Source organism: Myodes glareolus, chromosome 7 (genome assembly GCF_982192425.1).
Source record: "Myodes glareolus chromosome 7, mMyoGla1.1, whole genome shotgun sequence".
In the NCBI taxonomy this organism is placed as follows: Eukaryota; Metazoa; Chordata; class Mammalia; order Rodentia; family Cricetidae; genus Myodes; species Myodes glareolus.
The window spans coordinates 51,926,163-52,036,638 of record NC_142032.1 but is presented as its reverse complement, the minus strand read 5'-3'; the positions used below and the strand labels follow the sequence as shown (position 1 = coordinate 52,036,638).

Below are 110,476 nucleotides of genomic sequence, written 5' to 3'. Positions count from 1 at the left end.
TTTACTCTCAGATCTTCAGGCAAGTTTATTTATTAAAAAACGATTGAAATGCCACTACATGCAACAGCATGTAGATTAATAGAAATGTGTTCAATTATAAAAGCTAGTTAGAAACAAGCCTAAGATAAGGCTAAGTTTTCATAATTACTAATAAATCTCTGTGTCACTTTTTGTGAGCTGGCGGCCCCAAGAAAAATTTATTTGCATTTGGGATATAAATATTAAGCATTGAAATGTCCTCTTGGTGGACTTTTCTTTTGATGAGCGTGGAGTGTCCTTCTCTCTTCTGATTAGTTTTGATTTGAAGTCTGTTTTATCAGATATTAAAGTGACTATACCAGCTTTTTTCTTAGGTCCATTTGCTTGAAATCTACTTTTTCCAACCTTTTACCTTGAGGTGATGCCTATCCTTGATATTATGGTGTTTTACAGTTTAGATTTTCTACTTTATGAGTTAAGGTTGGGATACTCTTGCTTTTCTAAGAGCTTCCCATTCTTTAAAATAAAATGACAAATACCATGGCTGTGAGGTTTTCACACACCCATCTGCTCTTGATTATTCATAATAGCCACAGGGACTTGTTTCCCTTTTTCCTTCCTGATACCATTAGTATTTTGGAATTGTTTTGTTTTGCATTGAGGTGCTAGAAGGTGAACCCAGAACTCATGAGACTCCTCTGAATCTTGGCAGAGTAGCTTCATCTGCAGCAAGCTGCCATTTAGCTTTCCCAGGTTCCAGAGGCAGCTAAGCAGCCATCCTTCCCACTGTAGGACAGTGCTTGTAGAGCACAGCAGAATCCCTGATAGCAGGTTGGATGGATACACACAGAGCTCTCTCTCCCAGTCTCTGGTTTGACTGTGCCTCTGTCTGAGCCTGCAGTCACCGGCACTTTAACACTAGGTAGTGCTCTGAACCTAGATTTGCAGCCATTTGCTGTACTTTTTCTTTTTTTAAAAAAAAACATTTTGTGTGTGGGTGTGTGGGTGTGTTTGTGCGTGCATTGTGTGTGTGAGAGAGAGAAAGATATTCCCTTTCGGGAAAGAGAGAGACAGAGAGACAGAGACAGAGACAGAGAATGATGGGTTTGTGCCCATGCCACCACTAGAAATGTCGAGACTAGAGGGAAACTTTTAGGACTCATTTCCCTCCATCATGTGGTCCTGAAGATCCAAATTCAGTTCCTGAGCCGTCTCACCAGTCTTATTTAGAGCCGTGTAAAATCGGACTTTCTGAGCCCAGCAAGATGGCTCAGTGGGTAAAGGCATTTGTCACCAATCTCAATACCTGGGTTAAATCCTCAAGATCTAATGTTCATGTGAAAGGAGAGAATCAGGTCCTGAAATTATCCTCTTACATGTTTGAGATGGTGTGGTATGCTCACACACCTGAACCCATCATGTGCTCACACACAGAATCAGCTCCCGAAATTATCCTCTGACCCCACATGCTTGAGATGGCATGGTATGCGCACACACACATACCCATCATGTACTTACACACAGTATGCATGTACACACACAAAATAGGTAAATATAATTAAAAACAAACTGGAGCTTCCTAAGGGGAAAGGGGCTGGTGACTTTGGGGAAAATACAGCTGCCTGTAGGTTCCCATAAGTGACCCTTAATAAGTCATTTTATTCAATATGAACTTGAGGGCCAAAAGTGGTGGCACATGCCTTATTCTCAGCCCTCAAGAGGCAGAGGCAAGCACATCTCTGTGAGTTCAATGCCAGCCTGGTCTACATATTGGGTTCTGGGGTAGCCATAGCTACAGTAGAGAGACCGTGTTGAAAACAAAAAAGATGGACCTGAATGAATTGTTCTTGGAGTTGCTGGGGCGGATGTTATTCTACATATCCACAGAAAAGTCTCACAGTACAGAACCTCAACACTGACATGGGATACTGGGGTACTGTTTTCCTTTCTGAGGGCCCGACTTTCCTCAGTTCTCTTTTCCTGTCCGGCAAAATAAGGACCTCAGCACTTACAGTGCAGAGCCTCAAAAGCAAAATGCCTCTCTCTTTAGCTTTCTTCTCTCTCACCCGTCACAGTGACTCCAAGGCAGGCCGCTGGAACTAGACTTTTTCTCCCTAAGACAGATCACAGAAAGTGGGTTTCTTTTCACCCCCAAAGCCAGCCATAAGGCAGAAAAATACTCTTGTCAACACCCCTCAGCCTTTCCTTGTAACAGCTGCTCATGAAATGAAGACATCACTCAGAGAGCCCTTGCTCCATAGCCGGGAGGAAGGAATGCTGCAAGGAGGGGCTCGGCAGGAGCAAACAGGCCTTGCTGTGTTTATGCCCCAGGCTGTTTCTGTCACTCAGACCCTTCGGGTACGGCAGGAGCAAACAGGCCTTGCTGTGTTTATGCCCCAGGCTGTTTCTGTCACTCAGACCCTTCGGGTACAGCCACACTTCTAAGGGCCATCCATGCTCCATTGCAAAAGAGCAAAAATGATGGCTGATCAGAGACTTTGGGTCTCCAACCCAAAAGCTTTCATGTCCTATAAAACCATGGCCAGGTGAATTTGCTGTGTAGTACTCTGGTGAATCTGTCTTTTGTCACCAAAGTGCAAGCCAAGACCCTTTAGGATGGAACAGAAAGAGGTCCCCCTGTTTTCTCTCCCACTGAAGCTAATTCTATTTCCTTGTGTATGAAAATGTATTTCATCTTCATTCCCGAGGCCCGTTCCAGGTGAACAGGGAATTCTGAATGTTCCGTCTCTCTGGGCATGTTAGAGCTGCTGTGGGCTCACTTCTGGCCAGTGAGCTCCTGGGAACCAGCTAGCTGCAAGTCCTCTGTGTGTGCTGCCTGCCTTTTGCTCTCTGGGTTGGACTGTGGTGAGCAGCAGTAGAGCCTTAGCGTACGCAAGGTCCTAGGTTAGATCCTTGCACCAAAAACCAAGCTAATCAGTAGCACTTTTGTTCTCATCTTTAGTTGCAGTATGGTTGTGAGACACCTAGATACGGGCCATTTCCTTTTATCTCTAACGAGTATCCCTGACTGATCTAGAAATATGTATACCTGGCTGGTCTTGAACTCACAGAGATCCACTTACCTCTGCTCTCTGAGTGCTGAGATTAAAGATGTGTACTACTATGCTTGACTAGATATGTACTTTAAAAAATTGTCAGGTGGTGTATGCCTTTAATCCTAGCACTCAGGAGGCAGAGACAGGCGGATCTCTGAGTTCGAGGCTCAGCCTGGTCTACAGAGTGAGTTTCAGGACAGGCTCCAAAGTTACAGTGAAATCCTGTGTCAAAAAAAAAAAAAGTAAAAGAGAAAGAAAAAGAAAAAGAGGGCTGGAGAGATGGCTCAGAGGTTAAGAGCATTGCCTGCTCCTCCAAAGGTCCTGAGTTCAATTCCCAGCAACCACATGGTGGCTCACAACCATCTGTAATGAGGTCTGGTGCCCTCTTCTGGCCTACAGACATACACATGGACAGAATATTGTATACATAATAAATAAATAAATATTTAAAAAAAAAGAAAAAGAAAAAGAAAAGAAAAGAAGAAAGAAAGAAAGAAAAAGAGTAAAATTTTGGTATTCCAAATATGCACATATCTTTTACCAAATCTGGAGACTGCTTAACTGTCATTCCTGTCTCCTCCTTCTCTCTCTTTGCCTCCTATGCTCTAATTGTATTTATATCTGACAGTCTGATACTAGTTCCCAAAACTGAGCTGTCCTGTTTCTCTTCTATCTGCTCTCTGGTTTGGATAATTTCTGTTGTCTGTCTTCCGGGTCATTGATCATTATTCTGTGTCCTCTACCGTTAAGTCAGAGGTAGGATAGAAAGAAAGAGCTAAGGGAATATGAGCAGGGAAAGAATCCCCTTCCACATCCACACACACATACCCTCACCTGGTGAAGAACTGGGCTTGTCTGAAAACTCAGGATTGACAGTTCAGGCTCAGTCTAGGGGCAGCAAGATGACTCTGCTCTGCGGGTAAAGACAGATGACCTGAATTTGACCCCTGGGACCCGCATGATTAAAAAAGAAAACCAGCTCCTCCAGTTGTTCTCTGCCCTTCGTGTGACATGGATGTATCACACATGCACACACACACACACACACACACACACAATAAATAAATAAAGTGTTAAAAAAAGAATTAAAAAAGAAATTCAATGAACTGGAGGTATGGGGATTATCATAAAGAGTACCCACAAACACAATACCCCTTTATCCTAGTTACAGTTCCACCACTCAGGATGCTAAGGCAAGAGTATTTGAAGTTTGAGGCTAGCATGGACTGTACTAGACTCTCAAAACTACCAAAGGGCTTGGTGAGATTGCTCAACAGGTAAAAGTGTTTTGTCAAACATGATGAATTCAATCCCTGGGACCTATGTAAAGGGAACAGAGAACTGACGACCCCAAGTTGTCCTCAGACCTTCACTGTACTCCATGATATGTATGGAGCTCCCCCCAAACGTACAAATAAATGAATGTGAGCTAGGGAGCTGGCTTATTGATTAAGAGCACTTGTTGCTTTCTTAAAGGACGTGGGTTCAATTCCTAACACCCACATGGTGTAACTCCAGTCCCTGGGGATCTAATGCTCTCTTCTGATCTCCTTTGGCATCAGGCACAAATATGGTGCACATTCATGCATACAGGCAAAACACTCATACGCATAAACCTTGAAAAAAAAGTTCTGCTGGGCAGTGGTGACACATGCCTTTAATCCCAGCACTCAGGAGGCAGAAGCAGATGGATCTCTGTGAGTTTGAGGCCAGCCTGATCTACAGAGTGAGTTCCAGGACAGGCTCCAAGGCTACAGAGAAACACTGTCTCCAAAAACAAAACAAGAGAGAGAGAGAGAGAGAGAGAGAGAGAGAGAGAGAGAGATCAATGTCATCCTCACCTACACAGTGAGTTTGAGCCTGAACTGGGCTACCTGAGACCTTATCTCAAAATAATAGAAACTAAATACGATTGTGAAAGCCCCAGGAGACAGAGACAAAAGGAGTCAGCATGCTGAGCCATCTCCCCAGTCTTCCAAAATTTTACTAGATGCATAAAAACTTAGTGTCTCCAGATATTTTTCACTCCCACTCCTTCCTCTACTAGACAAGATGAGAACTAGTCACCTTAACCCAACCAAGATGGAAGCTATACTGCAACATCTTCTCCTAAGCTATGGTTCTGAAGGTTGACCCAATGGCCTCATGCATCTTGGGCTGGGCAAGCATTCTCACACGGAGTTATCCCCTGATGCATCACTGCAATCTGGCCACACCGCACTCCTTGTTCCCTCCTGTTCCCAGTGAGACCTGACCCTTCACCCTCCCCCTGATGGGGGTTGGAGTCCACTTATCAGCACCATTGGCCTGAAACCTTGCTCTGCTTCTCAGAGTCATCTCAGGGCAAAAATTGTTATGTTCCAGAGCTCCTCAAGTCCCCAGTTTTGTCCCTCCATGTTCTGAGGCCACTCAGTTCAACTGCCTTGTTTGGTGACCAGGTGCATTCCTGAATTCCTAGCCTCTTGCTCAAACTCAGAACAGCAAATATACACCCCAGGAAAAAAAGCTCCTGCAATCGTTGGCTTATTTTTCTGTGACTAGCCCTACCCTGCAGTGATAGGCTCTGGTCCCTCTGCTTCAGCAGTAGTTGGGAACATGAATACACACAGTATAATGTGCATGTTACTGTAGGTGTTAGGGTCATACTCTGAGCTCTGGCAATCCCAACAAACTACACTGGGGCATCCATCCTCAGCACACCAGTTAAAGAGATCATAGTGAAAACAAAGAAGATTTATTCAATGTGGCTACATAGGCAAAAAGAGCAAATAAGCAGGTCCGGTGATTCCCCTGCCCAAGGGCCATCTTCTAGGTCCTACATGAAGTTTAGGTTTGAAGAGAGGGCAAGAGTGTGTAAAACGAAGCAGTTCTGGTCAAGACGTGGTCCTGCCCATCCCTGACTGTTCATTGCTTCTGCTACAGTCTGTCCTTCAAAGTGGAGTGTGCAAAGTCCTTTTGGGGGAAGCATTTTTTTCTCTGGCTGGCACCAGAGATAAGGACCTCCCCTCCCCCAGCACAGGAATCCGAGGAAAATTTCATATTTTGGGGCCTATTGTTTGAATAATCTGATTGCCAAAGGAAAGGGCACAGAGTCTGTTCAGACTATCTTATCCCTCTTTCCAGGATGTGTGTCTGTGTCTGTCCATCTGTATGTGTCTGTGTGTTGTTGGGGGTGGAGTGCTCTGCCACTGAGATACTAAGTAAGATACTGTCGTCTCCCTTTGAGACTGATGATATGTGTGTGTGTGTGTGTGTTTTATCTAGTGAAAGCAGCTCCATTCTACTTAAAGTAGGACTAGATAAAAACTTTTTTTTTTTTTTTGAGAAAGGATTTCTTTTCTTGTATTCCAGACTGGCTTCCAACTATACAGCAGGAACCTTCGGTTCCTTCTGCCTATACCTCCAAAGTGCCTGGGTTACAAAGAGCCCACTATATCCAATTTATGCAGTGCTGGGGATCAGACTCGGGGCTTTGCGGATGTTAGACAAGGACTGTCTTCAGGAACATGCCCAGATCCGGATACCAGAGTCTCTTTTCAGATGGCAGTAACAGCTGTTTGCTTCTTTTTCTTTTCCTTCTGTAGACTAGGCAGGCCTCAACCTCACAGAAATCAGCCTGTCTCTGCCTCCCCTGCCCAGCAGTTTGTTTCTATAATACATTAAACACACATTTGTTTGTTTGTTTGTTTGTTTGGTGTGTGTGTGTGTGTGTGTGTGTGTGTGTGTGTGTGTGTGTGTGTATGGAGATGGGGGAGTGGGGAGGGCAGTTTGAAGGAGTTAGTTCTCTCCTTCCACAGCTAGGTCCTGGAGATCTGATCTAACTTGGGTCCTCAGGTTTGGCTGTAGGCATCTTTACCTGGTGAGCCCACTTGCTGCCCTGGTTGTTTGTTACTTAAAGGCTCCACTGGCTCCGTTTATCTCTTATCTGTCGCAGTGCTTGTTGTCTTATCGTTCTGAGTTGTCCAGCTGGTGCTTGCTTGGAGAGTTGATGTAACAACTTTTTTTTTTTTATTGTTGTTGCTCTTCTTGTCTTTGGGGGCATCCTGCACCCCCAGCACTGGGAACTGAACACGGGATCTTTTTGCACATAAGTCACATGCTGGGCGACTGAGATAGACCCCAGGCCCTATTGTTGTAGATCCTTCAGAAATGCCTAACTTCATAGAAGTCAGGCAAATAGTTGACTCCATGTGTTTAGTAGAAAGGGAACAACTCAGCAGAAGCTGTGTGTGTCGACTCACAAGTAAGAGCTCAACACTCAGGAAGTTGAGACTGGGAAATGACCATGAGCTGGAAGTCAGCCTGAGCTATGCAGTGAGTTTCTGAGCTAGCTTGGGCTACAGAGACCCTTTCACAAAACACAGCACAACACAACTCAGAAACTAAGTATTGGAGTGTGGCTCTTCCACGCCCCTGGGGAGGGGGGGCGCGGGATACAACCCTCATAGCACCTGGATGCGCTATTTCAATAGAGGCACCCTAAACTGTCCTTTAGGGCTCCTGAGGGGGTTCCACCACATGAGTGTGACTGAATAATTATTGGTAGTTGGTGACTGGCTTAATCTTCAGCACCCCTTCCTCCCCAGGGACCTGGGTGAGGCTCAAAGTCCCAACCCTCTAATCACAGGGGCTCCCCAACAGCCAACCCCACTGAGTGAAGAAATTCAGGAGTTTCCGGTCACCTTCAGCTCAGCAGCATCCAAAATGATTCCACTTTGGTTATTTTAAGGGTTTTAAGAATTGTCCAGAATAGATTTTATAGACCTACATCACAAGTATCTATAAAATATGCATAGTCTCAAGGATTTGAAAGAAATGACTGAGGTAACATTATAGCATTTTTTTTTTCCTTTCTAAAATGTTCCTGAGGGGGCTGGAGAGATGGCTCAGCGGTTAGGAGCATTGACTGTTCTTCCAGAGGTCCTGAGTTCAATTTCCAGCAACCACATGGTGGCTGACAACCATCTGTAGTGAGATCTGGCGCCCTCCTCTGGAGTATGGGCATACATGGAGGGAGAATGTTGTATACATAATAAATAAATAAATCTTTAAAAAAAATAAATAAAATGTTCCTGATTAGGACTGGAGAGATGGCTCAGCAGTTAAAAGTACTGGCTGTTTTTCCAGAGGACCTGAGTTTAATTCCCAGCTCCCACGTGGCAGCTCACAACATGCCAGGCAACCTGACACCCTCACACAGACAAATGTGCACATAAAAGAAAACAAATGTTTCTGAACATTATTATATTGTCTGTTTGAAGACTATAAATAAAGCCTACGGTGTGGTAGCACACACCTGTCATCACAATATAGCAGGCTTTTCTGTACCGCCAGCTCCCAAATAATGATATGGAGACTTATTGATTATGAAAGCTCAGCTTATAGCTTAGACTTGTTCCACTAGCTCTTATAACTTAAATTAACCCACTTATATTTATCTCCATTTTGCTTTGTGACTTTTTCCCTCTCTTTCATCTTGCACGTCAGGTTTCCCCTCCATGTCCTCTGGCGTATTTCTCGTGCCTAGGGCAGTCCTGCCTAACCACTTCTTGCCCAGCTATTGGTCATTCAGCTCTTTATTAAACCAATCAGAAGGTGCCTTGACAGAGACACATCTTTACAGTGTATAAAAAGACTGTTCCACTGTAGGTACCCAGGTCTTTTTCCCTTTTCTTTCTGGCAATTCGCAGGGCCGGGCTGTTTGACCTCTGGCTCCCTGGAGATTTTGCACTAGCAGTGGCTTGAGGGTATAGTTTAGAAAGAACTTGGCTCTCTTTTGTTATGATAATTCCACCTGTAAACAAGGTTCCAGCTGCGGGCCCTATATGCCTGCCACGCCTGGCTCCCCCAGCTGATTCTGCCTGAGGCGCCAGGCACCTGTCATCCTATTCCACTGCTCCTGATGGGAGGGGGCCTTTTGAACCCTCTTGCCCACTGGTATAAATACCCGACTTGAGTTTAATAAAGTGGCCATTTACTCTTTGGTGAATGAGCAGGTCTCTTGTGTCTGTGTCTATTTAAACCCTTAGGACAATCATCCATTCTCGTGGACTCGGTTTGGGAAAGCGCACGCCTGGATCAGGTGTGGGTATTCACAGAAAAGTGCGGAGGCTAACATTCCACAACATCAAAACACATAGGAGGCTGAAGCGGGAGGATTTGAGTTCAAGACCAGTCTGTGCTACATAGAGAAATCTGTCTTTAACCAAAGGGGAAGGGGTTGCACAACTAGATAAAGATTGTCAAGGGGAGTAGGAACAAGATTCTCAAGAGGATTGGGAATGGTAAAGGAGATTGTGGCGTATTCCTTTTTATGCATTTTTGCAGGCTCAGGACGGAATCCAGTGTTTTACATGTTAGGTACATTTTATGGGTTGTATTTCCAGCCTTATAAAATATGTATGTATTCATGCATGCATGTATTTATTAAGACAGGATCTTACTATATTGACTAGACTACCTCCACTTTGCAAATGGCTGGGATTACAGATGTGTGTCAGTGGCTTACATGTTTTCATGACTCGAACTCTGTACCATGTGAATGCCTAAATATTATGTTTTAGGCTAGAGGCTAATCAGGTCATACCCACTGCAGCAGCCTCTTTCTCACAGGTGCTGTGAACGAAATTGAGAGCCTGTCACTGGTTCTGAAACTGGCTAACAGGTACCCCAGGTGCCCAGATCCCAGGAGAAGAGGTGTTCAATTCTCACTTCCCCAAGGAAGTCTGTAGGCTCAGGTGGCCAGGCGTGGAGTCATCAGAGGCTACCAGCATAATAGGCGTGCTTCAACTAGATGTGCTTCTCCTCCCCACTGTCTCAAGGTGAGGTCACACATTTCCTCCCCGTGCCCCCCACTCCCACTCTCACCTGACCCTTGCGCAGGAGTCAGGGCAGCCTGGCTGCAGGCCTGTGCTGGGAAGTGAACTACTCACCAGCTCTGAGCCATAAACGGCTCCTTCCTCTGAAATCTGTAAGAAGGGACTCAGTCATGTGGGCCAGAGCTCTCCTCAGAGCCTTCTCCATGCTGCTGTTTGTCTGTCTGCCCATGCTGTTGATAACTCTATACCCCCCAATCTCCTGAGACATAGAGCTCAGTCCCCACGTAGTAGCCAGAGTGGATAAAGACCCTGCCTCAGAGCCTGTCTCTGTGGAACCAGACCTCTCTCCCTCCCTCAGGCACCATTTCTTGTTTCACCACTGTGGAAGCGGATGCACACACTAACACACACCAGCGAGTCACAGGCCATCAGCTGTGCAAATATTTCGAGAAGCAGGTAATTGGTTATACTGTGAAGACAACAGGAAACCATGGAACTGACTCATTTCAGAGACAAAGAAAACATCTATCTTTAAGAGGTTGTGGTGATGTAGCCTTACCAGACAGGCCCTCATAACCTAACGAAAGGTCAGGATGTTGTTGCTCCTTCTTTGTAATTTGGAGGATGCCTGATAGAAATGCTAATTCAACAGCCTGGTGGTGCTGGCCCATGCCTTTAATTCCAGCACTTGGGAGGCAGAGGCAGGCAGACCTCTGTAAGTTCGAGACCAGCCTGGTCTACAGAGGTTTCAGGATAGGCAGGACAGTTTCACAGAGAAATTCTGCCTTGAAAAACCAAAAAAAAGAAAAAGAAAAAAGAGTTAAAGTCTGGGCTCTGGTAGTCCCAGCAAAGTAGACTATGTGTCCTGTTCCCCGTATGCAAAATAAAGCTCCAATAATAGGGCTAGAAAGGCTGGAGGATGGCTCAGTAGTTAAGAGCACCGACTGCTCTTCCAGAGGATCTGGTTCAATCTCAGCACCCATGTGGTGGTTCACAACTGTCCATAAATTCATTTCCAGTAGATCTGACACCCTTTTCTGGATTCTGTGAGCATTGTACTTCCATTGTGTACAGACATATGTGCAGGCAAAATACTCATATACATAAAATAAAATCTCAAAAAACAAAACCAAAACCAATAATAATGAAAAGCAGAAATATATTTGTCTTAGTGTTTATTGCTGTGGAGTGACACTATGAACAAAGCAACTCTTACAAAATAAAATATTTTATACTTTCTTACGGGGGCTTACTCATAGTTTCAGACTCACAGTTAAGTCCATTGTCATGATGGGGAGCATGACAGCACACTGGCAGACATGCTGGAGAAGTAGTGGAGGATTCTACAGCTGGATCCACAGGCAGCAGGAGAAAAGAGGGCCTGGCTTGGGCTTCTGAAACCTCAAGCCCACCCACAGTAACACACTCCTTCCAGCAAGGCCACACCTCCTAATCCTTTCAAATAGTGCCACTCCCTAGCATTCAAAAACATGAGTCTATGGGGGCCTTCTTATTCAAGCCACCACAATATTTAATATGGGCCACACTAAGAAGAGGAATAAAGAGAGGATCCCAGTGACTTCCCAAGTCTGAGTCAAAGTTTTAGCTTAAACAGAGAGCAAGAGGTATACCTAAGTAAGATAACCTGGTTGAAGTGTGGTCTGTCACAAGGTGGGCTGACCAGTTGTTTAAGTGTGTGCCATCTCTTCCTGGAAGGCCAGTGCCGTCTCTTGATTCAGCCCTTCTCTTCCCTTTCCATGAGATTTCTGAAGAAATTTTCATTCTTCATGAGTGAGGAACTATCTCTCTTTAGAGCATCTCCTGCCAAGAGAGCTACAAGCCTTTATGAAAAGATTCTAAATCAGGCTATTCGTTCATCTCTTTCTCTTTTTCTTCAACAGGCAAAGGTGTGATGAACGCAGATGTAGCTTTGTTAGCATTTAAGACCATTCCTTTCAAATGCAGGATTCAAGGCCAGCACCTTATGCTTTGTATCTGAATGTTCCTGTCAGGCTGAGAAACAGTAATTACCAGACCGAGACCCTCTTGAGTCTCACTGCATTGTTCAGGATGGCCTAAAATTCACTATATATACTGAGTTGGCCTTGAACTCAAGGTAATCTGTTGTAGAATATTATTTTAAGGTGTGTTACTTTTGTTTATGCTGCATTTGTTTAACTTCGTGAAGCTGTGATTTTTTTGCCTGTCTAAAACACCTGATGGTCTAAAGAGCTGAATGGCCAATAGCGAGGCAGGAGAAAGGATAGGTTGTGCTGGCAGGCAGAGAGGATAAACAGAAGGAGAAATCTGGGAGGGGAGGAAGGAACAAGAAAAGAAGGGGCCGGTCACCCCGTTACACAACCAGCAGTGGAGAAAGAAAGAAAGAAAGAAAGAAAGGGAAGAAGGAAGGAAGGAAAAGGTATATAGAAGTAGAGAAAGGTAAAAGCCTAGAGGCAAAAGGTAGATGGGATAATTTAAGAAAAGCTGCCGAGAAACAAGCCAAGAAAAGGCTGAACATTTATAAGAAATAATAAGTCACCGTGTGTGTATTTATTTGGTAGCTGGGTGGCCGGTCCCTCAAAAGAGTAAGGAGTAGGAAGGAAAAAACCAACACCCAACAACAGTAATCCTCCTGTCTCAGTTTTTCTCAACCCCCAGTGTACAAGTGGTTTGGGACCACAAGTGTGCGCGTTGACATGGAAAAGAGTAGAGGAAGAGAAGTGGGTGAATTCTCAGACTTTCCCACCAGAGGGAGCAAGAGTGCGGGTTCTTTTAAACAGTTAAGGGGAGTTGCTTGGTCTTATCTCTTGTGCCATTTGTGTGGGATCCTTGTCTACAGAGGTAAGTAGACGGCTCATGATCTTGTTAAGTAGTAAGTTTTACATTCAGTTATCTTTCTTGAGACTGAACATTTGGGGCAAGGCTTGGGTCACTGGGCAAGCTCTAGATGTTTCTATGCTATGAAGGCATTACAAGACACAGGTCAGGCTCCAAGGAGTCAGGTAGGGTTTATTGTTATGGCAATTCTGTTTTTATTTCTGGCATCTGTCTGTACATTCTGCCTATTTATTTATTAGATTTTAGTGTGTGTGTGTGTGTGTGTGTGTGTGTGTGTGTGTGTGAAAAGGGTGGGGAAAGTATGCCTATGCCTAGGTACTGTGAAGGTCACAGGACTGCTTTTGGGGAATCAGTTTTCTCTTGCCTTTTTTCTTTTTTTAAATTTATGTGTGTGTCTGTGTGAATTTGTGTGCTATGTGCACGCAGTGCCTGCAGGGGCCAGAAAGCATGGGCTCTCCCCTGAGCTGGAGTTACAGATGTATGAGCCCCTGACGTGCGTGTGGAAAACCATACCCAGGTCCTCTGGAAGAGCATTTTTTCTTAAGCATTAGGCCATCTCTCCACTTTGTTTTTAAGGCAGGGTCTCTCTTGTTGTTTCTGCCATTGAACTTTTGATAAAAGGTACAGTGTGACTCTCCTGTCTCTGTTTCCCATCCCCCAACCAGTTGAGGAATTATAGAACTCATTTAGCTTAAACAAAAACGTCCTGGGGCTGTCTAGATAGCTCAGCAGTCAAGATCACTGACTGTTCTTCCAGAGGGTGCAGGTTAGATTCCCTGCACCCACATGGCAGTTTACAGCTGTCTGCCACTCCAGTTCCAGGGAATCTGACACCCTCTCCTGGTTCCTGTGAGAGCCGCAAGCATTCACATGGTGCACAGACAGGCAAAATACACATAAAGTGAAATAATAATTTATTTTTAATTTAAAAATTTAAACATTTTATTTTTACGTGTATGGGTGTTTTGGTGCATGTATGTCTGTGCACCATTTGTGACGTGGCACCTGTGAAGACTAGAAGAGGGCACTGGATGCCCTGGAACTTGAGTTACAGACGTTGGTTGTGAGCCCCAAGTGCTCTAACTGCTGTGCCATCCTTCCAGTGCCCTTATCTGGCTTTCTATGTGGATTCCAGGGATTTAACTCAGGTCCCCAGGCTTGTATAGCAAGCACGTTTATCCACTGAGCCATCTTCCCAGGGCTTTTTTATTTTAGGCCTAGGTATTACTGATGCCCAAGCTGGGCTCAGATCTAAAGGAGAAGGTAACAAACTATGGCCTTATACCAAATCCAGCCTATGTTTGTTTAGTTCTTAAGAACAGTTTGGATATTTTTAAGTGGCTTTTGACATGTTTGTAGTCATCTCACAGGAGAGGAAATTTTTGATTTTTGTTTTTTGGTTTTTTTAAAATATTTATTTATTATGTATACAATATTCTGTCTGTGTGTCTGCCTGCAGGCCAGAAGAGGGCATCAGATCTCATTTCAGATGGTTGTGAGCCACCATGTGGTTGCTGGGAATTGAACTCAGGACCTCTGGAAGAGCAGGCAGTGCTCTTAACTGAGCCATCTCTCCAGCCCTGATTTTTGTTTTTTGAGACAGGGTTTCTCTGTGTAGGCCTGGCTGTCCAGGAACTAGGTCTGAAGACCAGACTGGACTCAAACCCAGAGATCTGCCTGCCTCTGCCTCTCGAGTGCTGGGAGAGTTATTTTAAAGAGGCATTTGTGCTTTTAGACTATGCAAACCATGAAACCCAAAGAATCAAACTCCCCCCAGGAATCTCATGCAGAGGGAAAATAGAGGCTGAAGCACTTGCCTCCCGGAGGAGACGTCACACAGCTCTGCCAACTTGTCAGACTTCCTTCCCTGCAGGACAACTAGAGCAAGGTAATGATGGGTCAGTGATGGGCGGGAGACACCTGCCCAGGGCTGCTTTGTTATATACGGTTTTGCTCTCTATTTAAACTTAAAAAATAATGAGTATGTGTGTGTGTGGGGGGGGGTGGCTGTGCCTTCTAAGATCAGAAGTGCTGGATCCCTCTGGGGCTGGGATCACAGGCAGTTGTGATTTGGAAACTATTCAGGTCCTCTGGAAAACCAGCGTGCCCTCTAACTGCTGAGCCATCTTGCATCTATTTCTATTTACACTGAACTCCATGTGCAATACTCTAAAGATGAACTTGGAGGGTTACTAGACCCCTTTATTGGTCCTCTTTCAATGTGACTCCACTGAGTAGTCTCAGCTTTGCTTTTCACTGTTACTTGTCTCTAAATTGGTGTGCTGAGGACAGGTGGCTGAGCCTAGGTTGCATCAGAGCTGCCAGGGCCCAGGCTTCTACCTTCAAAATTTCGCTAAAATTTTTATATGGAAAAAGTCAAGAGTATTTTGTGACATATGTAAATAATAACTAAAAGTTCAGTGTATGCACTAGTTTTTCTAGAACACTGCTGTTTCGTTCAGGTCCTGTAGCATCTGTGGCTTCGCTCCTGCGTCTGTGTCACCGTCCAGCAGCCCTCAGCATCAGTTTGCTACCTGACCCTTTCGGTGTGTTAGCCCTTGTTAAACATCCCATGCGTCCCTCACAGCTGAGGTGCAGTTCTTCGTCCTTGGCTGCGGTCAGGCTCTCTTCTGGTGCTGGGGAGCAAAACCAGGGCTGTGCACATGCTGTGCTCGTGCTCCGGCACGCGCTGTGCTCGTGCTCCGGCACATGCTATGTTTGTGCTCTAGCACTGAGCCACACTCCCAGTTCTTTCCAGACCTTCCCCTTGAAACTTTGTGCTACTTCCTACTTGGACCTTGTTTTAGGTCACATGACTTGCTTTGACCACTGAGAACTGAAACAGAGGACTGACCTGGGAATACAATGGGACATGTTTTTTCCTGCTCCTAGGCCACCGTCATGTGCACAGACCCAGGCAGTCTGCTGCTGTGAGTCATAAGACCCACAGTCCAGTAAACTGTTATTCCTCCTGAGGTCATCCTAGGTTAGCCCAGTTAAACGTCCGAGATTATCACAGCTGACCACAAGCAGACCTGAGTAGGCCCAGCTGCAGTCACCCTTGCCAGTCCAGATCAGCTGAACCCCACCATGTGCCGGCCAACTCAAAGGGATGCTTACTCCCGAGTTTGGTGATGGTTTGTTACGTTTCTCTAGCAATAGAAAGTAGCATACAACTGGGTGGTGACGGTGCATGCCTTTAAACCCAGCACTCGGGCAGCTTATAAATAAATAGATAAATAAATAATAATAAATAATAAATAAATAAATAAAATAGCATATAAATTCTATAACTTTCCTTTGCCAAACAGGCTCTGGAGCATTTTTTTTTCTCCTGAGGGCAATTTTAGCTTCTAGTAAATATAGAATCTGAAGGAGGCACAGAAATCTGGAATTTCAGGCCTGGAGACAGGTATGAGATCACACCTTGACTTTCCAGAGAAGTATTAGAACTCTTTCGTTTTGTTTTATTTGAGGCAGTCTTCTTACTGTAGCCCAGTGTGCATCTCTATCTAGTTTACAATTCAATCTACCCATGGGTCAAAGAGATGCTGAGGCTCTCTGACTCAGTACACCTCTTCACCATGAAGACACCTTGGACAGACAGACTTTATCATTTATGAAAAAAAGAATTCAATTTATTTCCTTTTAGAAGTGTAAAAAAGTACCTGGGTATAAAATCTAAAAGACTAAGGTGTGGTCAGTCAGGAGGACACGCCCGTCATTGTCTGCAGCCCCCACTCACTCAGGTATCAGGAGAGTAGGGCGAGAAGGACTGGATGGAGGAGGTAGGAGGCAAGATTGCCCTTTGTTCTAAGGTCTCCGGTAAACAACTTTAATTTGGAATAGGGAAGGTCTTCTTTTCTGAGATAGAGTCTCCTCCTGCAGGCTATCCTAGAAGTCACTAGGTAGGCGATGGTGGCCGAACTCACAACAGTTCTCCTGCCTCAGTTTTCAACCAGGCCTGGAGAGTTCTCTTTTTTGAATGCTGAGCACAGCTGGCCTGAGCATGTCCTAGGACGTCCATGTCCTTCCCTGGAGAGCAGCCCAGGCGGCTTCTACCAGGAAGGAAAGGCATTCATCCACAGGACATGAAGCGGTCACCTTCGGACTTGCATGAACTCCTTTCGCAGCCACAGCGAGTCCTGGTAAAAGCGGGGGTCGCCCAGCCTCACAGCTGTCCGCTTGTAGAAGTAGCAGTACAGCACTGCCGCTGAAGACAAAAGCAGAGGGCAGTCTCAGGGGCGGTCCCCAGAGTACCCACAGGGCAAGCCCAGGCCCAGGCAGCCCTAGCACCACCCCAGCGCTTTTCCCTGTCTCCCACCACGAGCAGGGCAGCCCTTCCTCTTTCCTTTGTGTGTGCCTGTCCCAAGCATCCCAGGCCATCCTGACCAAGGCTGTGCTCCAGAGACACAGCAGCACCCGAGGCTGCTCCACTTCTCACCTAGTCTCTGGAACACAAATAGTGTTTGAAGTCCATCTGTCCAAATGAAGCTGTTGGAACTTTTCCATCGCAAGTTCTAAAGGAGACATGAGCAGAAAGGGAAAGGTTAAAGGCCATGTGAACCTATTACATCTCCAATCTGCTTAGCTGCAGCAAAGACACTTGGTTGAAAATCGGGCTAACCTTACTTCCTTTTCATAAGCTCAAAGTATATTTCTCAAGGGAGCCTCAAACTCCTCCTTAAATTTTCTTTTTTATTCTGGGGCTGGAAAGATAGCTAAGTGGTTAAGAGCACCGACCTAGGTTCAGTTCCTAGCACCTATATGATGGCTCACAACCTCCTATAACTCTAGTTACAGGGGATCCAGTGCTCTCTTCTGGCCTCTGTGGACTCTAGGCCTGCACATGCTGCACATATGCAGGCAAACACTCATAGACATAAAATAAATAAATAGAATTTTTTTTTTGTTTTTGTTTTTGTTTTTCGAGACAGGGTTTCTCTGTAGCTTTGGTGCCTGTCCTGGGGCTAGCTCTTGTAGACCAGGCTGGCCTCGAACTCACAAAGATTCGCCCGCCTCTACCTCCCGAGTGCTGGGATTAAAGGCGTGCGCCACCACCGCCCGGCTAATAAATAGAATTTTTGGCTGGGCACAGTGGTACCTTTTAATTCCAGCACTTAGGAGGTAAAGGCAGGCAGATTACTATAAATATGAGGGTAGCCTGGCCTACAGTAGTGAGTCCAGGCCAATCAAAACTGTAGCAGTAAGATCCTGTCTCAAAAAAAACTGTGTGTGTGTGTGTGTGTGTGTGTGTGTGCGCGCGCGCACCAGTGTGCCATAGCATATATGCAGAGACAGAAGACAAAATATATGTCAGTTCTCTTCCTACCATCATGTAGGTCCCAGGGATCGAACTCAGGCTGTTAAGATTGGCAGCAAGTTCCTTTACCTGTTTAGCCATCTCACTAGTTCTCAGCTGGCCTCTGTCCCGTTTATTTTTGTTTCAAAGGTATCTCCTCTAAGCTTGAACTGAGGAATTTATCTCCTTCCACTCTATTGACTTTGTCAAGGAGAAATGATCTCAGGAGCCTTCCTGCTCACTGTCCAGCCTGCATTTAGGCTCAGGCTTAATCACATCAACAGCCTGAACACAGGCTCCAGCAAGCAGAGTGGAGACTCTGACAGAGGAAGCCCCTTGCCCCTTGCCCACCGCTCTGCTACTTTCCTGTGAGATCCCTGCTTCTCTGCGGCCTAGGGGTGCTCACACCATGGGTCTAATGAGAAGCAAAAAAGTGGCTGGGGACCAAGGTTCTGCTTTGTTTTGTTTGTGGTGCTGAGAAATAAAGCCAGGGTCTCCCAAATTCTAGGTTAGGGCTCTAACTCCCAAGTCACACCCCTTACTCAGAGTCAGGGATTTTAATAAGCTTCATCAAAATAAGCATATAAGAGATACATGAGCTATCTAAACAATGGAAGAAATTTGTAAAGGAGAAGAAACCTGAATGATAAGGGCCTGCAAGACCTCCCCAGAACCCATATAAATGCGAAAATGGAAGACGAGAGGGGCTAGAAAGATAGCCCAATGGTTAAAAGAGCATTTGCTGCTCTTTCAGAGGACCAGAGTTCAGTTCCTAGCACCCACGTCTCACAACTCCCTGTAACTCCAGCTACAGATCAAATACCTTCTTCTGGAGCACCTGTGCACACTCAGGTACACACACACATGCTGTGGAATAATCCATTTGTAATTTGTTGCTCCCATTGTTAATAAAAAACTGATTGGCTGATAGCCAGGCAGGATTTGGGGGGCAAAGAGAATGCTGGGAAGGAGGGCTGGAGTTGCTAGCCAGACAGAAAAAAGCAGGACATGCAGGAGAGGTAAAAGTCACAAGTGTAGGGCTCAGTCTACCCTTGCTCCTTGGAGTGCATATTGAGGACAGTTTCTGGCCAGCCAGCTAAGCATCCTGTTTGCTCCTGTGCTCCCTCTGCCCTAGCCTGGTGATTGGCTGAAGGGCATTGTTTCATCTTTGGTATGGTAATTTCCCACCTGCCCGGGAGGAAATCCTTAGGCAGCAGTCAGATCCCCCCTGCCTGGGAGGATATCCTTATGCAGCAGCCAGGGCCCACCTGCCTGAGAGGTAATCCTTATGCCTATAGCCAAGTATATAGGTTTTCCCCTAAATTGAATAAAGCGGCATTCGGCTGATCTTCTTTCAAATGACCCAGGTCTCTTGTGTGTTTCTTTCAATCTCCAGGCCTTTGCCCGGACTTGCGTAAGGTACAGTGGCTTGCGAACTGTACCAAGAGGGTAACACAGAATCGAGTGTTACACACAAGCCTCGGGGCAGCACAGAGATCAACAGAAATGGGTTAATTTAAGTTGCAAGAGCTAGTTAGTAATAAGCCTGAGCTACAGGTCAAACATTTATAATTAATAATAAGTCTCTGAATGATTATTTGGGAAGCAGCTGGTGATACAGAACTGATTGTGGTTCTGACGAAAAACTCTGCCTACACACACACACACACACACACACACACACACACACACATGCACACGCTGACATAAACTTTCAAATTATATTCTTAAAAAAGCAATCTGAAACCATGAGAACTGGATCTGGTCTGGAGCCTACAGGAAAACTAAAGAGAAGCATCTAGGGGATTGAGTTTGTGGGGACTCAGGGCATAAAGGGAAGCAACACTCTTGGGTGGCTGCTTCCCAGAAACAACCAATGCCTGTAATATTAACCACAGGACACTAACACCTAATATCCCCCATCAACACCCACCCACCTACATAGCGGAAGACAAACCAGACACGACTTCCTGTTTTCACCCTGGTAGGCCTCTCTGGAGCAAAGGTAAACTGACTACTACAAATTGAAAAGTCCCTGGATTCCTGAAGATAGAAAGCTGCCAAAGTGCCTTATGAACTGCCACATGCTATACTCCAGCCCAGGTCACCATCTGCCTGCCTTCTACCAGAGTTTCCAAATGATAGAGATTTTTACTTGTACATTCTTTTGGCAGAACAGAGTTTGATCAAAGCCTGGGCGCTGAGCCCTGCTACTGAGTTATCGTCCCTAGCCCTTACTATTTTCTTTCTGGTGTTTTGTTTTTGTTTTTGGTTGTTGTTTTAAATCAAACATTTGTCTGTGTAGGATTTAATCATATCAACAGCTTGAATATAAAGCATCTATCTCACAAAGATACCAGATCAGATCTGATTTTCATGACTTTTGATTTCTGCATTCCTAATTCTTCCATCTCTTTGTGTATCTCATGTGATTCATATACTTCTTAAAAAAGAGAGAGATTTGGGCTGGAGAGATGGCTCAGCGGTTAAGATCATTGCCTGCTCTTCCAAAGGTCTTGAGTTCAATTCCCAGCAACCACATGGTGGCTCACAACCATCTGTAATGAGGCCCGGTGCCCTCTTCAGGCCTGCACGTAAACAGAATATTGTATACGAAATAAATAAATAAATATTTAAAAAAAAAAAAGAGAGAGAGAGATTTGTTTGTTTGTTTGACATGAGATATAACACTACGTAGTTCTGGCTGGCTTGGAACAATCTTTATAGTCTAGGCATGCACCATCCAGGTCTGGCAATTGACTTACTTTTATGTATATGTGTGAGTGCTTTGTGTATAAATGTGTACCATGTATTTGCCAGTGCAATCAGAGGCCAGAATTGGATCCCTTAGAATTGAAGCCGGGTGGTGGTGGCGCACGCCTATAGTCCCAGCACTCGGGAGGCAGAGGCAGGTGGATCTCTGTGAGTTTGAGGCCAGCCTGGTCTACAAGAGCTAGTTCCAGGACAAGCTCTAAAACTACAGTGAAACCCTGTTTCAAAAAACAAAAAACAAAAAAAGAATTGAAGTCACAAAGGGTTGTGAACCATCTGATGTGGGTGCAAAGAGCCAAATCAAGATCCAAGTGCTCAGGGCTCAAAATAGCTGAGCCATCTCTCCAGCCAGTTGTGTGCTCATTTTGGCTTCAAGGTTCTGAGAGTTGGAAGAGTGACTCAGCCAAGCTTGCTAGTGGACTTCCATGTAACCCAACCTGACTTGCTATGGCCTTCAGAGAACTAAGATTACAGGTTTATACCACCACATTTTGCTTTTTTTCCCCCTCTTGAGACAGGGTTTTACACTATAGCCCAGGCTGGCCTAGAATTTAACTGTGAAGCTCAGATTGGCCTTGAATTTGTGCTAATCTTCCTGCTGTGGCCTACTGGGTGCTAGGATGACATGTTCTAACCACTATGCTTAGCTATTTCTAGCTCTTTAAAGATGTGAAAGGGCTGGTGAGAGATAGCTCAGTGGTTGGGGGTATCTGTTGCCAGGCCTGATGACCTTAGTTTAATCCCCAGAGCCTACATGATGGAAGAAGAGAACTGACTCCCATAAGTTATCCTTTGGCTCCCACACCTCTAACCATCTATACATGGATACAACACAATGGCTATATATAATTTTTAAAAATTAAATGTGTAAGAATTCAGAGCTTTCACTCTTACCATGACCCAGACATGAAGGGAGATGCTGAGAGCAAGGTACACAGAGGTCAGAATGATGGTCCCTTTGAACTTATGGAACAGGAGGTTGACCAGGCCAGCCTGGAAGACGAAGGTGTTGAAGAACATGAGGAAAATTATGATGATGTTGAAGAGGATTGCAATATCCTGGATGCTGTAGACACATAAAACAAAGTGTAGCCAAGTGGGGGTTATGTGAAGACTTAAGAGATGGCCCTAAGTTCTACGGGACGCCGTGAGATCCGTTCTTCTCTGTGACAGTCACCCCAAACCTCCTGATAGCACAGACTTCTGGACACACTAATGACTTTAAAAATGCTCAACTGTGACTGTCAGAGCTGTCACACTGGAATTGGCTCTTCAGCCTGTCTTCCATACTCACATGAAAAGCACCAGCTGGATGACAGGAGCCATTCGGAGGAGCTCCGAGAAGGAGTTGACAAACAGATCATAGGACAGCAGCAGGAACTGCAGCGAGAGCACCAGGCTGTAGTTGCTGGTTTGGAGCATCTTCTGTCTGTTTTTTGGGACTCCCAAGTGCACATTCCACAGTTCTATAGAAAATAACTTCTGGTTCTCTGCCGGGTATTTGGGGAGAGAAGTCTAGTTTTTTCAAATCAGAGCTGTTTCCCTGGCTCTAATGCAAGGACCTGTTTGGAGGGGAGAGAATCAAGGAAGGGAGGGAGGGAAGGAAGGAAGTAAAGAAGTAGGGACAGAGGGAGGGAGGATGGGTAAGGAAGGCAATATCAGAAGCCTAGGATTAAACATTTACTGAGCATCAGTATGCAAAACACTAAGAAAACAAAACAATAAAGAAAACAAAAACCCAGCTAAAGTCAGGCATAGTGGCACACACTTGTGATCACAATATTCAGGAGCCAGAAACAAGAGGCTTGAGAGTTTGAGCCAGCCTGGGTTATGCTAGCCAAGCCTCTTCTTCAGACAAAACAAAACAAAACCAAACTACACTCTGACCCACTGCCCCACTGCACCTCAACTTGTCATTCTTTCTAGAGACTAATAACATTAGACTTTTCTCCATGACTGGATCCTTTTAAATGTACAGCTCTTTTCTTTTTCCTTCCTTCCTTGCTTGCTTGCTTGCTTGCTTGCTTCCTTCCTTCTTTTCTTTTTTTTAATCAGATCTTGCTATGTAGACCCAGCTGGTCTAGAATTCTTGATCCTCCTGCTTCAGCTTCCCAAGTGCTTGTTTTCCAGGAGTGCCCAACCACACCTGACAAATGCACAAGTCTAACCAGGAATATTTACAGGTGCTTCAGAGAAGTGGCAGCCTAGTCATGTGGTAGTAGTAATAGTTATAGTAATAAATAAATAAATAGTAAATAAATAGTTATAGTAATAAATAAATAGTTATAGTGCAACACTCTGGGAACTGTTTCCATCACAGATATTACTTAAATCTTAAAATAATCTCATGAGGTAGAAGATACTTTTATTTTCCCCAATTCATAAATGAGAAGACTGAGGTCCAGAAAGGTAACTTATTTGACCAGGATTACACAGCCAGTAAGTGGCAAAGTGGTATCCTGATGGAGACACTGTACAGCCAGCCTATTTCATAACTAATAAGAGTGATATCTAAGAAGGTGGAGGGTATGTTCTCTTAGAAATTGGCAATGTCAGACAGAAAGGGCTGAGAGGACACAGTCCTTCCCTAGAAGAGTTTATTAAGGTTATGACAGAAACACAGCGGCAGGAGAAAGTGAGCATTTATTTATAGCCTTACTGCCTGGACTTGAGAAGCAGCCATGTTAGTGCATGTAGCCCCCGTTTTGCAGAGGTTTTGAGGGGTCCATGCCCTGTTCATCTCCCGCGGTGGAAAAGCCCCATGCAATCGGATATACGAATGTAGCTCCCTGGGTTTGAGTTTTCATACTCATAATCTCTCTCCTAGGTACCTGCGCCAGGATAATCTTGTTGACCAAGAGAATTTTCTTTAATCCTCCCAACAATCAGCATGGTAGGAAAGAATTATCCCCTGGCGACAGGCAGGGACACAGGAATTCAAGTCATTTTCTCCAGATCGCGAGTAGGGCCAAACACACCACTTAGTCAGGCTCCATCGAATGTCACTGTGAGCATCCCTTAGAAACACCCCTCGCTTTAGCTATGCAGACGATCACCCTCCAGTTTGACGCGGTTTTCCTTACCCTTCCCAATCCTCTCACAGACCGGAATGCCTCGGCAAGAAGCCCATAGCAAAAGCAACAGCAACAACAACAACAAAAAAATTTGACTTCTGGACACTCTATGCTCGACTCATCATCTACATTCACCTCAAAGAAAAAAAAAACGTCGGTTGTCATGGGAACCCAGCCTCGGCTTCCGGAAGCCCACTTTAAATTCCGGAAGTAGATGGCTAATTGCTCGTCGTGTTTGGGCCTTCGCTCCATGGGCCTACCCTCCACCGGGTCCTCCCGTTCACCCTTATCGAGGGCGGCCCCCAGGTGAGAGGCTGTGAACCCCAGCATTAACATCCTCAGGATGGGGTGGGACTAGAGACAAGGCAAACAGGACGCAGTACTCCTAGGAATCCTGCCAGAAACTGCCCGAGAACGCGCCCCTCAGCACGCAAACTTCATTTCCCAGAAGCCCTCGCGAACCATCGGACGTGCCCGAGCCTATAAAAGCCCAGGCAGCGCCCTCTGTAGCCAATCCCGCAGTCTGCAGGCTTGCCGGAAAGTGAGTTTTTCAACGTCCTGGAGGAGCCCGGGGAGTGGCGGCTCCCGCGCTTTGCAGTGACTGGCGACCGGCGGGTCGCAGAGACCTGGCCCCGAGGTGTCCCACTGTGTGGTTAGGGGTGAGAAAGAGCCCGGGCTGGCAGAGCCGGCACATGGGTCCCAGTGGTGGTTCCGCTGCTTCCTCGCTTCGCTCTGTCATAACCTGGCATTCAGCCTGCTTTCCCTTTTAAGAATTGAACACTTTTCTGTTCCGCTTCCATACTGCAGGTGGAAGGCTTCGACGCTTTTCAGAAAGAAGGCGTCTTATCTAGAACTTTCTAGGACCAAGCTGACCAAAGGTGTCAGCGTCATACCCCTTATGTCTCGAATAGGTCTAACTGTCTGAGATGAAGGAGCTGTGAGCATTTATGCTAGGGTGGATTTTAGTTACACTCCTGAGTGGAATATTAATAGGTCTGTCACTCCTGGGTCCTGCAGTTTGGAGGAGCTGCCTTTGGAGTTGAGTTCTGGGAACTGAGGACAGGAGCTGAGTGCCTGTACCAGGCCTGCCACTTGCCTTGACCAAGTCACTTTCCTTTGGATCCCAACTTTGCAGTGCTTTTGAATTGTAAGATACGGGTTAACAGGACTCGAACTCTGAATTTGGTCTCCAGGATTCTTAATATCCCTCCGTTTTTGAGGAGAGAGCAGCAAACCCTGCCCCTTGGTCTGAGAGTAACAGTGCATTTGGAATACAGCTCCTGAGAGGAAGGACTGAATGAAAGATTCATTTTTTTTACCCCTGGGACTGATTCTGGTTTAGCCCAGCCTAGGAGAATCTTTTAGCTAGAGAATTGAGAAAAACGTTAAATTGAGATAGATGTTAGGTACACTTCTTAACCCAGGATATATAAACTACACACACCCCATTGGCCGCATCTAACCCGGAGTGGATTTTACACAGTTAAACTATTGGGGGCAGGGGATGAAATGTGAGAATCATGAAGCTTGGACTTCAGTGTCCATCAAGTGTTAATGAGCACTGAACTCTTCTTGGTTGCTTTTGTATCACACCAGCCCAGAATGGATGGCACAGTTGTGACAGAAACCCCAAAGAGTTTGCTGGCTTCCTCCTGAACATGGGGCATGACAGAGTGAGGACAGGAGGCTCAGTTGTGGTGAGCATGTCTTGAAATCTTAGTCCAGACTGCTCAGTGCAAACACTCTTCATCTCAGCATTTGCACATGTTCTTTCCCTGGCTTTTGCTATTTTAGGAAAAGAGAGGGCTTATCTGTGAACTGCAGACAGCAATATAACTTTCCCGCCTTCTGTCACAAAAGTGTCCTAATCATCTGTTCTAAGTCTGCCACAAGGGGGTAACCCAGGGCTTGTAAGGGGGATCGATGCAGTCCCTTTTGATTTTTTTTTTTTGCCTTCCCTTTTCTTTTTTCTCAAATATATTTTGTGTGTGTGTGTGTGTGTGTGTGTGTGTGTGTGAGAGAGAGAGAGAGAGAGAGAGAGAGAGAGAGAGAGAGAGAAGTGAATAGGTGCCTGGGGAGTCTAGAAGTAGGTACTCCCTTGGAGCTGAGGTAGTAGGCAGCTGTGAGTTGTCTAATGTGGGTACTGGGAACTCAAGAGGAATAAGTGGGGCCATGGGTCAGTTTCTAGTGCTTGTATCTAGAAGTAGTTTTTATTGCCATGCCTTTCTTTCAGAGAACAAGTCATGTAATGTTAAGTGTTTTCCTTAGGGCACTCAGACTGTGAAAATCAGAGATCAGACCACTCTTCTGTGAGCTTTCAGCCGCTGGGTCTGCAGGTAAGAACTTGGGTATTGTCACTCCTTGGGCATTATTGGCTCTTGTTCCTGTTACATGGTCTAGAGAGATGGTCCTCAATATCAGTAGGCCACATAGTTACCTTCTTGGTGTAAGCCCAGGGGACAGATAGGACAGATTGCCTACTTGCTTGGCCTTGTGTGTGTGTGTGTGTGTGTGTGTGTGTGTGTGTGTGTGTGAGAGAGAGAGAGAGAGAGAGAGAGAGAGAGAGAGAGAGAGAGAGACTGGGAATCAAACTCATGACTTGCTTATGCTAAACAAGCCCCTGACACTGAGCTGCAAATATAGCCCCTTGTCTGGTTTTTAAGAATAACTGCTTGTGACATAATTATTCACTAGAGAAAGCCTGAAAACCGAGTTGGTTCCTGGCAGAAATCTAAAAATAATCACTTTCTAGACCATGAGTTCTTGCTTCCCTTTTTCTCCTCTGGACTTTCCCCAGAAAAGAAAAAGCAGAAGTAAGTCTCAGGTGTAGAACCAGCCCAGAGCGGGTGTGTGTGTGTGTGTGTGTGTGTGTGTGCGCGCGCCCTCAGTTCAAGGAGAGAAGTGGAGGGTTGGGGTCAAGGCCAGGCCCCATTGAGTTCATCTTCTGTAAGGGACACCTTTTCCTACAGAATTGAAAGCACATAGAGCTTTCTCCCAGGTGATATAATGCTAGGGATTGAGCACCCCTGGCTAAAAGTTCGGAAGATTCTGAAACTTAAAATTTGGGGTTTAGCTTTGGTGCTTTTTACGTTTTTTGTTTGTTTGTTTGTTTATTTATTTATTTTTGTTTGGTTGGTTGGCTTGGGGTTTTTGTTTGTTTATTTGGTTGGTTGGTTTTTGAGACAGGGTTTCTCTGTGTGGGCCTGGCTATTCTGGAACTCACCCTGTAGACTAGACTGGCTCTAACTCAGAGATCTACCTACCTCTGCCTCCCAAATACTGGGATTAAAGGCATGTGTCACCATGCCTGGCCAGACCTAAAACCTTGATCACTCAAAAACATGTAACATGGAAACATTCCCAAATCCAAAAGCCTTTGCCATCTACAATTCTTCATATATAATCATTGTTTTTTTTAAAAAAATTATATATATGGTCAGGAGGTGGTGGCTTATACCTAATCCCAGCACTTGGGTGGCAGAGGCAGGCAGATCTCTGAGTTCAAGGTCAGCCTAGTCTACAGAGATAGCCAGGGCTACAAAAGAAACTGTCTTGAGAAATATATATATCCTATATATGTGTTTTGCCTATATATTTGTTTATGTACCATATTCATATCTGTCCATGGAGACTAAAGCATTAGATCCCCTGGAACTGGAGTTACAGATTGTTGGGAGCCACCACGTAGGTGTTGGGAATTGAACCTAGGTCTTCTATAAAGAACAGCCAGTGATCTTCACTGAGTTGCTTCTCCAGCCCTCACACCCAGTCATTTTGTTGAAGGTGTTTGCAGCTTAGAATGTGTTTCCCTGCATTGGATTGTGGTTTTGCTGCCTTATTTTGGAACCCAGGACCTGGGAAGTTGTGATCTAGGAATTTAGGGTTGGGTGTGGCAGTCACCTTCTGGTTCTGTGTGGGGAGGCTAATCAATACCAAGGATGTGAGCCCAGGGCCTTGGCATCTCACCAGAGCTCCATACTTGGTCTATGCCCTGCCAGTGCAGAGGTGGGGCCTCATTCATTGTGAGTTTACCTCAACAATGAGGCCATCTGGGGACAGAGGAACTGAAGCAAAAGATTCCATACCACAGGCAGAAAGGGAGGTCAGTGTTACTTCCTTTAGCTGCCGTGTGGGTTCCCCATGGTTAGCTAGGGCATGTGGCTTCTGCTTCTTCTAGGAGTTCTTGATCAGAATGGCTTCAGGACGGTTTTACCTGACCTGCATGGTGCTGGGGTCCCTCGGATCAATGTGCATCCTCTTCATCACCTACTGGATGCAGTACTGGCGTGGTGGCTTTGCCTGGGATGGCAGTGTCCACATGTTCAACTGGCACCCAGTGCTCATGATCTCTGGCATGGTGGTGCTCTATGGAGCTGGTGAGTAATACGTTCTCAGTGTGAGGGGCAGGATATAGCCTAGGCCTGAGCAGGGCAGCACTTATTCTCTCCAAGATGGTATTTTAGGGTGTTGATTTTGGGACTATCGTGGCAGGGTGAATTGGGCTGTTCCAATGGGACCAGCTATCATTACTGGGAAGAAGTGGAAAGTGTAGAAACACCTTCACAGATAATCAGAGACAGGGTCAGTGAAACTTTCTGTAAAAAGGACCAGACCGTAATTTTTTCAGGCTTTGTAATGGTATGATTGTACTATGTATTGCAATTACTCAGCTCTGCCATTGTATCATGGGAACAGTCACGGAATGCACATAAAACACATGAGTGTAAGTGTGTACCAGTAAAATGTTATTCACAGAATTAGGCAGCAGGCTAGATTTGGCCTGGCACCGCAGTTTAGCTCTAGAGAACAGGAATTGAAGGCACTTGTATGACAGTTGAGTTGAAGATCCCCACACACTCAAATCTGTGTCTTGTAACATGGGAAGTGAGCCCTGGCTGTAGGATGGGAATGATGATAGCATTGGCAAAAGTCACTTACCATGCATATTTCATACATCATCCCCTCTGGTTCCTGACTTTCTTATGATGTGTTTGTTGTATGCATATGCATGTGCACATGCATGTATGTGTGGAGGCTACAGGACAAGCTTGGGTGTCATTCATTATTAATCACCTTGCACCTTGAAATTTTTCTTTTTCTGTTTTTAACATTTTTTTCAATTTTTTAAAGACAGGGTCTCACTATGTAGCCTTGACTATCCTTAAACTCACTGTGTAGACTGGGTTGCCCTTGAACTCACAGAGGTTCATCTGCTTCTGCCTCCCAAGGGCTGGGATTAAAGACATGTGCCACCACTGCCAGGCATCCATTTTGTTTTAGAGAAAGTCTGTGAGCCGGGCTCTGTAGTTGTGTCCATTTTACAGAAGAGGAAACAGACTTAAGAAACAGGTGCTGGGTTTGGATCTCTCTGCCTGAGCTCTTTAGATTTTCACTTTTTGCCTTCGGTGGTGTTGGGAGTAGAAATGGACCCAGGCTCTCTCCACATGACAGGTGCTGAGCTACAACCTCAGGTCTCATGCCTGGGTTCTTTTATTCCCCCCACTCCTGAGACAGAGAGATCCACCTGCCTTCTGAGTGCTGGGATTAGAGGTGTGGACCAGCACCACCGGACTATGCCTAGATTCTTAACCATCATTGGCTGTATGGATGCAGTGTGATCAGACCATGGAGAGAGTGCTTATCAGCCCACAGAGCTGCATTCAGGATTGAGGCAGGGCAGTTCAGAAAACTATTCCTCCCAGTTTAACCAGCCCTTCTTATCTTAATTCCTGGCCAACTGCCTTCCACAAATAACGGGAAGGTGGCATGTACTAGCATAGTCTTAGGGCTTTTATTCCTGTGATAAAACAGCAACTTGTGGAAGGAAAGCTTTGTTTCCCCTTACATCTTTAGTCTTGCATGACGAGAATCAGTGCAGGAACCGAAGCAGAGACTGTGGAGGAAAGCAGCTTACGGGATGGCACCTTATGGCTTGTTCACTCTGCTTTCTCTCTTTTTTCTCTTATTTTTTTAATCTTTATTTTTATGTGTATAATTGTTTTGCCTGCATGTATGTCTGTGTACTGTGTGTATCCAGTGCCTGTGGAGGCCAGAGAGGGTGTCCGATGCCCCTGGGACAGGAATTACAGATGGTTGGGAACTGTCATGTAGGTGCTAGGTGCTGGGATTAAACTCAGGTCCTCTGGAAGACCAGTGAGCCATCTCTCCTTCTCTGCTTTCTCTTCCGTCTAGGACCGCCAGCCCAGGGATAGTGATCTCCAGTGAGCTTGGCTCTCCCATATCAATCGTTAATAAAGAAAACTCCCTACAGGCTTGCTTACAGGCAGTCTGCTGAAGGGGGATTTCTCAACTGAGGCTCCCTCTTCTCGGATAACTAATTTATATCAAGTCAACAAGTAACCATCCAGGGCAGGAGTTGATGTCCTGACACTTCTTCCTGTCGAGAGGCTGTGTGGGGCCACATCAGGGAGTGTGAGGTGGTGTGGCTACGCTCTGAGACTGTTCTCTCCTGCAGCTTCGCTGGTGTACCGCCTGCCCGCATCGTGGGTCGGGCCCAAACTGCCCTGGAAGGTTCTCCATGCCACGCTGCACCTGCTGGCCTTCACCTTAACTGTTGTGGGATTGGTTGCTGTCTTTCAGTTCCACAACCATTCAAAAATCTCACACCTCTACTCCCTGCATAGCTGGCTGGGCATCACCACTGTCGTCTTCTTCGCCTGCCAGGTAATAGAAATGGGCAGATCACAGTGAGGCATTGGGGCTGTGCGTAGTGGGAATGGTTGAGTTAAAAAAGAAGGGCTAGGGGACAGTGGCCAACAGGAGTTAGAGATGGGACATGGAGGGTAGATGGGACAGTGGTTCAACCAAGGACTTCCTTCCTTGTATCCACAGTGGTCCCTGGGCTTTGCCATCTTTCTCCTGCCCTGGGCATCTCAGTGGCTGCGAAGCCTCCTGAAACCTGTGCACGTCTTCTTTGGAGCCTGCATCCTTTCCCTATCCATCACATCTGCTATTTCTGGCATCAATGAGAAGCTTTTCTTTGTTTTGTAAGTTTTAAGGGGCCTCTAAACTAGGGCACATGGGAGGGAGTAGAGGCTTCAGAAGATGCATCCTGTAATCATAGGACTTAGCCAGCACGGCAGCCTCTGGGCTTGAGTCCAGTCTGGAAAGGTGGCAGCCTTTAGGTTGAAACTGGAAACCTGGCAATACTTACTGAGCATTAAGTGATACAACACGTACTGTTTGGCAGGAACTGCTCTAAGCTCTCCACCTTTGTCACCTACAACATTTGGTACTATTGTCACAAGAGTGTAATGAGCTAGGCATGGTGGTGCCTGCCTTTAATCCTAGCACTACAGGCAGGCAGATCTCTGTGAGTTCAAGGTCAGCTTGGTCATCATAGTGAGTTCAAGCCAGGTCTCCATTGTGAAACCTTGTTAAAGAAGTGTATAGTGAGGCACGAAATAACTTACAGCCAGTAAATGGTAGAAGTAGGAACTGAGTTAGGCACTCTGCCTCCAGAGCCGGTATAACCAACCATTGTTGTCGGGTTTCAGGCAGTATAGTAAAGTGAACAGCAAATGAGATTGGAAATGGGCCCTGGGGTTTAGACCTTGGTTGTGCTATGCACTAGTTATGCAAATGTGGGCAAGTTCATTTCACTTGTTTTCTCACAGGTAAAGCATTGCGAAGTTCCTGCCTGTTGCTGTGGTAGGACTTAGGCAGTATGTTAATTCCAGATCATAGGGGAATAAAAGTTAGAAATTCTCTCAAAAGCCCACATTATTTTGTCATTTTCAGGAAAAATGCCACCAAGCCCTACTCCAGCCTGCCTAGTGAGGCAGTCTTTGCCAACAGTACTGGGATCTTGGTGGTGGCTTTTGGCCTACTGGTTCTCTATATTCTTCTGGCTTCACCATGGAAGCGTCCAGATCCAGGAACTCTGACTGACAGACAGGTATGGCTACTGGTTCTCATTGTAGGTGGGGTAAGGCCAGGTCTAGGAAAGGACCCAGGAAGGTCTTGCACCTTGCTGAGAAGATTGACCCTCTTTGCCAGGTGGAAAACCAAGCCGCTTGAAGTTGGAGATTGAGTGGCAGGTGGGGATTCTGGCACCAGAGCAGCCAAGCCTGCAGTGACTTCCCAAGTTCCCCTCCCCTGTAGGAGTCCCTGGGTTTGTGAGGTGACACACGAAGGGCTTGAGCCTGGTGACCTTCTGCCAGCTCTGTGGCTAGTCTAGTGGGACAAGTGCTTACTGACACAGGTGCTGAAAGCCGGTCTTGCCTGTTCTTGGCCACTGAGGCTCTGGCAGATGTGGGAAGATGTGCTATGAACCAGTCTCAGGGACTCTGGGCTTCCCTGAAAGATCTGGTGGCTCGGCTGGGTTCACCCTGCAGGGTGAGGGTCTATCTGAGCAGCTCAGGCCTGGTGTGCCTGGTGTGCCTCCTGAAGCTCGGGGACCCTTTCAAGGTCATGGCTTTAATCCCTGTGCTTCTTCCTTCTTTTCAGCCCCTGTTGCATGACAGGGAGTGAAGCGGGCACGGGCTCGCGGGAACAGTCGGAGGTGCAGTCTCTGCTCTCTCAGAAGCTCTTCTGTACTTTGGGCTCCTGGCTGGTTTCAGCAACAGACCTCTCTTGGGCCAGAGACCAAACTTACTACTCCAGTTCCCAGCCTGCTCTCGCCAGCCGCTTGGTGTCCATCTGCTTTTATTGATGGCTTTGACTTGTTGGCATTTTTTCAAGGGCCTTGGTCATTCATGTCTCTTCTGCTGGTCTTTAGAATTTGGGCTGCTTTCTCTTCATCATTCCTAGGGATGTGGTTGAAGCTAAGGCTCAAATGTAGTCCATACATGCTCTCTGTGGGAGCATTTTTTGTGGTTAGGCAGGCTTCTTCTGCTCTGCCCTGGATGTGCATTTGGGAGGGCTGAGACGTGGGAGGTAACTAATGGGACGGTAGCAGCAGGAGAGGCTTTGTAGGAGTCAGATGCTAGTCACTCTGAGCTGCTCTGTTCACTTTGATGTGCTGTGGTGTGTGTGTTGTGACCATGTGGCTCCCCCTCTTCTAGTTGCTGCTTCAGCTGCTGCCTGGATCCCGCCCTTTCCCTGTGACTTACATGCCTGCCCCCCTCAGGCAACCCTATGAGCCCTGGTAAACTGTTCTCCCAAGAGGACTGACCTTAGAGTCCTAAGTGATGAGTAACAGAGGTTTGTGGGCATGGGCTTTCCTGCCTCCTCTAGTCACGCTCTTCCCTGACAAGGCCCAGCCCACTATGAAATTGAAGCCAGCATTATGAAGCAATTTGCTGGGCAGAGTCCTGGTAGCCACTCCTGCCTTCAGAGGTGTTCCTGATTGAGTACTGGGTGCTTTTGCCTCCCCCCACCCAAGGCCACCAAGCCTCCCTTCGTGGTACACCAGAGTGTGAGCTTTGCTCTTCTTCTGAATAGAAACTGGGGAAGAGGGAGGAGTCCTGCCCTTCTAGTTTGAATTGGCCTATGACACTTCATACCTCCTCAGATAAGCCCTGCCAGATCCCAGCTGCAAACTGCTGTACTTAACAGACCAATAGGAGGAGTCGGGGGAGGGGGGGGTTCCTGCACTCCCTGCAGTTAGTGATCAGGCTGAACTTCAACCCTGCCGCCAGAAGTGGGCAGGAGGGCTGGCATGAACTTGCTGACCAGATGAAGCCTGCACACCATTGGTATTACTGCTGAGCACCTTGAACGAGACCAGCTCCCCTGGTTTACTCATGAGTGGGTATTCTATTTCTTCATGAATCTGATTTTTATTAAATGTGTTTTTAAACATTAAAGGTGTCTTCTTTTGTCCAGACTGGATAGCTAAAAACAAAAACAAACAGCAACAACAACAAAACCCCACATATTTCTCATACTTTGGGAGGCTAGAAGTCCAAGATAAAGGCAACACCACCTGTCTGGTAAGGACCACTCCCACCTCCTTCGTACTGTGGCTTCATATGGTGCAGAGCTCAGGTTGTTCCCAGACCCTTAAAAATGGTACCTCTCATTAAGAAGGCCCGCCCTTACCCCTGATCACTTACAAAGGCCTCTTTTTATTTTTAAGACTGGGTCTCACTATGGAGCCCTGGCTTGTAGCATGAATTCTAATTGGTTTTAATAATAAAAACCTGGAGTCAGCTATCAAGTGAAAGCTGGAAAATCAGAGAAGTAGAGCAGCCAGCCACTAATTCTTACCTCTATCTCAAACCAAAAGGGCAATCCTGCCTCTATGAATCCTTAGACTGAATGCTCTCTCTACGAAACCTCAGACTGAATCTGAGTTCCTGTCTCCTCCCGCTATATTCCTCTCTCCACCCAGCCAAATTCCTCCTGTTTCTACCTCCCTAGTGCTGAGATTAAAGGCATATGAAGTCAAATGCTGGGATCACCTTCGTGTGAGCTCTGTTTCTCTTTTAGACACAATTCAATCTCACGCAGCCCTGGGTGGCCTTGAACTCACAGAGATCCTCCTGCCTCTGTCTCCAAGTGCTGAGATTAAAGGTGTGTGCCACCACTGCCTGGCCTCTGTGATTAACTGTGGCTTAGCTCTGCTCTCTGATCCTCAGGCAAACTTTGTTAGATTACAAATGAAATACCACTACACTGACTGGCCTGGAACTTGTAGACCAAACTGGCCTCAGACTCACAGAGATTGGCCTTCCTCTGCCTCCAGAGTGCTTGGACTAAAGGGTGTGCTACCAGGCTGGGTTCAAAGCCCCACCTCTTAATTCCATCACGTTAGAAATAAAGTTTCAAGCATAGGAGTTCTGTTGAAACATAGAAGCCTTTGCTGGCATGACAATGTACTCAAATGAGAGTCTTGGCAATTTACAAAGGCCTCAGGATGGGCTTGGCCCTTATAGATAGATGTAAGAAGGGCCAACCAGAGATCCATGATTGTATTCCTGGAATGCATGTTACTTAAATTTGGGTGGGTGTCCTTCATAATGAATGGCTTTAGGGCACATACTCCTAATGAAAGGAGTGTTCCCTGCCTTAAAGTCTGGAAAGCGAGATTCAAAAAGGAGTGGAGGTGGACAGGCAAGTAGAATGATCTACTGTCACTCTGCTGGGTGATGGCAGAGTTGGGATCCACAAGTCCTCTGCCAGGTACGTATATCTGTGCATGCTGACAACCAGCTTTGTTGCCCGGGACTTCTGATGGAGCAGGCTGACAGAAGACCCTAGGCCCAGAGGCCCTAATCTGAGGACACAGATGATGGGGTCCCTTTCCTAGTGTGACTGTAGAGATGGTGACACAGTAGGAGGGGAGTGTGCCTGACGCCAATGCAGGCACTGGCACTGGTATGCCTTGTTCCTGTGACAGCACTAGCTCACCAGGCTGCCCAAGACCCTAATCATTACCCGAGTCTTCACCTCCTGTGGGATGGCTACCACTGCACGTGCAGCCATGCTCATGCCATAGCATGTGTGGAGACCAGAAGACAACTTTATCTCCTGCCGCCTAATGGGATCTGGTGACCAAATTCAAGTTTTAAGCCTTCAGGCGTCTACCCACTGAGTCATCTTGCTGGCCTGAGGTGGGTATCATTGAATTTTACAGATCTCAACTGGCCAGATATGGGCATGAGTTCCCATAATTGACATAAAACAGAACCCAACTACCCATGGATATGACCTGCCAGTGCCTGGAATCACCTGTCTACACCGAGGATGTCATGCCTGTGGTGAACTGCGCATGCTGTCTCAGGCGTCAGTCTTTCACCTGGTCAGGGTGTAGGCAATGACTGCTCTGGAGCAGTGGGCTGTGTCCCTTTTGGCAAACCACTAACTCCAAAAATACTTAATTATGATTCATAATAGCAATGAAAATAATTTTATGGTTGGGGTCACTACAACATGAGGAACTACATTAAGAAGGTTGAAAACCATTGCTCTAGAGAGATGTGGCTGGTATGACTGCAGCTTCTGAAGTATACCAGAGCCTTAAAACACAGTGAGTCCATTTTCTTCTGGGAAATCCAATGCCCATGTAATTTCTGAAGAATCAGTTGTAGATCTGGTACAGAGACAAGCCTTTGTGCCAATCTGATGTGCACTGGTATGGTATGTGCTAGGACAGGAAAGGGGAGTCCCTATGGAAACAGCCCAGCTGAGCAGAATTTGTCTGGAGCACAGCTGATGAACCGTTTGCCAAGAGATGGGTCATGGCCACGGTAACCAGGGCTAAGGCCCAAAGATGAAGGCAGCAGCTTGTGGCTTCAATGGGTTTTATTAGTTTTCTTTCACACGCTGGCTGGGTGAGTGTAAGATGCCTTCCAGAGGACGAGGCCTGGAGTCTTGAAACCAAAGAGGTACACCCAGTTAGAGGCTGCGTTGTACTCAGGAAAAGCCTTATCACTGACATTCAGAGCTGGCTGGGGTGGGGAGAACATGACCCCAGGGACTCCTTTTCCTGAAGAGGGAAGAGCAGTGAGGCAGGGCATGTGATCTGCCCAGCCAGACACTTACTGTTCACGGAACAGTTCTGGAGGGGTGGCAGAGGATGGGTGCTAGGGTGAGTGAGGGGTAAGGTGCCCATCTGAAGGCAAGAGGAAGTAAACAGGGAGAGGAGCTGAGGAGGAAAAAGGCAGTTATGCTCCCTGCGTCTGCAAGACTTCCAGGATGGCGCGGAAGATGGCGGCAACTGCCACTGCTCCAGGGTCTGGCTGATCTAGTCGTGCAGAGCTGATGTAACTGGCTCTTCCAGCGCCAGCTTCCATGTTCTTGGTGGCCTCGGCTGCAGCTTCAGCACTCTGAGGAAGGTGGGAGTAGGCTTAAGTACATGACAGTAGGCCTTTCCTTTCCCACTGGGCCCTGAAAATCTGATCCTGGACCCTTTGTCCTGTTCTGTCAGAAATCTCTGTACCATTGCTCAGTGGAAAGGTCACCTTCATCTACTTCTAGCAAGGAATCGGGCCACTATTTGCGGAGCCTCAGCCCAAGTACTAGGCTAAGTTCAATGTATCTCCCTAGCTATATAACACTTCTGAGATAGGTGTTCGCCCTTATTTTATACAGGTGGAAATCAAGGTGGAAAAGGCCCTTTACTCGCTTTAGATTGGAGCTTGGTGACTCCTTGATTGTCAGTCGAGCCTCACTCACCTTGACTGCTTTAGTCAGGACTGGGAGAAGACTGGCTCCTGGGCTCTTCCAGGCTTGCAGCTCCTGTCCTGCTGCCCACAGAGAATCCAGCTGGACAAGGTCAGAGAGAGGAAGATTGAGAAGAAGCCCTGCTACTGAGGATAGCTTTAGGGATTGTAGGCTTAAAAGGGACAGGGGGAGCCACACCCTGAGTACACACCATTGTCCTGTCCCCTGGTGCAGCCTTTCCATACCTGCAAGAATGAACAAGGTGGTTACTTTGGTGTAGGGACAGGGTCTGGCTGGGAGCAGTTAGCAGTTGTCAACTACCTCCCCAGCACACTCCTGGGGTTAAGACACAGGGCCCTGGCTCACTTCTGCATGGCCTCCAGGCCGGCATCCATGGCAGCAGACCACGCTGGGAGATCAGTCTTGGCTTTGAGAGCCTGGGCAGCCGCAGTCAGGAACAGACCATAGAGCTGAGGAGGACCAGAATGTTGAGTACATGGAGCTGGCCAGCACTCAGCCAAACCTGCACCCCTCTCTATCGGCCTGCCCTTCCAGAGTCTGCTTCTACTCACCGCCCCAGATGAGCCTCCCATCTTCTCCAGCAGCAGGACAGACAGTTTGGAGAGTACCTGGGCAGGGCTAGCTAGAGCTGGGCCCTCCTTTACCCAGCCCTGGATGGCTGCAGGCAGAAAGACAGGTGGCCCTTCAGAGGTGATGTCACTTCCTTTTCTCTGCTAGTCTCTGCTAGTGTTTTCCTGATTGGTCTTCTTTACTGAGAGATGTGCTTTCTGCCTTCCCTTTTTCTCTTCTCTTTCCCATTACCCTTAGTTGACCTGGAAATCCTCATGAGCCACCATTGCATGACTGTGCATTGTTGTAACCATGGAGACAGGAATAGTCTTGGCTCCCTTAAATGATGCTGAATGCACCTACCTACTGTCTGTCTGTCTCTCTGTCTGTCTCTATCTATCTATCTATCTATCTATCTATCTATCTATCTATCTATCTATCTAATTTATCTATTGGTTTTTCGAGATAGGGGTTTTTGTGTAGCCCTGGCTGTCCTGGAACTCACTCTGTAGACCAGACTGGCCTCGAACTCAGAGATCTGCCTGCCTCTGCCTCCAGAGGGCTGAGATTAAAGGCACACATCACCACTCCCAAGCTGAATGCATCTTTCTTAAATGGCTGAACAAGGGCTTTTGGTGATGTGGGCATCTGAGAGTGCTGAGGCAGCAGAACGGATCACTTTTCCATTTGTAGTGTGGGAAACTCCTTTGTTTTGGGAAAACAAGCTGAGGGGTGCCAAATGCCCTCACTTGGTAAAGGAAGGTAGCAACTCCATGAAAGCTCCTAAATGTTCTAGAAACTGATTAATGGAATGTCCAAGTCTAAGAGATAGTATGCCATATTAGCCCCTGAGCATCCCATAGAGGCCAACCTTTGGCAGCACGGCTATGGGTAATGCCACAATCCCCGTCACCAGCAGCCCTGTCCAAGGCATTCAGGTGCTCCTCCAGTCCAATCAGTGTGGTGCACACCCGCTCCAGCACAAGCGTCATCTGCTTTGCTCCTCCACCTAGAAAGGGAGGGCAGTATGCAGAGGCCTCGATGGACCTTCTCACAGCCAAGCTTGACCAGTGTGGGAGGTATGGGTGCCGAGGTCCCTGTATACCCCACCATATACCCTTTGATGCTCAAGCCAAAGTCCTGACCACAAGGACTCTTGGCTGTCCATCAGCAGGGCCCAGTACCTCCTGCTGCAGTGGCCTCAGGGGCCTCTGGAGGTTCTTTGGGAGCTTCTCGGATCCGCTTCCGCCCAGTCACAGACACCTTGGCCATGTGAGGCCAGGCTGTTGCAGTAGTTTCAGCATCTAGAGGCAGCCACATAACTTTTTCAGACAAGATCAAGTAGGGGCTGGACTCCCCACCTGGCCCTTGAGATTGGTTCCCTCAGCTGTCTGTAAGAAGGTGGCCTAAATCAGTGAGAATATACTGAGTGTCTGTTGCATACTGAGTGTAGGGGGGTGGGCATTCCCTGGGGAGAGGGTAAGGCAGATGTGAGGAAGACACTAATACCAAATTTACAGAGTCGAGTGAGAGCTGAAGGCAAAAAGGCAGACAGAGCATCTCTGCAGATCTAGAACCAGACGGTCTCTGTGCCGAGCCTGAGGATGGATGATGGTTCCTTCGAGCAATGTCTGCAGGTTCCAGGTCTCTCTTACCTATCAGCTTCAGCAGGGGTTCATCCACAAGCAGCAGGGTAAGGGAAACACCAGACATCTCTAGTGCTGACATGAAGGTGCCCACCAGGGCACGGGCGACCTTCACCCCACGGCCCTCTGCAATGCCAAGCACAGAAGCCTGTAAGTGGGAAAGGGAACTACCACAGAGCATCTTAAAAAGGAACCAAACAGCGAAACAAGGACCTTGCAGGTCGAGGCCTGTGATGAGCAGGGATATGACCTAATTCCTCAAAGCATTCCTCAGAGACAGCCCATTACCACATTCCTTGGAGATATCCCTTCTGAGGGACTGATAAATAACAGTTCTCATTTACTGAGTTCTTAGCAGGCACCAGACATCTTACATATACTTAGTCTCATTTAATCCTCATAACCATCCTATACGGCAGGTGTTGCTATTATTTCTCCCACACTCGGGACCTCAGCAGTTGGCAAAAGTAACAATTTAACTCAAGCTTGTGATTGCTCAGCTGATGTTCTGGGCCCTGATAGGACACTGCCTCAGCTGCTTATCTTACACTGAGGTTCAAACCAGGTTCAAAGAATTAAGGGAGCCAGGCTTGGAGACAGAAGCAGGAGGATATCTGTGAGTTCAAGGCCAATCTGGTCTACACAGTGAGTTCAGGCCAGCCAAGGCTATATAGTGAGACACTGTTTCAAAAAACAAAACAAAATTAAAAAAAAAAAACCAAAAAAAAAAAAAAAAAACCAAAGGGCTATGGGTCCTCTTGTAGTGTGGGCTCACCCAGCAAGCGTATGGCAGCATCAGCGATGATGCCCAGTTCCAGGAAAGACAGGCCACCCAGATTGTTGACTATCAGCACCACTGAAGAGCCTGTGGACAGATGATGACACCTCAGTAAGACTTTTGGTGGCCTCTGCAAAGGGGCAGGAAGGGCGCGGAGACTGGGGACTGAAGGCTACTCACCTGACTGTACAGGCACATGGGATACATTGGAGGTATTTGTCATGTGGTCAAGCATGAGAGTGACAATCTGGTCAGCAGGTGCCATCTGTCAGGAGAAGCAGGAGTGAGCTGTTTCTGGGAGACGTCAGGGCTGGGCTGGGCTGAACAAGGAGTCTATTTACCTTTACTCGTTGAACACCAGCTTCCCCATGGATCCCTGTGGAGAGGTGTGGCCATTACTGGCTCGCTCACAGCCTACTGATTCTCTTAGCATGCTTTTATCAATGACACACAAAATGTTCAGCACAAGGCTAGTTACAATGAGTGTGGCCAGTGGACAGAAAAGGAAAGAATAATGAAACACGGGACGACACATGGTGTGGCAGCAGGGCTAGCTGGGAAGTCAGAGGCCATAGGACACTAATGCCTATTGTGTTAGAAACCCACGGGCAGAAGTTGACATGTCAGTCACAGTCAAGGTGTCCTTTGGCTCAATAGGGCTATACACTGGGGCTTGAGGAGGCGTGCAGGATGATGTGGGGGAAGTGAGGTAGGAGGAACATGATGCCCTGTGTGTTCAGAGCCTGGGCACAGATGGCAAAGTGGAGAGAAGTCAGGCAGGTTATCTAGGCTGAGCCTTAAGTGCCCACCGATGAATCCAGAGACTGCCTGGGAGACATTAAGTAAGCAGGGAGGACCAGGTAGACAACTCCAGGAACTTAAAGGTGGGCAAAACTCAAGGCAAAGAGAAGGAATGGTTGGGGCACGGTCACCATAGACTTACCCAGGCCTAGTTCTACTTCATCAGCTGCGAGCTCAAAGGTGGGTTTGGAGCCAGGGACACTACAGGAGGACAAGCTCACCCCCAGGGTACCTAGGGAAAATGAAGCGTGAAAGAGATGGCGGTTCTGCTGCTGGCAGCAGGTGTCAGGATGGCAGCTGCAATGCCATCCTCTTCTCTGAGCAGGCTGTCCAACTCTTCATCTTAGTGATGAAGAGAGTCCAAACTCTGGTACCTATGGCTTCCAGGCTCCAGAGCCTCCTGCAGGGGACCTTCCCCCAGTCTCCAGGGAAACACAGGAAGGCTTCTGGTATAGTTGGTAGGAGCCTGCTCTGAATCCCCAGGTCTGCCACATCCTCCTATCCTTGGGGCTGGTACTCACCCATGGCCTTGGCAACCAGGCTCACCCGCTTTGCGATCTCCTCCAGCCCCACACCTTCCTCAGCCAGAGCACCTGCCACCTGTAGCCGCCCAGAGAGAGAGAGGGCGAGGATGGTGGGTGGAAAAGTCACTGGATCACTGGGAGCAGGAGAGAGTGTGGGGAGAACTTTCTTGTTGGGAGGGAGGGAGAATCTCAGGATTTCTACACTAAATGTGGTCCATCACATTTATGGTAGAAGAACGTCCTCTCCTTATTTACAGCATAGCTGCTGGGAGTCTTCAAGAGTTTCTGTTTGGGGAAGGGGGTGTGGATCCATGGTAGATTTGCCTGGCATGCATAAAGCACATTCCCAGCAAAACACACACATATTGTCATTCTCTCTCTCCCTCCCTCCTTCCCCCCACTCTAGTCTAGTGGAGCTGGAATGAGAAATGATCTTAGAGAAGGCGGGTGATTTGTTTGGGTGCGTGTCACACCGCCTGTTGCTGATCAGTTTCCTGATTCCTAGATCTTCGTCCAGAGCGCACTTTAGCTCCATTTATTTATCCCATTCATTCATCCAACCTCCTACTCAGTTCACCAACAATCTACTGAGCTGGAAAGAAGAGAGGAAGACTGAATCACAGGCTTGCTTTCAAGGAACTCGGAGTCTGAAGAAGAGAAGCCGGGACACACACTGAAAGTTAGCACAAGATGGCACATGGATCAGGAGGCTGAGAGAACTCTGAGAAAGGCTTCTCAGTAGTTCAGGGTGCTGAGGAGATCAGGAAGAGGATCACATGGAGCACGTCAGGAGTGAGCCAGGCCACAGAAGGCTGACCAAATAAAAGATATGACGTACATAAAGCCACAGAGGTGAGCTCCAGCCCAACAGATACAGGGAAGGACCTGTGTTTATGGAACATATGGGGAAAGAAGGGGTGCTGGGCAGTGAAGTCAGGACTGACGAGCTGGGACAGGAGAGTGGTGGTGAATGGCTAGGGAGGTAGCTCAGTGGTTAAAAGTACTTGCTGGTTTTGCAGAGAATCTAGGTTCAGTTCCCAGCACCCACATGGAAGCTCACAACTGTCTGTAACTCCAGTTCTAGGGGATTCAGTATCTTCTTCTGGCCTTCCCTGGAACTGGAGTTATAGTTGTGACCTACCATGTGAGTGATGGCAACCAATCCCAGGTCCTCTGCAAGAGCAGCCAATGCTCCTAACTGTTGAACCACCTCTCCAGCCTCAAATAGATAAAAAGAGTGCGGTGGGCACCCCCAACCAAGGGGTTTGAGTTGACTATGGGAATCCAAGATGCTCTCAGTGAGATGAAAAATTGGGCACAATACACAATTTGTTGTTTTGACACACGGTCTCACTATGTTGTCTAAACTAGCCTCAAGTTCAAAACCCTCCAGTCTTAGCCTTCTGAGTGCTGATCAATATGCATTTTAAAAAGACACCCTTGGGGATAGTGTGGGCAACAGACTGGCCAGCAGGGGTGCAGTGCGCAAATACGGGGCCCAGGGGAAAGGTAATGCGGCTGTCAGACAAAGAGCCATGATATAAAGTGAAGGACAGGATATGAGGAGGATTCGTGCTGCACCAGGAGACGTGCAAGGAGGGGGCACCTGATTACAAGTGGGGAGAGGAAGGAAAGGGAACTGGTCTATGAGAATGCCTCATTCTAGGCTTAACGGCTCAGACAATGGTGGGGACTTGGTAGGTCAGGGTAAAGAAATGACTGGTGCCTCAGTGTGCCAGGGTCGGGAGGCTAACCTTGTGGATAAGCACGGTGCCACACAGGCCACGCCGGCCTGCCTTCTTTAGAACAGTGAAGGCACTGTCATCCCCGATCACCACCATCTCCACAGAGATGCCCTCGGCCCTGGCCTGCTCCATGGCAAATCCAAAGTTGAGTCGATCCCCAGTGTAGTTCTTCACAATGAGGAGGGTGCCCGCTGCAGGAGCAGTAGCATGGTACCGTTAGCCTTGCCCTCAACCGCCTCCACAGTGCCCACCCACAGCATTTTCTCCAATATGCAAACCTGACCTGTGCCTGCCTGGGCCACAGCTCTAATGGCTGCCAGGATGCTGCCCACGGCTGGAGAAGCAAACACGGATCCTGCAATGACCCCTGTCAGCATTCCCTTCCCGATAAAACCTGGAGATGGAGAGAGGCAAGGCTGCTGGGTAGCATCTACACCTGTTGTCCCTGGGGCTTCCCTCATTCTGAGCTCCTACTGTGCGCTTGTGCTATGGTTAACCCTTCCATAGGAGTCATCTTGGAGGGACTTCCCCTGACTTCTAACCTTAAAGAACTCTGTCCCCTCCCACCATTTTCTGGTCTTCCTCCTGTTCGTTTTACATAAAGCTTTTGAAAAAAAATTTCCTGAGTATTTTGCAAGTGTGTTTGTATGTGTATGTTTGTGTAGGTACCACATGTGAGCCTAGTGCCCATGGAGGTCATAAGAGGGCAGAGGGTCCCCTGAAACTGGTTACAGATGGTTGTGAACTGCCATGTGGATGCTGGGAACTGAACCCGGGTCTTCTGCAAGAGTAACAAGTGCTTTTAAGAGCTGAGTCACCGCTCCTGCCCCTCATTGTACATTCTATTGTATGTTAAATCCCTTAAGGCTCTCAGAACTGCTCTTACTTCTGTCTTCCTGTAGTGGGGCATTAAAGTTTTACGGGACAGGGTCTTGCCTGATCCACAGGTGTGCTCTGTATAGGGCCAGCTGTGCAGCAGGTGCTAATATGTGCTGAATGACTGAATGGAATACTGAGACGGACAGGAAAGGTGCGAATGACACAAAGCTCCTAATGAGGTTCATATCCCTGGCACCAAACTGGAAGCCAACTAGGATGGTTCAAGGGTAGGAAAAGGCATGGTAGGGATGCAGATGGATCCTGCTTTGGGCTGGCAGAGTCAGGGAAGTTACATGGAGGTGCTGGGTCAGCGGGATTGGAAAAAAAGGCAAGGAAGACTTTTGCAATCACCAACTCTTGAGGCTGGGAGAGCCTCACAGATTATCTGACTCAACCCTGCATTTCTAGAGCTGTAAGAATTTAGATGCAAAGACAGGCTGTGACCGACCTTGGGGCAGCTAGCAGTGGGAGGATGGAAACTGGGCCCATTCCTGACTCTGGCCTCAGCATTGTCTCTCTCTCTGGCACCTCATACTAGCACTGAGGATCTCCCAGGATCCCTACTCTGCTTTGGCCTGACCCTCACAATCAACACAAGATACTCACCGGCATGGGCAGGCTCATGGCCGGAACCTCCACCTGAAAGAAGTGCCACCCGGCCTTTGAGGCTGTCCAGGTCAGAACGCAGGGCCACACGGTGCCCTTGCAGGAGCTGCAGGCTAGGATTACAGGCCACTAACCCGGCAAGGGCATCATCAGCACACAATTCCACCGAGTTCACCAGCTTTTTGGAAGTCTGTGGAGGAGAGCAAGAAGTAGTTCAGAGTGTGGTCAGCAGGGACCCTCATCCTGCCCAGCAACACTACTGCGCCACATTTCCCCGGGAATCTCATGTCAGGGGAAAGGAATTACAGAAGTCACTGAGTGATTCCGATGACACAGTATGCCTTGCATTGTTTCATTACCAGATGATCATTTTCAACTTTTTATCCAGTGCTTAATTTATAAGCTTTTTGTATCATGGTTTCTGTCTATCCTGAGAAACAGTGTCAATGAAAAGCAACTGGGGAAGTTTGTGTCTTCACCAGGAAAAAATAATGAAGTTGGGGCCCTGCCTGTTTCTGTCAGAGGAGAAGGTAAGCTTTAGGCTGAGGCTCCTGTGATGGGGGAAGGGCATGAGCAGGCCCACACCCGTCAGAAGCTACAATTAGGCTTCACATGTTCCATCTGGATCTCTCATGCAGAGTGGCAGTGCCCAGTGCTAGGCCCTGCATATTCACAGAGAGTAGAATGCTATTCCTGCCCTCCATGGGAACATGAGTATCATTTTTACATGCTATTTAAGAGTAATACATACGTGCATGGTAGCACAGAAGAAAAGGACCTCAATCTCCTGAAGGGACCCAGGAAGTCTTTATGAAGAATAAGTAGGAAATATATAAGCATTGGGATGAGGGGTGGGGGCTACTCTGGGCCAAAGGAAGCATAAGCCAAGACATGGAGGTGTCCAGTGGCTCCAAGAAGCATCAGCGTGACCCAAGCAACATGGGGCTGGCAGGAAGAGGTAGGCAGCGACCTCACAAAGCACAGGAGGAATCTTGTTGAAGGAGTGATTAGGGTCAGAGCCTCAGCTCCGCTAGCCCTAACAAACTAGACACAGCTACAAGTCCTCAATAGGTCAATTAAAGAAACAGCAGTAAAGAGCTGAGAACGGAGATTTAGTCAATGTACTTGTTGGAAAGAGGAGCAAATAAAAAAGTCTAGTGACCCCCCCTTCTCCAAGTCTGTCTTCAGGGTACTGACTGAGGTTTGGGTTTCAAGAGAGAGCAAGAAGTATGAATACTCTAGCAGTTGTAGCTGGGTGTGGTAGGGTAGCACGTGCCTGTGATCCTTGGGTCCTCCGGCTGGAGGGTTGGGAGTTCAAGGTTAGCATCAGCTACCGTACAAAGTTTGAGGCCAGCCTGAGTTACAGGAGACACATATGTATCCCAGACACATAACAACTAAAACAAAACTGGTGGTGTTGGTGCACACCTTTAATCCCAACACTCAGGAGGCAGAGGCAGGTGGATTTTGAGGTCAGCCTGGTCTACAGAGTGTGAGTCCCAGCACAGCCAGGTCTATAGAGAGTAACCCTGTCTCAGAAAACTAACAAAACAAACAAAATCCCACAAAGAACAACAACAAACAATCCTTAAACAAAAAGCCTAACCATTCCTGATCAAGGTGTGGTTCTGCCCACCACTGACCCATCACTCTCTGCTCTTGTTTTTCTGACAAGGTGATCTGAAACATTGTCAGAACTGTGTGAGATCTCTTCTTGGCAGTTTCTCCTGACTAGCACCAGGGCTTCAGTATCTTTCCCCAGCATGAGATTCTGAGATTCCTGGGAAAAATTCCAATTTCGGGGGGGCGGGTGTGTGCAAATGTCTCTCTTTAGAATGTCTTTCTTCTTCACAGGGCAGTTACACTGTGATAAGTTAGGGCATGCTCAGGAGGGAGGTTAAAGGATGGCCTAAGAACTCCAGAGACTGAGTCTTTACAGGGAGTGCAGCCAGAGGGAGCGATGTGGGACTAGGGTAGTTGAGAGCTGAGACTCCATAGTCACTGGGACTTGGTATCAAAGTCCACTCCTGCTTGTCATTAGCTATGAGAACTCAGGGAGAACACATCTGTTCTGGGTTCAAGTCTTCCGCTGTGAAACAGAGGTTTACTGGAGTAGAGCTTGTACCAGCAGCAAGGAAAAAACTGACTGAAAAGGACTTATAGTCTCTTTTGTGAAGAGGCTTTGAAAAGACACAAGGTCTGTGGGGTGGGATGCAGCGCCCTGCCATTGTCCTCGGGAGGCACAGGAAGAGTGGAACTCAAAGTGGAACCTGAGGAGGCTACTGGTGCCACCTACTGGTCGGCAGCTAGCCCAGGTCCCGAAGCCTCCTTCCTGAACCTGCCACTACCCAGTTGCAAAATGCAACACTGATGTCTCCCTGCCAAGCTTTCCTCCAATTAACAAGGGCCAAGGCCTTAGCACCTGCTTAAGGGTGAGGACAGTAGTCCGGGTCAATAGGCAGCAAGCAGAATAAGATCGGCTCCATTTCTTAGGCATTAAGAGCCAGACTATTTCTAAGTATTTAGTAACATGTCCAATTGAATTTCCCCAGTAACCACTTGGAGGAAAGATGAGCACAAAGAGGAAACTGAAGCACAACAAACGACCGTGCTGAAAGTTACACAGCCCGCATGGGCCTACAGCTGCGGCTTCATCTCAACCGCCTGCGGCTTTCCCAAGTTGCTGAAGCAGACACAGGGTGCCAGAGCTCTTGTCCTAAGGAACGTAGTGTGGGGAAGGAGGGATTGCTGCATACTGTAAAGTTGTGTATTGTATCAACTCCAAGCCTAGTCCCCAGCGCCACCGCCCTTCCAGAGATTCCCAATCATCCCTGCACTAGAGTCACTGTTTTTCAGTAACCCCAGGGAAGGAAAAGTAAGAAAGGGGAGGTACCGTGTGAGGCCACTAAGATTCTAGTCCCAGCCACACACGCAGCAACGTGGTAGCAGGTCTTAATCAGCCACATTGCAGATGGGGGTGGGGGAGAGGAGAGGAGAGGCTCGGAGGGCAAGCCTGCTGCATAGTAGTAACACAGGTGATGGGAGTTAGACTGAAATCTGAACCCAGATCTGCTCAAGATCACTTTTAAAACTGAGCCCAGGGGCATTGTGAGCCTCCCATACAGCGTTTCTCTGCTCTGGGAGCAGACCACACATGCCTGGGCTGAGGAGCAGACACCAGATTGTTCTTTCTGTTTCCCCCACCTGACTAGTAAGGCAACTTATGACACAGCAAGTAACTTGTTGTTCTGATCTAAATGCATGACTGAGATCCTAGCCATAGGGGTTTCAAAGTGCCTCAGGCCAGCTCAGACCTGGCTTGGCCCAATGGCCTGCAGGAAGGGGAACAGGGATCCAACCTGGAGATACAAAATGAAACTCTTGACTTCTGAACCCCAGGAGACAGCAGCATCTCAGTTGGGGAATAGGGAGATTCAGGGTGCTCAGAGAGAAGATCCCCATGGTCCTCCTTCTACTGTAAAACACCCCCCCACCCACCCAGGACTCACCATGGTAGAGAAGCTCTGAAACAAGGTGAGCTCACACTTCTGCTCTGAGCTGCGGCAGGGTGGCCAATTGAGTGCTACCTGGTCTCAGGTGGAGGCAGTGGCAGCACCTGCAGCGGCGGGAAGAACTTGAGCTGTGGAAGGCCCTGGCAGTCAACTGGCACAATCATGCTTCCAGTGCCATAGGAAGTAGGGAGCTGCCTCAGACTTTGATCCAAGTCCAAACTCTAATACATGGGCTAGGGATGGAGAGCAGCGTGGGCCTGGCCAAGGTTCACACCCACACTTGACCCAAAGGCAGATCAACTCATGTTGGGCACAGGGTTGCTTGCCACTCTGCCTGGGAGCAGCACCCACTCCCTCATCAAGGAGCAAAGTTACCCACAGATAGTGTCATATCTTACATGGATATCACTAACGGTGAAGATGTACAAAGACCTTGCTGGCTGGCCACACCAGGATCAAGCAAGCCCTGTGACCTTATTTTACTTCGGGAACACCCACTGAAAGCTCTAGTGAACTGTCCAAGATTGTACTAGTAAGAGGCAGATTTTGAGCCCACGTCTAGTCTTATTACAAAGCCTAATTAATGTTCCTAATGGTCATTCAGTTCTCCTCAGTCAGGCAGAGTCTGAGCTGAGGAAATCGGAGGTATAAATCGCTCCAGTTAGACCTAGCTCCACTCATCTCTGCCTCAACTACTAGGGAGACTTTTAGTTAAACTGATCCCCTTAGGCCTCAGCTTCATCTATAAAATAGGGAGTTAGATCCGCGCCGGCATTTTACAGATGCTTCCGGCCTCATCTGCTGCTCCTAGTGGGGGTGGGGACGTGGAAGTTGTCTGATAAAGCCTGGGGCCTAGATCTGCAGAGCTGACTGCTCTGGCCACCTGGGTCATTAAGGCTCTTGCTATGAAATGCCGGCGTTGTGTTTGCGTTGGGAATTTGTTTCGCAATAGGGACACTAATAGTGCCGGCAAGTGATCTAGGTAGAGGGCCCTTTCAGGATGGTTGTTCTAAAGTCAGTTGAGGGCATTCGAAGGATTTGGAGGAGCTGGAAGAGTTAAGCAAAAGGAAAGCACGGTTCTTGTCTGGGATGTGCACAGATCTTTGTCACCTCTCTTCCCTTTCTAGTCCTTCACAACCCCTCCGGTTCCAAACGGGGGAAAACAGCCCCGAGGACTCCTGGAGCTATGGAGGAGGAGAAGAGGCAGAATTGAGAAAGGAAAGGGGCGCAGATAGGAGAAAGGAGTCAGCAGGCGGGCTCTGAGTGCACGGCGGGTGTCGAAGGACCGACCCGGACTAGCGGAGCCCAGACCCGTCTGCGTACCCGAACGGCCGCTCTCATCCGGGTACTTGGGCTCCTGGCGGTAAGGAAAGGGCGGGGCCTCGGGGGCGGGGCCTCGCTTGGTTGGCCGCCTCGGGCTCCGTAAGTCCTCCAAGAGGCCAGGTGAGGCCGTCCCGTGATCCTCCGCGCCTGGCCTCTCTGGCCTGCAACGTGTCTAGGGGCGGAGGCAGCGGCCACGGAGTTGGCTGCGTGAGGGTGGGGGTTCTCTGTCTCTTTGCTCGTGCACATATCTCTAGCGTCGCTCTAGGCTCCCCACCGGCCAGCCCAAGGCCTCAACATGTCGTACAACTACGTCGTAACGGCGCAGAAGCCTACCGCAGTGAACGGCTGTGTGACCGGTGAGGCTGCCCCGGCCGGAGACCCCGGCGAGGGAGGGAACCCAGGCCTAGGGAGACTGGCGGCCCCAGGGGCGGCAGGAGCAAGGCTTGGGCCCCGGGAATGGAAGGCGCTGGCAGCCGCGGAACGTCCCTCTCAGCTCGCGACCTTAAAGGAGCTGTTTCACCACGAGCCTTTTGGGCAGTGCAAGCTGCTTTTGAGGGTCCCTTTTGCTCATAGGAGGTCACTTAGCTTCGAGAACCGGCCCAGGCCCGGTGGGACAGAGAGCGAAGTATTGAGTTGTGTGTGCATGCTGATTGAGCCTCGAAACTGGCCTCATGTGGTCAGGGGAAAGGGGGAGATGATAATGAGGACTTGGTATCAGAATTTTCCGGTGGTTGTGCGGGAGGAAGAGGAATTTGAGTTATTTCTGCACCCCCCTCAGAAGGGTGAGCAGCCCTCTCCAGACCCACCCTTTTGCCTGGGGGGGTGTTGTTTACTCGAGGGCGCTGCTGGAGAACGAGGTTTGGTTGGCCAGTCAGTGTGCAGGCTCTAGACAGGCAATCACACCCCCAACCAAAGAATATTCATCTTCAACTCATATTTCCCGTTGAACGTTCAGTCCTCAAACTCGTGTGTTTGTATAAATGCTAATTATGATTTCAGAACAAAAGTTCCTTGTTCAGAGAGCTAAGAGTGGTATTGGTAGGTTGCTTGTGAAGCAAAGGGGTGTGTAGACAACACAGAAAACTCTGAGAGTTTTTCTTCACTTTTTCTTTCTTGTGAAAGTTCTGGGAGGCTTCGGATGGGAACTTAAAGAGATGTACCTTTTAGCCATCAGCTTCAATTACTCTCTGCTGTTCTGATTTAGAAAAGAAAACCCAGCAGAACCATCAGAAGGGTTTTCGTGTTTATAACCTGTTGAGACAGGCTGTTGCCCATTATACGGTACTTTTTTTTTTAAGCCTAATTAAGGATGTAGCTTTGTTGAATGTGTGAAGTGAGACATTGAGGTGCAGTGTTTGGTGAGGAGGCAAGGTACTTAGGTAGCCTTATTTAGAGGTACGGGAAAGACCCATCCTCCAGCTTCCAAAGTTAGAGGCTCTCTTCTTTCAGGACACTTTACTTCTGCGGAAGATCTGAACCTGTTGATTGCTAAAAACACAAGATTAGAGATCTATGTGGTCACTGCAGAAGGCCTTCGGCCAGTCAAAGAGGTGGGCATGTATGGGAAGATTGCAGTCATGGAGCTTTTCAGGCCCAAGGTAAGTGTTCCTAGTTGGGACAGACAATGAAAGAACCCTTAGTTGTGTGTTTTATATGATTCTTTGGGGTGAAGGCTTAAGTAGAGAAGCATTCTTTTGCAAGTTTCCTATAAGGAGAGGTTTATTAGGAAGAAAGCTTCCAAGTTGGTTTCTTTTTCAGTTTTTTGAGACAGGGTTTCTCTGTAGTCCTGGCTGTCCTGGAACTTCATTTTTAGACCAGGCTGACCTCGAACTCACAGAGCTCTGACCGTACCTCTACATCCCACCACCCAGCCTTAACTTAACTGGTTATCTTAACAAATTCACCATTACAATTAGAACGATTGTGAAAACTGTTTTTGAGGACCAAGGTAGTAGGACTTTACAAATGGACTGTAGATTTCATTGTTAACTACAGATTTTTCTCTCCAAATACTTTGATGAGGGAGAAACATTGCATTCTTCTTTCAGAATTTGAACAGAGTAAGATGAATTTAAGGTTAGAATAGATGAGAACCTTCTGCTTACAGAGCCGAGAAATGGAGTACTGTGATAGCAAGGACTAGATGTTTACCAGCTTCAGTCTGGCCTTTTGTACATCCCCTTAGGGCATGTGTGAGCTTTCATACGTGTTACAGGCTCACTGAGTGTTTTCTCGGTAGGGACAGTAGGCTTTGGAAAGTCCTTTAAAGGCACAGCATGCTTAAGGAATGTTTAAAAGGCTAGGCAGGTTGTTCCTGTTTTTGAAAGACCTTCTTTTGATGCTAAAATGTTGAATTCCAGGGGGAGAACAAAGACCTGCTGTTCATCTTGACTGCTAAGTACAATGCCTGCATCCTGGAGTATAAGCAGAGTGGCGAAAGCATTGATATCATTACAAGAGCCCATGGCAATGTCCAGGTGAGGTGACTATTTCAAGCTAATCAATTTTTCTGGTAGGGCTGTCATGTTTCAATGAGGAACAGTGAAATGTCAGGGCATCGCACTATAATGAGAGAAACGAGTAAGCCCACATGGCTTGAATTGCCTAGCTAGTCCAAGGAAAATAATTCACCTAGCCAGCCACTCATGGGAAAAATAAGTGTATTGGTGTTTGGGCTCCCTGGCATGTCAGGTGCCCTCATCTGCCTGGGAAAGCATTGTACCCAGTATCTTTCACTTTGACTATTGAGCTTCTTCCCTAATTCCAGGGGTTTTTCCCCCCACAGGACCGTATTGGTCGCCCCTCAGAGACTGGCATCATTGGTATCATTGACCCTGAGTGCCGAATGATTGGCCTGCGACTCTACGATGGCCTTTTCAAGGTCATTCCCCTGGACAGAGACAACAAAGAGCTCAAGGCCTTTAACATCCGCCTAGAAGAATTGCACGTCATTGATGTCAAGTTCCTGTATGGTTGTCAAGCACCTACCATTTGCTTTGTCTACCAGGTACAGGACCCGAGAAAAGAGGAGGAAACTGATTTGGACTGATGGGAGTGGGATTTTTGCCAAAGGAATGTCTGTCTGAATTTGGTAGCAGGGTAGGGAGAGGTGTTGCTTATTTTCTAAAACATTTTGAACAAAACAGTTAATGTGGCTCAGATTTTTTTTTTTAATTCCTTTTTTCTTGCTTTTTTGGGTGCAGTAGTACTTGTTTGGGATCAGCAAATGCTGCTGGGTTTATAGCAGGTTTTAATCCAGAGATTATACTCCAGTTGTAGGCCTTGAGGATTTTATAGAGTGACCTAGTTTATCCTTTGTTTGAGTCCCTTACCAGCATGCTAGAGGATTATAAAAACTTGGCTGTAGAGAAATGATTCAGAACTTGCCTTTACAAGCCAAGAGAAAATACCTTGGTAGTGCCTTACTCTAGTCTTGAAAGAGGTTCATGTGTTGTCTAGCAACTCACTTTCTGGTGACTTGCTGGCTCTTGACTTCTATTTTAGTCAGTGCCTAAAATTTTAGCAGAGCTGATCCTGGGCAGCTGTTCTCTGGTTCAGATTTGTAAAGTGGGGGTGGGGCACAGACATCCAGACTAACATGTCGACATCTTGATAAAATCTCAGCCTTTAACAAAGGGCCAGGCTACATGAGGTCAGGTTACTTGCCTATGGTTCAATAAATGACGGAAGAAAATGATGGTCCACTTCCATACTGGATGGTAGAGTATATGTGCCTGAGAACACTTATATAGATAGCCCTGCAGAGTAATGGAAATATGGTATGTGGTATTTTCTTACGTTTTTGCTATCATCATAATGCTATAGTCCTGAGACTGATTAACGTAAGGTTGAGTAAAACTGAAACTAGTTGAGGCTAATTTTATTTATCTTACTTATTAACTATCAGAACTGAAATTAAAAAAACTTTGGATTTCTTTCCTTTTTTCAGTTTTTATAAATATCAGGTCATTAAAACAGTGGTGTTGACTACACGGAGCTGATTCTGGCTCTGGCTGTTCCCAGGCCAGGGATGCCAATTGTGAATGCTCTTCATTTCTCTCTTTGTATCTCAGAGGCCCAAATCCATCTTCACTTGAACTTTTTGTGAAGATGGGTCTTTCCCTACTTATTGATGGATAAAGTTTTTATCAGCTAAAAGTGACTGATTATGCCAACAGTGGAATATTAGGCACCTTCTGTGAAAGTTGCTCTGCTAAGTACTTCACAGTGGCTGAGATGTGCTCTTTGCGTTGGAACATGTGATTAAATTCCTTCCATGGTTTCTTAGACTTTGGTCTGAGCTTGATTGAAGCCATCTTCTGTTGGCTGAATGTCGTTTTCTCCCCTGCTCTTTAGCCTCTTAAAGGTGACTTTGGCAGCCCCAAGACTGATGTGAGTCATGATTCCAAAAAAGGAGGGGAAGAGTCACGATTCAGAAAAAGGAGAGGAAGATGGAGTTGACAGTGGCGGGACTGAAGCATTTTTGACTACCTTTAAGGGAGCAATAAGTTCTGTTGTCTCTGCGGTCACTTCTTCAGAGTACTCATGAGAGTTGTGTCAAAACAGGGTCTGGGTAGATGGCTCGGTGGTTAAAGAGCTTGCTGTGTGAGCACTTAGACCAGAGTTCTTATCCCCAGCACCCTTGAAAGGACTGGTGGGTGTGCAGCCTGCCTGTAATTCTAGCCTTAGAAGGCAGAGACAGGGCTCCCCAGGAGCAAGCTGGCTGGCAAGACTAGCTACATAGGCACTTTCTAGGTTTGATTGAGAGACCCCGTCTTAATCAATAAAGTGAAAGGGCAATTGAGGGTATTTCCCAACCTCAGCCTTGGACCTCCAGATTCGCATGCACATGTGTAGGTACATCCCCCCCCCCACACACACACTTAAAAAATGGGGAAAAGGAATTGTCAAAAACAATTCTTTTTAGTCTTAGATTTAGCTTCAGTGTCTTTCTCTCTTTAGTTATTTGGTAAATTCCTTGAGAGCAAGTGAAGAACTTACAGTGCAGTCCCAGGGTTTACCTCTCAGGTCTATGTTACAGTGTGGCAAATTCAGTTCCCATTTGAACTTTACTGGTTGCTTGAATTATTACGAACAGCATGTTTTAGACCATGTAGTCTGCTCAGAAACTAATCACAGGCTCAGCAGGTATTCTGACAGATAAGGACAGGAAGCTTGGTGTGACAGGATTATCAAATCCTGGGTGGTGGTGGCTTGTCCCTTACAGGACCCGTCTGGGTCGCCTTAACGACTAACAAGTCCACCCTTTCTTCCCAAGGATCCTCAGGGGCGGCATGTGAAAACCTATGAGGTGTCTCTGCGAGAGAAGGAGTTCAACAAGGGCCCTTGGAAACAGGAGAATGTAGAAGCTGAAGCTTCAATGGTGATCGCAGGTTGGTGGATTTGGGGGAAGTTGTATCGCTTGTCTGATCTGGTTTTCTTCCTCATCTCCATCCGCCATTGCAGTGCACAGTGGTGAGCTTATATGGTTTTACCTCCCCTAAGTCTCCTTCCTAAATTTTTTTTTCCATTTCTGACTTTTTTCCCCTTTTCTTTTTTGGATTTTGGTTTTTCAAGACAGGGTTTCTCTGTGTACCCTTGGCTGTCCTGGAACTCACTTTGTAGACCAGCCTGGGCCTGAACTCACAGAGATCTGCCTGCCTTTGCCTTCCAAGGGCTGGGATTAAAGGTGTGTGCCACCACGCCTGGCCCATTTCTGACTTTGAAGATTTTGTTTTTATTTCTCCCCCAAAATTATAACTTTGTGTTAGAGGTACAGGCATTGATTGTAAGACATTGAGATGAATTTGCAGAGTGTCATGTGGAGTTGTCTCCTCATTACTAAAGGGACCCAATGGAGCTTATCTAATCTGACTTCTTTCACAGGTGAGAAAATAGGCCAGCGGGGCTTGCCCAGGCCTGCACATAAGTGGTAAAGCATGGGCTAGGACCTAGGCCTGTCACTCTTCCTCTTATACTCTTCCCCCTTATGTTGTCCATTTTACTTTAAAATCCTGAAACAATGTTAACTCTTCTTAAAGGTGATATTGATGTAGGAACAAAAGTAAAGACAAGGAAGCAAGTGAAAGCCTTTTGATAGGAAAGGTCAGAAGTGTAGGAGAGGAACTGGGCAGGAGTGGAGGTGCATATGGAAGAGCATTGAGACTACTCCCTACCCTTCCGAACTACAAAGCACCAAGAAAAATCTTTAAAAATTTGCCAAGTGCCTGTAAATTCAGTAGACTGAGGCTTGGGAATCACATGAACTTAGATGTTTAACACCAGTGTGGACAGTGTAGTAAGATTCCCATCTTAAAACAAACAAAATAGAGTTCCAGGATGTAGTTGAGTGGTAGACTATCTGTCCACTTAGCATGAGGACACCCTGGTGCTTAGCACCACCAAAGTCAGGTAACAACAGACCCCACCAAAGTTAGAGAATGACAAGTCTAGGATTTCTAAGATGGGACTCTCACAAGCCTACATGTATCATAATATTTCTTGGGTTTTTGATGTCCTTTTTAAAATGATAATTGACTTAATAGCTGAACCAGTGCCTTTGCTGCCTCTCTTGGAAGATCCAAAGCACTGAGCCCTTTAATGATGCTGATTTTCTTCTGTAGTCCCAGAGCCTTTTGGAGGTGCCATCATCATTGGACAGGAATCAATCACCTACCATAATGGTGATAAATACCTGGCAATTGCTCCTCCTATCATCAAGGTGAGCAAATGTTTTAACCTTTTCTTTCTTGTACCTTTATTTCCTTTGTTCTTTACAGGGATCCTCCCTTTACCTCCATCTGTCAAGAAGAGATTCATACATGTCTGTCACATTGGTCACTATGTACATAATAAGTTGGTTATTGGGAAATGTAGAGTAGCCTGGCTTTGCTTAGCTTTGTTGATAACTAGGAGAATTACTGCTTACTGTTTTGAAACACTATAACATTAAGAAGGGAGGGTTTGAGGTTTAGAATTTACTCTGCTGTAGAGTGCATACCTAGCCTGTAAGAGGCTTTGGGCTTAATCCCCCACCACCAAGGAAAAGAAAAAAAGAATTTTAGCAGATTCTATTGAATGTATTTTTAGGGCTCAGTACATTGATAAACTATATAGACTTTTAGAAATGAGTCATAATGGGGGCTGGAGAAATGGCACAGTGCTTTAAGAACTCTGGCTCCTCTTTCAGAAGACCCAGGTTTTATTCCCAGCATGCATATGGCAGTTCACAACTGTCTGTAACTCCAGTTCCAGAAGATCTGATGGCTCTTCTGGCTTCCATATGACATGGACCATATGTAGTGTGCAGACATAATGCATCCTGGCAAAATACTCATATATGTAAAATTAAAAACTGAAATTACTCATAAAAATTTTAAGTCTCTGGGCTGGAGAGACTTAACTCAGCGGTTAAGAGCATTGCCTGCTCTTCCGAAGGTCTTGAGTTCAATTCCCAGCAACCACATGGTGGCTCACAACCATCTGAAATGAGATCTGATGACCTCTTCTGGCCTGCAGGCAGACACATAGACAGAATATTGCATACATAATAAATAAACAAGCAAACAAACAAATATTTAAAAAAATTTTAAGTCTCACTACTTTAAGCCGTGTAAGTTAGACCATAAAAGCTTAGTCTTATTTTCTTTTTGAGTACAGGTAATCTGTGGCAGCTTTTGTAGTGCAGTGAATATATGCATTTCCACATGCATTTGTGTGCGTTTTTGTTTTTATTTTTTGGGGAGTGGGGGTTGAACCCAGATCTTCACCTCACATATTCTAGTTGAAAGCTGTAACACTGAGCTATACCTTAAGTTCTTTTGTTCCAGGTCTCTATTTCTGTTTTCCATAGAATGTATGGGTAAAATTTATGGTATATTAATTGATCCCTCTAGAAAATTATCTTTATAGTGTAAGGGCTGCCTATTTACTGTCTTACATGTCTTCTAATATGACTGATTTCTTTGGGGATAAAGTGACTTGAATTTGGACAAAGCAGTGGCCTGGTAGGGTTTCAAAGGCATTACTAAAGGCTTCTGGTTTGGGCTGTAATGACTGCTCCTTCTTGGTTGGTAGCAAAGCACTATTGTGTGCCACAATCGGGTGGATCCTAATGGCTCACGATACCTTCTGGGAGATATGGAAGGACGGCTCTTCATGCTGCTTTTAGAAAAGGAGGAGCAGATGGACGGCACTGTCACCCTCAAGGATCTCCGAGTGGAACTCCTTGGAGAGGTAGGACTTGTCCCTGTTCTTGTCTCATTCTTCTAGATGCCTAATCAGTCCAGGTGCGTTGTCGTGCACAAGACCTCATAAGGTGCTATCAGTTCAGTTCTTCTGTGGAAAGTTGTTTTTTTTTTGTTTGTTTGTTTGTTTGTTTTTTGTCAGACAGGGTTTCTCTGTAGCCATGGCTGTCTTGGAACTCTCTGTAGACCAAACTGGCCTCAAACTCAGAGATCCGCCTGCTTTTGCCTTCTGAGTGCTTGGGTTAAAGGCATGTGCTACCATGCCTAGCTTTTGGGGAAGGGGGAGGGTGGTTTTTGAATGAGTTAAATAAATTAGTTATAGGAGAATTTCACATGCGACTGGGTGGTTTCTGAAATGTAAAAAGAAAGTGAAATGGCTGAATGTAGTATATTACACCTGATCTTGGCGCTTAGGCGAAGGCAGGATAGGAAGTTCAAGGCTAGGGGCTAGCCTGAGCTACATAGCCTATCCACCCCCATACACACTCCTGCCCCTGCAAAACAATAAAACAAAGCTTTAAAAAAAAAAAAAGCCCAAAGACCTAGGCCCTCGGCATATGTTACAGTTGTGTAAGTTGGTCTTCTTGTGAGATTCATAACAGTGAGAGCAGAAGCTGTCTCTGACTCTGTTGCCTGCTTTTGGGACCCATTCCTCCCACCGATTCCCTCATCCAACCTTATTAGAAGATGTGCCTAGTTTCACTGAAACTTGATGTACCACGGTTGGCTGATATCTGTGGGAGGCCCACCTGTATCTGAAAAGAAACAGAAGTGGATGGAAGGGAAGGAGGGAGGGGACACTTTGGGATGTTAAAACAAAAAAAAAAAAAAACAAAAATAAAAAATAACAAAAAACAAAAGTACCAAAAGCACAAGCACAAAAAGAGGAAAGGAAACGGAAGTATAAAAGGACTACAGATTAATGTTGATATGAAATCTAGGAGGAGGTCCTCAAAGACTTAATGCTTTTTAAAATTTTGTTTTTATGTTTATTATTACTATTTTGCATTTTGATCTTTTGAGACAGTTTCTCTGTGTAGTCTGGCTGTCCTAGAACTTGTTCTATAGACCAGGCTAGCCTCAAACTAATTCACAGATCTGCTTGCTTCTGCCTCCCAAGTATTGGTATTAAAGATGTATGCACTACTACCTGGCTTTATTATTTTTAATTACTGACATTTTTATACATATGTATCATTGTACCTTGTTCATATTCAGCCTCTCCCTAGTCCTCTTCTGGAAAAGCTTAATACTTAACGCAGTGAGTGACTTTTAGAGGTTTCTAATTATTTTATGTAGACTGGAAGTGTTGGCTTTTTTAAAGTTACTGCTTGGAACTAGCACCTACAAAACAAGCTGTCGGTTTTTCTGGGTGGAACAGGAGTGGACAGTCAGAAAGTTGAGGGATGTAGAGACACGTGATTATGTGTCCTAGCGATTTGAAGAATTGTTTACTAGATTACAGCTTGTGGGGGTGGTCTCTCAGCAGTCACTTGGTTGGGTAGGACAATACTGGTAACCTTAAAGGGTTAGTTCTAATTTCTGTGATCTGCTGACTTCCTTCTAGACCTCCATTGCAGAGTGCCTAACATACCTCGATAATGGTGTTGTATTTGTTGGTTCTCGCCTAGGTGACTCCCAGCTTGTAAAGGTGAGAAAACATCATTCTCCTAGTTTTCTTTACACTGTACTTACTATTTTCTTCATTAAATTCATTTGTTGTCTCTCAGCACTTTCTTGGTTATCCACATCTATCTACCTTTTTGCTTGATTAATTTAACTTCTTACCTGTGTCTTAGTGGTTCTTTAGTAAACATGTGTGGCGGGGTGAAGTTCCCTATACATTCAATGATGAACAAGACTCAGCTTTTACCTTGAAGTGGGTCATAGTCTAACGTAATAGATTATTCCCTTCTTTTATATATAAACTTTGGACATTTCCCCTAGGAAAATGTTTTTAAATATTTTAATTTAATTGATTTGTTTGTTTAGTATTTTTTTGAGACAGCATTTCTCTCTGTAGCCCTGGCTGCTCAGAAGTCACTATGTAGACCAAGTTGGCCTCTAGCTCAGATCTGCCTGTCTGCCTCCCAAGTGCTGGGGTTAAAGGTGTGCACCACCTGAACATTTTGATTGCTTATCTGATGCTGTGCATGACTCCAGGTTCAGATTTGTTGCCTGGTAGTGGGGAAGGCATTGTTTGGCAGCAATCCCCTTCTGTAAGTATCTTTTGGAGTACAAAAGACAGATCTAGGAGGATCGAGAGTTTCTTTTGGATAATTAGGGATGTTCTGGAACTAACATTGTTATTTACCTCTTAGCTCAATGTCGACAGCAATGAACAAGGCTCTTACGTAGTGGCCATGGAAACCTTTACCAATTTAGGACCCATCGTGGATATGTGTGTGGTGGACCTGGAGAGGCAGGGACAGGGTCAGGTAAGGGAGTCCTCTGAAATAGTTGCTTGGTTGCTTATTCAGCTGTCCTTCTTTACTTATCTAGAATGAGGAGTGTGCATTGAAAATAATATTAAGGGCCTGTTTACTAATCTTGATGATGTGAGGATACGTATCCTACCATTATTGTGTCTATCTTGGTGTGACAGACACTGTCTTTTTATTATCTGTAATTTCATGAACACCTTGTTAGATATATTCTTGGTTATTCCAGGAGTGGGGATACTTAAAGACGGAGAAAGGTGGAGTAATTTACCCAGGGTTATCTTGTAAGTAGTAAGTTATTGTGTCTGACTCTAGCTCTTGTAGTAAACCAGGTTCCAGGTTCTACGCAAGCTTGCTAGGAGCAGTGATAGGAAATTTTTGCTTTTTGAACTAGGATATCTTGTCTGCTTGGTAAATTTGAGGGGCTCTGGAGATCAACATCTGCTAATGCAGTCTCAGATCTGGTTCCACAGTAAGGGTAGTGGGATTTTGGGCTGGCATGTTCTCTTGAGGGGATCTTGAGAAACCTTTTCTCTACTTGCAGCTGGTCACTTGCTCTGGGGCTTTCAAGGAAGGTTCCTTGCGGATCATCCGGAATGGAATTGGAATCCATGAGCATGCCAGCATTGACTTACCAGGCATCAAAGGTAGCCTCTGGTGGACAAAGGATGCAGCTCTCTTGCTTGAGTGACTTTGGCCTTTGGCTTCATTACATGTTGTGAAGTCATTTTGGTGAGAGCTAAAAGAAAACATCAGTTGAGAAGAAAAATGATGACAGATCATGCATCGAAATGCATGTTTAAAGTACAAATGAAAACTTTAATGATTAAAATTGGGTAGCAGTGTAGTGGAATGTGGAAGCAGTCACTAACTGTAAGGGAACTGACAGAAAAAGGAAAGGCTGTCTAGTGAGACTTTTTAAGTATAAACAAGTTGGGCATAGTAATGCATACCTTTAGTCCCAGCAGAGGCAGGGGGATGTCTGAGTTCTAGGACAGCCAGGCATATGTAGAGAAACCTCTCAAAAGGGGTCGGGGTCAGGGAAACCTAAAATCATGACAGAGTGGTACCAAACAACTGCCTCATCAACAAGTGTCAGTGAGCTAACGTTACTGTTCTGAAGGAAATGCTCACACTAAGTCATACAGCAGAGCCAGCTCAGCGGTGTGTGCAGGAGGCACAGCTCCAGAAAGCAAGTCAGGCTCTAATCAGTGAACGTGTCACTACAAGACTGAAGAGTCCACTGAAACTCTATAGACAATTCAGGTGTGTTAAGGAAACAAACTATCAGAGGAAGAAACTGAAACAAACAGCTTTCGGTGAGCACAGTTAATTAGAAGTACAATTGAGGAAAAAAAGGCAGTTCACAAAAAAAAAGTAAAAATACCCCAAACTACAAAATTGCAAAAACACCCCAGACTCTAGGAATAATACTTTAAATAAGAATCGTATGAAGCGTATTACAAGGAGAACTTTACTACTGAAGGATTAAAAAGTGGATTGAGCAAAGGACTGGGGAGATGGCTCAGCAGATAAAGTGCTTTCCTGCATGTGTGGGAACTAGGGTTCAGATTCCTAGACCCGTGTGAAAGGTATGATAGGCAGAGTCCGGATCCCCAGGGCAAACTAATTAGTTAGAATAGCTGGAATTGGCTATTTCCATGTTCAACAAGAGACTACTTCAATAAATTAGTTGGAAAGCTATTGAGAAAGGTACCCAGTGCCAGCTTCAGTCCTCCAGAAGTACACATGTGTCCATGTACTCTTAATTGCTGCATACGCACATGCTTAAAAGAGTGATCTAGGCGAGGCGGTGATGGTGCATAAGCCAGATGGTGGTGGCACATGCCTTTAATCCCAGTACTTGAGAGGAAGAGGCAGGTGGATTTCTGTGAGTTTGAGGACAGCCTGATCTCTAGAGCGAGTTCCAGATCAGCTAGGACTGTTACATAGAGAAATCTTATCTCAGGAAGACCAAAAAAAGAGTGACCTAGCCTGGTGTACTAGCACATGACTTTAATTCCCAGCACTTTAGAGGCAGAAGCAGGAGGTTCTCTGGTTTCCAGGCCAGCTAGGGCTACACAGAGGAACCCCCCCCCAAAATTAAAAAATAAAAGGGGGGGGGGCGAATGAAAAAGATATGCCAAGTCTATAAATAAAAATCATAAAAATGTTCTTTGAGTTGTCTCTAATGCCTCTCAATAGAGATACTTATAGCTTATAGCCTTTTTTTCTTTGTTGGCCTAAATTAGTCCACTTAGAAAAAGAATAATGAGAAAAAACTTTGAAAAGACTAGTGAGAAGAGACTAATACTCCCCGCCACATACACACACACACACACACACACACACACACACACACAAAGCCTCGATTGAAAGTAGAGTTGGTAGTTGGGGGTGGATGCAGCACAGTAGTAGAGAGAGCACTTGCTAGCACGAACGAAGCCCCAGTTTTGACCTCTTATACTGTAAAAGGTGCTATACACCTATAGTGCACCTGCTGCTTGGAGGCTTTCATGGGATTGCTTGACCTTTGGTTATCAGAGCCAACCTGAGCAACATAGCAGAACCTTTAAAATTAAAATAATTGTGTTGGTGCGTGGATAGGCAGAGTCTGTTGGGATTCAGAAGTCTAGAAAGAGACATAGTTCCACATGAAAATATGTTGTCAGTGGTGGCATTCCAGTTCGATATGAGTTCTATGAGACATCAGATGGATAGGACTGGGGTGACGACAGGCATTTGGGAAAGATAAGTTTGAGCCTATTATATGAAGAACTAGGAAAAGACATTTACAGATTTCTCTATAATTTTAGAGTGGGGACGATCATTTATTTTTTGCAGTATTGGAGATTGAATCTCTGTTTTAGGCAAACATTCTACTCCTTGGTTGTATGCCTAGTTTTGAAAGATCCTGTTTCAGAAAAATAGGTTGGAGAGTGAGGAAGGCACTCAATATGAACCTCCAGCCTCCATGTACTTACATCCCTGCAAATGCACACACATTCAACAAATACAAAAGCAAAATACTGACATTCAGCTCTGTGGCGGACCCCTTGACCAGCAAGGAAGAAATGACCACGAGTCGAGGATTCTTCTCAAATCACACTTTATTGGAGCCTCTTCGTTGAAGGGAGAGCGGGAAGCGACAGAGAGCGAAGGCCAAGCGGCATCTGCTTATATAGGTTAAAGGGACTTGGGTACTGTCCTGATTGGTGAATACCAGTCTGCTGATGCCCGAAGCCTCGGGATTGGCCAGGGGCAAGGCTCAATTGCGCATGTACAGGCAAAGGGCGCTCAGCCCCATGCGGCAATACCAAATAAGGACTTGTTTACCTCCAAGCTGCAGGACCGCCGGTGCCATCTTGTAATGGCGATATCCGGACAGCTCCGGATAAATGTTACACAGCTCTGTTAAATGTTAAAACTTGTCCAGAAGCAAAATAAAAACATTTGCTAAGTCAGAAATGACAGTCTAGATAAAATAGTTGAAATAGTAAGACTTCATCTTAGAAGTCTTACCTCCCTAACTTAAATGATTTCTAGAAAAAAGAACATCAAATTTTTGTTCCCCAAATTGGCAAAAGATGGCTAATGGGTTTCAACTACAGTAAAAGTAAAATATAAACCAAAAGTAAATAAGCTAGGTATGACGTAAGTATGTAGAATGTGAGATCAGCCTGGGCTCCACAATAAGACATTGTCCATGGCTTGCCTAGGCTCTTCTATAAAGAAACAGCCGTAATCCTCTATATCAGAAGTCTGAAACACATTGTTAGCTGGGCTGTAGGAAGTAAACATGCTTATGCACTTCTTATAGAGAGACTGTCATCACCAAGCCAGGTTTTGTGATTCTCCCACAGCTTCTCCATGACCTTCATATGCATAAAGTGGGAGATGTGAACTTAACTCCTTTTTGATACATCTGACCATTTATGTATTCTGGTACAGGAAATGAAACAGGCTTGATAGAGCTATAGCATGTATTGTTAAACTGAAAGGCAAGGTGTAGGACACTGTGTGATAGATAATCAATTTCACATTTGAATTTGCTTGCAGTATAAACCTTCCCTAGTAAAAGCATAGGTAAAAAAAACCTAGTAAAAATAATAACTCCTACTGAGTACTAATTTGGGGGATAGGTCAGAAGAGGTGTAAGGTGAGACTTCACATATACTTTAAAAAAAACTGCTGGGATCTTAACTAGGGCTTCACATTCTAGGTAAGTGGTCTATCATTGAGCTGCATTCCACAGCAAAACACAAAATAGCTTTTAAAATATGACTTGTTCAGAGTCTAAATACCAGAAAGGAAAAAAGTGGATTTCAACTCACTGTTGTGACTCAAGAGTTTCTGTCCCTCTCATTGCATAAGATGCCCCCCTCTTGGGTATTGGTTCATGGTGTACTGTGTTTTATTCCTTGTTCCAGGTTTATGGCCACTGCGGTCTGACCCCAGTCGGGAGACTGATGACACTTTGGTACTCTCTTTTGTGGGCCAGACAAGGTAAGGACAGGTCTGGTGCTGCTGTACTTATGGGATAAAGGTGCACAGTTGGGAAGCTGGTCCCAGGCTAACCTGAGCTTCCCATTCTGCTCTGCAGAGTTCTCATGCTAAATGGAGAGGAAGTGGAAGAAACAGAACTGATGGGCTTTGTGGATGATCAGCAAACTTTCTTTTGTGGCAATGTGGCTCATCAGCAACTTATCCAGGTTAGAGGGGACAAATGACTGTGACTTTGATCTGACTTAGAATGCAGGAGTAGCTACTACTAGATTTTAGATTAATCTGTTTATATGGCATAAGAAATAATATAGAAGTTCTGGGGGAGAGGGGAAGCTGAAAATATCTGATTTCTTGTTAATGTAGAAGTAGCTCATAACTTTGAAGTAGATCCTTTTAGCTTTGTTTTCCTCTCACCAGCACATGGGTATCAGTGATACCCACGATAAATATAATTTTGTTTGTTTTTAGCACTGTGAGACACTGTTTTCTACCTTAATTTTAACACTGACAAAAAATATTTGTTGTTTGTTTGAACCAAGTTTTCTCTACATAGTCCTAGCTGTCCTGGAACTCACTCTGTAGATAAGACTGGCCTTGAATGCACAGAGATCCGCCTGCCTCTGCCTCCCAAGTGCTGGGGTTAAAGGCCTGTTCCACCATGCCCAGCCCTACCTAAGAACATTTTAAAAGGGGGGGGGAGCAAATACAATGAATGACAAAAATAATTTAGTTCTGTTAGCCCCATGTATTAATTGTGCAAAGCACTTGCTCTGTGCTGGTCCTTGCTTGGCATCATTCTTCACAATGGGACAAATGACTATCAGTCTCTGTTTTCCATCAGAATTTGGTTTTTAAACTCATCCGTCTTTTCAAGTTTGGGGTGACCTGATACCTTTCCAATTTTTCCTTCTCTTGGCCGTCCTCAGGGGTCTTCCCAGTGATAGGCAGGGTATTTGAATTCCTGAGTATTAAACAGCTGTTCCTCTTTACATACTGGTTTTCCTTTAGCCAGCTGGCAGAAGTAGATTGCTAAAATCCAGAAGGCAAGTTCTGTAGGTTTGTGGGCCAGATAATGAGTGCTTGCTTTGTCAGTATTTTCTGAATATTTGTGCGAAGACACATTGGCTCACCTTGCATTAAAAAGCTTTCATTTCTAGTTATGATGGGTAAGATGAGTTAAAAGTCATAGTGTCATCCTGCTTTTTGTTGGAGTTGTAAAGTAAATATATGCTTAATTTTAGGGAGTAGGGTTTAGCTCAGTGGTAGAGTGTGTGCTTAGTATCCATGAGACTCAGGCACCCAAACAAGTTATGGTATAGCTTTGCAGCTGTTGCTAAGGAACATTAAATAATTTTGATGACTGTGCCCAGAAGAGACCATGGATATATTAAGGATCTGATTTTAAGAAAAACTGTGAGCCTGGTGGTCCCTGGGTCTGAGTCTATTGATACCTTTCTGGCTATTGCAGTTGTCACTGCCCAACAAGCTTCAGTAATAAAATAGACTCACATACACTCCCACACACAGTGTATAAACATTAAGTAGCTTTAGGTCAGTTTCCTTCAGTAAAGTGATATCTATTGTAGTTCAACTATTGAGAGACTTTGAGGGAAAGTACATGGATTTGGCACTCCATGTTCATGAGTCATATCCATGAATATCAACCAACAGTGAATTTAACAGAAAACAATTGTGAATTATGTCTGTATGAAACACACAAACAAATTGCAGTGTAAAGGGGGATGATGGTTATTGTTATTCACTAAGCAATGTTTATCTAGCATTTGCATTGTTTTAGGTCTTATAAAGTAATCTGGAGGTCTCGGTACATAAGCATAGTTAGTGGTAGAACAGGTAATGCCCTGGCTTTAATCCTCAGCCCCAGAACAAAAGATGATTTATAGGATATGGAACGATAAGCTTGAGTTATGTGCAAATACTATACCCTTATATGAGAAATTTGGGCATCTGCAGATTTTGGTAACCTTGAGGGTTCTGGAACCAGTGGCTTGACTGTATGTCAGAAGAACTGTAGTTTATCAGTGCTCTAACTAAGGGACAGCACTGACCGCTTTTTACAAATGCTTAGAATATCTGCTAACTTTCTCTAGATCACTTCAGCATCTGTGAGGTTGGTCTCTCAAGAGCCCAAAGCTTTGGTCAGTGAGTGGAAAGAACCTCAGGGCAAGAACATCAGTGTGGCATCATGCAACAGCAGCCAGGTGGTTGTTGCTGTGGGAAGGGCACTGTACTACCTTCAGATCCACCCTCAGGAGCTCCGGCAAATCAGGTGCATGTGTGTCTTTATGTCTGCTTAGTATTCTCTCTCCTCTGTGGAGCTTCTTTGGTCCCTGGATTCCTTTCTCTGCCATATTCATTTCTCTTGGTTTAGCCACACAGAGATGGAACATGAAGTGGCTTGCTTGGATATCACCCCATTAGGGGACAGCAATGGGCTGTCCCCACTTTGTGCCATTGGCCTCTGGACAGACATTTCAGCCCGTATCTTAAAGCTCCCATCCTTTGAACTACTGCACAAGGAGATGCTAGGAGGAGGTATGTGCTATTGGTATCTTGGGTTAGGATCCCTGCCAAGATATGGAACAAGAATTCAAAGTCCCTCTTTCCTACAGAGATCATTCCTCGATCTATCCTGATGACCACCTTTGAGAGTAGCCACTACCTCCTCTGTGCCCTGGGAGATGGGGCTCTTTTCTACTTTGGGCTCAACATTGAGACAGGTGAGAGAAAACGCTTGAGTGATGCCTCTTTCAGAAATAGGGAATGGCACAGTGTTCTTAACCTTGCAGTGTGACTTTGAGCCTTAACCAGGCTTAGTGTCCTGTTTTCTTCCCTTCTCATTCTGTACTTTTCTGCAGGCCTGCTGAGTGACCGTAAAAAGGTGACTTTGGGCACCCAGCCCACAGTGTTAAGAACATTCCGTTCTCTTTCTACCACCAACGTGTTTGCCTGCTCTGATCGGCCCACTGTCATCTATAGCAGCAACCACAAGTTGGTCTTCTCCAATGTCAACCTCAAGGAGGTGAACTATATGTGTCCCCTCAACTCAGATGGCTATCCTGACAGGTGAGCCCGTTTTCTTAAGTAGGAATCACTGATGGCATTGTCTTCCTTCTCCCACCCTCCTTAACCTCCCCACTGCAGCGTATGTTTCCTTAGTGTCAAAGTCAGTAAATGACTGTGATGGGAAATATGAGATGGGAATTTTTATTAGGGACATCTGCAAGCTTTGGCAAAGTAACTATGTGAGTGAGGTAGTATAGCAGGTAGTATAATCCTGAAAAGAGCAGCATAGGGATTTTTTGAGACCTCAGCTTTTGACGTGATTAGTCTTTATAATCTCTGTAGTCCAAGAATTTTTCAGGTGATTTACATTATTAGTTAAGTTTCAGACAGGGTCTTTTTTAGGGGAGAACATGGGAAATGACAAGATTTCATTCTGTAACCCTGGCTGGCAGGGAACTCCAAGATCCACCTGCCTCTACCACCTAAATGCTAGGATTAAAGGTGTATGCCACCACACACCTGACATTTTAATTTAGAACCATTTTAATTTAAGATTAGATTTAGTGATTATTGTGTACTTCCCTAGTTCTACTCAGCAGCCATGGGGAAAGGTGCTTAATAGAAATGAACTGCTAAAAATACTGAGGGTTTGGCCAGCCAGTGAGTCCTTGGTATGTGAGATTCACTTTGTTACCTAGAACTCTGATTCAAAACCTTGGCTTAACCCTAGTCAAAGCTGTTAGGTCCACTCAGACCTACTTACCTCATTGGTGGACCAGGCATCGGAATTAGCTCTTCCCAGGTGAAGTGGTATGAGTTAGGATTAAACTGGTGTAGTTCTATCTTGGGAAAGTCTTTCCTTGTGAAGTCACTCTAAACTGCAAGCCTTCTTTCCAGTCTGGCACTGGCCAATAACAGCACCCTCACCATTGGCACCATTGATGAGATCCAGAAACTCCACATTCGCACAGTTCCCCTCTACGAATCTCCCAGGTGAGTGTAGACCAGGGGAGATGCAGAGGGAGCAGGTAGATAGTGTCTCAGACTTTTCTGAGTGGCATTGTTGCCCCACACTTGTTTTACAGGAAGATTTGCTATCAGGAAGTGTCTCAGTGCTTTGGGGTCCTTTCCAGCCGCATTGAAGTCCAAGACACTAGTGGAGGCACAACTGCTTTGAGGCCCAGTGCCAGCACTCAGGTGAGGACAGTGGGCAAAGAAGGATGGCAGTAGAAATGGGCAACCTTTCTGCAAAGGGTGAGATAGGAAATAATCTGGCTTTGCAGGATGTATGCAGTCTGTCCCAACTACCCACCTTTGCCATTATAGCCTCAAAGACAGTGTGCTTGCTGGGTTGCAATAAAACTACGTAGAGAGATGGTCCTCTAACTCAGTGGTAGAATATTTGACTACATGTACTGTTACTGGCTTTGATGCCCAACACTACATACACAGAAAGAACTCTCATCCCAAACTTGGCAGCTTTTACTTGGTAACCTTACAAACTGAGCAGTTCCTCCTTTTATCAGTTTGAGTGCTCTGTGCAATGTGTGTGGTTTAGGATAGAGTGGTATAACAGACAATAGTATGGTAATGTAAACCCAGTAGAATTGGTTTTGAGGTTTATTGCTAGTCGTTTGACCTTAGTTAGGCAAAACTAACCCTCAGGGTTTTTTTGTTGTTGTTGTTTTGTTTTGTTTTTGGTCTGTGAAACAAGGCTTATAATAAACTAACATTACCATAATTCCATGGGGATAGGGATGGACCACTTTCTCCCGTTTGTTCTCCCTGCTTACTCTCTATGCATCTGATAGGATTACCTCTCTTAATCCAGAGTACAAAGATCTTCTCTCCATTTATATGAGAGTTTGTGTGAACACAGGTGTGTATATCGTGTATATGCCTGGTGCCTGAGGAGGCTGGAAGGATATGTCATATCCCCTGGGACTTAAGTTGTAGAGCCACTATGTGAGTGCTGGGTTCTCGTAAGAGCAGCAAGTACTCCTAACTGCTGAGTTATCTCGTCAGCCTCTTCACCATTTTTACTTGAAGTGACTTTTCCTGTTGATGGTGGAGTTCATCGCTTTGTAGGTTGCTTGAGTTCATGTTTTTGTTTTGCATGATTGACTTGCAACATTGCTATTGAATTGTCTTCCATGATCCTTTGATTTTGGGCCAACAGGTCATTTGCATGTGTGATCTGGCTCTTTACCTTCAGGTTCCCCAGCTTACTCTCTGAAACACTGTTCATCAGGCTCTGCTGCTTTGCCAGCATCAGCCTTCTAGTTCACGCTCCGCCTTGTGCACCTCCAGCCCCTGTTCTGCTCTAAGAGGGATGGCATGCCTTTTCTCTGTCGGCAGGCCCTGTCCAGCAGCGTCAGCTCCAGCAAGCTATTCTCTAGCAGTACTGCTCCTCACGAGACCTCGTTCGGAGAAGAGGTGGAGGTGCACAACCTCCTCATCATTGACCAGCACACTTTTGAAGGTGCAGATGAGCTTTTCTGTCCTTTTCACCTACATCCTCTCTGTAAACTAGCCTATTCTGGAGAATGTTTCTGGATCCTGACAGGGTGGTCTCCTAAGAGGATAAGCAAGATTGGAGGTGGGGCAGAGAAAATATCACTGACACCTATCAGTTGCTCCAAATCTGAAGCATTGGGTATTCTGTCATTGGCATAGGCTAGTGGGAATGGACAGTCTGAAGAGGCAGGGGTAGCACGTGACACGTGTACTTATACTACCACAGCCTCACAGAAGCATGTGATTGTGAAGGGGAGTGGGGTAAGTGTCATTAAACAGGCACCTCTCTCCTCTCCTAGTGCTTCATGCCCATCAGTTTCTACAAAACGAGTATGCCCTCAGCCTGGTCTCCTGCAAGTTGGGCAAAGATCCCAACACATACTTCATTGTGGGCACAGCCATGGTATATCCTGAAGAGGCGGAGCCTAAGCAGGGTCGTATTGTGGTGTTCCAGTATTCAGATGGTAAGTGGTGGGCAGTGTCCTGATTATGAAATTCTGGGAAAGCAGGTAGCTTCTTAAGAATGACTTGGAGTGGGAAGGAGATCTTGCTACCCACTGGAGTCACTTCCATTGTCTAGGGACTTATGCTTCAAGCTGTGCTTCATGTCAGAATATGCGGACTCTGTTGGTTTTTCAATTGAGAGAGGTTGCAGACAAATTTAAGCCAGATAGGCAACTAGGGGATACTCTTGACTTCGTGAAATGTGAGCTTATAAAAGAGACTAAAGAGTATCTCTCCTGTCCACCAGGAAAACTACAGACTGTGGCTGAAAAGGAAGTGAAAGGGGCTGTGTACTCTATGGTGGAGTTTAATGGGAAGCTGCTTGCCAGCATCAACAGCACGGTGAGGTTCATAGCATGTGGTCTTGTACTTCATGTTGCACACTTTGTCTTTCTCTTAATACTGTTAGGAGTTACATGTGTGTTTTAGAGATAACAGAAGAGTGGGAATAGAGAATGGATTCTGAGCTAGAAATTGAGCCACTGAGTTGATCTGGGCTTTGGATGGTCTTGGTCATTAGAACCCCCATGATTTGGTTCGGTTTTGGATTTGATTTTTTGAAACAGGGTCTCTATGTAGCTTAGGCTATTCTGGAACTCACTATGTAGATCAGGCTGGCCTTGAGCTCACAGAGATCTGCCTACCTTCTCTGGAGTGCTTGGGTTAAAAGCATGTACCACTATAGGAATTGCCATGGTTTTTTTTTTATTAGATCCTGAGTGCTATAGAGATTAAGCAAAGGGTAAGGGCTGTGGCCTCTGTAGTGAGGTATACTATATCAAAAGAATGTTTCATTTAAACAGAATGAACCAACCCATATTGTTCTCAGTGTCTTTTAAATACTAGTATATAATTAGGAAAGATGCGTACCTGGGTGGTAATAGTGAATGGACCTTTTCTGTGAACAGTAAAGTCACCAAGGATTCTAGCCCTGTTGTAGGGATTGGGTAAGAGATGACTATTTCAAAGTATGTCAGGGGAGGTGAACTTCAGCATGGGGCGCACATCTGAAAGAGCTGCTGAGGGGGACAGCATGGAAGATGGCCTTTCTTCATTGCTAATGAATGAAGAAGGAGGGCCAAATTTCAGTTAGGGTGAGGTGAAGGAAATGTGGTTAGTGACCTTGCATATGAGGTTTGCTAGTCATTGCATTTCTTCCTAAAGATTCTTAAGAGTGCAAACCTGGGAGGCTAGGACTCTTTGGGAGAAAAAAACCAAAATACTTAAGTGATTATAGCTTAATACATTTTGTCAAGGAGTTTATAGATGTGTAGAAGCTGTGGTGAGATTATCTGGGCCCTGAAGGATCCACCAGGGAGGCCTGTCAGCTCAGATAAGCTAACTTTGTGGAGCCCTGGGCCATTCTGAGTACTGGTTATGAAGCACCTTCATTCTTTTGGGAAAGAGGTTGAAATTAAAGAAGGATTGCAGTGGAAAAGAGAAATAGGTTTTTTTGTTTGTTTTTTAAACCGCCTTGGGGCAGCTGGAAGTGGCCATAGAATCTAGTTCTTCAGAGTCCTCTATCACTAGTGTTTCTTTTGGCTTTTCCCATTGTTTGTTCTGCTCATTGAGTTCATACAAAAAATTTCAGGAATAAACAAGTTTCAAAAGGGTTCAGATAGGTAATATCCTTTCTCATTAGGAGATTGTGTAGGTGGATTTTTTAAAAAGGGATATTTCTACAGCTTAGTTACCAGTTTTAACCAGAAAAAGAATATTTACAGTGTTAAATTTACACAATTATCTCCTTTACTTAGACTCCTTTTATGTTAAAAAAATCCTATTCATAATTTTTTACACTCAGTTTTCCTATTTCAGCAGTATATGTACTGAAATAACTGTTCACTCATAAACCACATAGACTGTTTTCCAACCTACCCTGCTCTGTAGGGAGTGGATGATTGAGTCGGGGCTGGGCTCCCAGGCTTATACCTTGTGCCTTCCCAGGTGCGGCTCTATGAGTGGACCACAGAAAAGGAGCTCCGCACTGAGTGTAATCACTACAACAACATCATGGCCCTCTACCTGAAGACCAAGGGTGACTTCATCCTGGTGGGCGACCTCATGCGCTCAGTGCTGCTACTTGCCTACAAGCCCATGGAAGGAAACTTTGAAGAGGTAGTGCAGGACTTGAGCTCAGACTTCTTCATACAATGACTCCTTGCCAGTGTTGAGTGGCAAAGCATGGCCACTCCTCAACCACATTCAGTATCCCTTTCCCCACCTTGCTGTTCCTGAAATCAAATAGGCTCCATCTTTGGGAAATTATAACCAATGGCCTGTGTTGGTGGCCAGCTTTAGGGTGGGGTGAGGAGGGGGGGGGTAGGACTGAGAGGTAATCTCTAAGTTGGTCGTCATTAAACACAGGGCTGGACCTTCTACAGGTAGGCCTTGGTTTCTGACCAAAAGCTTGATGAATCTCAGAACTGGGTTCCATGCACACTAGAGACTATACTTACTGTTCCTGTTTATTTTCAGATTGCCCGAGATTTTAATCCCAACTGGATGAGTGCAGTGGAAATCTTGGATGATGACAATTTCCTGGGAGCTGAAAATGCCTTTAATTTGTTTGTGTGTCAGAAGGACAGGTGCGTGGCCTTTGCAGGAACATGGTTAGGACTGGGCCTCTGGGTCTGTTGGGCTGAACAAGTTGGGTGCTATATGGGATTTAAGTGTGACCCTTGATAGTTAGAATTTCTTTCCTAAGAACCAGAGGCTTTGTAGACTGCCCTCCAAATGGTTTTCCCAGGATATTCAGTACATAGTATCTTGTCAAACATGGTCCTGTGTTGAGGCCTCCTTAGGGAGATGGGTTCAGAAAGTGACATCTCATGTCTTTCAGTGCTGCCACCACTGATGAGGAGCGGCAGCACCTACAGGAGGTTGGTCTCTTCCACCTGGGCGAGTTTGTCAATGTGTTCTGCCATGGCTCCCTAGTTATGCAGAATCTGGGCGAGACTTCTACCCCTACACAGGGCTCGGTGCTCTTTGGCACAGTCAACGGCATGATAGGTAAGGTCATTCCTGTAGGGCACACTCAGCTGCAGCAAGCTTGTCCCTGGTTTGTCTAGGCTCTGAAGTGCTCTAAACCTCACTGCCCCCTTCTTTCTTCAGGGCTGGTGACCTCACTGTCAGAGAGCTGGTACAACCTCCTGTTGGACATGCAGAACCGACTCAATAAGGTCATCAAAAGTGTGGGCAAGATCGAACACTCCTTATATCCTTCCTGACCAGAGAATTGTCTGCTGGGAAGCACATTCCAGCATATGCAGAGAGCTGAGTTTATCATAGCTGTTTCCGGAAATGTTTTACTAGTTTTTTTGCACAGAACAGGGTTGTTTTTGATGTTATGTATGCATAGGGAGCTTTCTACCATTTTTCACCATGGTTTTTGGGACATTGTCTCTTACTGAACTCTGGAGCTCACTGTATAGGATACACTGGTTAGGCAGTGAGCCCCAGTGGCCCTCCTGTCCCAGTGGCTTCCCCAGTGCTGGGATTATAAGCATGTTCCCCATGTGCAGCTTTTTACTACTAGGTGTCAAATCGAGGTCCTCATGTTTGTGCAGCAAGCACCTTACTGACTAAGCTGTCTCCTCAGCCTGTCTTTGCAGTTTTTGTGTGTAAAAATTTTCAGGCACACACAATAGTAAAGGGGGTGGTGGTATAGTGGATCCCCACAGTGAATCACACTAAGCTGTGATGGTTCATCTTAGAATATACAGTTATGTTGAGTTCCTCTACAAGGTCTACTTTAAAGAGAGCTCAGATCACTGTAGGAGCACATCTTTTGAGGGATCAGAAGAACAGGGGAGAGTAAAGAAACTGAAACTCCAGAAACTAAAGGATCAGCCATCTAGGGACACCAGAATTCTTTTCTATGCAGGAGCAGTTTAGGTCCTCCAGGGAAGGCATAGAAAAGCTTCCCGCCTATGTGGCTGACTCAGGGAGGGTACTGTCTCAGTGTTTTGCTCACATTCAGATATCCTGTTCTCTCTCTAAGTATTAGTTTATACAAGGATCTTGAGGTTAGACTAGGTTGAATGATACGGACATCAAATTCACGTGCAACACTTTTTGAGACCATCCATGTTTGTCTGGGCTTTGCCATAATTTTTTTAAGGTAACCCTAAATGGATTTAGCAATAATTTTACATCTTTTTCCATTCCAAAACTGTCCAAAAACAGTATAGTTTTAGTAGAAACAGATTGTTTCCTATTCCACTTTTGACTCCCTCTTGCTCAGAGGTGGCAGTGAGTGAGAGCAGGAGTATTTTCAGATAAGCTACATTCTTTAACTCACCTGTCCACCTGGAGATCCTTTCACACTGAGCGGAAGACAGAACCAGCCACAGGCTTCATCGATGGTGACCTGATTGAAAGTTTCCTAGATATCAGCCGCCCCAAGATGCAGGAGGTTGTGGCAAACCTTCAGGTGAGCTTGCTATGTTCATGCTAGGCCTTGTAAACAGGTGTCATTCCTGGATACTTGGATCACTCCAATTCATGAATTCATGGGGCCAGTAGCCCTTTGTGACCCTCCGTAATGCTTACTTAAAGAGGAATCAAAGGGAAAGGTGGTATAGTTGAGGCTTATGAGCTGTGTGTTGGGAACTCTTTCTGAGCACCACCACTTTAGCAAGAGGCCTGGGCTCTCTGGCAAGACCAGAAGGTGGAGTTAGTTTCCTACAGGAACTAAGCTTTACCAGTTGTGGAGTTCAGGAGGGCTCACTGAGGAGGGTGCTCCTGGGAGGGAATATTCAGTAGTGGAGGACTCAGCCAGCTTGACTGACCAGATCCCTAAGGACTAGGGTCAGATTTTTGGTGGAACCTTTTCTCTTGCTGCAGCAATGATGGCCAGTGGGCGTCTCTCAGCCTACTGCGATGAGCATACTGTCTTGTCTACATGGCCTTTCTTCCTGTCTCGTTTCAGTATGATGATGGCAGTGGTATGAAGCGGGAAGCAACTGCAGATGACCTCATCAAAGTCGTGGAGGAGCTAACTCGGATCCATTAGCCAAGGATAGATGGGCTCTTTTCCTGACCCTCCCTAAAGGCACTGCCCTTCTTCCTTCCCTCCCTTTCCCACTCTTGTTTTCTTGGCATGGGAGACTTCCCTGAGCTGCCTGCCCCTAGAGCCACAGCTGACCTGTGTGGAAACAGGGCTTTTTATAACTAAAACCAGTTCACTAGAGACCTAGGAACGGGCTGAAAGTGGAATATTTTCTCCCTGGATTTTTATAAGCCATCACCTTGGACTACCAATCCTTGAATGGTGTTGCCAGTTGGCTCTTTCTAGGGAGGACTTTTGCCGCTCTTTGGCCAAGAAGCAGCTCTGTGCACGTATGTGTGTGATACCCACACTCATGCTTCGTCCTCTACTGTCTTAACGTAGGTTGTGGGTGTGGGGAGGTTGAGGTAGGGGGAAGAGGGTCAAGAGGGTTTCATTGTGTTGAAGTGAGAGCTTCCTTTTGCTTTCTTCTCTTGCCTCTGAAAACATCAGCCTGAAGGCCTATCAGGCCATGGGCTGCCTGAGTGGAAACCTGGGATGGTGGATAATTCCCAAGCCACAGCCCTTTTGTCTCGGGGAACTCCCTTCTTCACAAAGAAGGAGGTAGGGGGCTGTGAATTGGTTGTTAGTTTCTGAATTTTACCAAATAAAGTAGATTCTAAAAAGAAAGGTGCGTTTCTGTTTTTCTCCCTCTGCCCAGCTGTGCAGCATCCCAGGTGTACTCTGCATTGCTTGCAGACCCAAGTGGCATTTTCTGTGTGGTAGCTGCAGTCACAGATCTTGCTTCTCGGATAGTAATGTCTGTACCCCTTCTTTGTTCATGATTAAGGTTTGGGTGGGATTCCAAGGATGATAGAGTGAAATTCTGGAAGCATGAAAGATATTTTGTTTTTTTCTGATAGCAGTGAGGCAGCCCTCAGGCTGCTTGGGCTGCCCTTCCTGTCTTCATTGTACAGTCACTGTATAATTCCCAGCCAGCCTCAGGTGCTGCTGGCCTTGAACTCAAAGATTCTCCTGCCTCTCTCTTCCAAGTACTGGTATAAAGGTATGCTCTACCACACCCAGCTAGGATTTTATTCTAAACTGTATGTATGTGTATATATGTGTCTATGTGTAGATTTATACACAGTAGTGCAGGTACATGTGGAGGCCAGAAGAGGGCGTCAGGTCCTCTGGAGCTGGAGTTAGAGGTGGTTGTAAGCTGCCTGCTATAGCTGCTAAGAACCAAACGTCCTCTGCAAGAGTAGTTGAATATTCTTAACAGCTGAGCTATCTCTCCAGCTCCTCTCTTTGCATCTTATTCCTCTGATTGATTTGACAACCTGTGGTGTCTTTGGCTTGAAAGTATAGGAGTAGGACATTGGAGAATTACCATTTGGTCCTACATGGATTGAGCCTATATTCTGCCTTTGGGAATAAGGGATGCTCTGTCCTAATAGTAAGTACAGTCTTGATTTTGAACATACTTGCTGGCTCTTTTAAGACCAGCCTTTGAGCTGCGTGGTGATGGTTCAAATCCCAGCAGAGGAAAGCAGATCTCAGTTCAAGGCCAGACTGGTCTACACAGAGAAATCCTGATAAAGTGTCAGAATTGGGGTTTCAAATTAAGCTATGGTTTTGAGAGGTTTTAGCTTGAAAATAAAAGGCAAAGAAGCATCCCAGCATTGGGCCTGCTGACAGGTAAGTCTGCCTCATTGACTTCTTACTCTACCAGGACTTTTGAGAGTTAGGGGATGGGGTCTTTAGAAAAAGAATAATCAACATATCAAAAGTTGCAGTTTGAGTTTGAATCTTAATCAGATTCTTTAAAATCAAAGTTTAGGGGCTGGAGAGCTGGGTCAGCAGTTGAGGTCACTGCCTCTTCCAGAAGACCTGGGTTCAATTCCCAACACCCACATGACAGCTTACAATCCAGCTGTAACCCCAGCTCCAGGGGAATCTAATACTTTCACACCAGTTTACATATAAAATTTAAAAAGTTTAAATATGAAAAAGGCTGTCCCATTACCATAGACCAAATTTAACAAGTCAGGCAAGCAATAACCTCCAGATTGCAGAATTCAATGAGGTTCACAATGACAGGTTAATTGTGCTAGGTGATGGTTCTGTTCTAGCAGATTTGTTTTTTGGTATATTGACAGGGCCTTTCTTACTTTAGCCCTAGCTTGCCTGGAACTCAACAGAGATTGACCAATCTCTGCCTCTTGAAACTAGGATTAAAGGTGTGCACCACTGGGCCTAACCTGGCAGGCTTATTTTCAAAGGATTGGTTGAGATGGTCTCATACTCAGTCCAGGCTGGCTTCAGGCCTCCCAAGTACTGGACTACAGACCTAGGGCACCATCCACAGCTCTGGCGCTGTGTGTGTGTACTTTTTTGAGACAAGGTCTTGTTTTGTAGCCTAGGCTGGTGTTGATCTGCTTTTGCCTCCCAGGTACTTAGAGTGCCAAACTCACAGGCATGCGCTGTCTGTCCTGGGGCTCTGTAGTGGGTTGACAAACTGCCTTGATTGCCACCAGGGTCTGTCTTGAAATTGGGATCTAGAGTCTGCTCAGGTTCTGGGTCCTTAGTATGGATCGTTACCACTTTATCCTCATGCAGAGTCAAACTCATTCCGCCAAGGTTCCACATCCACTTCTGTTCCTTTCAGAGACAGAGGTGAGGATGAGAACTGGGGTTGAGCATGGCTGTAATAGGATACGTGAGAGCTTGACCATGGAGCTACATTTCCAGTCTGTCTCATTTATATTTATTGTATATAATTATTTGAGCTTGAATTCCAGAAACCTTTAGATGCTGACATTCAGCCTTCACATTCCCCTCTTTAACAGCATTGATCACTTCTCAGGATAAAAGGTCATCATATAGAGCTCTGTTCCAGCCTTTCCATGCAGGCACTGATGAGCTATCCTTACCCCAAGCCTCCCAAGGGCAGGGATCTTTGGGGAGAGTACTAGAAACACTGATTCACATCACGTGGCCATTTGGAAGGGTGTCAAGCCAGAGGCCTGCATTGTGCAGCCAACATCTTGGATCTGCCACTCACTGAAGGGTCTCACCTTGTTAAGCTACAAGCCACAGAAGTGGGGAGGAAGCACCAGGTAAGCATCAGTTAAGGGATCTGACAAGACTCATCCTTGAAGACGTGAAAGGTGCAACTGCAGCCCCGGGACCAAACAAGGTGAGGAAGAACAAATGACACCGAAGGAGCCAACAGCTGGTGTGAGTGGCAAGGCGAATGCCGCAAGACTGAGGCCACTAGGGGAAACAAGATGTTGGGCAAGCTCAGAAAGGTGCTTTGGGGTACTCCAGTTGGAATTTCCTGCTATGCTATATCCAGAATGCTGTACTGGGAAGATTAGTATTTTGATCTTCCACCTGCCATGAGGGGTGTGGAGCGAACCCTGCCAGGGAATGAGTTCTGCAGAGTAGGTTATGGGGCCACCTAAATTACAGCAAGGAACAGAGGTGGCAGAGGTATGCTGGATGGTGAGTGATGGATGGTATGAGCCACGAAGGCTGTGTTAAGGGAATTTATCCTATGCATAGTGGTTTGAAAGAAGCTTCCCAGGGATGGGAAAGAAGAGCACCTGGTGGCCATTGTGTGCTCTTCTAACAGTTGCAAGTGCAAACTCTGCTTGCTCCAGGCCAGAAAGATGCCCAAAAAAGTCTGAAGGACCTCTGAGTGCCAGCCTCAGGGTCACCTAAGGGTCCAGAAGACTTACAGACAGCAACATGTGAGCAACACTTAGATCTGAGGGCGAAGTGAACTCTCCACTACGTTTTTTTCCTGCATCAGTTTCTCTATTTTTCTCCTGCTGTTCTCCTCCCTGTAAAGTTGCCAGTTTATATACACACGCAAAACAAAGTCAGTTCTCTGAGCTTGGATGTCCCTTTATCTTTGAAGGTCCCAAATGTGATCTATATGAAAGACTCCTTTCCTGACTGCATGTCGTGTCAAATAGAAGATAGTTGCAGGGAGGTGGCTTCTGATGTATCTCAGGGAACGAAGCAGAGATTAGGCTGTGGGAATCAAGGTTATTGATTGCGTGACTAAATTTCCCACCGGAGTTCCCCTTGGATGGGGAGCAGATTAACCAACTTTGTTGGTCGCCTTGGGGAGAGTCAAAACTGCCTAGGCTCAGGAGACTCAGGGTCCTGGGTTTGAGTGTCCACAAGTCTCACCTGAGAATACAGATGTATTGGGTTCCACGGAAACCCCAAAACCTTGTTTCTGAAGTGTCTTTCCGACCTAGGTTTTGGTCTGAAGCCCTCAGTCATTCTGTGGAAGGTGACTCCCAAACCCAGGCTGGGGGTGTGGGCCGAGGGTGAAACCCCGCCCTCGGGGTCCCTGATCTTTGCTCCCGCCCCGGGCTCCACGCCTCCCGGAGAGGCACGGGCGGGCGGCGCTCCTTTTGTGTGTTTCTCTCCTAGGTGCAAGGACCCCCCAACCCCTGCTTGCCGAGGCAGTCCTCCCACAAACCCCAGCCCTCTTCTCGGCGTCCTCTTCCTCCTGCCAGCTGTTGGGGAGATTGGATCACTTCTAGGAGGAGGGACAAGGTCGGCAGCCCCTTCCCCGGTGCAGGGGGGCCTGAGACCACTTGGAGTCCAGGACCGCTGCTGCCAGTCATGTGGGCTGGACTGTTGCTCCGTGTTGCCTGTATCGTGATCCTGTTGCTGGGGTCCTCGGCCCGAGGCTACACCGGGAGGAAGGCGCCTGGGCACTACTCGGCCGAGAGGTAAGAGCCTGGAGCCCCTCAGCGGCCCAGCCACCAGGCGCCTCGGCATGCAGCTGGAAGGCACTGGCAGAGGGCAGCGGCGGGGCCGGTATTCTCTGAGCTGTGGGCGCACAAGGGGGTCTGGACAAAGAGCAGTTTGTACCAGTTGGGTGGCTCTGGCTGGGGACTGTTCTGGCTAGGGCAAATGGAAGATGGGGTCCCGGCTCCGGGTGGGTCTGAGTACTGAGGGCGCTGACCCAGTGTCTAGGGGACCCCAGCACGTGCCATCTGGTCTCCACTGCCTGGCTTTCTTCCTTGGTGTTGCGGGGCCTCCTCCGCTTCTGCACCCGTTGCCTTGGGGTTGGAGGTTTTGTCAGTGTCCCTTGCTCTGCGCACGCCGTGGACCTTGGAGCCACCAGAGGCTCAGGGTTATGCTTTGGTTTCTGCGCATGTGTGCACAGGCCGAAGAGGCGGGAGGCGTGTCTTTCTCAACCTTGCCGTCCTTCCTAAGTGTGACCCAGTCCTCCAACACAGCGGAGTGGTGATCATGTGTGCATGGTGCTCATAGCAAGGGAATATGGTGTCAGAGGGTAGCCTGACCCACAGCCACATCTTCCCAGGGGCACACAGCAGGGGCAGCCCTAAAAGAAGGGTTTACAGCTCAGCATGTGGGTTCCGCAGACCGCTTGCCAGTTCTGCGGACTGAACCAGCCTAGTGCAGGCTCAGTCACTGTCACCTGCCTCCCTGGCACTGCCACACGTGAGAAGCTCCTTAGGGCTTTCTGGTGGGCGCTCTGCCCCTGCCTACGTGAGGGTGGAACTCCACCAGTTCCCCAGGCACCAACCCCACCACTTGGCACTTTGATGGCATGTTCTCATGTCCCTTTTAGGGCCTCCTTTTGCCTTAGCTGTTTAGCTCTTTCGAGGGTCCAGCTGCTGGACCCTCCTCGCTGTTGCTGTCATCGCTCCTGTGTGTGTGTGTGAGACATTGTCAACCCCTGGTTTTGACTTCTGAGAGGGAAAAGGACTTGGCCCCAAGAGCAATCCCCAGCAAACTTTTCTGTACTGTTAAGGTTCCCACATTTGACACAGATTACTAACCCCAAGAGCCAGGAAAATCTGTCTTGCCCTGTATCTTTTGTGTCTGATACAGGGACAGGCACGGAGAGAGTGCTCTGGCTGGTGGGATGAAATTCCCATCAGCCCTGACTATGTCAAAAAAGTCATCTGACACCTATTGCCTTGATTGGATTCGTGATCCTTGCTCCAGCTGATGACTGGAGTTGTAGTCTCTGCTTGGAACACCCCCTCCTTCCTCCTTTCCATGCCGCTTCTCTGGTCTTTTGCTTGCAGTAGGGAAGGTATCCTGGGGACCTTCCCCTGGCCCTCTTCACAAGGCTCCACAGCCCTCCTAGGGGCTCTGGTATGCTCAGTTCCCATCACCTGGATCCTGTCTGCCCTTTGAAAGTGAGGACAGTAGCATATTTATGGCTTTACTGCATGTCATTTTTTAAAAAATATTTATTTATTATGTATACAATATTCTGTCCATGTGTATGTCTGCAGGCCAGAAGAGGGCACCAGGCCCCATTACAGATGGTTGTGAGCCACCATGTGGTTGCTGGGAATTGAACTCAGGACCTTTGGAAGAGCAGGCAATGGTCTTAACCACTGAGCCATCTCTCCAGCCCCCTGCATGTCATTTTTGGACACTGGCTCCAGGTCACCTGAAGCTCCAGAGGGTGTTCTTGTTTGGGCAGACCCTTCTGGGCCCAGCCTTGGGTACCTTGTTGGCAGCCCTAGGGGATGCCACCCAGACCTTCTGCTTTCTTCCTTTTCTGGCCTCCTATTTTTTGAGCAGTTATTAGGTACTTTAGATGTTAAAGTGAACCGATAAGAAGAGCTTACACTGTTGTCTGGTCCTGCCCCCAGGAGGCATTGTGGGTCATTTGGAAGTTTCCCATTGTTTTTCCCTGGGGTTCTGGAGAGCCCTGTTAGCTAACTTACAGACCAGTGGATGAGCTGGGAGCTTCTGCCACTCTCATCATACAGATTGTAGAATGCTCTTTTCTTGTAGGCGTCGTCTCGGCCCCCATGTCTGCCTCTCGGGCTTCGGGAGTGGCTGCTGCCCTGGCTGGGCCCCTTCCATGGGCGGTGGGCATTGTACTCTGCGTAAGTACTCATCCCTGTGACCCCAAGCCTTCTCAGCACATGCCGGTGCTGTGCGTTGCCAGTGCCCAGTCCCTCATGGGCATCTTTTCTTTCAGCCCTCTGCTCCTTTGGCTGTGGGAGTGGCATCTGCATCGCCCCCAATGTCTGTTCCTGCCAGGATGGAGAGCAAGGGGCCACTTGTCCAGGTAACCGGGATGGACAATGGTTGATGGGGGGGGGCACCAAAGTAACGTGAAGATTATGTGCTGACACTGAGCACTTGAGATAGGTTCTAGCTTGATATCTGCAAGACACCCTGGTCGGTGGGCACTTTCGTCCCTCTCTGGCTGGCGAGACTGAGACAAAAAAGGTTTGGCTTTTCCTGGGTTGCAGTAGTGATATTTGTTGTGGTTGTGACAAAATAGCCAGCAAAAGCAACTTAAAGAAGGAAAAGTTAATCGGGGCTTATAGTTCAAGGGTGCAGTCTACCAAAGCAGAATAGGCATGGTGCCTCAAGGGTGCAGCGTACCCGAGTAGAGAAGGCATGGCGCCGCAAGGGTGTAGCCTATCCGAGTAGAGAAGGCATGGCGCCGCAAGAGCGAGGCAACTGTTTACGTTGCACTCACAGTCAGGACTCAGGAAGAGTTGGGTGCTTTTGTTCGGCTCCATTTCATTTGTGTTCATTTCGGCTCCCAACCTACGGAATGCTGCCTTCCACAGTTAGAGTGGGTCTCCCCATCAACCCAGTCTAGAAACTCCTTCAGAGACGTGCCCCAGAGGGTTCCTCCTATTTGGCTCAAGATCCTGGGAACTTGACAATCGATATTAACCATCAACATGGCCAGTAAGTGGTAGACGAGGATGGGAAGTCTCTTTGCCTCCGGAGCACCTACCCTGCAGCAGAATTCAGGACATCTGAGAGGCCAGGCTGCCACCTGCTCTGCTGCTCTGGTGACACGGGCTCACTTCTGTGCTGTTTGTTTTAGAAGCCCATGGATCCTGCGGGGAGTATGGCTGTGATCTCACCTGTAACCATGGTGGCTGTCAGGAGGTAGCCCGAGTGTGCCCTGTGGGTTTCTTGATGACTGAGACAGCTGTTGGTATCAGGTGTGCAGGTGAGAGGCCGGGAATGGGACGGGAGGGTGGAGTGGTAGCTCCTCCCCGCACCAGCTGGAGCCCAGCACCTGGAAGAGAGGGTCCGGAAAACACGCAGCCCGAGGGTACTGCTCTCCTGTTATTTCACAGGAATTTATGGGCTGGGGTTGAGGTTACAGGTGATCAGACAGTGGCTGCTAGCAGGGAGCTTCCACATATGGGGCAGGAGGACAAGGATAAGGACAGCGCTAATGTAATAGGGGCAGTGACTAAGGAAGTCCAGGATGCTGGGCTCACAGAGGACCGTGGAGGCAGGACTGGAGTCAGCTGACACTGAAAACTGAGAAAACTAAAACTCAAAACTGAGAAAACTAAAACTCAGTAGTTATTCTGTCACGTATTACTGTTTTCCTTTTTTTAAAAATTTAGAATGACCTAAAATGTTTTTATTTTTATTTTATGGGTAAGGGTGTTTTGGCTGCATGTATATGTAGCATGTATAGTGTGTGGAGTCCTGAGGAGGCCAGAAGAGGGCACCAGATCCCTTGGAACTGGAGTCCCTGATGGTTGTGAGCTGCCCTGTGGGTGCTGGGAACTGAGCCTGGCTCCAAGTGCTCCCGACAGCTGAGGCATCTTTCCTGCTCCTGTTATTTGTTTTCTTGATTTCAAGTCACTGTAGGCAGAGTGTGTGCCCTTTATCAGAGATGGTTATTGGTTACTATGAGCAATTTTTTGTCCATCTCTTTAGAGGCAAAAGCCTGGTTGAAGGTGTTTTTGTTTCTTGTTTGGTTTTGTATGTGGTGTATGTGCATGTGCATGTATGTGTGTCCACAGGCATGTGGAGACCAGAATGAGCATTTGGTATCTTCCTCCATTACCCTCTACCAAATTTTTTGAGTCAGGGTCTCTCACTAAACCTAGAGCTCATTGATTTGGCTGGGCTGGCCAGTAAGTTCCAGGGACTTTCCTGTCTCCATGCCCAGCATCCCCCAAAGCTGGGATTACAGGCATCCATTGCTGTGCCCAGCTTTTATGTGGATTCCGGGGAGTCTGAGCTAAGGTCCTTCTGCTTACACAGCAGGTCCTTTACCAGTTGAGCCATCTCCCTTGTCCCTTTCTGTCCCTAAGAGTGTTGGCTTATCTTGAGAGAGCCTCAAACTATGAGGACCAGGCTGGCTTCAAACTCACAGAGATCCACCTGCCTCTGTCTCCCACGTGCTGGGATTAAAGGCGTGCACCACTACCACCTGGCTGGTTGTTTATTCTTATCTATGAATGCCCAAGCTTAGTTTAGCTTGTTTCCTGCCAGCTTTTCTTAACTTAAATTATCCAATCTATTTTTGGTCTTGGAGCTTTTATTTTTCTCTATTCCTGTACAGCTTTTCTTTCCTTCTTACTCCGTGTCTGGCTGTGTAGCTGAGTGACTGGTCCTTGAAGTCCTCTTTCCTCTCTCATTCCCAGATTCTTTTTCCTCCTAGATTTCTCTTTATATTTATCCTTTCCGCCTGCCAACCTGCTTATTCCTCTCTCCTGCCTCACTATTGGAGCTCTTTATTAGAACATCAGGTGTTTTAGACAGGCACAGTATCACAGTTTTGTAGAGTTAAACAAATTCAACATAATCAAACATAACACACATATTAAAATAATATTCTACAACCAGAGTTTTTTTTGTTTTTGTGTTTTTTTTTTTAACTGAAGCTTAGCTTAGTGTTCAAAGCAATGGGTTCATTATGGTATTTTCTCCCCCTCCCCCATTTATTTATTTATATTTTTTATTTATTTTTATTTTTCCATTTATTTATGTATGTGATGACATGCATGTGGAGGACAGTGATGGGGATGGGGTTAGGCAATTCCAGAGAGCCCAGCAGCTATCCCCAAACCTCTCAAATCCTTCCCTTCCCAGACAGGCCGCTTGATGCTCCTGATTCTCCTAACCCCACCCTCTGCTATGGCAGGTTATTCCTGAGCAGGGCATATGCTATCCCTCTGGGCCTTGGAATGTGCCCACAGTGTCTGAGGCAGTCAGTAGCCCCTCTCTGAGTCTCCTGCTCACACCTCAGGGTTCAGTGAACATCTAGGGAATGACACTGCTCACAGGGCCCTGCCATTTTGGGGACCTGAAGGTTGCCACATAAGGACCATCAAAATAGTTCTGCCTCAGGCATGCTTTCCTACCATCTTATCTGCCGCATGGGTTAGGAGCAGGGGCCGGTCCCTCTGTCTTTATCTCCTCTTTCTGGGACTCCCCTCATGGTCATGGCACTTTCCTGCTTGATGCTGTGTCTTCCACACATGACCTCTCAAACGTGGGGTCACTTTTTCTGGAGTCACAGCCGCAGCTGGAACAGGCTGTGCTTAAGGGTTTTCTTTCCTCAGACATTGACGAGTGTTTAAGCTCATCTTGTGAGGGCCACTGTGTGAACACGGAAGGCGGCTTCGTGTGTGAATGTGGACCAGGCATGCAGTTGTCTGCTGACCGTCATAGCTGCCAAGGTAAGTGGGCAGAGGTACTGGGAGTGATTTCTAGACCCCGCCAGGTCCTATAAGATACATTCTCCATGCCACAGTCCTCTGAGAAGGACGCTGCGTCATTCCCATTGAAGGACCAAGTTTGACCCACATCCATTCTGTCCGTAAGAGATGGACTTAGGGTTTGAGTGCAGTACAGTGGACTCTTTTGTTTTGTTTCTTTGAGACAGAATCTCCCTACATATCCCTGATCGTCCTGGAACTCACTTTGTAAGGTATCCTGGCCTTGAACTCACAGAGATCTGCCTGCCTCTGATTCCCAAGTCCTGTGATTATAGGCGTGCACACCCATGCCCAGCATTCATGGTGGACTTGCTATGAACCAAGAAGCAAAATCTTCTGCTTCTGTCATAGGGAAGGATGGGGATAAGGAGAAGTTTCAGGGAGAACAAGGGGCAGATGCACCCAGGGCAGGAGGGTACCAAGATGGAGAAGGGAGGGATGTAGGCTGTGAGTGGGAGGGGCCTATGGTGGTCTCAGTCACTTAGTGTGTTTATAGCTTCCTCCAGCCTTGGTGCTGGGCCAGGCTCTGAGGGGATCTGTGCTGTAGGATGCACACACTCTCCATCTGTGCGGTGGTTTGGGAAAGAAAAAGATTGGGACAAGGTACTAGGGCTGTGGAGGTCCAGCGAGAAGATGTCTTCCTTTTGTTTTCTTTTCTGCAGACAGGGTGTTATTGTGTGGCCCCAGCCTGACTTCCTGCTTACCACTCTCCTGCCTTCCTCTCCCTAGTATTGGGGTTATAGGCGTATTCCACCATACCCGGCAGGGTGAGATCTTTTACAATAGACATCCTTTCCAAGAGGCTTTGATTTGCACAAGTATGTGAGGATGATTCTCATAACAGTCTCACACAACAAGACAGAGGGGACAAAAATAAGTCCCCTGATTCTGTGCTGTTACTTTCTCTGCATGTGAAATTTCATGAAACCCAAGAATTTTGAGCACTATGGTACAAGCCTCAGGTCCTCTCTCCCAGTGCCCTCCTCTGCACTAGAACGCCCTGCTTCCCTGGTCTGCTTGAGCTGCTCCAACACCATGCTGTGAAGTCCAGGGAACTTGTTCTCAGTCCCTGGAGAGCCACGGTCTAAGGTCAAGGGACTGGCTAGCTTTGTTGTGGATTTCTCTGGCTTGAAGAAGATGCCCTTGCTGTGTCCTCACATGACGGCGATGGCCAGAGGGAGGGACACAGGGTGCTCTGGTGACTCTTCTAAGGGCATTAGTCCATCATTAACCCACCCTTATAATGTAATCTAACCCTAATTATCCCAAAGGCCTACCTCTACAGCACTTGCACTTTGGGAGGTTGTTAGCACTCAGCATGAATTTTCAGTCTAGACGCCTTGCCTGCCTGCCTGCCTGCCTCTCTCAGTGACATGTTCTTACATACGCATATACACAGGCTTATTAATGGCCAAACTCTCAACATGCTGGATACCAGGCTAAGCAATGTCTATGTGTGTTCTCATTCCATCCTTACAATTATGATACTGTTTATCTCCATGTTACTGATAAGAACCCTGAGGCTGAACACAATGAATTAATTTACCCACAATCTCGTTGGAGCTGGGATCTGATCCCAGTTGCTTTTCCAGTTTCTTTTCCCTGAGCAGTTGATTGGTCTTAAGGCTCTTCCTACATCAGGCAAGCATACCAGATAGATCTCTTTTTGGTGTTGTTTTTTGACTGCTGCTTGGTTCCCTGTGATGCAAGTGTCTCATAGGACAAACATGGAGGTTATTTCTAGGGGATGTTGTGTTTGTTTGTTGCAGCTTCTAACAACAACCTGGGTGAATTTCTATGTGAGGGACTCTGTGGACGAAGGTTTTAAGTCTACAGAAGACTATTCTATGTGGACAAGAGGGAAAGACACTCAGGGTAGACAGAGTCCAAGGGAGGGCCATGAAAATAGGACGTGTTTAGAAGATGTGGGAAAATAAGCAAGAGTGAATGTGAGGGCTGGGACTGTCTGTCCATAGCAAGGTTTATTTATTTATTTTTCTTACATTTAAGTGTGCACGTGGGGGTCAGAGAACAATGTTTGGGAGTTCTTGCTTCATGAGGGTCCCAGGGATCTAACTCATCAAGCTTGGAGGGAGGCACCTTTATCTGCTGAGGCATTTCACTGGCCCCCATAGCTATGGTTAATGGTCTCATGAGTGCTGCTTGTTGTGGGTGGGGGCTCTGAGAGGTTTGGAGCAGAGAGTGGCCCATTGCAGAAGGTCTTGGGCCGAGGACCTCCTGGAGACTGTGGGAAGATGGCTTGGGAGCAGGCTGAGTCTGTTCTCCAACCTACAGACAAGGTGGCCTGGGCTGGGGTGAGACGGTGAGGGTGGAGACCATCCGCTGGTAGGGGAGTCCCCCATGGCCCTGAGTGGGGTGAGAGAGGGGGGATGGGAGGAGCCTAAGTCCTGTGGAGAAATGGGTACCAGCTTTGTCTTCTCCCCCCACAGACACGGATGAGTGCCTGGACACGCCCTGCCAGCAGAGATGTAAGAACAGCATTGGCAGCTATAAGTGCTCCTGCCGCGCCGGCTTCCACCTCCATGGCAACCGGCACTCCTGTATAGGTGAGCTCTGTGGCCAGTGGGTGGTACACTTAGGTTGCCAATCAAGAAGGTGGACAGGTCAGTCTGGAACCTGAGAAGATTGACTTTTGGATCTTCCAGTCCTGTTCAGAGTACTCCCATCCCATGCTTGGTGTCCGCTCTGTGTGAAACACCCCAAGCTGGGCCTTCCCTGGCCATGTCCCCTTCATCCTGCTATGTTTTCTTCTACGCTCTCGCATACACATCAAGGACTCACCTCTGTTCACCGGTTTTCACTTGCTTGCCTCTGCTCCCTGGGGGTAAACAAAGTACTTTATGTTTTGGCTCCTTTGGTTTAGAAGAAGTCTCCTGTTTTCTCAACCAGGAAAGGATTACCACGTTTGGTTCATATGGGGTCCCATGAGCTTGAAAAAGACCTTGTACTAGAGGGTTACGTATTTCAGCAGGACAGTGAGTTTTAAGACACTGTTTACAAAACAATGCCAGACTGGGGAATGAGATTTGCACCAGGGTTGAGCACTTAATTGTTTTGGGGATGAGATACACATCCACTCACTGGCTACAGGAAGCTTCCAAGGCCACTGCTGGTAGACACCAGATCCATTCCTAGCGTTCTGAGTCACATCTTGTACCCTGGTGCAGGGGACTCTGTAAGAACTGGAGGTGAACCCTGCCAGTCTGAGTTCAGGAATGGGAGGAGAAAGGGGCCCGTGGCCAAGGCAAAGCAATGGGCTCTTCCACAGATGTAAACGAGTGTCGGCGACCGCAGGAGAGGCGAGTCTGTCACCACTCCTGCCATAACACTGTGGGCAGCTTCCTGTGCACCTGCAGACCTGGCTTCAGGCTTCGAGCTGACCGTGTGTCCTGTGAAGGTGAGAACCAGGCCCCAGCCCTGACCTCTAGACCTTAGGGCAGCACAAGACCCACACCCCTAGATCTTGGCCCTGTTCTTCTGCCTCCAGGCCACACTACAGATCTTGGTTCTGTCCCTGTGGTACCAGGCCTCACCCCTAAGCACAGGCCCCACCTCTGTGCCAAACCCCTTCTTTAATCCTCCCCCCTCTCAGTTCTTTTTTATCTCTTCAAACATCTCCACTTTTTTTCTCACTTTTCCTTTCCATTTTATAGTTTTAAAAATTATTTACATTTTTTTATGCATGTGAATATTTTACCTGCTTATTTTTGTGTGCCTGGTGCCTGTGAAGGCCAGAAGCGGGTATCGATCCCCTAGAACTGGAGCTACTATGTAGGATCTGGGAACTGAATCTGGTTCCCCACAAGACAGCTAGTACCCTTAACCAGTGAGCCAGCTCTCTATCCTGGTATTTTTTTTTAATAAAAAAGTTGTTTATTTTATTTTATATATATTATGAGTGTTTTGCCTATTGGTATGTATGTGTACCACATGCTTCAGCAGGGCCAGAGAAGGTGTCTGATCCCCTGGGATTGGAGTTAAGGATTGTTGTGAGCCACCATGGGGCTGCCAGGAAGTAAACCTGATGCTCTGCCAGAGAAGGCGGTGCTCTTAACCCCTGAGAAGTCTTTCCAGTCCTGAGACTTATTTATCCAGTCCTTTCTCCTTTTCCCTGTTCCCAGTCATTGCACACAAATGGTAAAAAGGAAAAACAAAACAGAAACCAACCAATAACGGTGAAGGAAGGTGTGACACAGACCCTCAGGGATTCTCCATCCCTCGACAAGGGGATGTTCATCTGTAGGGAAAATGCCCAGTCTTCAAATACACATGTGGGGGCGGGAGTCTCCTCCCACAGGAGAGCTGTGAAGCTGGAGAGAACCTCGCTGACCCCTCATCCTGTAGGGAAGCCACACCTAGGTGGGAAGCAGGGTACACTCTCAGACTCCAGTCCATAGCAGCTGGGTAGAGTTGCTCCCAGGATGGACCCTGAAGGGCTCCTACTCAGGAAAACCTGTGTGTCCTTTTGTAGCTGTTAAGAAAGCGAGGGCAGGACCGGGCTGTGGTGATGCACACCTTTAATTCCAGCACTTGTGAGGCAGAGGCAGGCGAATCTCTGTGAGTTTGTGACCAGCGTGGTCTACAAGAGTTAGTTCCAGGACAGGCTCCAAAGCTATAGAGAAACCCTGTCTTGAAAAACCAAAAAAAAAAAAAAAAAAAAGGAAGGAAGGAAAGAAGGAAGAAAGAAAGAAAGAAAGAAAGAAAGAAAGAAAGAAAGAAAGGAAAAGGAGGAGCTATGACAGTCACCATGGCCTCAGCAGTTCACGGCCAATTACGTTATGTTGAGGAGGAAACTGGTGGACCAATCTAGGACCCTAAAACCACACTTCCTGCCCTGCTGCTTTCCTAAGCAGACCCTGTGCTTCCATTTCAGCTTTCCCGAAGGCCGTTCAGGCCCCATCTGCCATCCTGCAGCCCCGGCAGCAACCTGCTAAGATATCCCTGCTCCTTCCGGAGGCAGGCCGGCCTGCCTTGTCCCCAGGACACAGCCCTCCTCCAGGGGCCCCAGGATACCCCACTGGAGTCAGAACAACCTACCAGTCATCTACCACCCTGGGCCTACCCACATTCTTTCCCACACAGTTGCTATCCACCCCAGGGCCAAGTTCCTCCCTCCTGGACACCCTCCGACCCCCCTCACTCCTCCAGGGGGAGGCGGTAGGGACCCCTTCCTCACCCAGGGTCCTGGAAGGTGCGAAGGTTGGAACTGGGCTCTCTTCCTGCCGGTACCAGGGAGCCACATATCAATCAGGGAGCCGCTGGAACCAGCCTGAGTGCTCTCAGTGCTTGTGCCAGGTAGGTGCGATGTCCCCAGGCCGCCCTGGTGGAGTGTCTGGGGTCTACCCATGACTGCAACTCTCACTTGTGTATCCAGGATGGAGAGGTGACCTGTGAAAACCTGAGGTGTAACACTGCCTGCTCCCATCCGATTCCCCCCAGGGATGGTGGCTGCTGCCCCTCTTGCACTGGTAAGAGCTGACGGGGAGGGACCAGCCTGCTGCTTTTTTCCCCTTGCCTCTTGAAGCCCAAAGGCTTTTATTTTTCAACTTTTCCCACAATCAGTTCTTGGAGTCACCTGGGAGGCCTGATTGGCGGGTCAGGGGTGGGGTCTGAGAATGGACAAACTGTCTATGGACCCTCCCTTTGGGAACCACGTGTCTATGCTGAAGCACTCTTCAAGGGGAACCATTCTTCGGGCCACCCTGCTTGCCTGAACTCCCTCCTTCTCTCCTTTGTTCATTTGTTCCTTCCCTCCATGAGTCCACATCCATTCTATTGTCTGCTTCCCCTGCCCCACCTGCCCTTGGATTGCTGGAGGACCGACTGTCATTTCACCTTCCTTCCAGTGCATGCTGGGGCTGGGGCTTAGTGCTTGCCTAGCATGTATGACGTAGGTCCTGATTTAATCACCATAAAAACAAATTTTCCCCCTAGGGTTTAGTAAGGAAGTGCCTGTGTTGGTTGCTAAGACAAAGGGAGATAATTTCCCTTTTTACAATGTTCCACCTGTGTATTGGGCCCTGATGGAAAGAGCCGAGTTCTCTTTATAACCAAGATTATGAATCCTTTCAGGTATCCACAGGAGTACCCAGCAGTGCTGGGTACACAGGGATATTTACATTTTTTAAGTTTTTTTTGGCTTTTCAAGACAGGATTTCTCCATGCAGCTCTGGCTGTCCTGGAACTCTGTAGACCAGGCTGGCCTTGAACTCACAGAGATCTGCCTGCCTCTGCCTCCCAAGTGCTGGGATTAAAGGTGTGAGCCACCACCACCTGGCGATATTTCCATATTTTGGTGAAAATAGCTGAGTTGCAGAGAGGCGAGGTGCCGTGGGCAAGGCCACATGGGTTAAGGGAGATAAAATTTTCCATTTGGAGCCTAGCCTGTCTTGTGTGACGGAATACAATGATGCTTTCTCAGGACACACTTGAATGAGCATGCTCGGGGTCACTGCAGCTGATCTTGTGTGTGTATCAGGTTAAGGAGCCTATGTCTGCCATTGCTGGGGCATCCGGGGTGGTGAGAGGAGGGTCCAGAAGTGTCACTCCTGGAAAAGTAGAGACCTCAGGTTTCCTCCGCTTTGAGGGGACTGATGTCCCCACCTCTTGTTTGTCTGTCTAAGGCTGCTTTCACAGTGGTGCCGTCCGGGAAGAAGGGGACGTGTTTTCACCTCCTGAGGAGAACTGCACCGTGTGTGTCTGTCTGGTAAGCAACCCAAGATCCCCACTGGGTGTTTTCTTAACCTTTGGGTGTTGTCAAGGAGGGGAACAGACTGGATGTTGAAGGGAGCTTGCTTCAGGCTTTGGGTTTAAACTGAGCTTGAGAGGGTCATAGAAACATCCAAGTTCTGGCCGACGGACTTGGGAGGCATCTGCCATGCATGGGAGAGCCAGGGCAGACCAGGATCCATCTGTTTGGGAAGGGGAGGAATGGGACTCTCTCAGGAACTTCACCAGGGAAGTTTTCTCTCCAGGCAAAGTATTTCCTGCCACAACAAAGGTGTGCACATGCAGGAGAGAGTAGCCTCATTAAACTCCCTGGTCTTTTTAAGAATATTTTTGCTTCTGGCAAGTTCACTCCTCAGAGGGTAATCATAAGCTTTTACTGTGCCAATGCTGCCTGCATGCATCTGATTTTGAGCGCCCACTGTGACTGTGTGTCAGGCGCAGGCTTGGTGCCTTTTCTCTGTTCCCTAACCAGCGACTCCCAGCAAGTGCGGGGTGGGCCATACTATCCCCGATCCACAGATTCAGAGATGGAAGCTGGGAGCTGGTGTTTGAACTGAGGTCTGTTGCAGGCTTTGTCTGTCAGTCCTTGCTGCCACCCTCTGTCCGTCTTTAAACAGAGCTCCTGGACTGGCCACAATGGCAGATAGGGTACTGTATGATCGGGGACATGCAGAATGTCAGTAGCATTCATCTAGCTCTTCCTGTGTGCTAAGCGTGCAGAGAAAAGGAACTTGGGTGTCTTTTTCCATTTTTATGTAGTGAGACAGGCACTGAATCCTCCCATGTTAGAAGTTCCTGGAGATGTGATATGCATTGCCTAAAATCTTGTTAGTAAAGGTATATGTAGCAGGCTTTCTTTGGGGCCACCAACCAGCTCCAAATCATGACTGCTCAACCTTAGCTTAGGCTTGTTTCTGGCTAGCTCTTATAACTTAAACTGTTTCTTTTCATCTATGTTTGCCTTGGGGCTTATTTACCTTTCTTTCATTCTGTACACCCTACTCATGTCTTGCTGGCTGGCGGTTGCCTGGCTGGGCCTGCACGTCTCTCTCTCTCTCTTTCTCTCTTGTTCTCCATTTCCTCCTTCTCCCTCAGCCCCAATTCCTCCTAGTCTCTCTGCCCTCCCACTCCGCCTATCCCTCTTCTGCCCAGCTATTGGCCATTCAGTTTTTTTATTAGACCAACCATGTGCCTTGTTGAGACAGGTAAAGTAAAACAGCAACATATTTTTACATAGTTAAACAAATGCAGCATAAACAAGTTTAACACATCTTTACATAGTTAAACAGTTGGAACATAAACAAAAATAACACATCTTTACATAGTTAAAGTAATATTCTACAACAGGCATAGACAGTAGAACTCAGGTCTAAGATGACCCTAATGTTGGAGACTTTTTTTATTTTAACGTCAAAATTGGTTTTAGCGATGTATTTTGTGCCAGGTGTGGTGGCATGTCTTTAATCCCAGTACTTGAGAGGCAGAGGTAAACAGATCTCTGTGAGTTTGAGGCCAGCATGGTTTACATGTTTAGTTCCAGGACAGGACAGTTTGGGCTACATAGTGAGTCTCTCTCACTCTCTTTCTCTCTCTCTCTCAAAAAAACTTTATTATTTTGAATTTCAAATTATTTATTTAAAAAGATTTATTTATGGGGTGGAAAGATGGCTCAGTGGTTAAGAGTGCCAGCTCTTCCAGAGGATCTGGGTTCAATTCCTAGCCCTCACATGACAGCTCACAACTGTCTGTAACTCCAGTTCTAGAGGATCTGGAATCCTGGCAGGGACATACATGTAGGCAAAAATAATTTTTTTATGTATTTTCCTGTGTATGAGTATTTTGGTTGCATGTGTGTCTATACACTACTTGTGTGCCTGGTGCCCTTGGAGGCCAGAAGAGAGTGTCAGATTGCCTGGGACTGGAGTTACAGATGGTTGTGAGATACCCTAGGGGTACTGGGAACTGAACCTGGTTCTTCTGCAGGAATGAGAAGTGCTCTCAACCACTGAGCCATTTCCCCAACCCCTATCATTATTGTATGTGTGCAGAGGTGCTCACAGGGACCAGAATAAGGTACCAGATCTCTTAGAGCTAGAGATTAAGGGCTATTGTGACCTGCCCGATGTGGGTTCTGGGAACCAAACTCCTGTTCCTTTGAAGAGTAGAAGGTGTTTTTTTAACCACAGAGCCATCTCTCCAGCTCCTAATTTAAAATGTCTGTCTGTCTGTCTATCTTTGTGGGAGGAAAAAGTCTCAGGTAGCCATGGATGGCCAGAAACTTGCAATGTATACTAGGTTGGCCTTAAACTCACAGAGATCTGCCTGCTTCTGCATCCTGAGTCCTGGGGTTAAAGGCGTGAAAAACCTGATCCCACCCTTGTCCCACCACTGTCTTTTGCCTCCTCAGGCTGGAAATGTGACTTGTATCTCCGTGGAGTGTCCCCCTGGTCCCTGCAAGACTCCCCCACAGTCAGATTGCTGCGCTTGTGCCCCAGGTAGGTGATGCTTGGAATTTTTGTTGTTTGGGGTGTGGGGGAGAAGTGCCTTGGAGTGTGTGTTGAGGCAGGAGAGGGGAGACTCCTGCTTTAGAAGGGGGGGTCAGATGATAGAAGTCAATTACTCATTTTTGGTGACCGTCTCCTGAGTACACCTTGGCCAGACTCTGCTCATGGCGTGGCCTTCGCCGTCCCTGCCTGTAGGACACATCTTGAGTGTAGGCAGAAGAGGCTTAGGAGCTCATTTGTGGCACTGATCTGCCCCTGGGTGTGGAGGAATCTCTTTTAACCCCCTGTGACATAAGAACAGGTTTCCTATGACTTAGAAACTCAGGCCTTTTAGGTAACCAAGGTAAGCAGGCTGTATGCAGATGAGGTGCTGCAGGGCGAAGCGGGCAGACCCCTGACTCTGAGGACTCACCTTAGCACAGTTACTCACTAACCAATCCTGTCGTCTCCCAGGGTGGGGCATCCCCCTTTCATCAGAATGAACACCTCTCTTTGTCTAGCAGAATCAGTCTCTCTTGTCTTTGGATCCCACTGCATGGGAGCTGCCTGTTTGCCTGTGACATTCATAAGTCCCCAAAAAGCTCTCACTTGAAGGGTAACTTGTTTTAATACCCTCCCTCGAAGGACAGCCTGTCCTAGCAGGTCTCCTCTCAACTCCCGCACACTTCATCTAGTTTCTTCTTTCTCCATTTCCAAGTTAAGCTAGCAGTGGGAGAGGATGTTTCCTCACCAGCATGGACCCCATGCTGTTTAGGTCACCTGCCATCTCTTTGTCTTTGAGTCCTTGAGTTCTCACAGTGAGGGGATCCTGCTCACTGTTCCCTTTAATGAAAAAGCAGATTCCGAGAGGTCAAGTCGCTGTCTAGAGACACATAGCAGTTAGCAATGGGGCTGAACTTCAACTTAAATCGGCCTGATCTCAGAGCTGGCGTACTTTTAAAATACCGTCTTGGGTCAGTGGGATGGCCTAGCCAGGAAAGGTGCTTAATAACCTGAGTTTGATCCCTGGAACCCACCTGGTAGCAGGGAACGGATTTCTGCAAGTTGACCTCTCATGCCTACATCATGCCCCTCCCCCAACAAATAAGTGTAATTAAAAATTTTAAGTTTCTTTCATAGTACTAGAGATTGTAACCAAGGATCTGTGCACACTAGGCGAGTACTTTATCACTGAGCCACATCCCCAGCTCATTTTATACTTTTTATTTTGAGAGAGGATCTCATAAGTTGCCTGAGTTGGCCTGTGACTCCCTCTGTAACCCAGTCAGGTCTTGAGCTTTCCATCTTCTTGCCTCAGCCCAAGTAGCTGGGGATACAGGCTTGTTACATCAGGCCAGGCATGCTTTTCTTCCTAACGTAAGACATTTTGTTATTATTATTGTCTTCTTTTTACTTTTTTGAGACACAGTGTCGTTATTACCCTTGGCTGTCCTGGAACTACCAGACTGGCCTCAAACTCATAGAGCTCTGCCCGGCTCCACCTCCCGAGTGCCTGGACTGAAGGCATGGGGCACTATGCCTGGCTTTGTTTGTTTTGTGTTAAGTTCTGTTTGTCCAGTCAGTATGGAACCTGGGAAGTGGGACTGTCAGCCCCTGCACAGAAACTTCAGGAGAGTCGTGAACCCTAAGTCAGTTCTGGGTTGCGGAGCTGGTGCTTGAACTGGTGCTTCAGCTGGTGCTGAATGGATGTGCTGGTTGCCAGGCTTTGGGGCTGGTGTTACCCTGGGGAGGATCTTCAGATGTTCTGTGCCCATCTTCTGGCACGCTCCTCTGAATTTCTTCCTCTGCAGCTGTTTGGTCTCCCTCTGCCTCATGGGTAATGATCTCCTTTTGTACGTAGTAACTTCTGAGGGGTCTGGGATTTGGAGACTGAGAAGCATTCTGTGTGCTGGCAAGGGGCAGCTGTCCCAGCCCTCCCTGCCCATCTGTCCACTCATGAGCCCTTCTGCCTTTGTCTCCTGCAGGGAGGTGCTATTTCCATGGCCAGTGGTATATGGACGGGGCTGTGTTCAGTGGAGGTGGTGACGACTGCACCACCTGTGTCTGCCAGGTAGGATGTGAGGTTCCTGCACCTGTTGAATCCGTGGAAGATGGGAAGGAGGCTGGGTGGGTAGCATAGGAATTTATCCAAGATGCTTTGCCATGGAGACAATAACCTGAAGTTCGTCAAAAGGGAGAGACAGGCAGCAGTCCCTGGAGGAATCCCCCGTGCCTTACAGCCATCTCTATGAAGTCAGTGTTCTTCAGTTCTGTATTGGTAGAGTACGTATGTGATCTGGGGACACACCCTCAGCCCAAAAGAGCTCCAGCCCCCTCTTACTGACAGCCTGCAGCCTAGGTGGGCGTGGCTTGGCATGGGATCCTCAAACCTTCTTGTGAGGAGAGAGGGACAGTGGAGACCTGTGGAGGGTGACTAGGACCAGTCGGGTGAGGTGCTGAGGGTGCTGTGCATTCTGCTTAGAGCAGAGAAGAGCAGAAGCAGGTGGGCGCAGACTGGGAGATGGGTTCTTTATGCAGCAGCTGCTGAGTGCCCTCAGGAGAAGGAGGCAGGGAGGTAGCAGAGGGAAGAAAGGATTCTGGGACGACCTCTTCCACTCATCCCATGGGCAGCTCTGGTGCAGAGAGCACCAGAGGGGGAAACTGGGCTCTCACAGCTGTGTGTCAGACATATCTGTGCAGAGGAGGCCATACTCCCTCGCTGTCTTAGGAGGATGTCTGTGTCTGGCAGGTGGGAAAGGTGCCCCGGCAGCAGAAACTGGACTGGGATGAGTGCTAAGGCTTGGAGTGGTTGGGTGGCAAGATGACATTGACATCTGGGACCGTTTCTTAATTATGGAGCCGAGTAGATGAGAGGGGTGGGAGTGGAGGGTGGCAGGGGGAGTCTCGATGGAACTAGGGTTAAGAGGGATGACAGAGATAGTAGAGACCCAGCTGGGGCAGGGGGACCACCACAGGACCTTCTTTCAGCTCCCCCAAAGGACTTGCCTTCTCCGTTCCTGTCTCCCTGGACATTTCTTTGTCACTGTCTGGAGGATGGCTGCTCACCAGCCTTCTCTTCAGCGCTAAATGGCCCAGGGCTGGGAGCCACCGTCACCGATGCATGCTCTTGCTTCTCTTCCAGAACGGGGAGGTACAGTGCTCCTTCACACCATGCCCAGAACTGGAGTGCCCTCGAGAGGAGTGGTGGCTAGGCCCTGGACAGTGCTGTTTTACCTGCCGGGAGCCCACACCCACCACAGGTGAGGTCCCGCTGGGCAGCCCCCAACACAGGGCTCAAGTGCACAGGAGGGAGGCTGGGCTTCCCTCACTTGGACTAAGTGTGTGTGTGTGTTAGTGGTATGAGCAGGTATGTTTTATAAAGCATTCTGTGTGACCATGGAAGTGTATAAGTTTGTGTGGTGGGTATGCTAACGAGTGTGCCTGTGTGTATCCTTGGAAGGGTGCTTTGTAGGAATGTACCTACGTGTATGTTTAGTTAGATATGCCTTTAAGTGCTGGTGTTTGGATGGTACGAATGTGTCTGAGTTCTATACGACTTACCTGTAAATGCACATATGTGTGTGTTCGTGTCAGTTCCCTGTGATGTGTGTGCAATTTGCTGTATTTGTTTTTGTGTTAGTGAATGTCTGTGTTTGTGTGTGTGTGATGCTGTTGTCTGTGAGTGTGTCTGTTTGTGATAGTTTCAGTAGGTGTTTATGCATTTGAATGTATGCAAGTATACATTTGTGTTTTGTATGTATCTGTGGGTTGTGTTTTGTCAGTGTAAGTTTGTGTGTCCCCCAGTATGTGGCTGAGCATAGGTCACCTTTTTGGAATGTGTGTGTCTGCTATTTTGTGTAAAAGTTTGCATGCATATTAAGCAAACATTTGTATGTGTGGTTTGTGTGGTGTGTTTATCTGTGAGCATGGGGTTTCATATTTAGGAGGGTGGTACTGTAGTTCTGGGGAGCATTCCTGTCTACTGTGGGCTTTTTATTTTTATTTTTTTTTTCGAGATAGGGTTTCTCTGTGTAACAGCCCTGGCTGTCCTGGAACTAGCTCTTTAGACCAGGCTGGCCTTGAACTCACAGAGATCCGCCTGTCTCTACCTCCTGAGTGCTGGGATTAAAGGCGTGCGCTACCACCTTCCAGGTTCTACTGTGGTTTCTTCATTAGTTAGTTTTTGCGGTGTTGTGGGTCCATTGAGTATGCCTTACCGCCGAGCTGCATCCCGGCTCTCTGCCAAGTGTTTTCCGTTTCCCACCTCTCCTGCCAGGCTGCTCTCTAGATGACAACGGGGTTGAGTTTCCGATTGGACAGATCTGGTCGCCTGGTGACCCCTGTGAGTTATGCATCTGCCAGGTGAATGACAACCTGCTCGCCTAAAGCTGCTTTACCTGGCTGTCCCATCTGCCTCTCCGAGGCAGGGCCACTGCCAGCCTGGCTGCAGTCTCCCTCCTGGGCACTTGGTCTGCTTTCAGTGGACAATTGAGGGCAGTAAAGCTTGGTGGCTGCCTTAGATGCTGCAGAGACCCTGCTTGGGCAGGGAGCTGCTACCATGCAGGGGCCTCAGGAGGCCTCGGGGAGGGCGGCCTGGGGTGTGGCTAGCTCAGGAAGCTGAGGTGCCATTTCTGTGTCGTATGATGTTTCATCTTGACCTGCACCTTGTCATAGCTAAGTAAGAGTGTGCGTTTGTAAGTCAAGCATGGCTGTTTATTAAGAAACTGCACAATGCTTCCCTTTCCACTTTGGGTTCCTGAGAGCTTTATTCCTCCAAAGAAAGCAGGGTGGGGGATGGAGTATCATTAGGGAGCCCCTGTCATACATGCAGGATCTCCAGGCCCCCACATTTTCATCTCCAAATGGCTGTTTAGGATGCTTCGTGAGAAGCCAGCTTGAGCATGTTTGCTGCAGAAAGAGGGGAGAGTAAAAACCCCTTTCTGCTGAGGTTCTCCTTCGTGACCGATCCTGGCACTCAGTTTACAAGAGAGTAAAATAAGAAAGAGACCATAAATGTTCAAATTCTTAAGAGGAGAGGGGAGGAAGAGAGAAAAGGAAGAACCCTCGTATGACATTTTGGTCTACTGAAATAGGCATTTCCGGTGGAATAGTTTTCTATAAAAATAGGATTTTATTGTTCTCTATAGGTTTGGGGGTGAGCCAGGGTTCCAGGGAAATGCCGAGAAGAATGTGGAGGGGGTGATGGTATGGCCTCAGCTGCTGTTGAGGGGTAGGATAGGAAGCAGAAAGGACAAAACCCCCAAAATCCCAGGTCTGACTTTCCTGTGTTGAGACAGGCAGAACCTTCCTGAAGTTTCTATCACCTGTGCTAAGCAGCTGGTCTTCATTGACATGGGGAAGGAGGGGTGAGGACCGGTGGGGAGGATCCACTTTTCCCAGCAGGGCAAGCCACAGACAGTGGGGTGCATTGCCTTTTCTTTGATGTGGGGAAGCAGCCCTGCTGTCTCAAGTTTTGGTGAAGTCTCTTCTTCCTTTAGGCAAATGGTTCTGTAAGCTGCAAGAGGACTGACTGCGTGGACTCTTGCCCTGACCCCATCCGGATCCCTGGGCAGTGCTGTCCTGATTGTTCAGCAGGTAACCCTAGCTAGGCCCTACCTCTCCCTCTGCAGCAATTCTCAGGGTTCCTGGAGTCCTGCCTGCCTTGCCTCAGGCCCCTCCTCACTGAGTACCACCAGAACCTCATCTCCCTCACACTCCCAGCAACCTGCACAGCACCCACAGCCCAGAGAAGGAAAGTGGCTTGCCTGAGGCAAGGCCTCAATGCTGTACCCACATATACAAATCCAGAGCTTACAATCCTCCTGAGGGGACGTAGGAGCCAGACCTGGAAAACTGGGTCAGTGAGAAGAAACACAAATAAGGCTAGCTTTTTTTTCCTCTGTAATTTTGACCTTTTCCATTATTTCAAAATTAAATTTGTCATAGAAAAGAGTAAAGCAAGAATAAATTTGAAAAGGCCCATTTTCCACTGTCAGCCCTATGGGTGTATCTTTCTAGTTTCTGTTTGTGATGCGCCCACCTTTTGTGTTATGGATGTTTTGTTCTTTAAAAAAAAAATCTCTCTCTAAGGGCTGGGTCTGTTGACACATGCCTATGATCCCAGTACTTGGGAGACAAAGGCAGGAGGATCAAGCCTGGACCAGACTGCAAGACTCAAAATCTCAAAAAATAAGATAAGACAAAATAAAATAAGCCATATTATGTTGAAGGCTATACTTCAGTGGGAGAGTGCTTGCTTAGAATACATGAGACTCTGGGCTCCATCCCTGTACTCCAAGTACAGACAAACAAACAACAAAACAGGTGGAATAAAAATTAAAATATTTTTCTACCAGCTTTTATTATATATATGCAATTATATATATTTACTTATAATATATTAAATATATGTACTTATATTGTATTATATAATATATTATATTGTAATTATATACATAATTATATATTACATATAAGTATACATAGTCACATACACATACATATGTATATATGATACTTTTTTTTTTTTGGGTCAGGTCTCACTATGTAATCTACCTTGACCTAGAATTTGCTTTTTAGCCCAGGCTGTTCTGGAATTCCATGCTTCTGCCTCAGCTCCTGAATATTGGAATTCACAGGCTTGTGCTGGCACGTGTTTTTGTACTTACCAGTATGTGAACAGTTTCATCAAAGTGGCCTCATTCATATGGAACCTTTGGTGACATCAGGCATGGGGGATATGGGGGTACTGGTCTGGACAGGTGGGATTTTTGTCAGTTGACTCTGGGGAGGGACAGAAACCTTGAGCCTCATGAGTCATCTGCCTGTCCCACCCCAAGTTCCGCAATGACACCCCATGTCTGTCATGAAGACACTGAAACAAGACTCTGTAATGTCCTCCTTATTTAATCCAGCCGTACAAAGCAGTCAGCACCCATTCCAAGGATGCTTATTGCTTGCCTAGCCTCTGGGGAGGTGCTGGGCCTGACCCTTGCTATCCAGATAAACTTCTAACCTTTGCCCGGTCAGGCACCTGCCTATGCTAGCCACCCTTCTGGCTGCTGCTCACCACGTGCTCTGTTTGGCAGGCTGCACCTACACAGGCAGAATCTTCTACAACAATGAGACCTTCCCATCAGTGCTTGACCCCTGTCTGAGCTGCATCTGTCTGGTATGCACCACCCAACCAGACCCCAATCCCTAGCATCAGCTCCCGAACCCCGGAGAAGGCTCTCTGCTGGTCCTGGGGAAAGTTGTCTTCCCACCTGTCTAGCATGATTCTTTAGCCAGGGTCAGAGAGTCATTTGAAAACTCTGGCTAGTCCAGTAGTCCTGCTTCTGGGTTACTGAACTCAGTGGATCTCATCATTTCTGGATGAGAGAACCAGCCTGCAGAGACCAAGTTATTTGCTTATGATCTCATGACTAGCTGAAGGGTCAGGCACTGAACCTGGGTCACAGTTACACCCCAGAGCCAGCCCACCGCTCAGTCTAAAAAGCATGCTGAATTTTCATGTTTGGAAAACGAAGGCCAGAAGTCCCATTGCTTATCATAAGGATAAGTTAATACTTGGCTGGAGTTGCTGTGTGTGCACAGTGATGGTACATCTGTGAGCCTCAGCCCTGGTCATGTGTGAAAAGGAACAAGGTTTTTTTTCTCAACACGGGGGTTGAGAAATACAGGGTGAATGTCTCTGTGGTCTCTGAGCAATCCACTGCCCACGGTTCCTGTATATTCTCGGCCACGTGCTTTGGGAAATGTTGGTCCTTTCTCTGAGTTTCTTTGTTTTTGTATGGATGCTGCGAATGGAACCTAGGGCAAACACTTGACCCCTGAGCCACACCCTAGCTCTCTCTTGGTTTTTGTTGCTGATCTTTCCTGGATAAGTCTGTATTTTCCAATGGGTCACTATTGTCAGGTGACCTCGTAGATGAAGTCAAGTCTTGTTCTTGAGATGTTAGGAAGGACCCTAGCTGAGAAAATGTCACCCCTCAAACCCCATCTCACCATGGATCGCCAACGTGGCTGCCTAGATGGGTCTGCCTTGCAGGGAGCCCTGGGTTTTCCCTAGCGTTGTACTAGCTGTCGCCAAGAGGGGCCATGTGTGTTCTGTGTCCTGCAGCTGGGCTCGGTGGCCTGTTCACCTGTGGACTGTCCCATCACCTGTACCTACCCCTTCCACCCAGATGGCGAGTGCTGTCCTGTGTGCCACGGTGAGTGGGAAAAGCCACCCATTCCCAAGTCTCCCAGGTGACCTGGATCTCATCATTCTGTCGCCTCTGACTCTGCAGACTGTAACTTCGAAGGGAGAAAGGTAGTGAATGGTCAGGTGTTCACCTTGGATGACACGCCTTGTACCCGGTGCATCTGCCAGGTGAGCTGGCCTGAGGGCCTGGGGCTGCCAGCCAGGCCTGCATGCCACACCAGGGACCCCGAGCTAACCTGCTCATCCTGCCATTCACTCTCACCTTCATCTCCGGCCACCCATTCTTCTCTGGAAGTCCATGGTTGTCACCTGTCATCCAGACCAGGGCCCAGACATTTCAGCCTCTACCCACCACTTTTCTGCACGTCCCACCACTGGCACAAGAGGCCCGGGCGAGCTCTGCTACAGGCGGGCAGGGTACTCCGGGTTTCCTCACGGTGTCTTTCTGTTTCTTCAGCTGGGAGAAGTGAGCTGCGAAAAGGTCCCTTGCCAGCCAGTCTGTACTGACCCTTCCTGCCCAGGTAAGTAGGCCCTGAGCCTTTCGCACCATCTTCCCCTGCAAAACTTTTCAGAGATGTAGGCCTTTGAAAGGGCTGCTATGATGACCTGGGCTCAGATAGCATGATCTGTTCAAGGTCAAACAGTTATGGTAGGCTGCTGCTTCAGGGCTGTTTATTATAAAAAACCAAATGCCGTGATGTATTGTGTTGTCTGACCCCCCCACACACACCTTTTAGTTTTCTTGCCTGTGTGTAGTGATAGGTCAAGTTCAGAGTCTTCCTGAGAGGCTAGTGCTGCACCTTGAACTTCCCCAGCCTCACCTGTTTCTCACCCCCTTTTTGAGAAAGGAGTTTTACGTTGCCCAGGCCAGCCTTAAATTCTTAAATTTAAGGAACCCTCCTGTTTCAGTCTGAGACTACAGTCATGACCCCCAGACTCGGCTAGTCCACATGGCTCTTATTGAGCAGTTATAAAGAAGACACAGTGCTTTGTTGCACATCTCTGAAGTTTTGATGTGGACACTGCTGGCTACTTAAGAAAGGTCTCCCTTAACTGTGAGATTTCAAATGATGTCTGAGACTGGATGGAACTGCACCCTACCTGAGAGCACTGGCAAACTAACAGCAGAGAGGTTCCTAAGTGACTGACTGATTGGTCTGAAGACAAAATACCCTGGACAAAGTGTGAGTCACAGCTTGGGCAAGATGGCGTGGGGTGCTCAAGACCATCATGCTACTCATAAGACTCACAGCTGAGAATTTGTGAGCTGTTCACTTTTGGAAATTTCTATTTATCATTTAAGGACAACAATTGACCATAACTGAAGTGACAGAAAATAAGACTTTGGATAAGGGGAACTACTGTATTCTCTTGAGCTGGTTTTTCTACCTCCTACCTTCCCAGTTCATTGAGCTCCCTCCTTTCCTCCCTCCCTCCTTCCCTCCCTCCCTCCCTCCCTCCCTCCCTCCCTCCCTCCCTCCCTCCCTCCCTCCCTCCCTCCCTCCTTCCCTTCTTTCCTTCTCCTCCCTCTCTCCTTTCCTGTATACCTATTTCTCTGGGCCTTCTTTCTTCCCTCTTTCCACATCTCCTTTCCTTCCTTCCATACACTGGTAGTATATGTCCTGTGGAAAATACTGGGTCAGCTTTTTTGTTGAAATCTCATGCTGTGTCAGGACTCTGTGGTTGATAGTGGGGGAAACTGAGTCAGAGAATGTCAGGAGTAGACTGGGGTCTCTCTCACAACACGATACCATAATCTGGTCCTGAAGGAGCTTCGAGGAAGCCCGGTGATGCAGATGGCTCCCATGATCTCTAAAACTGTTTAGAATTTTAATTTCCCCAGTTCGCTCTGTGCATAAATATCTCTTCTTTACGTCTTTTCGACTTCTAGAAAGATAGTAGTTTTTTTTCCCACTGATTTGTGAATGACACTGCTTCCTTGGAATGTCTGTTTCACATCTTTGGCCTCCCAAAGTCATGCCAGGATGTGGTCTGCTCCAGGGAGGTTTAGGGCTGGGGATAGTGCTGGGGGCCACGGGGGACTTGGAGGACCATGCTTCCCTTTACCCATCACATGCTCCAGAAACTCTGTTGCCAGCACACCAGTCACCTGTAACACAACACCCATTGAGCAACTCAACAGGAATGCCTGGCTGGAGGGCCTGTTGTTATCTCTGTTTTCCAGATGGGGTCCTAGAGTTTGCAGGGATGGGAGAAAGTTTCTAATTGGTGGTACTGACTCTCTCTCTCTCTCTCTCTCTCTCTCTCTCTCTCTCTCTCTCTCTCCTTATCTCTTGCTCTCTGCAACTGCTCCACATGAGAAAACTAAGACCCAAAGAGGACACATGCTGAGCTAACTTCTTTCCCAGAGCGCACTGTCAGCTCTGCTTACCACACCCCAACTTGCTGTAAAAGGAACGCCTTTTATTTACTCTTCATTTTATAACATAAACAGTATAGATACCGTGGACAAAGCATGAGTCACAACCTGGGCAAGATGGGGTGGGATGCTCTAGACCATCATGTCACTCTTACCCATAACTCCCTGTAGAAGGAACCACCATTTCATTGGATGAGAATGGAAATTGCCTCCATTTGATGACTTAACCATAACACAAGAGACTGGTGTAATGGCTCAGTAAGTAAAGACACTGGCCTCAAAGCCCAGTGATCCATAACACACATGGTAGAAGGAGAAAACTGACTCTTACAAGTTGTCCTTTGACTTCTGCATGTGTGCTGTGCACACACATACACTGTAATAAAAATAATAATTACCTTCAGACGCAATTCATAGGCCACCCAGTTCGCACATTTAAAGCATATGACTTAATAATTTTAGCTCTGTGCAGTTGCCCTCTAGAGGACTTTCAGCGTCTACCAGTGGGCACAGCAGCATCTGCCTCCTCTCAGCTGAATCTTTCTTAAGGTTCGTTCCTCCTTTGCTTGTCACCGGCTATTTTATTTTTGCTTAACTTCCTTTTCTCCTATGAGCCACACCCTTACAGTGTGAGAGGTGGTAGGCAGAGACAGTTATTAATTCACTTCATTCATTCATTCATTCAGTGCTGGGGCTTGAATCTAGTTCACTGCACTTGTCTAGTACACGTGAAGCCCTGACTCGGTCCCCAGCACCTCATAAATTAGATGTAGTGGTGCATGCTTATAATCCTCAGGCAGGAGGATAAATAGTTCAAATTTGCTGGGTTAGGAGGCAAGAACCTTTTAATTCCAGAACTCTGTGAGTTCAAGGTCAGCCAGGTCTATACACTGAGTTACAGTACATAGTGATAGCCTATCTCAAAAAGAAAAAGTTGTCATCCTTGGCTATCTAGTGAGTTGGAGGCCAGCTTAAGCCATATGGAATACTATTTCAAAATATTTTTAATACATTTTTTCTTGATATTTATTGAGCTCTACATTTTTCTCTGCTCCCCTCCCCCCTTCAGTCCTCCCTCCAGGTCCCCATGCTCCCAATTTACTCAAGAGATATTGTCTTTTTCTACTTTCTACTTCCCATGTAGATTAGATCAATGTAAGACACTCTTAGTGTCTGCATTGTTGTCTAAATTCTCTGGGATTGTGGTTTGTAGGCTGGCTTTCTTTGCTTTATGTTTAAAAACCACCTATGAGTGAGTACATGTGATAATTGTTTTTCTGGGTCTGGACTACCTCACTCAAAATAATGTTTTCAAGTTCCATCCATTTTTCTGCAAAATTCAAGCTGTCGTTATTTTTTTCTGCTGTGTAGTACTCCATTGTGTAAATATACCACGTTTTCCTTATTGATTCTTCAGTTGAGGGGCATTTAGGTTGTTTCCAGATTCTGGCTATGACAAACAAAGCTGCTATAAACATAGTTGAGCACATGTCCTTGTGGCACGATTGAGCATCCTTTGGATATATACCCAAAAGTGGTATTACTGGGTCTTGAGGAAGGTTGTTTCCTAATTTTCTGAGAAATTGCCACACTGACATCCAAAGGGGTTGTACCAGCTTGCATTCCCACCAGCAATGCAGAAGTGTTCCCTTTTCCTCACAACCTCTCCAGCATAAGTTGTCATCAGTGTTTTTGATCTTGGCCATTCTTACAGGTGTAAGATGGAATCTCAGAGTTGTTTTGATTTGCATTTCTCTGATGATTAAGGATGTTGAACATTTCCTTAAGTGTCTTTCAGCCATTTTAGATTCCTCTGTTGAGAGTTCTCTGTTTAGGTCTGTACCCCATTTTTTATTGGATTATGTGATCTTTTGGTGTCCAATTTCTTGAGTTCTTTGTATATTTTGGAGATCAGACCTCTTTCTGATGTGGGGTTAGTGAAGATCTTTTCCCATTTTGTAGGCTGTCGTTTTTTCCTGTTGACTGTGTCCTTTGCTTTACAGAAGGTTTTCAGTTTCAGGAGGTTCATTTATTAATTATTTCCCTCAATGTCTGTGCTGCTGGGGTTCTATTTAGGAAGTGGTTCCTTGTGCCAATGCGTTCAAGTGTACTTCTCATTTTCTCTTCTATAAGGTTCAGTGTGGCTGGCTTTATGTTCAGGTCTTTGATCCATTTGGACTTGAGTTTTGTGCATGGTAATAGATATGGGTCTATTTTCATTCTTCTACATGTTGATATCCAGTTATGCCAGCACCACTTGTTAATTTTTCCACTTGATATTTTTTGCTTCTTTATCAAAGATCAGATGTTTGAAGATGTGTGGATTGATATCCGGATCTTCTATTCGGTTCCATTGGTCCTCCTGTCTGTTCTTATGCCAGTACCAGGCTGTTTTCAGTACTGTAGCTCTGTAGTAGAGTTTGAAGTCAGGAATTGTGATGCCTCCAGAAGTTCTTTTATTATTTTGGATTATTTTGGCTATCCTGGGTTTTTTACTTTTCCATATGAAGTTGAGTACCGCTCTTTCGAGGTCTGTGAAGAATTTTGCTGGGATTTTGATGGGCATTGCGTTGAATCTGTAGATTGTTTTTGGTAAGATTGCCATTTTTATTATGTTAATTCTGCCTACCCAAGATCATGGGAGATCTTTCCACTTTCTGGTGTCGTCTTCAATTTCTTTCTTCAAAGATTTAAAGTTTTTGTCATACAAGTCTTCCACTTGTTTGAATAGAGTTACTCTGAGATAATTTTTGCTATTTGTGGCTATTGTGAAAGGTGTTGATTCTCTCATTTCTTCCCCAGCCCTTTTATCATCTGTGTACAGGAGGGCATATTTTTTGGATAGCTTTAGGTTTGTAGCAAAATTGAGTGGACTATAGAGCATTCGTGTATCGTCTGGCTCCACAGATCCATCTTCCCCACTGACAATACCCTACAGCAGATTTGCTATCATTGGTGTGCCCAACTTGAGCTGTTGTGACCTCTGCAGCCCATAGCTGGTATAAGGGTTTAAGCTCAGACATCTTCTGTGGCCTTGCATCAGTCTGTTGGGATGCCCATTTTGCAAGTGGGAAAACAGAGGCCCAATATTAGACTCTCTCTTTCCTTATGCTTTGATCTCTGGCATGCCTCCATGTGGGAAACTAAGACCCAAAGAGAAGGCAGGCTGAGTCACGTGCTTTCCAAAAGTTTCTGGGAGTGTTTCTCTAGTGAACTGCCTTCTTCCACTCCTAGTTTCTGTTCAGCCTTCTACCCATGGAGGTCGTAGGCAACCCATGATGGTCCTCACCAGGTTGAGCCCCTGTGAGGATGAACCAGGGTGTCTATCCCCAGAGTGGCTCCTGTCGACTAGAGTGAACCCTTGTGACCCTGTTTCCCCACCTCTGTCTAGAGTCCCTCTTTCCTCCAAAAGAAAGGCAGCAACCCTCCCCTCATGGAGACCTTGGCAAAGCTGCTCAGAGCCTTCGTGGAGACACTGAAGTCCCTGCCAACTGTAGCTCCTGCCCAGGGCCTCCGTCAGCATCACCTGCAAGGCCCATGCACCAGCTCCTGCAGCTGTTTCTGAGAGCAAACCTGTCTGGTGCGCAGACTGCATTACCGGGTCCACCAGTGGCCCACACCTCATCTTCACCCCCACTGGAGCCAGAGGGCACATTTCTAGGGGAACCTGAAGCCTCCCAGCCTCCTGAGCCCTCAGCAGGGCCTTCGGTCTCTCCTGGATCCTCCACTCTACCTCCAGGCTTCCCAGGGACTCCTTGGTCACCTGCCACTCCAGAGAGCTCTTCCTCAACCTTTGGGGCAGCATTCCGGTGGCCTCTGTCTGCCACCCATTTGCCTGAAGCAGAAACACCTTCAACGACTGGTCCTGACCTGTCAGAGACCCTCACCACCCCATTGAAGCCTCAAAGACTCTCTGCTGCTCTCCTGGACACCCCCACCCCTGCTCCCCAACAGCCCACAACAGACATCTCAAAGAAGGAAGAGTCTACCGTCTGAGTGGATCGCCATGCCTGGGACACACCAAACAGAGCTCTCTCAGTGGCCTAGTGGGTGTGTGTGACCTAGTGGGGTCTCAGAGAAGACTTTAGAGTAAGATGATCTATAAGTCAAAGAGAAAGGCAGTGGAAGAAATAGCTCAAACACCTGACTTTGGACTTTTAGCCTCTGGAACTGTGAGAACATAAATTTCTGTTTAGCCCCCATCTTTGACTGTGGTATTGGTTACAGTAGCCCTGGAACACTAAGTCAGCAGTGCCCACTCTTGCTTGTGCAGAGCCATGCCTAGTGTGACACTGATGTCACATAACATCCATCCTAGAAATGTTTTTTTGGGGGGTTTATTATCTCTGTCATTGTGCTTTGTTTTCAACACTGATTTCATGCAATGTTCATTTCAAGATGTGTTCAGAACATGTGTTATGTCCCCATCCCTATTCAAACACTGAACGCTAATCTCTCTCCTCCCAAGTGCACAGTCCAGAGCAGGGGACAGCTGGTCAGACGATAGGTGTTGGAGGTCAGTGAAGGCCGGGGGAGTGGGTGGAGGGGTACGGGTGAGAGAGGAGGACCAGAGCTTGCTCCCTACTGTTTTCTGTGTTGCCCATACTCA

The 110,476-nt window shown here is 46.9% G+C and overlaps 5 protein-coding genes across 15 annotated transcripts; 3 read left to right on the top strand and 2 right to left on the bottom strand.

Annotated features, from left to right (window-relative positions):
• Positions 1-16,300: 16,300 nt before the first annotated feature.
• Positions 16,301-24,001, bottom strand: Tmem138 (transmembrane protein 138). 2 transcript variants are annotated; one of them, XM_048458628.3, is made up of 5 exons: positions 23,849-24,001; positions 22,060-22,327; positions 21,660-21,831; positions 17,136-17,211; positions 16,301-16,904 (listed from the first exon to the last, which is right to left on the bottom strand). In XM_048458628.3, exons 2-5 carry the CDS (start codon positions 22,185-22,187, stop codon positions 16,792-16,794), a joined length of 489 nt encoding a protein of 162 aa, XP_048314585.1. In that variant the 5' UTR covers positions 22,188-22,327; positions 23,849-24,001; the 3' UTR covers positions 16,301-16,791. The 2 variants fall into 2 exon arrangements, with proteins under 2 accessions (XP_048314585.1, XP_087764252.1); XM_087908126.1 differs by having other exon boundaries at positions 22,060-22,231; positions 23,849-23,983.
• Positions 24,002-24,015: 14 nt separating this feature from the next.
• Cyb561a3 (cytochrome b561 family member A3) lies at positions 24,016-33,609 on the top strand. 6 transcript variants are annotated; one of them, XM_087908123.1, is made up of 8 exons: positions 24,360-24,498; positions 25,436-25,536; positions 26,108-26,175; positions 28,017-28,215; positions 30,315-30,523; positions 30,692-30,846; positions 31,601-31,757; positions 32,866-33,609. In XM_087908123.1, the coding sequence occupies exons 4-8, from the start codon at positions 28,032-28,034 to the stop codon at positions 32,950-32,952; spliced, it is 792 nt and encodes a 263-aa protein (XP_087764249.1). In that variant the 5' UTR covers positions 24,360-24,498; positions 25,436-25,536; positions 26,108-26,175; positions 28,017-28,031; the 3' UTR covers positions 32,953-33,609. The 6 variants fall into 6 exon arrangements, with proteins under 6 accessions (XP_087764250.1, XP_087764248.1, XP_087764249.1 ...); XM_087908124.1 differs by lacking the exons at positions 24,360-24,498; positions 25,436-25,536 and adding an exon at positions 24,016-24,145; XM_087908122.1 differs by lacking the exon at positions 25,436-25,536 and having other exon boundaries at positions 24,236-24,380.
• Positions 33,610-36,031: 2,422 nt separating this feature from the next.
• On the bottom strand, positions 36,032-49,316 carry Tkfc (triokinase and FMN cyclase). 2 transcript variants are annotated; one of them, XM_048458620.3, is made up of 18 exons: positions 49,295-49,316; positions 47,969-48,075; positions 44,460-44,649; positions 43,258-43,368; positions 42,984-43,165; positions 41,227-41,305; positions 40,848-40,937; positions 40,246-40,280; positions 40,085-40,169; positions 39,902-39,991; positions 39,136-39,252; positions 38,665-38,784; positions 38,352-38,489; positions 37,483-37,589; positions 37,277-37,380; positions 37,122-37,155; positions 36,923-37,012; positions 36,032-36,573 (listed from the first exon to the last, which is right to left on the bottom strand). In XM_048458620.3, exons 2-18 carry the CDS (start codon positions 47,969-47,971, stop codon positions 36,412-36,414), a joined length of 1,737 nt encoding a protein of 578 aa, XP_048314577.1. In that variant the 5' UTR covers positions 47,972-48,075; positions 49,295-49,316; the 3' UTR covers positions 36,032-36,411. The 2 variants fall into 2 exon arrangements, with proteins under 2 accessions (XP_048314577.1, XP_048314576.1); XM_048458619.3 differs by lacking the exon at positions 49,295-49,316 and adding an exon at positions 48,370-48,662.
• A 134-nt stretch (positions 49,317-49,450) lies between these two features.
• Ddb1 (damage specific DNA binding protein 1) lies at positions 49,451-76,215 on the top strand. 4 transcript variants are annotated; one of them, XM_048458616.3, is made up of 28 exons: positions 49,451-49,650; positions 50,744-50,892; positions 51,655-51,771; positions 52,080-52,301; positions 53,651-53,686; positions 54,573-54,687; positions 55,918-56,015; positions 57,371-57,529; positions 59,108-59,191; positions 59,862-59,978; positions 60,526-60,628; positions 64,412-64,487; positions 64,585-64,693; positions 66,599-66,777; positions 66,880-67,043; positions 67,121-67,228; positions 67,367-67,574; positions 68,412-68,507; positions 68,600-68,711; positions 69,873-69,996; positions 70,331-70,495; positions 70,783-70,877; positions 72,483-72,653; positions 73,014-73,123; positions 73,378-73,547; positions 73,650-73,752; positions 74,847-74,970; positions 75,469-76,215. In XM_048458616.3, exons 1-28 carry the CDS (start codon positions 49,590-49,592, stop codon positions 75,550-75,552), a joined length of 3,459 nt encoding a protein of 1,152 aa, XP_048314573.1. In that variant the 5' UTR covers positions 49,451-49,589; the 3' UTR covers positions 75,553-76,215. The 4 variants fall into 4 exon arrangements, with proteins under 4 accessions (XP_048314573.1, XP_048314571.1, XP_048314575.1 ...); XM_048458614.3 differs by having other exon boundaries at positions 52,062-52,301; XM_048458618.3 differs by lacking the exon at positions 53,651-53,686 and having other exon boundaries at positions 49,452-49,650.
• A 3,713-nt stretch (positions 76,216-79,928) lies between these two features.
• Vwce (von Willebrand factor C and EGF domains) lies at positions 79,929-110,264 on the top strand. The gene is made up of 20 exons (XM_087908119.1): positions 79,929-80,285; positions 82,342-82,436; positions 82,532-82,621; positions 83,402-83,530; positions 85,893-86,009; positions 88,499-88,615; positions 89,338-89,466; positions 90,943-91,364; positions 91,444-91,537; positions 92,693-92,775; positions 95,206-95,293; positions 97,267-97,352; positions 98,424-98,541; positions 99,558-99,643; positions 100,780-100,876; positions 102,370-102,452; positions 103,404-103,494; positions 103,573-103,655; positions 103,945-104,008; positions 109,259-110,264. The coding sequence occupies exons 1-20, from the start codon at positions 80,176-80,178 to the stop codon at positions 109,861-109,863; spliced, it is 2,787 nt and encodes a 928-aa protein (XP_087764245.1). The 5' UTR covers positions 79,929-80,175; the 3' UTR covers positions 109,864-110,264.
• Positions 110,265-110,476: the final 212 nt, after the last annotated feature.

Coding starts and splice junctions, on each gene's coding strand:
- Tmem138 (XM_048458628.3), bottom strand. CDS start 22,187: ATGCTCCAAACCAGCAACTACAGCCTGGTGCTCTCGCTGCAGTTCCTG. Junction 21,832..22,059: donor ATCCAGCTGGTGCTTTTCAT/GTGAGTATGGAA, acceptor ATGTGTCTACAG/CATCCAGGATATTGCAATCC. Junction 17,212..21,659: donor CCCTTCATGTCTGGGTCATG/GTAAGAGTGAAA, acceptor TGTCTCCTTTAG/AACTTGCGATGGAAAAGTTC.
- Cyb561a3 (XM_087908124.1), top strand. CDS start 28,032: ATGGCTTCAGGACGGTTTTACCTGACCTGCATGGTGCTGGGGTCCCTC. Junction 30,524..30,691: donor TCGTCTTCTTCGCCTGCCAG/GTAATAGAAATG, acceptor TTGTATCCACAG/TGGTCCCTGGGCTTTGCCAT. Junction 31,758..32,865: donor GAACTCTGACTGACAGACAG/GTATGGCTACTG, acceptor CCCCTCTTCTAG/TTGCTGCTTCAGCTGCTGCC.
- Ddb1 (XM_048458614.3), top strand. CDS start 49,590: ATGTCGTACAACTACGTCGTAACGGCGCAGAAGCCTACCGCAGTGAAC. Junction 60,629..64,411: donor TGACTTACCAGGCATCAAAG/GTAGCCTCTGGT, acceptor TCCTTGTTCCAG/GTTTATGGCCACTGCGGTCT. Junction 68,508..68,599: donor CCCCTCTACGAATCTCCCAG/GTGAGTGTAGAC, acceptor CTTGTTTTACAG/GAAGATTTGCTATCAGGAAG.
- Vwce (XM_087908119.1), top strand. CDS start 80,176: ATGTGGGCTGGACTGTTGCTCCGTGTTGCCTGTATCGTGATCCTGTTG. Junction 97,353..98,423: donor GCACCACCTGTGTCTGCCAG/GTAGGATGTGAG, acceptor CTTCTCTTCCAG/AACGGGGAGGTACAGTGCTC. Junction 98,542..99,557: donor GGAGCCCACACCCACCACAG/GTGAGGTCCCGC, acceptor CTCTCCTGCCAG/GCTGCTCTCTAGATGACAAC.
- Tkfc (XM_048458620.3), bottom strand. Junction 40,281..40,847: donor TGAAGTAGAACTAGGCCTGG/GTAAGTCTATGG, acceptor ACCTCTCCACAG/GGATCCATGGGGAAGCTGGT. Junction 40,170..40,245: donor CTGGTGTTCAACGAGTAAAG/GTAAATAGACTC, acceptor TTCTCCTGACAG/ATGGCACCTGCTGACCAGAT.